The sequence below is a fragment of the Tripterygium wilfordii genome, chromosome 21, assembly GCF_013401445.1.
Source record: "Tripterygium wilfordii isolate XIE 37 chromosome 21, ASM1340144v1, whole genome shotgun sequence".
Taxonomy (NCBI): domain Eukaryota; kingdom Viridiplantae; phylum Streptophyta; class Magnoliopsida; order Celastrales; family Celastraceae; genus Tripterygium; species Tripterygium wilfordii.
In genome coordinates, this window is record NC_052252.1 from 17,423,347 (window position 1) to 17,533,905 (window position 110,559).

Below are 110,559 nucleotides of genomic sequence, written 5' to 3' on the forward strand. Positions count from 1 at the left end.
AAAAAAAAATTTTAAAAAAAGGGAAGACATCGTTTATATATTATAAGTATTAAATTTTGTATTTTCAATTGAATAAGGATTCTAACTCTTTTCATAAATTGAATTTGTTATATTTAATCAATTATTTTTTGATTATTTGAATTATATAATAATTAAAATGGGCACTTATCAATTTTTACATACTCAAAAAAAATGCACTCATCAAAACAATATAGATTTTTTAAAAAAAAAAAGTATATGCTCTTGGAGAGAAGATAGATACATATATATAGTCATACACTCAACATATTTAGAAAAGGAACACACAAGGCTTCATCTATAATAATTGATAAGTGGATAACACTAATTTGGCATACTAGTGCAAGACATTTGAGTATACTAGCTAGCTCCATCATGAGTACCAAACTAGTCAAAAACTTTGGCTATGTGTTCTTAGCGGTGCAAAGGTAGTAAGTGGGCCCATACTAGTGAATCTTCCTCTCACCAGCATGTGCATTACATGATGATAAAGACAACTACATTCATCAAAAACCAAACCTTCATGCTCTTCATCCTATGTTCCTATGCATTCCATTGACTTGTTGCATTAGTGGTTCAAATTGGACAAATGGTAGTCACCCTTTTCCATGTGAAAACGGACTGTAGTTTTTGAGGATTAAGTTGTGCCTTATCTGGTTTGTGAACTTCAATTTTGGTCTTTTACTGATTCGAGTGGACAGGACCATAAGTCTCTATAGTGTCAAGTTTAGTGGTGTTGGACAAGTTATCGAGTGGCGATGGGGCTAACTAAGTCTTTTGTCCCGCATCGCCTAGGGGGAAATGTGAAGTATATAATATAATAGGTCACACTTCTAACTAGTAGTAAACGTTTTTCCTGGGTTCAAATTAATATGGATTGGTTATGATCCTAGGAAGACAAAGTCGTACGGGCCAATATAGGTTGGCTCAAAGTGAACAAAGTGTTACTAATGCAGAGGGACGAGATCTTACATTTACTAATTGGTTGGAACTTGGAATGTTTTGTCAAGATAGTGAAGTTTGATGCACTTTTAATGGCAGACACACCATCAATGGTTGGTATGCTTCATTTGAAAGGAAAAATCTCAGTGAAGATCAATGCAGATAGTGTACAATTAGAGAAATCGTAATAGTGTACAAACTCAAGACTGATACATGAGAAAAGATAGGACATGCTACTGAGTTATGTCAAGGGTTTGTCATTGGAGAGATCACAATCTTTTGGTACTTGTTGTTAAGGGAAGAGTACTCAGGATCCTCTAAAGCCCTCTTCTTGCTTAAAAAGGTAGCATTTGAAGTGCCGTTGAAAGAGTCTTGGTGTATTAGGCCAGACGTCGGAGAAGAAATGGTGACCGGTGGGATTTCTGTAGCGTTCAGCGGGGGAGGTGGGTGCTGCCATTGAGGGAGCGGTCCAGCCAGAAGGAGTGTTTGCAGTAGCGGACCGGCTTCCATCACTGCCCGCAAGAGTTTCCCTTTATCTGGCAGCGACTTCCCTTCTAACAACCCCAATGCCTCTTTTGGAATTGGCAATTGGTGACTTGGATCCGCGGCCAGTGATGTTGTCATAGCATCTCTGGAGGACTCATCTTCGCTGCTATACGTCGCGGAGAGCGGAGGACCGTCCACTTGGTTTGGCTGCACCTCTTGCTTCTGCTTCTGCTGCTGCTTCTCTTGTAGTTGCTGGTGGAGTACAAGTTTCTCAAGCATTAGCTTTTGACATTGTTCTTCTGCTTCATCCCTCTCTTTCATGGTCTTGTTCAACAGAAATTCGAGCCGGACTAATTCGTATTCTCGTCTTGTGATTTCCTCTCTTGCTGATAAAACTGTGTTCTCTAGCTCCAAATTTGTGTACACAAGAGAATGCCTTAACTCTTCCATGCCCTGTAAGTACCCCAATTAGTCCAAAACCATACATACATACATACATATATATATATATATATTATATATATATATATATGACAACAATAATGTACAAGAATGAGAATTAGACCCTGACCTCTTCTTGCCAGTTACAAGGACGGCATTCAAACTCCATTGCTTGCAGAAGAGAAGGAGAGGAGACGAGAGGAAGGCAAGTAAGGGTAAGGGTAAGGTTGTGTTGGGTTTTTCGGAGTTCAAACTTTTTATAGAAGTGAAAGTGGTGGTATAGCTTTCCTTTTATTCTTCCCTCTTTTGCTTTATTTTCTATCATGGGACGTGAAGTTGGACAAAAACACTAGAGGCCAAAAAATAAAAGCTTAGAAGCAAATCTTGGTGCCATTGGATTTTATGTGCACAAACCTCCAAAGGCTCCCAAAAGAAAGAAGAGTGTGAAATGTAGTTAAAAGTGGCTCCTAACCAAAAAAACTCTTCAATTGAAATCTCTTAGTACAAAAACACTAAAAGAGTTGTCATGTTGTGTGTACGGGCATAGTTTTAGGAAAATGTTAAGGATGCCGATATTTTTTTGTCTCAATTATTCTAAATATTGAGATAAACAAACATGATACATGTAAAACAGTGGCCCCAACCAAACATAATCAATATGAAATGGTGTGCCTTCATCCCAACATTTCAATTTCAAAACATGTTCCCATAAGGACATGTAGTTTTACTCTCCTCAAACCTTCGAGGCTCTCGTTCGAACGCTTCTTCAATCCGACCACTCTTCAACCCTCAACTCTAAATTTTAAAATTTGAATTAGAATACTTAAAAAAAAAAAAAAAATCTCAACTTTCAGGTGAAAAAAAGAATAAATTATAGGCAAAGATTCCAAACTACATAGGTTAAATATAGTGCTTTTTTAACTTCCAAGTTTTGACGGCGAACTTTGGTATTAAAATTGAAGAGTTTTTAATTGGCTAGGCTAAAAGAAATATCAATGATTAAAGCCATTTTCATCTATACCAACTTTTCTCCTTTGAGAGGGTACACATTAGTCTCTCTTTTTGACTCTTGACGTGGAAAATGTAATGGATCATGAACAAACCGTGTACAATGTATATACTAAACTGCTAGCTGTATCATATGCTTGTCATTTTTCACATTAAAATCCGCACAAAAATGGCTTCCTCCACATCCCACCTGTTTACCAAAATTTGTTTTTTATCTAAAAGACCAACTTAGGGTTCATACTGAAACCATGTTAATCCACTTGTAAAGGTATTGTCCGTTTTAGATTTTAAAATCCGCACGAATTTGTCCTTAAAAAAATTCTTTATGATTGAGAAGAGTTGAGCTCAAACTTATAAACCATACGATTGACTCTCACCTAACCGATCTAACATATTTTATATTTCTAACATGAGTAATAATAATACATTTGTTCTAAATCTTTGAACTCCAAATTAGTTGTGATTTTTATATCAAATCCCAAAATGAAAATCTTGTTTCATTTTGAGTGTGAACTCCAACATGCCTAAATCCAAAATGAAACAAGATTTTCATGGCATTTTTTCCTATTATTTTCTCATGCAGTGGAAAATCATTTAGCTATGTAGGAGTCAGAGAAAGAAGCAGAATCAAAAAGATTTTCCAAACCCAAAGAATGGGGCAGAAGAGATGATGCTTGTGTCCTTTAGGGCACAAAAGCCATTGCTTTTGAAGAGAAAAAGTATAAAATCGGCTTCTAATTTGACCATGTCAGAAACACATTGGTATCCCCAAAACCATGCCTTAGCGTGTGGGTCCTCTCCATCCTAGCATGCACACAAATGGTATAGAGCTTTCATATTGATTCCCTAAATCATTTCTTCTGGCGTTTCTCATGAGTGCTATAATCACAATGCACCATAAGACATTATACAATTATCATTCCACTTAAAAAATTGAAAATATCATCAAAGACACAATGCATAAAGTTAACGTTTTGAAATCCTCAGTCCAAACACATCAATAATATTATCCTCTTTGAGTTTACCAATTCACTATGGATAATCAGGCCAACAATTTTCATACTCCATCACCTATAGTACTTAGGACTAGAAAACACGTTAATAATGTGAGAGGGTATGAACTTTACTTATAAGACACTCGGTTAGGTTACGTCAGATCGATGTGGAATTATAATATTGACACCCCCACACTTGAAAATTGGGTTATGTCATACCCAACAAATAAAGTAAAGAGCATGTCATTATAAGGATTAGTTACACCAAAAATTATAGCAGTGAAGTGATCATGAAAAGCTAAAGACATAAGAACCATGATGTCAACAATCAACCATAATTAATATTTTTAAATTATATAATTAGTCTTACCACTTCGTGCCCTGACGCGGTTTGGAGCTGTAGAAATATGGATAAATGATGGGAAAATCACACCTTTTTTTCTGTCATCCTCCCCTTTTCATCTTTGCATGTGAGAGGGTGATACCTGCTGGCCCCACTGCTTATCACCTCTCCCAAATGGGACGAGGCGACTTGATGTTTGTGGTGGGGAATAAGATCCAAAATTGCAAAAGAGAGATTCATGTTCAGTACAGACAAAAGCAAACTCAATTGTACCAAAGAAAAGTTTCAAAGCCATGAGGGGAATGCACGATATGTGACTGAATGTATGATATGTATAAGACAATAACTTGTCCAGTTTTCAGATTTCCAAACCAGATTCAAAAATAAGGTAATCCAGGTTTTCTACTACTCTCTGTTCAAAGAAAACAGTACAGGACTGCATGATCTGCCAGCTCACAAACACCACCACATGTTTTTTCAGTAGAGTCATACATGTAGACTTACTTGTATATACGCATGAATCTAGTAACCAAAACTTGAACTATTTTTACAAGTTAGATATGAGAGAAGGTTCACATGTGGAAGAAGAACATGATATATGAACATTACAAACAAAAAAAAATTGTAATAAGCTCAATACCATCTCCATTGCAGTTTGATCTTTTTCAGGGGCTAAAGAAAAGAAAAGGATAACTAACATTTAAACTTGAGAATAAAATGTCTGGTTTACAGGGATGAAACTACATGCGCAATAAAAAGAATCCAGGCTTTGTTGCATATCATGATCGTCATCCCCAGATGGCTACAAAAATATTCTTGCTATTGATGAACTTTGAAAAAGAGTTGATGATTCAAATGAACCTAGTACAAGAATTATGGGAATTCCTAGGCATTCTAGAGTGGTGCCAAGTTTTGAAATTTACAGTGTTTTGGACCTGATGGTGAATAAAAGGGAACAGCATGATGCAGCGACGATCTCATCTTGACCAGTCTCTTTTTGTAGGCTACTCAACAAAATGAGAGCCAGTTTGTAACAGAATCCACTTAGTCAGTTCTGCGCATCTTTACCTTAAGAGAAATTTCCTTATATGAATGAACCTTCTTAGCCGCTTGACGTGAGAGTCTTCCGATTGATCGCCTTCCAAACTCTTGAGCTTCACCTTCAGGGGAAGAATGGTCTGCAGTAGGCTCATCTTTGGCTGCTACGGTCACTGATGATGGACTGCTTTCAATCACCAAATCATCACCTAAAGTAGAAACAGGAAATTTGGTGTCATCAATCTCAAACTCGTCTTCAGGGGGTTCACCTTGTGATTTAAACCTAGCCAATTGCCTTCTTGAGGAGCGCCTGTTATGAAGAACATAAAATAATCCATCAGTCTACTAGATTTACATTTTTCCCCTAAAACTGCATATGCAAACACAGCATGCAGAAACTAACCTCTTATGATCAACCTTATCTTTAGCTTCAACCTTAAGAGAAGTTTCCCTGGATGAATGAACCTTCTTAGCTGCTGCTTGACATGAGGGCCTTTCAATTGATGACCTTCCAGAATCTTGAGCTTCACTTTCAGGGGAAAGACTCTTTGCATCAGGTTCATGTTTGTCTGACAGACTCACTGATGCTGGACTGGTTTCAACCACCGAATCATTACCTAGAGTAGAAACGGGAAATTTGGTATCGCCGACTTCAAACAAGTCTTCTGATGGTTTCCCTTGAGATTTAAACCTAGCAGATTGCCTTCTTGAAGAGGACCTGTTATAAATACAAACAATAAACCATCAGTACACTTCGTAAACATTTATTCCCCCAAAATACTTACGCAGAAACAGCATTCAGAAACTAACCTCTTATTATCAACCTTATCTTTATCTTCAACTGGCTTAACAGTAGGATTGCCCAAAGCTTCATAATAATTGAAACAGAATGAAAAGCGTAAGACGAACAACAATTATAAATCCAAGAAGAAAAATAGAAAATTCAAAGTAGGTTAGTTACATTGAACTTTCGATTGTCGCCTTTTCTTTGCACCACAAGGCTTATCATCATCCCCCTTGTCTGCTTGAGAGGAGTCCCAAGCCTCTTTGTGCTTGATTGTTTCTACCTTATAGAAGCGAAAGGACTTGTAGAAATAATTTAGGGAACCCAAAAAAAAAACCATGCAAAAAATGTTAAATAGGCATAATTGCGAATTATTGACATGACTTGGTTTAATACCTTACTCCCAGAGGTTTGACGAGTTACTGTTTTTGCTTTCTGCATGAGAAGGTAAAGAAGGTTTATTATCTGCCACATATTCACATACAAGTTACAACCCAAAAAAATTTGGCTAAGCTGACCTCCATTTCTAGTTTCTTTGCATTAAGCAAACCATTTTTGCATCCAAGCTGATGCTGAAGTGCCTTTAGCTGCAAATGAACAGGATTTAACTGTAAACAAACCGAAATTATCACATGAAAAATGAACAGTAGCGCACTTGTCTCATACAGAAACTTACCCTATCTTTACCTGAATTAAGTTCCTGCAATATTAGAAGTAATCATCAATTGCACCAGCGCTTAATATTTTTATAAGAATATATCAATATAATGTAAATATTATGTTATTTTGCTTACCGCCAACATTTGGGTGTTGGCCTTAGCCAGCTGCAAATTCTGTTGCTGTACTTTCTGCAAATTGATTCTTAGTTTCTGTAACTCGATTCCACTCAACTCAATGACTTTACTGCCCACTCAGAATTAAGGAAAGCATTCAGAAACCAATGAACCAGTGCACAGAAATAAGCGATAATATCACAGAAATCAGAACTGGTCACGGAGGATACTTTCTGTCAGCTAATGCTTGAATCAATGCCATATTTTCCTACACAAGATAAAAGCAACGTCCTTAAGACATCAAATTCAAATTGAGGTAGAAAATACAACCATGAACATCAATATATACCTTTTGCAACTTGTCTATATACTGTTTGGTGTCAAACGAAGTGGAATGTTTCTTTGCATCAAGCTTTGCTGGTTTAGGCTGCTGCAGCATGTTGGTTATGTCAGCAAGCCTCTTCCTAGGTGCTGCCATTTTATCTACCTTTTTGTTGTTGCCTGATGAGATACCATTACCAATTTCTCAGTCAATCACCAACCTAACCAAAACCCTAACCCTAATCCTAACTCAAAACTAAGCCCTAACTGGTTGTTGTAGAAACTAGAGAGAAAATCCTATTGGTGGGTAAGTCAGCTCAATAAATTCAAGGCTTAGTAGAAGCAGTCCTGTATTCCACACCGATTTATAGAATTTTTAACGAATCCAGACTCTCCATGAAAAACTAAAGCCTTCTTTGCTCAAAGAGAAAACCAGTTAAGAAGGAAAGAAGAATTCAAAGAGTGAAATTCACGCAACATGCCGTTCTACAATGCAAGAAAAAAAAGAAACAAATTTGAGAAATTCTACAGATAAGCATGCCTTCAAATCCGAAAACGACCACAACTACGTAGGACGAGCCCACATCGTACAACATACGGACAAACATGTATGAAGAATAAAGCTTCGAAATTTTAGGGTTTACCAACATCAGAACAGATCGGTACCTGCAACACCACCAGAGTTTTCCACTCCGATGACTGCGTCGCCGTCCATGTTTGAGATTTTGACAAAACCCGAATCTGCCGAACGCTCTCCAGCAGTGTTGGGGAAATCGCGCTCCAGAGAGGGAAAATACAAAAAAGAAGGGTAGATATGGAAATTGGGTGGGGTTTCGGCCTTTCGGGATCAACGGATTTCCGAACCTATTTCGAAAGATGTAGGATAACAGCTGGTGATGTTACTTTTTACACCGCCAAATAAGATTTCTAAAACTATGCATTTCTAAAATAGAGCAGTAGTGGCCCAATGAGAGCGTGGGCCTTCGCGCTGACAAGACAGAAGTATTTGTGGGGAGGGAGGACATCTTTGTTGGGCCTAAATTTTGGCCCGATGAGAGCTTGGGCCTTCGCGCAGACAAGACAATTTTTGTTTTCTTTTTTCTGCAAGCCTCTTGTGGACGTCTTTGTTGGGCCTAAAAAGGCCTTCGTCTAGCCCATTTACACTCAACAATGACTTGGATTTAACTGTGGGCCTGAAATTGGACAGAGAGCCTTTTTTTTTGGTAGAGTGCATTTTTGGTTTAGCATAGAGTTAATCAAGAAAGAAAGAGAGAAAAAAAAATAAGAGAGAAAAGCCCCCTATATATATATATTTTTTGTATAGAGGATAAAAGCCAATTACAACTAGGCATATCTTAAAAAAAAAAAAGAAAAAGCATATCTTTTCATGAAAGTCATGTATAGATAACTAGATGTTCCAATATACCAATACAAGAAAAGCACTTATACCTTGGAACTTAATGTATATTTCAAAAAACAAACAAACAAAGCCCATATTTTAATTTTAAGTTGTCTTATCAATGAGAGGTGGCTCGGTTAATAATCAAATGGGTTAGACATACTTGTGTCTAAAATTCGATTCCGATGAAAAACATATTTCTCATAGATATTTCAAAAAAATATATAGATTAGGTTATCTTGGCGGTCGTAAATTAATTTCCTTCCCCAAAGACAAACACAAGATTCTTCTCTTCAAGTTGCGCTCAATAATAAAAATAATTTAAAGCACCTACTTTCTTTTTTTTTTGTTGATAAACTACAATAAAAGTATTCCCATCAATAATTCAATATTGCATGCAGCCGATACTTTTGAACAAACTACAAAGTATTAACAAATTTCTAGTCATCATTTTTTTTTCCTAGTCATCATTTTTTGTTTTGTTGTGTAACTTGCTAATTTTCTTGATTAATTTAAAATTCAATGAGAACAAAGTTTTTATCTACATTCGGAATTTATTTCTTTTCTCTATCTATTCCATTCATTCATTCCTTTTCATATTTTTGGGAGCTCATAAAGTCTTGCACGCTGAGTCACAAAGGTTATATATATTGCACGTCTCTCATACGAACGTCCGTTAAAAAATTTGTTTACGAGCTTCTTTCATATCCACACGATCGATATCAACACATTTAGGATGGGCCCACACTTGAACAATCCATTTATTACCACCGCAGGATTGCGGACATCCGTATATGGACACCCGCATATGAGAGATGCAGACTTAAAGTAAGAACCTAAAATACGGATATTTTTTTGCTTATTTGTTTCTCCAACAATGCCCATGTTTTTTAGCTGATTTGTTTCATCGATCAACTGTATATGTAGATTTCAAACTTTTTGATGCAGCCTGAGAGTCCCACATCAAATAGTGATGAGTTACCAGTCAGGTTTATAAGGTTAGACAATCATAATATTGATAGACGATTTAATAGTGATTAGTTAGGCCCAATTTATGTTCTTGGGCTTGGGCCCTCATGTGTGCGTGTGGACTGCAGGTGTGTCATTTCCCTGCATAGGCCTCGCTGCATCACTTTTGTTTCTTTTTTTTTTAAAATACCGTTGATTAATATAGTGAATTATTAACCGAACTACCTCTCGTTAGATATAGTATCAAAAGTATTGGTGTCTCGAGGTGTCTCTTGTGTTTGCTGCCAAGTGTCTACACAATTGCTAGGTGTCATCAAGCAATGCTACTCATTGCTAGGTGTTAAAAAATGAAGACAAAGAAGAAGAAAATGAAATTTACTTAATTTGGGAAATTCAAACAATTATCTATATTTAGAGCCATTATTTATAGTGGAGGTCTTAATCCCAATTAATTTGAAATTGGTATATAAGTTGCAAAAAAAGTCAATAAATCACAACTTATTATTGATTTAAGACAGCTTGAGGGGAAAGAAGGCCTTGCCTACCTCTCACACACTCACTACACTGGTTTCTGGTATGACACCGACCTCCTTCTGCTGCTGCTGGTTCATTCTTAACTGGCAATATATATTGTTGGTTTGTTTAATTAAGTCGGTACAATTTATTATTATTTGTCAATTACAGTCCAGCCCATGCATACATGCTATCTCCAGCCGCCCGAATCCATGCCTAGCCACCCAAGCCATAACATATTCTTGTGATCTTGTTAAGCAATGGTCATGTTTTGCAACAGTGTACTGATCTTATTGTTTTGTTTTTTTTCAAACTATCCCGAATGTTGAGATAGACGTACGCGATTATTTCTTATTCTAACAAAACCACTCGTTAACCGTTAATCATTAAGATGTATTCTCAAAATACCTATATCTATGCTTATTGGCTTGACAATAAGCGCAGGATTTAGTAATATTTGGATCAATCTAGTAACGATGGAATTGAGTATTCTGTATACTAAACCACATGAAATTTTATCTTAGTATGGAGTATGAACATAGATAGGTATAGAGTAAATTAGAATTTGAAATAGATACAAATAGAAAGAAAATGAAAATTTTGACTTAAGTCAAACTTAGCAGGATATCCATGACGTGTACCGTGCATGTGCTGCATTTCATATGAATCATTTAAGACATGTAGAGTTTATGATTTCACATAGATCATCTGTGTTAATCTCAGCATTGGAGATAACTATAAAAAAACATTGAAATGTTTAGCATTTTCATTTTGAATGACTTGGGGCAATTAGCAATTTAATTCAATTTTAATTTTTGCCTAATGTATATTTTTCTATATGTATGTATCCCAATTAAAAAAAAAAAACTCTCAAGAAAGTTACAAAAAGAACAATTACTGAAAGTAAACTGTAAAGCTGCAGGCTTGATTAACACTACTGATGGAATCTAATGAATCTTCCATCTTAACTGCTCCGAAAAACTTTCTATCCATATCTGAGGAGGGTCTTATTGGCCACTGTCTACCCTGCAAAGAATCTTTAATCCGCAGCGCAGACAGAGCAAGATTAACAACTAGTTTTGAGGGAGAAAAGATAGAAAAGTGGGCGAGAGAGAACTTCAAGCATTCTGGATAAGCTCATCTCTAGAATGATTAGCAAGCAAGATAGGAATGTAGAGTGATTGAGGGGAGACCCTGTTAACAATCCTTCTCTCCCATCACTTCCATGGTTGTTTGTCTCAATCACAGCCCCCTTTTTCTTCTTCCTCCTTTCTTCTGGTCGAAATAAACTTAAAAAAACACACATAAACCCTAACCAGTAAAGTAATTGGTTTCTTCATTTTAAATTATGGGTTCTCTCATTTATTCTTATTATAATATTGTTTTATTATAAAAACACTTCTCATTATCCCAGATTTTGCAGAACAGTTGTCTGAATAATTGGTTGGGTTGTGTGCTCAAACGAGACATCCTGCACAAGTAAGTCCTTTTAGAGAGGGAAAGAAAGGGAACAAATACAACAAATAATCAACTGTATTGTTGATATTGCTCATACAAGGATGTTCCTCAATACCTGCATTTTCTTAATATGCCTCTGCTTCATCTCTTTCTTTCCTCTGGTGAGAGGCAAAGACAACCTCAATTTCACACTCCTACATCAACATCCATACCCTGAAGCTGTTGTTCAAGATGTCCAGAGGTAAAGCCCCTCCTTATGTCCAATGCTCCAAATCTCATAATTTTCCCATCTGGGTTTTGATCATTCCATGGTTTTGCATTCTGAGGTTCTCTCATTTTCCAAGATTTTGGACATGGAAGAAAATGCATTTCTGGGTTTTGTTTATTAGCAATGGTTTTGATCGGGAACTGAAAAGGCAGAGCATTACTCTGTTTCCCCTGCTTTCTCAATCTGTTTTCATTCAAGAACTTCAGACATTTTCTCACCTTCCAAACAGGCACTAACTCTCCATTTTGATGCTTTTTCTTTTTTGTAGGAAAGTCAATGCATCACTATCAAGAAGACACCTCCTTTCTCTCCAAGCAAAGGACCAACAATGCCTCACAGGTAACCCAATCGACGATTGTTGGCGGTGTGACCCTAACTGGGCAAGCAACCGCCAACGCCTCGCCGACTGCCCAATAGGGTTCGCGCAGGGAACTCTAGGAGGCAAAGGCGGACAGATCTATGTGGTTACTGACTCCTCCGATGGGAACCCGGCAAACCCAACTCCGGGAACTCTCCGCCACGCCGTAATCCAGAATGAACCCCTCTGGATAGTCTTTGCTTCAAACATGCTCATCAAGCTAAAGCACGAGCTCATCTTCAACAGTTACAAGACCGTTGATGGCAGAGGCGTCAATGTCCAAATAACCGGCAATGGTTGTTTGACCCTACAATACGTGTCCCACATTATCATCCACAACATCCAAATCCATCACTGCAAACCTTCGGGCAACACAATCATAGCCTCCTCCCCTACCCACATTGGCTACAGAGGCAAATCGGACGGCGACGGCATCACCATCTTCGGGGCCCAGAAAATCTGGATCGATCACTGCACACTCTCTTACTGTACGGACGGACTAATCGACGTCACAATGGGGTCGACGGGGATCACGATTTCGAACAGCTTTTTCTCTCATCACAATGAGGTTATGTTACTGGGTCACAACGACAAATACATCGTGGACACCGGAATGCAAGTCACGATTGCGTTCAACCGATTCGGCGAGGAGCTGGTGCAGCGCATGCCGCGGTGTAGACTTGGATACATACACGTGGTAAACAACGATTACACGTCTTGGGAAATGTATGCTATCGGCGGTAGCGCAAACCCTACCATCAACAGTCAGGGTAACCGATACATGGCTCCGGCGGACCCTGACGCTAAAGAGGTACGTGAGGTCATTTTTGGTATTTCGCAAACTGAATTAATTTTCACTCGCTGATCTTGCGCGGGTCCCTTGAAGTTTCTTTCACTTTTGTTTGGATTTTGGGTGTCTTACTGTTGGCATAGCCCACCTGCCGTGGTGGCACGTGGGAATCACTTGCCTCCACGGCTGGACGTCGTTTTGGCGCGTGGGCCTGGCTATATGACGGCTTTGTTTGGGAAATGTGAATGCAGGTTACGAAGCGCGTGGACACAGACGAGAAGCAATGGACGGGATGGAATTGGAGGACCGAAGGGGACTTATTGGTAAATGGGGCGTACTTTGTGCCGTCGGGTGGTGGGCTCACGGCCCAGTACGCCAAGGCCTCCAGTGTTGATCCCAAATCTGCAGGTCTTATTGAACAACTCACTGTTAACGCCGGTGCCTTTGGTGGGCCCAGGTACATGATCCATGACCATCTTCCCTCTTCAAAGGGCATTATCGTCATTTGCCCAAATATCTGTTTGGGCTTCATCGGTGCACGTGATCCCCTGCATGGGGAATCTAACTGTCTTAACAGCCTTTGACAGTTCACTTTGTCATTGTCTAGGGCTTTTCCAGTCCTCTGTAATTGTAATTATGTATGTATATACAATTACAGGGAGCTTTGGGAGCATATCCCTCTTTTTTTCACTGTTGATCATGTTCCTTTTGGACCACACAAACCAATATCCTAGAATCCCACAAAGGTTCACTATAAAAAAAAGCCACTCACTTGAATTGGGGTAGATAGAAGATACCCAAAAAAATTCAGAATTACCCATCTTGAAAAGGAGATAAATTTAAGGTCAAAATTGTTTCTTTGTAGATTGTAGGCCATTGCATAAAACATGTGTGCATGCGTGTAAACAGGGGAAAAGTGAGAGAAAAGTACACAGGTAGGGTTTGTCTTTGATTTCAGAGAGTTTTTGAGTTTTCTTAGGTAGAGTAGACCCACCAAAGGCAGTCTTATGTTCTATGGGTGATTACATGAGTGAGTGATGACTGGTTAACATTCTCATTGATCTGCTTTACAGCCAATGTCAATGTGTGTGTGGAGCCTTTGGTCCATGTGGCTCCACTTGTTATTGGAAATTAACTAGAAATAGACTACTTCTTGAAATCAGCTTCGGAAAAGGAGGCTCGTTTGCACTCCCAATTGGATGCCTTGCTTTCTGACATTTGCCTACGACCCACCTAATGCCCCTTTTGGGGCTTTTACACTCTATTTCATTGAATTTGAACTCTTACTTTCATGATCAAACTCTGTACTTATGCTAAGTTATGCATTCTGGCTAGCTGGCCTGGCCTTTCATGGTGATTATATATATATATATATATATATATAGTAGTCTGTCACATGAATTCTTTGCATTTATTAATGACCATACCAACTATTTCTTGCCTGACAATAACTTTCAGGACTTTTTGTTTCCACTCTCTGTCTGACTGTCTCCCGTCCTTGTCTGAATACGTTAACTCCATTTATACTCATCTGGAAGAAAATGGTCTATATACATACACTATAGCCTGTTACTTAAGGATTCATGAGTGTCTTGTCGATGATCTGCGTTGACATGGTATAACATAGCATATTATTTTATTGGTGTCATTAGACTGTCTTCTGTTATATATATAGGTATGATTTGGGTGTTTGAATTATTAATTTTTGATTCAGGTACAACAGTGAGAACAATTATAGTCCTGGAACCACCACTGGTGGGACCAACAGCAACAGTAGGTCCGACGGCGGCAGTGGTGATGGTGACTTCTTCGGAATGATATTTGGGAGTGCGGCGCCACCCTCGTCCCCACCACCATCAACATCATTAGTGTTTTTGTCTCTTGTAGTTATTTTAATTTTGTGCACAAACACCATTAATGGTGCTCCTCAATTGTCATTATAGAAGAAGATTGAAAGACAAGCAAAATCATTGAGATTGAGAAGGTACACAAGAATAGGCAATTAGTCTTATATTGCAATACCCCACTTGAGGTTTTTCTTTGTGAATTGCACATCTTTTAGACTTGTTACATGCAAGTGCACACAATTTTTGTTGAAATGTAGAGCATCTAGTGTCACCATTCACCTTTTATTACTAGATTCTTTTGCTTTGCAAATGTGAAAGGAAAAGGAACAAGTTTTGGGGGATAAGATGTGGGTGGCTCAAGAGGCAATTTAAAATCTCAATTTTTATATTTTATTTGTTTGTAGATGGTTCTTGTATCATTTGTGTTTCTTAAGGGGGGTGTGATAATGTAGTTAACATGGCATTGTCTTTGTGTCGCAGGTGTTGCCAAACCGCCAAAATGGACTTTATAGTTTATACTGCACAAGGAATCTATCTATATACTAAATGTGCAATGCTTGAATGAGTTTTGCTCATTGCCTAGTTTTGCACATTAGAGACGTCCACTTGCCCCCTTTTGTGCTCTGAAATTCAGTCGATTGATTGTATCTACATGAAATCAGATGAGCATGTGACCCACATAGATTCAGATGAATGAGCATGTGACCCAACGATGAAGTTGCATGGATGTAACTTAGAGTTCGCAATTTCTAAAATGAGTATCTCCACATATTATGTAAGAATAAAAGATCACGTCATTTTACATCCAGCTGGTCCCAAAGCCACTCATTGCAGTGTCTTGTGCATAAAGATGGCAAACGGACCCGAAGCCCGTTAGCCCCGACTGTTTGGGGGCAAGCCAGCAGCACCTCTTAACGGGCTTGGCTGGGGTTCCCAGCCCACCAGTTCTAGTTCTAACTAAGCAGATCCACCTTCTCATCCTGTATTCCTGTGTAACATCATTTGAAGAGATAAAAACACATCATAGCAGATTCCAGGGACCAGATCATGTCATAATTCAGTGGCACAAATCCATTTAAAACAGTCCTGGATTTTCCCGGGGCATCATTCCCTCCTGATAAAGATTAAGATTAAGATAGGTAGTCCATAGTCCCGAGTCATACCTGCAACCATTAACCTCCTGTTCATAGCAGCTGCACTGTCTACATACAACTTTCCAAAATAAAATGCAATGAAGTTAATAATTTTTTAGTCCCGCACAATAACTAACCAAAAACCAAGATACTACGTGCTAATGAATTCCAGATGCTTATCCACCATCCAGGGCTTAGTAGCGCTCAAAGGAAGTTGGGCGACCACCCCTGCTAGGGCGGTCATATGGAGCTGGAGCTGGACGATTCCTGAAATTCCTTCCTTCACTCCGAGCAGGTCCCCCAGCTCCATACCTATCACCCCCTCCTCGTGGGCCACCATCCCTATCATAGGCTCTGTCCTTGGCATAACCATTTAGAGGGTAACGATCTGACCCACCATACCTATCACCTGCAAAGCGATCAGCAAAACGATCTCCAGCAGGTGGGAACCTGCATGGTTTAAAAAAGATGAATGGCATAGAATTAAATGGCCACTAGACTTGCTGTTAAAACTTATAAGTGGAAGATCTCAATGCTGATAACTTTTCCACAGTAATAGTTCAGAATAGAGAGAATTGATGTATTTTGATAATCTCACTCAAGTACCTGTCACCGGCATAGCGATCACGGCCCCCATATTTATCCCTGCCATTAAGGCGGTCCCTATCTCCATAGCGTCCTCCATCATAACGGTCATCAATGTAACGATCACGATCTCCAAAGCGATCTCCACGGCTACCTGCCCCTTCAAACCTAGAATGTGAAGAGAATGAGCCTCCACCTCCAGCTCGGCTGCCACCACCAGCTGAAGGGCAATCTCTGGCCCAATGCCCTGACCTTCCACACTTGAAACATTCATCTTGTCCCACAGGTCTGTCGCGTGCACCATTGCTTCCCCTGCCACCTGATGGATAGCTTCCTCCCCTATAGCCATAATCTGCATCATCTCCACCCATTTTTGGCTGGGCCTTGTTGACTGAGATGGTACGATCACCAAACTCACGTCCATGCATCTCCGCTATTGCATCTTCCATCCCCCGACGATCTGCAAAGGTAATAAACCCAAATCCACGAGGACGGCCTGTGTCCCTTTCCAGCATGATCTACAAGAACCACTAAAAAGGTGATGCCAAGCAATAGCCTGAATGCAAATAATGCGAAGGAACATGAAAAAAATGAAGCACTAATATACTAGCTAAAGTTTAAACGAAAGATGATTTAGTTTCATCGAAGATGAGCATGAAACGCAAACATACATGATTTATGCTCAATATTGGGATGCTCAATGTTCTTGTCAAATATGACATAACTACATGTATGCAGCATGGCAACTCAAAAAAGTAAAATAGGGGGAAGTGACAAAATAATATTCATACCAAACAAGGACAAATATCAGCCATGAACTATTGAATTTTCAGATTCAGATATAGAAAGATCAAGGAAATAAGGAATAGAGTCAGAACTATAGATACAGTTATTGAAACCTGCGAAAGTGTCAATCAATATGTTCTAGACAAATATGACATAAGTCCATATCTACAGCATGGCAACAGACAATCAAAAGAGGTGGAAGTGACAAAATAATAAGCATACCAAACAAGGGCAAAGATCAGCCATGAACTATTGCATTTTCAAATATAAAAAGATAAATGAATGGAATTATAGGATACAGACACATATCAAAACCTGCAAAGGCATCGATCAATGTGAAACAGGGGAAAAGATAAGCAATAAACTCTTGCGTTTTCAAAGACATAAAAGATAAATGAATGGAAAACAGATACCTATATAGAGAACTGCAAAAGTTCCATGTGGATTACCTTTCTAAAGCAAAATAAAAAGAAAGAAAGAAGAAAAAGGAAAAAAACAAAGGTCAACCAATATCAGAATCCATCCTCCATAATTACAGTATCACACAGAGAGCTTGTATACCTATCCTGCGCACTCATGCACATAAAAAGATCAACTGAGACCAAACAATTGAATCAGGGGAACCTTTTAAATTGTGGTTTGTTGGAGAGAAACCAAATGTGATACACTTTCAGGGGTAATTACTTACTAGGTAAAATTATCATCAGCACACCATGCTGTCAATATACAAATATTCCAGTAAATCATGAATCATTAGCCACTGAAATTTAATCCTCGAATGCCTAGCATAAATCGGTTACATGATAAAGCTGAACAAACCATTACGAAACAAAATCAGACTAAAACTACAAAACCACATAGTGCAGTCTTGAAAGAAACTTGCTACATAGAAGCCTAATAATCGAGGACATCAGGGAACAACTATAAATCCACCAAAATCGGGTAAAGGATATTTGTGTTCAGGTAGAGTTGAGGAAAAAACAAGAGAGGTAATTTTTCCAAGATCTTGCCTTTCAGAATGTATAAATAAAGAGCTGATCTTAAGACTAAGAACTTGCAACCTTGGTGGCCATCCCAAGGCTTTCACCATTGCACCAGAAAATTTCCCATCATTTAAGTTCTAACTGTAAAGAAAAAAAGTAAACTCCTGTAGCTCAAAGAAAATACCAAACTAACAAAAATAAGTGGTAATTTCTCCACTTTATAAAGACATCTCAAGCTAAACAAAGAATAGCAGCCAATACACAGAAACAAACCTAAGTTCCTTAAACCACTATGACATACCAGCCTAAAACCCAACCAAGCAATTGTGCGACAACAAAAATATAACAAGTAACTCAACCAGGAACGCGAATCAGTACTGGCGGAGCTAGTGGAGAATATGTGATTGGATAATACGCTTATCATAACTACTTGTTATTTAATGCATAGATAGTAATTGCATTTGGCAAATCAGTGTAAATAATTATCCTAAACTTCAAAATATAAAAAAAAAACACACATAATAAATCAAGATGCAGAATCCATCTTGAAACAGCCATCAGGAATGATCAAATAGTTCAGTTTTAGGTTCATCAACTTCAATTAAATAGAAATAATTAACAAAGATTTATTGCACAAAAAGCAAAAAGAAGATGACTTACATTTCCTTTGTTACATGAGATAAAGTCATTCAATGTGCTTGATAGTTCAAGGAGTTCTTATATAAAACAGAAGAATCCGCAAAACTCTATCAAACAAGTGACCACAGACCTCAATTCATAACTGATATTCCAACAAACTGTTATATTCCTGCCCTGCTCTTGCAACAATTTTTTCCAGCAAAACATATCCTACTTAGGCTTGTCATTTTATCCACGCTTATAGCCATCCTTGACAAGATATCATCTCCGAAGACAAAAACCAAATAACAATTGATCAGCCCCCTGTCCACGCTAAAGTCAAATGACAGGGCCAAACAAATTTTCAAAAACAAACAACATAATTTACTATGTCAATCCTTCTGTGAATTGTAATCCAACGTTTAACAATCTAAAATACAAAACTAGGCATCACCAAATACTTCTTTGTTGGAAACTTTTACAGCTATCATTCTGGTTCCTTCTTCAGGTTTGATCGATCCAGTCAGCAGACTGACTGAGAAGCAATCAGAAATGAAAGTCGGAAAGCACTGTGTTTATGCATCCACCATGACATGTAGATGCAAGTCAAGAGCACCTGCTAACCACTATATGGGATGCAGAACACCAGAATTCCCATTTACTCTAGTGTTTATTTATTGCCTTATCACAAAATTGTAGATTATTATCACAGAGTTGAGGGAATATATGACAGGTTAAGAGAAGAAAGGACAGCAGATACCAGGTGCAAACATCGGGAATCCTGATAAAGAAGATTCAGTTTTCTGAACACCAAAAAGAAATCATCTCCTTAACTAATCATATTAAACGTTAAGTCAATGATGTAAGTGCTAGCAAATTAGAAGTAACAAATTCAGTATCATTGTTTACTCCGCCAAATCCATCCTCAGCAATACAGAACAGAGTTTCGGAATTTTCAGCGAATCAAAGAGGTAAATTCAGTGTAGTTGTCACTGAGGCTTCTAAAGAACACAAGTTTTGAGGAACTGTGAAGAACCAACAACTGCGTAGACTAAACTTCCAAAGTACAAAGATGCAAAATGAAGTCGCCAGTCTGGAAGTAATCTGAAAGGCTGAAACTACTATGACAAGTTTAGAATGCTAAAGCAGGAAAAACTGCCCAACAGTCGCAGGCAAAACCATAACTGAAAGCTACAATATAATTTCTATCTCCAGATCCCTTCAGCAGCTACATTCAACATTACTACCTTGTCACTAAAAGCCAATCAACAAGAAGCGCAAATCGGCTCACATACAAGATCTTTAAGAATATAGTATCTCAAAGATCATCAGTCAGAGCTTCTTGTTTCACTCCAAGTTACTGCTGCTCCACATGAATGACATATCTGGGGCTTGCTTTGGACTATCCCAAACACACTGACCATAATCTAAACTCACGGAACACAACATACTTATCAAAATTCGTACACGCACTCTAGGACAAACAATTCAGTGCATAACATTCCTGATGGTAGAATGAAACAACATGACGTATCATCTTCCATAAAACTCCACTGTGTAAACACACAGATATTAGCAGCACCAGATAATCCTCTAGATTCTACGGCGTCGGGAGCATGTTGTCAAAAGGCGCTAATGGCCACATAAGCATAAACGCCAATCGCATGAATGGATGAGCTGAAGACTGTTTCTGACATACCCCATGTAAAAACATGTAGTCCGAGAGTAGTGCAGAAGTTGGGAAAGCCACTTGGACAACGGAAGTTTATTTGGAAAGCTGAAACAAATCTTCAAGCATATGCACAGGCATTTCAGACATTAAACACAAATCTACTAAGACTGCTCAGTTACTCAGTCATGAATCCAGATGGATGCAAGCTGGTGGACACAGTGAACTTGGTGAGAAAGAAAGCGCTCTAGAATTTTACTACACAGCATAACTTGTTAGATGAATCAACCACAGCATTATAATCCTTCCATAACCGTAAATTTGTTCGTTTTCTGGAACCAACTGCAGTGCTCCATGAATAAAACTCTTCTGACCAGACAGCCAAAACTTAAATTCCTTTCACATACCAAAATCAGCAATTCTGAACCAATCTGTATTTCTTCTCTTTGATAATCCAAAACTAACTGTTTATTATGATCTAAGCACACAAAAGGCATAGAGCTTCAGCAATTCTCAGCAATAACATCTCTAATCTAGGGTATTATCAAAAGATCACAGCCAACAATCCTCAAACACCATAAACAAACAGGAGGTTAATTTGATTGAAAAAAGAGGTAGAAAAATTTAACAGCTGCTGCCAAAAACAATAGAAGGAGTGAAAAATTTAAACTAAGACTATATTTCGCATGGAACTGCCCATCTCTTTACATTCAATACAATGGTTCAGATTTCTAATATATTGTACAATTCTAGGAGCCATATACTTTCCAGTATGTTAGGCGAAAAGTTGTAGTGTTATTTCCTGGGTTTTCTCTAACCCTATTACCCTAATGGTGTCATTGACTTTGTCTCTTAATCAATCTTCCCACACAATCCCTAGCCTACTTCTTACAAACCACGCAGGAACAAAAGTTTTTTGCTCTTGCATGGCTTTTCCTCGATAAAGTTATCAATTTCATAGCTTTCTCCTTGGATCTCCAATTGTCATAATTCTGAAAAATAGGCTTTATAAACATGTTCTAATTGTATTCAATGAATGAAAACCAAGGACCAATTCTGTGAAATCTTCACCAGATTCAAGCTCTTCTAATAGGTAAGGAGGAGAGAGAAAAAAAATACAAGAAAAAAAAACCATGCATGCAACTCCCAGTGTGGTTGTGAGGTCCGGGAAGAGAAAATGTTAAGCCTTCATTTCCGCGTAGCATAGAGGCAAAAAAACTGCTTTTTCTTTTTTTATTTTGTTGAATGGAAAAAAATGCATTAGTAAAAGAAACTGATTCTGTAATTTGGACCTGCAGCCTTCAGGTTACAATGAAAAAACTCCCTTAAACCAAAGTTCCATTACTAAACTTGCTATTAATGGGTCTCAGACCCAGTATCTTCAGCTTAACATCCAATTCTTTTTTGAACCTGCAAGATTTCCTTGACATCATTCTTCATTAGTCTCCCAACCTTAACAATCATGATTCATGACCTATCCAAAACTAGGCTCCATAAAATCTTAACCCTCCAAAATTTATAGTCATAAGACACTTACTTCAAATAGATGCATGATATCAGCAAAATCCCACCTTATATATTCTAATTGGCAAGCCTAAGAAGTTACCCAAGTTACTTGTCACTCGTCACATCATCAAGAAGATCTCATATCCAAAATTAAACCAATTCCAGGAACAAGTCCAAGATTTCCTTGACATCACTCATCAGTCTTCATTAGTCTCCCAACCTCAACAATCATGAGACATGACCTATCCAACACTATGCCCCATAGGATCTTAAACCTCCTAAATTTATAGTCATAAGACACTTACTTCAAATAGATGCATGATATCAGCAAAATCTCACCTTGTATATTATAATTTGCAAGCCTAAGAAGTTACCCAAGTTACTTGCCACATCATCAGAAGATCTCATATCCAAAATTAAACCAATTCCATTCTTCGCCATTGAATAACCGATTATCACTCTTCAAAACTAAATTATTGTCTATTGTTTATGGAAAGAGTCCATTACTTTCTATCCCACTGCCATCAAGTTCATCTTACTGCCACTCTGTCCTCAGTGTTGAATCATACAACAAAGCACAAAATATTCAAAACCCTAGTTCTGTCAGATGCCACATCCCTACCTCTTTTAGAAATATATATTTGTATTTTTCTTCTCATTCTTCAGTGGGAGAAAAACAAAATTCTAAGTTAGCCACCAGACAATACAACATCAATCAAAAGCCGCAAGACTATAGAATCAAGAATTTATCGACATCAAACTGACTCATTAACAAGGCGACAACCAAAGACGGAAGGATACCTGACTCTCGATAATTTTGCCGAAACGATCGAAAGCATTCTCGAGCTGTCGCTCGGTGACGTCCCATGACAATCCTCCAACGAATATCCGGTTATCTTCCTTGGCAGCCATATCTCACACACGGAGTTCCTTCGCAAAAAAACAGGCGAATAAGGGAATAACCTTAGAGAAACCCTAGAATCCAAAGTTCGCTGGAAAACCAGAGCCAAAAAGAGAGATTCACCTTTCGCTCCGCACGCCGACAGTATGCGAGAAACCCTAGACAAATTATGGTGGAGCTCTCAATCAGGTGATGATGTTCCACGATGGTTTGTACCTTATTGGTGCCACGACTACACGTTAATTTCTCTAATCATTTATTTGTGTTTTTAATAATTAATTATTTATAATTTTGCTATGTAATAAATAAATAAATTAAAAATAATTATTTTTATCAATTAATTATTATGCATCAATCATCATTAAAAAAATCTAAGGAAAATGCTTGGCCACCCTAATTGATTTCTTTTTTTTTGAAAGGCCCACATGTCACACATACTCTAAGTCATGCCGGAGAGACCAATCAAACTATCTCCCATTCTCAGCCACCCTAATTTCTTACTCCCATTTAAAACCCCATCTAATATATTTATATTCCTAATCAATGGGTATACACAAGAAATAAGTCAATTCACCCTCTCTTTTTTTTCAATTTTTCGTGAAGTCAAATTCTCCTTAAGACAAGTCAAGCGAATAGCCCCATCTCGTGCTAAAGAGCATGGAGGTTCGACTTTCGAATCCTCTTCAAGGCATAATATTGAGAATGCCCGTTGAATGAACAATTCAACAAGAGATCTCGGATCGAGTCGGTGTATTAATCCTGACCTCTAATTTCCATATAAAGAACATGACAAGCACATTGATAATCAATTGGTATCTCAAGTGTCACATGGATTGAGGTTAAAAAGAGAATAATATCATATTAAAATTTTGCATATAGATGCTAGTGACCATAATTCTTCCCCGTTTGAGCTGCATGAGTGGTAAGTGTCCATATAAACCTTGATATGAAGATGTCCTAAGTAGCATTAAGAATTAGAAATCATAAGCCAAGCCTTATAAAACCAATTTACTGATGTTAATTGCACATCAGATAACCATCACCATACACGATCCCTCATTGTTGTGTAGCTCGGACAATGATAATTTACATTTGATGGGATTAAAGAATTACAACGTAGATGATACATAATTTACATTGATATACATAAAATGATAAAGATTTCAACTGCACACATGATCATGTTATTCAGGTAAGAGGGGCAGTCTAGTTACAGTTGTGCCAATACTGCCACTGGTTACTGATGATTTTGAGCCATTTTCCTTTTCCGATGGTAAACTAGATGCCGCGGATTTAGAAGAAGGTTGTTTCTTGTTGATTCTCAAGGGAAGAATCTGCAACCTCGGGCTAAGCTCAGTACCTGAGTTTTCGGCAGCCAACTGATAAGTCTTCACAAGCTCAAGCTGCCGCGCAATGATGTCAGAGCGTCTAGGAAGAAGCTCCACGGGCTCTCCACCGGGAATTACAATGTACTCAATTGCAAGTCGAACCTCCTGTCAGGTAGTAAGGAGAGAAATCAATGAAAAGTAAAATGTGTTTTTCAAAGGAGACTATTAATACCATTTCATTTTACAATCTCATGTGGTGATCCCCATCTCATTTGAGTAGTTGTTAGAGCAAGCAAGGTCTTTACATGCAAATACTGATAGGCAATACATACAATGTTATAGACATAATAAAGAACACAACAGAATACGGGGATGGATTAGGACCCAAAGAAGATCAATGTGAGCTCAGGTTTTCAAACTTTCAAGAAGTTTCTATGGGTTGTTATAATTGGTAATAATTGATCACCAGCTGCTTCAATCGGTTAATGTATCGTCTGACCTCCGAATGAGATTCTAATATTAAATACATTTAGTAGCGGATGAGAACCAATGGTTGATAGCTAATCAAATTTGGGCAGAACTATCTCATATTTCTAGTAATATTATACTTTCCCTGTCCATAAAGCAAAGATTAGATTAAGCACAAAAAAGGATCAATAATCTAAGGAAGAAACTAAAATTTTAAGTGCCGCGTTTCCCACATAATCTATTCTTCAAAGAATTAGATAAACGTTGAATTAAATCTAACATGAGAAAGATAGCTACCTGGATTGTAGAGAGAGATGATGGGGAACTTCTTCCATAAAATGTAAAAAAAAACAGCAAAGCTTCAACAAAAATTTCATTAGTTATTGTTTTACTTTCTTCTAAGTGTAAGCCACATCCAAAAACATCTACTGTGATCAAATTAGCACCCTTATAATTTCAATCACGAAAATGAAAATAAATGTAAATTTTGCAATATAGACAAGTGCAAAGTTGTCGCACCTCTAAGGCATCAAGCTCTTCAAGAGTAGGTTTTCTTTTAGGTGCATCTTCCTCGACCTCAATGTCATGGGAAATTTCTGGCTGCTTCGACGTAGAGCTAAAGGATTCCATTCCAAGAATCATCCGAACTGCCTTGACCATTTGTGCCATGGTATTTGACTGAAATTTTTAAAAAATTAAATAAGGACCAAGTAAAACATATAAGCAATGAAGTAAGAATAATCATAGGGATATGCTAAGCTATGCTCAAAAGAATCTTGTAAGGCCACAGCAAACAATCCTTTAAGGGGACCCACATCACAGATGCGTGTTTCTTTTCAATAATCCCATGTAAAGTTGGGACCAGAATGTTGTACCTTGTAAAAATGATTGCAAAATCACTCAACAGCAAGAACAGAAGAATACCTTGATAGCAAATATGGGCAACTGGTAGAACTTTGCTACTCCACGAAGCCATTGATTTTGTTTCAACTCAGAGCTGGATGCTAGAATTGCATCGGCTGTTTCAAGGTCATTGGTTGCACCTATTTTGTCCTCAAGTCCCATTACTGCCACCACTTGTAACAGATCGACTTCAAGAATCTAACGCATCCATTGAAAGGACATTCATTCAATACAATCTTTAATCATGGAGATCGTAGCATGTAAAGCATTAGTCATCTATGGCAGTTAATTGTCCTTAGCAAGCTCTTGTCAAACCATAATATCATATTCATGCATCGTTCAATGATATGTGAACATAAATAACGGTCCAGCAAAAATTAGACAGGAAGTTGCAAAAAAATTACAGAAAAAGTATCCATGTTACTGTGACTAAATAGTTTCTTAATAGTTCAAAATTAATATAGGAATTGGATCTTAAGTAGATTACCTCGCAAGTATACACACTCAGTGGAGAGCTCCTTTTGCTTACAGATATACCACTGACATGCTTCATGAGACGATAGAGACGATGGAGGTCTTCATCTTTCTCATCATACTCTATTTCAGCAATTTTGTCTCTTCTAATTGTCAACCCAGATTTTTCTGGATAGTTATTTTGAAGTACTTGGGTAGAATCTGAAGAGCAATCTTCTTCAGCATCCATTTGACGAATTTCGAACAAAGGAGGTTTTCCTTTGACACAGAAAAGCTTCTAAGTAAGACTTTTTTTTTTTTTTTTTTTAACTTTCTATGCAGACACTACATCTCATAGGATTAAGCAAGACCTATATCTCATAGGATTGAGCAAGAAATGGAAGAAATTACGAATACCTGCTAGTATGGCGTCGACCGTAGCATCTAATCTGTGGTGAACACGAACCTCAGTCCTAGATATCATCTCAAGAGCACATGTAAACGTAGGAGGTCCCTTCCTTTCAAGAATTGTCTTCTGCACTTTCCTTTTCTTTGCTTCCTCGTCACCGAGAGTTACGCTCTGTTTACAGATGGAAACACTACTTTATATTGATTGAAAAAACAACAGTTCTTAAGCTGGAGGGATAATAAACCTTAATGAATATTACAGTAGGATCTATTTTGATAATTGGTATAATGCCAAAAATCACAATATTACAAAATGATACATCCAACATATAGAATAACCTTGCATATAGTTTATTCACATCTATAGCAAGTGACGTTAAAGCGGACGATAGAGAAGCACCTCTATGCCACCAACAAGGATCTGTAGAGAAGGATTCTTTATTACATTCTCTATCGTTACTCCATGTGCCGTTCCTACAAGCTGGACTCCTCGCTGAGCAATAGTGCTGGCAGCTAATGCTTCAAGCTCTGTTCCAATTTCATCAATTATGATGGTCTCAGGCATATGATTTTCCACAGCCTCAATCATAACCTGTACGTAAATTAAGGAGAACAAAATTACTCAAAAAAAATTTTCAGGCTTAATCTATCCAGGACAATAGCAGCAATGAAAAGCCACAAAATGAAGCCAAACACTGACACTATGCTGCATATTAACATTGGGAACTTGCATCCTCCTAGCACGACCTATTCCTGCATGAGGGACATCTCCATCACCTCCTATCTCGTTTGATGTATCTACAATGACAACACGTTTCATGTGCTCGTCTGCCAACATTCTCGCAATTTCTCTGCAGAAATAAAACTCTTTAAACACTGTATAAAGCGTACATGGGAATTCATAGAACAAGCTTTCTAAGCAAATACAATAACCAATCATCCCCTTTACAAAATTAGGCTCAGCCACTAAACCCTAGTATGCACTTTTTTTTCAGTGGCAAAGCTTCACGCATAAATGAGTACCTGATTAAGGTTGTTTTGCCCACTCCAGGAGGACCTATGACCAAAATAGAACCTCCATCCTCAACTAAGTCACGAATGATTGCAGCGCTGCCACTTACAGTTCGACCTACCCGACAAGTGAGCCCAATAATTTGCATCTTACGGTTCCGAATGGCACTTATGCGATGTAAAGAATTATTAATACCCGAACGATTGTCATCTGAAAAATCACCAACCTAAAACAAAAGAAGTTAAACATAAAATTTCAGTTAGACTTATACCACAATATGTTTGCCTCCTATGCATGAGTACATTACATATCACAAAAGATATGAGAGGATTAACCCAGATAGAATACAATACCATCCATTCCTTCTCCATTTGGAATCACTAAACAATTCAAATTAAAAGATTCCAATATGATCCCGTAACTCAAAGCTGAGCTCAACATGCTAAAACCGCTAATATTTTCGTTAATTTCGTGTAAGAGCTACGTGTATATATGAAACAACCCCTACGGAAAGATTGCTTATTTCTTCTATTATATGAAACAAGAAGCTTCTATAAGAAAACAAATCCATTTCTCTATCTTCCTAAATATAATCCATAATGTGAAAGTTTGCTGTGTTTATACATGAAAGAGTAGTGCTAAATTCAATTAGATTGACTACCTTCGATACTGCGTGCTTTAGATCCTGGTCCCTCACGGGCTGTTCCAATATTATCCAATCGCCTGAAGGAAACCTCGCTAATGGCTTCCTGCCCAGGTCCATCACCACCTCAATCAAATTCCCAATCTCCCGGTGTACCAACAGCTCCTTCCTCATCCTCCATGGCAGCAGCTCTAGGAACGCCTCCAGCTCCGTGACCCGCGACGTCGAAGCCGAATTGGACAATTCCGTCTGCTCCCGCCATTCAAACGGCCTCCGAATTTCCGGAGCCGGAATCGACGGTGCCAAGACCCTGGACGGCGCGACTCGCTTCTGCACACGACCTGCTCGACGTAATGACGATGAGATTAGATTGGATGAGATGGGTATTTGCTTGTGACTTGAGAAACACGAGCTGTGTAGATCAATGAGCAGAACACACGAATTCAAAGCTCGCATTTTTATTTCTTGGCTTTTGATTTCAGTGTATACGACGATCGTTGTTCTGTGTTGTGGGTAATTTTAAGAGCGAAAGTGGAGATTTTGATGATGAATAATTGAATATGAAGAGAAGATTCCAAGGCATCTCCGATGGGATTGGAGGCCGAAGTGGGGCAGACGAAGAACAAGACGCGCGTGATTAAACGACCGTTGAAGGACGAACTGTCGTAACGACACGTGGTGGCTGAGGAACCATACATGTTTCTACACCGATTTTCCTAACCCTTTCTTGCAAGAATTGAGAAAGAAGAAAAGTTATTTTGAAACTCTTCTAATTAAACCCACCAAATCCATTGTTCCAATGTTTGAAAATTCTATGAAACCGCCCAGTATGATGATCTGGTTACTTAGTTACTTAAATCTGTTAGTAATATTGGTTTAAGTATCCCATGATCTAGATGACCATAATGGACGTGTCCTCGTGGCTCGTATGATGCGGATATATTCTGTTGGTGTAGTCGAGCAACGATAACGGATATGGCATTTAGGTTTTGAATCAGGTTAGCACAAGACTTTGGATTCATCTTGGAAGGTGATACAGAGATCCTCTAGAGATAGTCAAAGTAATTAACAACAATAGAATCTCCCTATCCCCATAAGGATTTATATATATTAGACGAGATTCGTTCCCAGCTCTCGAGTTTGGAGTGCCAAGTGCAATACACGCCAAGAAATGACAATAAATTAGCTGATCCATTAGCCTCTCTTGGTGTAAATTATGAGTCAGTATCTATCCTTTTGAAGGAGATTTTATCCTCCATCCACTCTCTTTAGTATATTGGGGGTACAATTTCAATCACTGAAGCAATCCCATAATTTGGAAAACTGATGGTTGTTGTTAGTTTAAGACATGGGAACAGAAAGTGTTAAGTTCAACTCTTAATTCCTCCCATCCACCTCCATTTCAAACAATTTCCTCCATATTTAGAAACATTTCTTTCAAATCCTCTATGCTATATTTTAACGAACAAGTTTTTTTTTTTTTGGTCGTGGAATGATATGAGAAGTAATAAAATATCCCTCACATGCATTTGAAGAGAAGGGAAGCAACATTGCAGGCACTGGTTTTCTCGCGTCTAGTGCAAGTATGGACTAGATTATGCTTGTTGGAAAGACAATCGCTGCAAAGTGGACAAACTACTGCTAGTGTGTTGGGTAGGCTTGTTTCGTTTGATATCGGAGCAACCATCTAGAGTGAGAGCTGTCACAGATGTCAGCTTTGGAAATGTGGTGGCATGGCACGATCACACATCGTTTATATGTGGCAAATGTAGTGTAGAATATAATTGAACCCAAATTTCCTAACAACCGATTTTTTCGAGCCTCATGCTAGTATGGGTTGAAGTGGACCTGTGAGGACAAAATCGTGAAAATTTTCGTCCAAAATGAACAAATTGTTGCTAGTGCATGTGTAGTGTAGGGTTAGCTTCTTCCAAATAACAATGACTAAAAAGTTATCAACGTAAAAGTCAAATATTTAAATGTTAATATTTTTGGTCAACTACCTTAATATTTATATTTATCGACCCTATAAATTAATGGCTTTTGCTCTATCCAATGAGTATAAATTTTTTGACATTACACACACAAGATCATCACATATGGATTTTTCTCAATAAATATTTGGTATTTTCTTTGGTGTCATTTATCGCCAATTAGAAAAGGTATATAAATATTTTCTTACTATTCATTTTTCCGAAAGGGAATTTTTTAATAATTACCATTCCTTTTTATAAAAAATGAGTTTACATATGGGCACAAATGGCAATATAGTAAATGGATTCTTATCTATAGAAGAATTCTCACATGCGCACCAATTATACCTACCAATTTTACGCACTTGTTCTTCAATCATAGATGCACTGGATCCCACAGCAAATGTGTGGTCCCACTTTTATTGTTCTTTATTATAGATGGATTTCAAGTGCGTAAAAAAATTGATGCGTATAGTTGGTGAGCATGTGAGAATTCTACAATATATGTGTGGTCTATGATGATACTAAGCACATAAGAAAGATCATCGCATCAAATATGGATTCTTTCACTAAATATATGATATTGCTTTTCGTCTCAATTTTATTTTGCATTGGTGCTTGCGATGCGAAGTGGCCATTTAGATCGCATGTTCACATCTACAACTATATTGATCCCCAAAAGAACCTAACAGTTCATTGTCTTTCAGGAGACGATGATCTTGGAGAGCACATCGTTCCTTGTTACACAGACTATCACTTTCGTTTTGTTCCCAATCTTTGGCGCACCACACTCTACCATTGTAGCTTTTCATGGCCTGGAGGATTTCATAAGTTTGATATCTACAAAGACAAGAGAGATGGATCGTGTACAGAATGTATTTGGATCATTAAGGAAGCCGGCCCTTGTTATTTTCGCGAAGTAAATCCTATTTGTTATCCATGGAATACATGATTAATTTGTGCTTTAGATATTAGTACAAATTAAACTTGTTTTCAGAAGGAAGTTATCAATAAACTAATGAATAAAACATAGATTGATAATAGATATCATCCTCCCATTCATGTGTTTGTAATTAGATCCTTGTTGTTTGTTTGTTTTTTTTTTCCTTTATATGAAAATGAATTAAAGTAGTTCTTAATTGCTTATGAATTTTATCTTAGATTATTATTATTTTTTGATTCTATTATTGATTTTTGTTTCATGGCCAGGACAATTCCTCTGGTTTCATATCTTCATAGGTTCAAGAGATTATGACTGTCGTAATTGTGTGTGGGATATTTAGTTGTGAAAGATTAACTGTGTGTGGTCTATTTATCAAAATTAATATGAATTGTGTACTTTTACAAATTTAATCGTATTTTTTTTGAATTTCATTTGAGAAATAAAAAGCATGAAATCAAGATTTTTACCTTGAAATGCTGATTGTTAAGCATTAATTAGTGTTTTTTCAAAGTTTTATCCATTTTAGATTAATAAGCATGGAGAACCATAAATAGATATTCCAAGTATCAAATAAATCGTAAGATCTTGATGTGTGTAAAGACCCACGGTACAAGGCCCGAAACTAGATCAGTTGACCCATGGTTCAACTTAAAAGTTAAAAGACCTAATATGTGCACATCAAATGAATCACACTATTACCGCCCAAGGCTCATTGCAGCGTAATAGGCACACACAGCCGAGGCAAATTATCACCGGCCCATGGCCTAAAACAGTAACAAACCCACGACCTAGAAAAATCTACGAAGCCTAGTAAACCCACGACCTAGGCTTTCGCCGCAAACTAAAACAAGTTTACGACCTATAAATATGATATCCACAAAGCTCGAAACAGGCCCACGATCTGGACAAGTACTTGCTGAAGCAGGCCCACAGCCAGAACAACTATCAACCACTACGGCCCAAAGCCTATATGCAAGCCCAACAGATTTTGATAAATGAAAACCCAAATAGGCTGACAAGCCTCAGGCCCCAAAAGCACGACCCAGCACCAAAAGCCCACCACCTCCTCAATCAAATCAGCATGTCAGTTTACGTAGGGCCTGCGACACGCATAGGAATGGAGACATGCATACTACAATGATATAATTTTGCTTGCTTGGAATTGCAAGAATATTTGAACCAATACTTAACTCTCTTGAAGTGTGGACCCTATTTTACATAAACCAAGTCAACATGGGGGCGAGTCAAAGTCCAAACTCTCATGCTTGGCCCAACAAAACAAACCCCTTAAATTGTTATTGTTGTGGTAACTTTTACATCCATGGCCCAACAAACTTTGAAAAAACACCACCCATGACTCAACAAACTAAGACCATTGCAAGTGCTCATGGTCAATAAGTGGAATGGGGGACTCGAACTTGGGCTACCACGTATATATCTCAACCACGTCAGCTAAATTGTAGGTGGTAAGTCTCAAGACTTCTTTTTTGGTAGGCGGTAAGTCCCAAGACCCTGACCCCTAAACTCTAAATTAACTTTAATCTTAGGCACAATAACTTAAAAGAAAATTACAAATTTTAATTAATCAGGAAGTTATTTATCGCTAGCAAGAAAAGGTATATAAATATTTCTTACTATTCCTTTTCCCCAACGGGAATTTTTTTAACAAATACTATTCCTTTTTATAAAAAATGAATTTACATGTTGCGCATACGGCAATATAGTAAATAGATTCTTATCTATATCCCACACATTTTAACAGTTCATTGCCTTTCAGGAGATGATAATCTTGGAGAGCATATCATCCCTCTTATTACAAAGACTATCACTTCTATTTGATTCCCAATATCTGGGTCACCAGACTATTTCATTGTAGCTTTTCATAGCCTGGAGGGTTTCATAAGTTCGATATATATCTACAGACATGACAGAGATTTTTGGCATAGTGAATGTATTTGGTTGATTTATGCAACTGGCTCTTGTGATAATCGCCGGAAAAATCATATTTGTCATCCATGGAAGTCATGATTAATTTGCGCTTAGATATAAGTACAAATTAAACTTGTTTTCAGAAGAAAGTTATCGATAAACTAATGAATAAAACATAGATTGATAATAGGTATGATCCTCCCAAAAGTTTGTTTGCAATTAGATCCCTCGTTGTTTGTTTGTATTTTCCCTTTATATGAAAATGAATAAAGTAGTACTTAATTGCTTATGAAATTTAGTTTCTTCTCGTAGCGGACAATATTTTTGTTTATGTTTTTTTTTTTCAAAAAATATGGGATCCACTTATGATAATCTTAAGATTTAGCAATTTTTTATAAAAAACATAGGACGTGGATCCCACTTCTGATAACTTTAAGATATAACAATTTTATTAATAAATCATTTTATACAAAATAAGTTATTTAATTAATATATCATTAATATTTTATTAATTAATCATTTTATATAAAACGTGGGTCTTCCTTTTATTAATTAGTATTTTTAGTAATATAAACATTATAATATAAAACTCATAATAATATAATAAAAATATTTATAGTAAAATAAATAATTAAAAAATTTTAAAATAGATTATTATTAAATTTTAATATAAAAATCATAAAATCAAATATTATAATACTTTTAATTCGACAACCTTTTCTGCTAGCGTCAGCTTTTAGTTCGTCAAACATCTCATAATTTGAAGCTCAGTTTTTTTTCCCACAACTTTTTTGTTAGCATTGAAAATCAATCAAACCGCTCTACCAGACACACCCTTCATTTTTAGTAGCGGCCAACAAAAATCACTACTAGAAAAACGCTGATATAAGCCCATTTTGGTGTAGTGAATAAGTGAACCCTAAATCCTAAATTTTTTTTGATAAATAAGTGGAATGTGGGCTACCAACAAGTGAAGTATATCTGTATATGCCTTAACCACCTCAGCTAAGTGGTTGGTGGTAGATCCCAAGACCATAACACCTAAACTCTAAATCAGCTTTAATCTCTATCATTTGATAAGATTCAATAACTTTTTTTTGATAAGCCATATTAATTTTATTAATGATAATAAGGATTAGAACACTACTAAATAGCTTCAGTAGTGTTGATAGGATACCGAAATAGTACCCTATAGCAGCACCCGAAACTTAAGGAAATCGAATATGCTAATAAAATATTTATATATATATATATAATATATATTTAAATGGTGAACCTCTTACATTATACATCACAAGCATAAATAAAAGTTTGAAGTTTGTCCATTAAATAAAAATACCATTTTTAGTTAAATGGGATGTTATTTATCTATCGCTAGTTAGAAAAGGTATATGAATATTTTCTTACTATTCATTTTCCCGAAAGGGAATTTTTTAAAATAACAATAACTGCTATTCCTTTTTATAAAAAATGAGTTTACATATGGGCGCATATGGCAATATAGTAAACAGATTACTATCTATATCCCACACATTTAACTATATATATGCGTGGTCCATGATGATACTAAGCACATAAGACAAATCATCACATCAAATATGGATTCTTTCACTAAATATATGATATTGCTTTTCGTCTCAATTTCATTTTGCATTAATGCTTGCGATGCAGTGTGGCCATTTAGATCACATGTTCACATCTACAACGATATCGAAACCCAACAGAACCTAACAGTTCACTGCCTTTCAGGAGATGATGATCTTGGAGAGCACATCATCCCTTATCACAACGACTATCACTTTGATTTTATTCCCAATATATGGGGCACCACACTCTTCCATTGTAGCTTTGCATGGCCTGGAGAGTTTCATAAGTTCGATATCTACAAAGCGGACAGAGATCGATGGTGTTCTGAATGTAGTTGGTTGATTTATGCAGCTGGTCCTTGTTATAATCTAAAAAAACCTATTTGTTATCAGTGGAATCGTTATTAATTTGTGCTTAGATATTAGTACAAATTAAACTTGTTTTCCCAAGGAAGTTATCAATAAGCTAATGAATAAAACATAGATTGATATTAGATATTCGTTTGTTTGCAATTAGATCCCTAGCTTGTTTTTCCCATTATATGAAAATGAATAAAGTAGTTCTCAATTGCTTATGAAATTTATCTTATGTTATTATTTTTATGATTCTATTATTAATTTTTGTTTCATGGTTAGGACAATTCCACTGGTTTGATATCTTCATAGGTTTAAGAGATGATGAGTTATGAAATGGGTCCATGTAGGGTGTTGGAATTTGACCATCCTCGATGTTACCCATGGAATCGGAATAATTGGGAATTATTAATCCTGTTTTGTGGTTGGTGTATCAAATTAATAAAACATTCGTCCAATAATTCTATGGATTTGCTTATTAAAAGCTTCTTTATTTTCTATTGTCATTATTATTTTTAGCTGTGAAGGATTAATAGTGTGTGGTCTATTTATCAAAATTAATATGAATTGTGTACTTTTACAAATTTAATCGTATTTTTTTTAATTTCATTTGAGAAATAAAAGCATGAAATCAATATTATTTTCCTTGAAATGTTGATTGTTAAGCATTAATTAGTGTTTATTTCAAATTTATCAATTTTAGATTAATAAGCATGGAGAACCATAAATAAATATTCCAAGTATAAAATAAATCGCAAGATCTTAATATGTGTAAAGATTCAAAAAGGTACAAGGCCCGAAAATTAAAAGACCTCATCTAAGTTATTGGCGGTAGATCCTAATATCCTAACCCCTAAACTCTAAATCAACTTTAATCTCAGTCATTTGAGAAGATTCAATAACTTTTTTTTTTGATAAATCAGATTAATTTTATAAATGATAATAAAGATTAGAACAAAGGAATTAAAGATTGTAACTTAACGAAAGCGAAGATACTAATAGAAATAAGGACAACTAAAAACGTCTCGGAACAACTTTTGAATACACCATTTCACCAAGCTTTTAAGATTCAATAACTTAAAAGTAAAGATCCATAATTTTATAAAATCAGAACATTTTTACTACATATATATATATATATACATATATTTATATGGTGAACCTCTTACATTATACTTCACAAGCATAAAATAAAAGTTAAAAGTTTGAAGTTTGTCCATCAAATAAAACAAAAATGTTAGGGATCCCAGTAAAAAAATCCCAATTATCCCTATCACTTGTGCAAATAAAAATACCATTTTTAGTTAAATAGGATGTTATTTATCGGGGGTGGCAGGGGTCTGCTGTAGTTTTTGTAGGTGATTTGGATCACAAATTTTTTTTATTTTATTTTGAAAAAATCATAGATGTGTAGTTTATGATCTAACGAATCCAACAATATTTTTTTGTTCGAAACAAAAATCAAATTCATCGCGATCCAGACACCGAATGTGTTGAGTTTATATCAGACGGTCTAAAATTGTTAAACATTTTTCATGTAGCATATGATTTTTGTTTTGAACAAAAAATATATCGTTGGATTCGTTAGACCATAAAATACACATCTATAATTTTTTCAAAATAAAATAAAAAAAATTTCACCCTCAAATAGGTATTACAGCGGGCCCTGCTGTAATTTTATTACAGCAGAGCCTCGACACTCTATTTATCGCTAGTTAGAAAAGGTATATTAATATTTTCTTACTATTCATTTTCCTGAAAGGGAATTTTTTTTAATAATAACTACTATACCTTTTTATAAAAAAAATGAGTTTACATATGGGCGCATATGACAATATAGTAAATAGATTCTTATCTATATCCCACACATTTAACTATATATATGTGTGGTCTATGATGATACTAAGCACATAAGAAAGATCATCACATCAAATATGGATTCTTTCACTAAATATATGGTATTGCTTTTCGTCTCAATTTCATTTTGCATTAGTGCTTGCGATGCAGGGTGGCCATATAGATCACATGTTCACATCTACAATAATATTGATCCCCAAAAGAACATAACAGTCCACTGTCTTTCAGCAGATGATGATCTTGGAGAGCATATCATCCCTTATTACAAAGATTATCACTTTGATTTTATTCCCAATATCTGGGAGACCACACTCTTCCATTGTAGCTTTGCATGGCCTGGAGAGTTTCATAAGTTCGATATTTACAGAACGGATAGAGAGCCATATTGTACTGAATGTATTTGGATTATTAACGCAACTGGCCCTTGTTATAATCGTCGGAAAAATCCTACTTGTTATCCATGGAATACATGATTAATTTGTGCTTAGATATTAGTACAAATTAAACTTGTTTTCAGAAGGGAGTTATCAATAAACTAATGAATAAAACATAGATTGATAATAGACATGATCCTCCGATTCGTTTGTTTGCAATTCGATCTCTTGTTATTTGTTTGTTTTTCCCTTTATATGAAAATGAATAAAGTAGTTATTAATTGCTTATGATATTTATCTTATATTTTTATTTCACATACCACATAGATTTGGGGATAAAATAAGAGTCGTTGATGTCTTTAACAAATATTCATATCTCACAAATTCATTTACCTAATCATAAGGAAAATATTCTACTAATGTCTCTTTTCCTGAACATAAAACGAAGATCTAAGTAATTCTATCCACTTATTTGTAAAATTTATTTTATTTTATTTTATTTGCATGGGTTGAGACTTGATATTGATAAATGATCGCTATTAATTATATATATATATATATATACATAATTAAATAAATATTTAATTATATACCATTCCTTTTCAAGAAACTAAAATATTTCTCATTATAAATATTAAATATGGCAATAAATATAGCAAATAGATTTTTCTAGATATTTTACTAGTATATCCCACAAAATTGATTTGGTATGAATGTATGATTCTCTCCATTAATCCAATATATCTATATATAGAACAATAATTATATCTTTGCCCCTATAAAATGAACAAATTTTGTTGACATTACCCACAAAAACAAAAAACTAAAATAAAATAAAATGAATTCTCTCAACAAATACTTGGTACTCTTAGTGGTGTCAATTGCAATTAGTATCAACTCTTGTCATGCAGATTGGCCAATCAAAGCAACAGTGGAGCTCATCAACAACATGGATCTGATTACAACCATCACCCTTCACTGCAGATCTGCAGATACTGATCTTGGAGTTCATGCTCTTGCTTACAATCAAAGTTTCAAGTTTACCTTTGTTCCCAACATTCGTGGAACCACACTGTTTTACTGTGATGTTTCATGGCCAGGGAGTTATGTGCATCACTTTGATGTGTACAAGAGAGATTACAAGTGTAATAATTGTGTTTGGTATATTAAGGTACCAGGACCATGTCTAGGTAGCACTTGTTATCATTGGTGATTCAAAGTGGGATGAATTAATTTGTACTTGTATTAGTACAAATAATTATGAGAAATAATAAAAGAGAGGTTGAATTAAGTGATATGTGAATTTTATATGTTTTTGATGATTTTATTGGTGGTCACTTGGGTGATAATCTCGTGGTGAATCTCTCTGGGGTCAAATTGTATGGACTTGAAAGGTCATAAGTGTAGAACCTAAATTCATAGTTTTTCGTATATATCGTTGTGGTCACACGCTCAATTTTGATCCAACTTATCTTGTGATCAGAATCAGACCCAATGATATATACGAAAAACTACTAGGACTTGTATTAAAAATAAGTGGACTTATTTTAAGGTTTGGGTAACGAAATTTCTAAGACTTCAAGTATACATACAAAAAAATTAATTTAAAAAATTTCTAAGGCTTGCAAATCAAACTTTTTGAGCAATGTAATTTGGCAAATTAATCGTTTTATTAAAAATTATTTTCTTACCAAGAACATTATCCTTCTCAATTAATGCTAAAATTTTAATTTACGAATAAAACTAGTACTAATTACTTGATATATACTTATAGTTATATATACAGAAATTCTTCTACGCTAATTAAAAGGTATTGGACAATTTTTTGAGAGTGTTGAAAAGAGAAATGACGAATGAAGCCAATTGATTTAGGTTCCATGTGTTTATATAAACAATAGAGATACAATGATCCGTACGTATTTTAAATCCGCACTTTAAATATGCATAGGAGAATTTCTACATATTTATATAATATACACTATTCAAATGGTGAACCTCTTACATTATACTTCACAAGCATGGTCGAAATACTATTTTGAAGTTGATCCATCAAAGAAAAATACCATATTTAATTAACTAGGATGTTATCAATTGCTAGCTAGAAAAGGGTATATATTTTCTTACTATTCTGTTTTCCGAAAAGGAAAATATTTTGTTAATGTTATATCTTTTTATAAAAATTATGTTTACAACTTCACATATGCCAAAAATGATGTTTACTGTTATTCCTTTTTATAAGAATGCCCCCTACGTTATCTCCCGTATTGGGCCTCGGCCCAATCTCAACTGGTCCACATTGATTGCGGGGTCTTTTATCATGTGGCTCGGGGTTTTCCAACTAACTGTCCAGTGAATAGATAGGTGAATTCCACACACTCTTCTATTGTAGTTTTCATGGCAGGACAGTTTCATTGGTTTGATGTCTACAGGAGTATATATTACTATAACAATTGTGCGTGGGATATTATTTATCCAACAGGTCCATGTAGACATTTCAAAGCTGGAACTGAATGTGAGGAATGGAATAAGGGATAATTGTGAGCTATTATTAATCTTGTTTTAGGTTTGGTTATTGATGTATAAAATACCGTTGAGAAATATGTTTTTCATTGGAATTAAACATTGGGGAGACATATGCCTCACCCAGCCGATTACTAACCGAACCACCTCTCGTTGAGAAATAATGTTGAGTACTTTTCTTGAAGTGATTAGTTTTAGCTTAATTAGCAAGGAGAACTCTATTCATAGATGATCTTTCAAGTATCAAAAAAAAAATCTCAAGAACTTAATGTGACAAATTGATTTTGGGCTCTCTATTTGGAATATTAATATTAATTCCACTTTTCAAATCAAACCTTTTCTGCAATGTATTTTGGCAAATTAATCGTTTAATTAAAAATTATTTTCTTGCCAAGAACATCATCGTTCTCGATTTATGCTTAAAATTTATCTATTATGTAGTTTCTTACCATCCAAAAAACTAGTACTAAATACTTGATAGATATATACATACATATATATATATATATACACACACACACACATTATTCAAATGGTGAACCTCTTACATTGTACTTCACAAACATGAAATACAATCTTGAAGTTGTTCCATCAAAGACAAATACCATTTTCAATAACGGATCATTGGCAAGGATAGTGAACTTGATCGCGGTAACTCTTACGCAGGAGATCGTGAATTCAAGTCTCATGAGTGTTTCCATTATTGCAATTTGCGAGATTAGTCATTGCTCAGCTCAGCACGTGCGAATGTCACCCCATATTATCTCCCGCATTGGGTCTCGACTCAGGTCTCAACTGGCCCATAATGTTGTGGGGTCTTCCATATGACTTGATATTTACTAGCCAGTTGTCGGGTGGACAGGTAGGTGAGTTCCACTTTACATATTCTTTTTATTTAATTAGGATGTTATCTATTCCTAGCTAAAAAAGGTGTATAAATATTTTCTTACTCTTCAGTTTTCCGAGAAGAAATTTTTTCCCTATTACTACACTAGGATGTTATCTATTCCTAGCTAGAAAAGGCACATAAATATTTTCTTACTCTTCGGTTCACGGAAAGGATCGAAATTTTTTCTATCACTACCATTCCTTTTTATAAAAGATAAGTTTGCATATGGCATATATGGCAACATAATAAATAGATTCTTATCTTTATACCACACATTTATCTATATATGTTTATCAAACTACATATATATATATATGTGTGTGTGTAGTGTATGACGATATTAAGCACATAAGAACATCAAATATGAATTCTTTCACTAAATATATGGCATTGCTTTTCGTCTCAACTTCATTTTGCATTAGTGTTTGCGATGCAGGGTGGCCACATAGATCACACGTTCGCATCCACAATAAATTGGAAGATCCGAACGCAAACTTGATTATTCATTGTAAATCAGGGAACGATGATCTTGGAGAACATGTATTATCTCATGGCCAAGAATATGAATTTGGTTTTGTGCCTAATATTTGGGGAACCACACTCTTCTTTTGTGGGTTTTCATGGCCAGGACATTTCCATTGGTTTGATATCTTCATAGGTGTAAGAGATGATGACTGTCGTAATTGTGTGTGGGATATTAATGATATCTGGGGTCCATGTAGAGTGTTGGAATTTGACCCTCCTAAATGTTACCCATGGAATAGAAAATAATTGGGAATGAGTAATCTTGTTTTGTGCTTGGTGTATCGAATTAATAATAACAATGATCCAACAATTCTATGTGTTCTGCTTATTAAAAGCTTGTTTATTTTCGGCTAAAATATTATATATATCTTTGGACTTTCACATTTTTCTCGATTATGTCCTTAAACTATTTTTTTTCTTCATTCTATCCTCAAACTATTGTTTTTCACATCGTTTATATCCTGAGTCAGCTTTCCGGGGTTGACTCCGGCGAAAACGCTGACGTGGCATCCACGTGTTTTTTTTTAAAAAAAATTCAATTAACACGTGTATAATTGAGGTGGAAATTCTCTAAAAAATTATAAAAAATTCAATCTCCAATTCGCCTCTTCAAATCGTAAAGCACACATCTTATAAAACCCAAATTTACTAAGATTTCTATTCCAAAATGGTTGACTGCAAGATTGATATCATCAGTTCGACGAAATCGATCAAAGAAGTTTCAAGAAATCCAAAAGTTGGACATAAGCCATTACAATAGTCATCCTAAATGATACCAAAAGTTTAACAAAAAATGGTCCACAACTAATTGAATTTTTTTTTTAAATACACGTGGATGCCACGTCAGCTTTTTTGCCGGAGTCAACCCCGGAAAGCTGACTCAGGATATAAACGATGTGAAAAACAACAGTTTGAGGATAGAATGAGGAAAAAAAATAGTTTAAGGACACAATCGAGAAAAATGTGAAAGTCCAAGGATATATATAATATTTTAGCCGTTTATTTTCTATTGTTATGATTAATTCCCACGACCTACAAACATCCACAAAGCGCAAAACAAGCCCATGGCCCGAACAACTATCAACCATTGTGACCCAAAATACTAGGCCCATGGTGAAGAGTTCATGGTCAAAATGCCCAAAATACCAAGTCCATCGACAAGATAATCCTAAACCCTATTTTTTTTGGGTAATTAAGTGGGATGGAGGACTCGAACTTGGGTTACTACCAAATCGAGTATGTTTCTTAACCATCTCAACTAAATTGTTGACGGTAAGTCCTTAGTTCTTGACCCCTAAACTCTAAATCAAATTTAACCTTCTATTGGTGAGATTCAATGACTTAAAAACAAAGTTACGTAAGTTCTATAAAAATAAAGACGTCATGTATATTGGTGAATTACCATGTATATATATACCATTCAAACGGTGAACCTGTTACATCATACTTCACAAGCATGAAATAATATTTTGAAGTTGATCCATCAAAGAAAAATACCATTTTTAATTAATTAGGATTCATCGTTAGCTAGAAAAGCTATATATATAAAAAAATTTAACTATTCCTTATCCCGAAAGGAATTTTTTAAAATTATCACTATTCCTTTTTATAAAAAAATCTATATACATATGACACATAAGGCAACATAGTAAATAAATTCATATATATATATATAAATATTTGGTATTGCTTATGGTCTCAATTTCATTTTGCATTAATGCTTGTGATGCATGGTGGTTTTGGCCACGAAGATCACATGTTCGCATCAACAACAAGTTTGATGATCCGAACACAAACTTCATTGTTCACTGCAAATCAGGGGATCATGATCTTAAAGAACATGTAATCTATCATGGCCAAGAATATGAATTTGATTTTAAAGCTAATCTATGGCATACCACACTCTTCTACTGTAGTTTTTCATGGTCCGGACAGTTCCATCATTTTGATATCTACAAGGAAAAAAGAGATGATGCGTGCCGTCAATGTGTGTGGAATATTTATCCAAATGGTCCATGTAGAGATTTTGCAGATAAAACTGAATGTTGGCCATGGAATGATTAGTGAATTATTACTACTTAATTAATTGTGTTCTGTGTTTGGTGTGTCAAAATAATAAAACATTGATGCAAGAGTTCTATGGATTTGCTTATTGAAAGCTTGTTTTATTTTCTATTGTTATGATTAATGTTAATTGTGTATGGTCTATTTATCTAAATCAATATGAATTGTTCAATACACAACAATTAATCCTATTTTAATTTCATTTGAGAAACAAAGCATGGAATCGACATTATTTGGTGGTGCCAATTCGCATTTTTGTAAATTGTACTGTTGATCAGGATGATATACACTATCCTTATCACTCTAACTAACAACTCGGGTGTTTCGTTTGAGTTACTAATTCATAATGTAGTTAAATAAAAGAGAAATTTACGAAAACAAAACAGTTTTTATAAAAAATAAGTTTACATATGGGATAATATGACAATATACTAAATAGATTTATATCTATATCCCACAAATTTATTTATATATAAGTGTGTGGTCTATGATGGTATTAAGCACAAAATTAAGAAGATCGTCAAATATCCATTTATGCTAAAATTTCAGTTTATGCAAGATTAGCATGTGTAAAGGCCCAAAATGGTACGAGGCCTAAAACTAGTTCAAACGGTCCATGACTCAAGTTAAAAGATTCAATATATCACATGGTGCGCATCAAATGAAAATACACTATTACCGGCCGAGGCTCATTGCAGCCTAATAGACCCACGACCTAGAAATTATTATCGACCCATGGCCTAAAACCGATAACAAGCCAATGACCTAGACTCTAAATCAGTTAATCTAAGTCATTTAATAAGATTCAATAACTTAAAAGCAAGGTCCACAATTTTATAAAATAAAAATGTTTTTATTGGAGAATTCCTCAGTATATATATATATATACACACACACAGAGTACTATTCAAATGGTAAACCTCTTACATTATACTCATACTCCACAAGCATGAAATAATATTTTGAAGTTGATCAATCAAAGTTAAATACCTCTTACATTATACTTCACAAGCATGAAATAATATTTTGAAGTTGAGCAATCAAAGAGAAATACTTTTTTGAGGATGTTATTTATATTTAGATAGAAAAGTATATATATATTTCTTACTATTCCTTTTTCTGAAAGGAATTTTTTTTTAAATAATGACTATTCCTTTTTATAAAATATGTGTTCACATATGGGGCATATGGCAATATAGTAACTAGATTCTTATCTTTATATATATAAATTTGTCTTACTATTCATTTTCCCGAAAGGAAATTTTTTTTTTAATAATAATAACTACTATTCCTTTTTATAAAAAATGAGTTTACATATGGGCGCATATGGCAATATAGTAAGTAGATTCTTATCTATATCCCACACATTTAACTATAAATATGTGCTTCTATGATGATACTAAGCACATAAGAAGATCATCACATCAAATATGGATTCTTTCACTAAATATATGGTATTGCTTTTCGTCTCAATTTCATTTTGCATTAGTGTTTGCGATGCAAAGTGGCCAAATAGATCACATGTTCATATCCACAACAAGTTTAATGATCCGAACATGAACTTCTATATTCATTGCAAATCAGGAGATGATGATCTTGGAGAACACGTAGTCTCTCATGACCAAGAATATGAAATTAGTTTTATCCCTAATTTTTGGGAAACCACGCTCTTCTTTTGCAGTTTTTCATGGCCAGGTGAGTTTCATTGGTTTGATATCTTCAAGGCTAAAAGAGATCAAGATTGTCGTCAATGTGTGTGGAATATTTATCCAACTGGTCCATGCAGAGATTTTGGATATAAAACTGAATGTTGGGCATGGAATAAGGTTGCGTGAATTAATTATTACTACTTAATTAATCGTGTTTCTGTGCTTGGTGTACGGATACCAAATTAATAAAGCAATGAAGCAATGCTAATATTTGAATTTCTTATTAAAAGCTTGTTTATATTTTTTTTTCTACTTTATTTGGTTTCGGTTTGTAATTTTCTATGCTACTATCGCAGCATCAGGTGTAATTTTGTTGTTGTGGAATAAATTATCGCAGCATCAGGTGTAATTTTGTTGTTGTGGAATAAATTGTTGGGACTTATAAAAAAAACCCTTGTTTATTTTCTATTGTTAGTTATGAAGAGTTAATTTGTGTGTGGTGTATTTATCTAAATCAATATGAATTGTTTAGTTTACAACAATTTAATCTTATTGTAATTTCATTTGAGAAATTAAGCATGGAATCAATATTATCTAGTGGTGTCAATTCCCACTTTGTTGTTCAGTATGGTTAAACTAAGGGAAAATTTATGAAAATTAAACGACTTCAAGATCATTGTGTGTTTTTAAGACGTTAGATAAGAATGAAATTTTTTTTATTGGAATCGTAAAAAAATATGTATTTTAAGTTTAAAAAATTAAGTGAGATAATGTTCATCATACATGACATACTGTCATATGCTGTAATGAAATCTTAACAAGTGTCCTTAGGGCACATGTTATTAATATCCTTATCAAATAATAAAAATTGCATGTCATAAAAGGTTATAAACCTTCAAATAGAAAAACAAAATTTAGTAAAACCCTAAAATACACATAATAAGAAAAATACATTAAAAAGGTAACATTATTAAAAAAAGAAATTCTAAAAAGGGATTAAACGCTAAAAAGTGACCAAAATCTCATTGAAAATGTCTATTTTTAGGCCCAAAAATGCGCTTTAATGATGTTTTTAATCCTCTTTATTTTTTCGATTATTATGATTTTATTGGTCTCTTAATTCTTACAATGAACTAGAAAAACGAAACAAAAAGGTTTTTTAAAGGGAAAAAAAGAAGACAAAAGGACGTCAAAACAAGTTTGAAAATGATTAAGATACCAGGAGTTTGGTATTCCAAATTCTCAGTTATCTCAAATGTTGTGTCGGATACACATGATTCAAATAAATTTAAATTTGTAGGCTCCACTTGTCTTACATAATACACATAAAATCATATACATATAACTCAACAACTGAGATAATTAACATACCGTTGTTGAAATCTCTATCATAATTGAAACAAGTTGCAGCAACAACAAAAGGCACAGAGTGAAGCATCCACGTAGACAAAATGAACTCCACATATCTTCCACGTGTCCTCCACTGCATGCAGCCGCCTCATTTTTCTCTCCAAAATGCCCTTCGAAATTCTACCCTAAAGTTTCAGTTTCCAAATATCCAGTCGAGGACACTCTAGTCATTTGACCTAATTAGATCTGCGAACTCTCATACTACTAAAAACAGAGATGAAGAGCTGAAGTCTGTACAACCAGAGAAGAAGATGACACAACAAGAAGTCGCAGCTCTAACGTGCACGGTGGTGTTGACACTCATAACTTGCGCACTATCAGCATATGCAATAGACGAAACCATAGTCCAAGTCACAGACAGTCGAAGATATGCTGATCTTCTGGGCACTGAAGAGAAGTTCAAGATTTTCATTGAGGACTACAGCAAAGAGTACGCTACAAGAGAGGAGTACCTGCACCGCCTCGGGATCTTCGCCAAGAACATGATCAGGGCCGTTGAGCACCAAGCGATTGATCCAACGGCTGTCCACGGCGTCACGCCCTTCTCGGATTTATCGGAGGAGGAGTTTCAGAGACTGTACACTGGGGTTAGAGTTCGGCCACAGTTGAATCGGAAGGTGCAAGAAGAAGATGCAACGGTGGAGGGTTCTGATGATGATTTGCCTGAGAGTTTTGATTGGAGAGAAAAAGGTGCTGTCACTGACGTCAAGATGCAGGTACTGTAATTTCAATTATCCCAGCTACTGCGTACAATTGTAATCTTAGTTATCCTAGCGCTTGTATTGTAAGCGCATGTGGTTTCATGTGGGACATGTGGAACTACGAATTCACTTAAATCTTGTGCGTCCGATAAGTGAGATACTAATTATTGTGATCTTTATCATTTTCGTTTCCGTTTCTTGTGACTTGTTTTAATTTTTTTTGTTTTTGGGTGGATTATAAGCTGTTATTATTGAAATGAATGATTTAGTTGATGAAGTGCAGGGTGCATGTGGATCATGCTGGGCTTTTAGTACCACTGGAGCTGTTGAAGGTGCAAACTTTGTTTCAACAGGGAAGCTTCTCAATCTGAGTGAACAACAGCTTGTGGATTGTGATCACACGGTATAATCAATTTAGGTTTTAATTATGTGGGTTTGGGGTCGGCTACATATGTTATGAGTATATGTGAAAATCAACGGGAATCCATTACGTGTTTTCGTTTAATTCCATCATTCATTTCTATTTTTTATCATACTTTCGTATACATTGTGCATGTAATACTCATTATGATGTTTGGTATACCGGTTGGATCTTAAATCTTTCTAAATTCTCTATATGACATATTGACTACTACTTTGAATTTTGCTGAAGTGTGACAGGAAGGACAAGAGGGCTTGCGATAATGGATGCAGGGGAGGGCTAATGTCGAATGCGTATCGGTATTTGATAGAGGCGGGAGGTTTAGAAGACGAGGCTTCATATCCTTATACCGGGAAACGCGGTGAATGCAAGTTTGATCCGCAGAAAGTAGCCGTTCAGGTTGTGAATTTTACTGATATCCCGGTGAACGAGAAGCAAATTGCAGCCAATTTAGTTCAACACGGTCCCCTAGCTGGTATATTAGACTGTAGTCTCTGTTAATTGGAGTTGTCTCTTGTATAAAAGTTATGACCTTAATCTTTGTGATTTGCAGTTGCGCTGAATGCAGTTTTTATGCAAACGTACATCGGTGGAGTGTCATGTCCACTCATCTGCGGCAAGAGATGGATCAACCATGGCGTTCTACTTGTTGGGTATGGTGCGAAGGGGTTCTCCATTCTCCGGTTGGGCAACCAGCCATACTGGATCATCAAGAATTCGTGGGGCAAGCGATGGGGAGAACACGGATATTATCGCCTTTGTAGAGGTCATGGCATGTGTGGAATAAACACCATGGTCTCTGCGGTGGTAACCCAAGTCTCCTAATTATATTTTGCGTCTGTCTATGCCTTGCTACTTATAAAATAATCTCAGTCATTTTGTTGTTATAGTTTATGCAACTCAAAGATTAAAGTACTTGTACGGGGCTTAATAGGTTTTAATGGCATGGATTTTGGAGTAGTGATTTGGATGAGCTAAGGAAGCCTACTTCAATTAGTCAAATACGGAAAAATTCAAGAAACCTCACACAAAATGAGAAGGAAAAATTCATTTAGAAATATTAGTGCTTCCCAGCATGTCACCAATTTCTTGATCGAAATTGGACTGGAGTGATCTGGTTGTCTTGACGAACAAAAGATAACATCATCGTCAAGCTTTTCGACAAAGGCATTCCTTTTGTAGAAGCCAGAGTGAACTATACTCTTTCTGAGTGTCTAAAACATCATGAAATTGAGTCATACAACCAATTCCTTGCACGCGAACCTTTTGGCAAGGAAGAAGAGATTGATTTACCATTTCTAGCTTTTCAATTCAGTGTCTTTACTTGTGGAGGAGTTGCATTTGGTTGTTCTGCTTCACACAGGTTACCTGATGCACACACACTTATGGCTTTCGCAACGCGAACGCACACCAACTCGTTTTGAAGCATTATCAGGCTTCATTTGGAAATGTTCCATGGCTGCTTCTAGAGCACCATCAGCAGGCTCTCCTCCAAAACCATCCGTCGTACTCCAGACCGTGAATCTTCGGCCACAAACGAAGCCACCCATATCGGACACTTGCATTGGGAATCTGTTCTGGGGGGCAATTTCTATTGCTAACCTAGCAGCTGATGAGGCTGAACTGGAGTTGTCTAAATTGGTGAACATATTGAGTGAAGGAATTTTGCCATACGACAAGAGTACGACGCTACTCTGCAAGGGGAAGAAGGGTTTCGAGCTATTTCTGAACAACTGAATCTGCTAGAAGGGATGTTTGAATTAGAAAAACCAGATATATTTGGATTTACAAATTTGTCTGGTTTCGGTCTCAGTGAGATTGATTTTGGTTGGGGGAAGCCTATATGGATTGGTCTGGTGGGGAAAGTTGGGACTAAATTCAGGAACCTTACCATATTCACTGATTCAAAATGGGGAACTGGAACTGAAGCCTGTATTACCCTAAATGAAGAAAAAAGTGACTGTTTTGGAGCGTGATCCCGAGTTCTTGGCATTCGCTTCCCCAAACCCCAAGTTCTCAAGCCTATGAGATTTCTTTAAAGCTATGTTTGGCAAAATCGCTCGCGAGCATTGGAGAGCAGAGCGTAACGAATTCCAATAACCTATACATGAAAAGGGTTTATATTGCTCCTTCATTCTCAAAAAACCTGCTGCGTAGTAATTATTTCAATAAAAGTACACTCTAATATCGATACATTATGGTAATTTTGAACGCGATAGAATACAGAATTGTGTGATAACAAACAAACTAGGCTTGAATGGGTTATCGGAGTACGGCAGAGGGGGCACTCGGGCTGCTCATTGCACCATTCTATAATGCAGTTCCTTGTAAACGGAAGGGCAAAAGATCATGTAACTAGAATAAGAAAATTGGTAATATAATGACCAAATACAGACAATCATAAAAACAATTGAACGGACAAAGGGAGAAACATGTTAAGATAAGATATCGTAGGGGTAGAAAGAATATTCACCAGCAGAATACATGACCACACGCCGTAGCTGTCGGATACTGGCGATGTCTCAGGCAGAGCGTGCACTTACTGGCCCCAGTTATTGCTTGAGACTGAGCACATGAACAATGGCAAAAGTTACATAACAATGTTCGATTATGCAATATGCACAACTGATAAAGAAGACAGGATATGATATTTCAGGCCAGGGGAGGGGGGCTCATTGGCCATCAAAGTCTGGCCCTAAGACATTTTATCTTTTCTGTGCCAATCTGTATAGTTATTGTAAGTTTAAACAAATGTGATAACTCCTATATGCATGTAAGTTGTAACTGAGACAACCTGAAATATTGAAATTTTGCCTCTGAAGTTGACGCGGAATCTGATATCATCATACCACCCTTTTCAGGGTCCATAGGTATAACATTGCCTTCTTCATTTAAGACTGGCAAATCTCGACCTAGAATACCCATGAGAGGAGAAGTTCAGATTAATTTTTTGTGACCATTGGAACTCAATTTACCATTACTGGCTGGAATGAGAATAGCTATATATCTGGTCGAAGTTCAGTTAATTATGGCAGTAACCATTACTGTCTATTATAATAATAAAAAAATAAACAATATAATTCAAAGGATCTAGCTGAAATATAGTTTTGACAGCAAACCAAACAAGATATCCCAGTGGCGCTGCAATAAAATGCACATAAATCCCCACCTGACCTTATTGATAGCATAAACTGGAAAAACATCATCTTTCCACTACGTTGACACTCCTGCTACACTGGATTTGCCTCACTGTATTAGAACTCGCAGAAGCTCACACTGCTAAAATTCATCCGATACAAGTAAAAGACGAAGGGGCTAACCTCACTCTGACAGGCTACAGCAACTCTGGTACCTGAACCAAAAGAGCAATGTCTCTAACGGCTAGTTCAGTATCTTCTACTTGAGAAATTTTATCCACACACCGAAAATTGTTAAACTGTACCCCACTTTTATAAACTTTTTTATTTACATCTATATCCCCGAACGTTTCAATGAACGTTGCAACCTCTGTAAATATAAACCCTGTCTGTATTGATCTCAGTTTTGTAATGAAAATCTTGAATACAAAATCTTTCAGCAACAAGATGAGCGAGACAGGGAGTGATCAGAACTAATTTTAACAATCACAACGCAAAAAAGAGCAAGTCGAATTGCAGAGGGAGTGAAGAAGGTACCGAAGAGGTGGCGAAGGGCGTCGTACACAAACGAAGCATACTGATCGTCTTTCTTGGCTGCTCTCATTATCTCCGGTTGTGCTGCTGGTGGGAAACGTCAGACTTCTCCGCTCGGTCCCGGGTTTCCCGACCCAAATGGCCCGGTCCTGCCCAATCCCATCTTCCTGTTCTATTCTTCTCTTGGGATCTAGGAGAAGACAAAATAGGATTAGACAGAAAAAGCTGCAATGAAACGACGCCATTTTGGGAGTGACTCGGAGATGGGAGCGAGATGAAGTTCATTTTCTTTTGACGGGATATATAATGGGCCTATTGGCCCATCAAGCCCAAATAATCAAAGTTATGATTTTGCTGGGCTTGCACCCAATAGAAAGTATGTGGCCCGTGGTCAGATGGCCCAACTCAATAATCAACATATAAAGTATAGACCTAAATTTGATACATCTTCATTCAATCATTCTTCAATCTTTTATATCAAAATGTGAATGTAACAGGAGATTTAAGTTCAATATTAAAATTAAAAACAACACTAAGTTAAATACGCATGTTAACATTCACATGCTTGAAATGGTTGGATTTGGAGAAGCAACTTGTTAAGACTTATAATCTCGTATCGTTTGGAGAACACCAAACGATTGGATTGTAAGAAACTTAAGTTTTTCTCTATCAACAAATGTCTTTTAAGGGTTGAAGTACCATTAAGTGAGACCATTCAGAAAAACAAAGTCGAGCGGCCCGATTTATTTACATAAAACAATCACATTGATTTGAGTGGGGTGGGATTACTAATATGATATCAAAACAAAGTCTCGATCCTTTTGGACAAGCCTCCATCTGTCCATTTATTGGGTATGGCAAAACTTTGTCCACAAATGTAGGGGAGTGTTAGACTTATAATTCTACATCGCTTGGAGAACACCAAGCGATGTGATTTATAAGAAAACCCAAGCTTCTCTCAATCAACAAAGGCCTTTCTGAGCCCAAGTACCATTAAGTGAGACGACATAGATAAATAAAGTAGTCAAAACCCGATGTATCCTTAATGAATCGATAAACCCGACAATCCCCTAAAATCAATCCCTTTACCCCTACATAGGAAACAGTGAGGGATGGTGGACATTGGTCTCCCGCTCCCTAAAGCAGACAATATTTGTTGATTTGAGTGGGGTTATATTTCTGATATAAATGGTACAAATATATTGATATTGTTCAAACCGCCGTTCTTGTTGCATCTAAGGTAATCCATGCCTTAATACGTTTACCCCATTTAGTCTCAAAAAAGTTAAAAAAAAACACAAGAAGCTTTCTAAATTCAGGTCCAGTTTTTCCCATAAAAGTAATCCAAAGTGGGTAGCCGAACCCAAAATTCACTCCATGCACACCTTGATACACACCAGCTAGTGAATGCCAATACATCTGGTTTAGGGTGATCTTGTCATAAAAAGAAAATTTAAGGACCTGACAATTGGAGTTTTCTAATTATAAATTCGGCTATGACGCCAAGGCCGTATTGGTTTGTGCACCTGCCAATCTCTGAAGATTTGATCCGGAATTCAATGCTTGGAGCCTTATCCCATCCTCCTTCAATTTCAACCACCATATATTCACTGTTTGCATTATTATTAAATTAAGACAAAAAATATAAGAAGCCTACTATATTATGACACCACACCCGTACCCGACATTCGATCTGGACGGTAACTTGAGTATTTACTTTCTCACATCCAAGAAGTCATGGTTCTAGTGAAGAAGACAAGAACCATATCTACTAGACTACTAGCAATCCTCTCCTTAAATGCTCTTTCTTAAAATTGTAGTGGGATTTTCTGACCATCACGTGCCTGCAATTGCCAGCACAACCAAAAGAAATTAAAGCAAAGAAGTCTATAAATATATAGTATATATATACTCCTCATATCGATCCCTGTCTGTAAGAACCAAAAGCAAAGAAATATATATACCAATATAATTTGACTACACATTTTCCACCAAAAGAATGGCCAATTTGTGTGTTGAAATCATTTCAAGAGAAACCATCAAACCATCTTCACCAAATGTTCACAAACTTGATCCTTTCAAAATCTCATATCTTGATCAACTCACTCCCACTACTTTTGTTCCACTCATCTTCTTTTACACAAGAGATGGTGTTAACCCCGTCAACACATCCGAAACCCTAACCCGGCTCAAGAAATCCCTCTCCGAGACCCTTGATATCTATTATCCATTCTCTGGAAGAAATAGAGATAACATTGTTGTCAATTCATTTCAAGAAGGTGTACCGTTCTTTGTAGCCAAAACAAATTATCGCATGGTCGAATTTTTAAGAACTCGAGAAACCGAGTCACTTAACAAATTCGTTCCGTGTCAACCCTTCGACAAAGAAAAAGACATGGGAGTACCTATTGTGAGTTTTCAAGTGAACATTTTCGCTTGTGGTGGCATGGCGATTGGGATGTGTTTTTCACACAAGCATGGCGACGGAACAACGTTCGCTAGTTTCTTTAAAACTTGGGCGGCACTTTCGCGCGGGTCTAGTTTAGATAAAGCAATGTATGCAAATCTTGGCAATGCATCAACTGTTTTTTCCCCACGGAATCCATTGCCACAAGCTTACACAACCCTAATGGAGACCTTGTGGTTCTCCGAGAGAAAACTCGTTACAAGGAGATTCGTTTTTGACGCAAAATCAATAACAACACTAAGAGACAAGGCAAAAGGTACTACTGAACAAGATCAGTCATTGCCATCGCGTATCGAAGCAATAACCAGTTTCATCTGGAAATGTTACATGGCGGCTTCAAGAACCACTTTAGGCACCACAAAAGCATCATTGTTGGTGCAAGCAGTGAACGTGAGGCCGCGATCGATGTCAAACTTATTAGATGGTGCAATTGGGAACTTGTTTTGGTGGGGAGCAGCACTGGCAAATCCTGCTGATTCAGAACTAAATCATTTGGTGGGGAAGATGAGGGAAGGTGTTAGTCTTTTTGATGATGATTATTTGAAGAGTTTACAAGGTGAAGAAGGGTTTGAAGCCATGTCCAACCTACTAGACCAACTAGAGGAGATCATCTCTATTGAAAAACCAGATGTGCTGGCTTTTACTAGCTGGTGCTATCAGGGTGTGTATGAATTGAATTTTGGATTTGCCGAGCCGGTTTGGGTTGCTGTGATGGGGAAAGCTGGAGTAGAATTTAGAAACCTGGTTGTGTTTTTTGAGACCAAATGGGGTAAAGGTATTGAAGCTTGGATTACCTTAGATGAAATGAGAATGGCTGCTCTGGAACAAGACCCTGAGTTCCTAGCATTCGCTTCTCCAAATCCGGTGATTTCAAGCTTGTGAAGCAAGTAGCCCGGCCTATTCATCATCAAACCTTAACAAACAGGCAAGCAGCTCTTTGTCCTTTAAAAGGTTCTCTCAAACGTTTACATGTGGTGTTTTTTTTTTTTTTTTGATCGAACATGTATCATTAAACTAGTCAACGTAATTTTTGAAATTTTAGATGAAGTTGATTGAAGTTTTCAAGTGAGGTGCCAAACATTTTTTTACAGTACATCTAAGTCACCTCATCTCATTAAAATTTTGCATCTCATCTCAATTTTGCATCTCATCTCGTCTCGTCTCATCTCATCTCAGTAGGTCAAAATACAAAATACTTCCAAACGGACCTATTATCTTCTGTTGTACGGGAATGAAACGATGTCATTTTGATAGTGACTCGCAGGAAACAGAGAGCGATGAGGTTCTTTTATTTTGACGGGATATAATGGACCTTTTGACCCGTCAAGCCCAACTAATTAGACTATGTTTTTGCTGGACTTGCACTCAAGATAAACAGTCCGTGGCCAAATGGCCCAGCTCAATATATAAAGTATAGGACTAAATTTTATACATCTTCATTCTTCAATTTTTTGTAACAAAATGTAAATGTAACAGGATGTTTTTTTTTGAGCCGTCTTCGTTGGTTTTTAGGCTAAAAAATTACGTTAGTTGTGTGAAAGTGACGAAACTTTATTTATACACCAATTGATTGAGTAATTGCCAATCCAGTGTGAAATAAAGTCTTAGCGATCTTTTCCCGTCACAACAATCCAAACATGCTGGGGAGCCGAAATTCACTCCATACACACCTTAATAGCACCAGCTAGTGAATTGTCAATACATCTGGCTTTTCAATAGACATAATATCCTCTAGCTGGTGTAGTGTGCTGGACAAGACCTCAAACCCTTCTTGATCACCTTGTAAAACCTAGTGTGTGCCTCGGTTAGTTTCGATGACGGAAAAATCCGACATAACATTCTATATGAATCAATAGTTCTAACTAGAATACCTATTACCTTATGCAATGGGTTTACTTTCAATAAAATTGGCTTAACATACTTATCTTGCTTTAAATAAGAGTTCTAACTCTCTTTTTTTTGTCCTAAACAAAAATCAAATTCATCGAAAAAGAAATTATAATGTTTTGAGTTTTTATATTCAACTATCCATAATTTTCATGTCTTTTTCACATTTAATGTAATTTTTGTTTTGGACAAAAGAAACCCGATTAAACTCATAAATCCAATCAAAAAACATCCATGATTTTTTTTTTATAAAAAAACTAGAAAAATTATATTGGTTTTAAAATAAATTACAGCTAGTTTTTTTACAGCAGATTCCGCTCATCCTTATCCCATCCTTCTCCTACTTCAAGCCTTCAACAGCCATTCATTTTCTTTTTGTGCATCTCAAGAACCATTCGTTGTGTGCATTATTATGAAAGAAACAAGCCCAACTATCTTATGATATGCACTGACCTCACATGGTTAGTATTCATTCATTGTCTGCATTATTCTGAAAGACAATAAATATAACAAGCCAACAATATTATGACCACTCTATCTATATGATAACTTGGGTATTTATTTCGTCACATCTAGATAGTCATGGGTTCTAATTAGGGAAGCGTGAGAGACTTTCTTTGCATACGACTTGTAATTTGATTACTTGTAATAGGAATTTTATTACCTTCACAATACAACGAACCAATCAGGGACAAAGCGCATATATAGTACGTGATCAGTGAGGCATACATATGCTCGGTTAGACTCGTATAATCCTCCACATTCAACATGTAGTTAATTAGGTGTATAGTTTCGCAAAAATGATACACATCCCAACATCGATATTCTAGTTATCCTATCTGTTAAGTTGTACGCACATAATTCAAGTGAATTTGTGGATTTCATATGATGCAAATGAATTCATGTGCGTACAACTCAACAACTGGGATATAAGCTATTGAGATCCATAGCATTTTTCATAACTTCGTGTTCGAATTCCACACAAGGATCAGACTCGTAGGTCGTAACTGACCAGTTTGGGCTGGAAGGGTTTTCTTTATTCTAAAATTTCGTTAATTATATTGTTTTGGCAATTTCAGTACTTAAATTTCTTCACTTGTGTAACATAAGTGAACATTATTTTCCAACCTTTTTGTTTCTAACACTAGCTACTGTCTATGCAATAAAAAGATATTCTTATCTTCTGAATTTTATGGTTGTCTAGATTAATTAGCTACAACTGCCCCTCTCTCCCTACATGCTCTTTCTTAAAATTGTAGTAGTGTGATTTTCTGACCATCACATGCCTGCAATTGCCAGCGCAACCAAAACAAATTAAAACCCAACAAGTCTATAAATATATCCTCCTCATATTGATCCTGAAAGAACAAAAAGCAAAGAAATATATACCAATTTGACTACACAGTTCCCACCAAAAGAATGGCCAATTTGAGTGTTGAAATCATTTCAAGAGAAACCATCAAACCATCTTCACCAAATATTCACAAACTTGATCCTTCCAAAATCTCATATCTTGATCAACTCACTCCCACTACTTATGTTCCACTCACCTTGTTTTACACAAGAGATGGTGTTAACCACGTCAACACGTCGGAAACCCTAATTCGCCTCAAAAAATCGCTCTCCGAGACTCTTGACATTTATTATCCTTTCTCCGGAAGAAATAGAGATAACATTGTCGTCAATTCATTTCAAGGTGTACCATTTTTTATAACCCGAGTGAATTGTCGTGTGGTTGAGTTTTTAAGAATTCGAGAAATCGAGTCACTTAACAAATTCCTTCTGTGTACGCCTTTCACAAAGAAAAAGACACGGGAGTACCTATTGTGAGTTTTCAGGTGAACCTTTTCGCTTGCGGTGGCATATCCATTGGCATGTGTTTCATTTGGAAGCGTTACATGGCAGCATCAAGAACCACTCTAGGCACCACAAAAGCATCATTATTGGTGCAAGCAGTGAACGTGAGGCCACGATCGATGTCAAACTTATTAGATGGTGCAATTGGGAACCTGTTTTGGTGGGGAGCAGCACTGGCAAATCCTACTGATTCAGAACTAAATCATTTGGTGGGCAAGATGAGGGGAGGTGTTAGTCTTTTTGATGATGTTTATTTAAAGAGTTTACAAGGTGAAGAAGGGTTTGAGGCTATGTCCAACCTACTAGACCAGCTAGAAAACCGGATGTGTTGGCTTTTACTTGCTGGTGTTATCAAGGTGTCTATCAATTGAATTTCGGATTTGGCGAGCCGGTTTGGGCTGCTGTGATGAGGAAAGTTGGAGTAGAATTTAGAAACCTTGTTGTGTATTTTGAGACCAAATGGGGTAAAGGTATTGAAGCTTGGATTACCTTAGTTGAAACAAGAATGGCTGCTCTGGAACAAGACCCTGAATTCCTAACATTTGCTTCTCCAAATCCGGTGATTTCAAGTTGAATAATGCTTGAGACCCTCAAAAAGTGACCCCCAAAAAACCCTCATTTAATGTGGAGGGTTGGATGTGAAGTGAGCCCTACATGTATATTTTTAATCAATGGTTATTTTAGTGTCACATAGATTTGAGGGACTTTTGAAGGTGATATTTTGGGGGTTTCTAACATTGTCCTTTCAAGTTTGTGAAGTAGCCCATTCATACCAGTCCATTGGGTTGAAGCAGCTCTACAACTGCTTATACTAAAACATTGCATATCTCTAGATTTTGTTCAAATAGGCTCAAGCCCGGCCCAGGCCCGACTCGAGCCCATAGGTTTGAATCATCTGGGTCCAAGCCGGGCATGGGCCGTCATGTTTGTCTCGAACTCGGCCCAGCCCTGAGTAGGACTAAACAAATCGGACTTGGGCTCAAGTCGAGCCTGGTTCCTAAATTTCTGGGTCGACCAGATGTCGACGCCTAAATTAGTGTCGTCTAATAAATTCGGATATGAAGCTAACTAGCAAAGGTCACATTGGTTTGTGTGCTTGGCGAATGGTTACTATCCATTGGTTGTCATATTAATGAAAGACAATAAATATAACAAGCCAACCATATTATGACACTTGCCCCACATGGTTTATTATGTTATCACAACTCAGTTGATATATATGGCAACTTATTTCTTACATCTAGAAAGTCATAGGCGGTAATGAGGGAGGCGTGAGACTTTCTCTACATATGCCCCATAATTTGATTACTTGTAATGGGAATGTTATTACCATTACAATACAACGATCGAACCAATCATGACCAAAGCACATAGTACCAGATGACATGCATACGCCCGGTTAGAACCGTATACTCCCCCACACTCGACATGTAGTTAATTAGGTGTATAGTTTTGTGTTCGAATTCCAGACTCGTAACTGACCAATCTGATCTGAAACATGTTATACCGTTGTTACTACATAAGAAGGTTCCAAGAATGGGCTGGAAAGGTTTTCTTTTCCTAAGAATTTCGTTAGTTCTATAGTTTTTGGCGGTTTCAGTACTTAAACTTCTTCACTTATGTAACATAAGAGCTTTATTTTCTAACCCCTTTGTTTCTAAAATTAGCTAAGTTTGTTTGTCTATGCAATAAATTAATAATGTATATTCTTATCTTCTCGAGAATAATGTTTGAGACCCCAAAAATGTTACCTCATTTAATCTCAATTAATGTAAAGTGTTGGATGTTAAGTGAGTTCTACATGCGTGTTTATAATCAATGGATATTTCACATGTCACATATACTTAAGGATAAAATGAGGGTCTTATTGTGGGTAGATGTAGCATTACTCAGAAGGACAGAGACAAGAATTGATTTTCGGGGGACTACTAAAAGTTGACAAGGTTCAGAGGTTGCGCCTATATAAATTTTTTTTAAGATTATTTACAACATTACACCTATTTAGAATGAAATTAACGATGTCTTGATTATTATTTTTTGGTAACGAAGGAATCCATTGAAAGCCCAATCCATCGGACTTTATCTTGATATTTGTTGGCATAAAATAATCCAAAACGTCAACATAAATACATATTGAAATGGTTCGTCATCGGACACTGTTACACACTTACACAATTACACCAAAAAGGAGAGTAGGAGATGAAGCTATTTGTCATCAGGCAAGCAAAGGTTGCGGTAGCTAATACAAGAAGAGAGTGAAGACTTAGAAGTCAACTTAGCCAATTAAGGCCTTAGGTATTTAGGTATGGGTCTGCATATGAAGTGTGTTTTTATTTTGGTTCCTAAGTGTATATTGAGGTATGAGCCTGTATATAACTATATATATAAATGCATTATTTATTTATTTATTTATATATAATTGTATAAGTATATATATATTTTTATCAAAAGTTTGGTGGACCATGATTACTCATCTTCTGAATTTTTTGTTGTCTGAATTAATTAGCTACAACTGCCCTCTTCCAACATGATCTTTTTAAAATTAATTTTGTGTGATTTTCTGTCCATCACATGCAAGCAATTGCCAGCACAACCAAAACAAATTAAAACCAGCAAGTCTATAAATATATACTCCTCGACGAGGAACCAAAACCAAAGAAATATATACCAATTTGACTACACATTTCCCACCCAAAGAATGGCCAATTTGACTGTTGAAATCATTTCAAGAGAAACCATCAAACCATCTTCACCAAATGTTCACACTCTTCATCCTTTCAAATCTCATATCTTGATCAACTCACTCCCACTACTTATGTTCCACTCATCTTCTTTTACACAAGAGATGGTGTTAACCTCATCAACACGTCCGAAACCCTAACTCGCCTCAAGAAATCCCTCTCCAAGACCCTTGACATCTATTATCCATTATCCGGAAGAAATAGAGATAACATTGTCATCAATTCATTTAAAGAAGGTGTACCGTTTTTGGTAGCCCGAGTGAATTGTCGCGTGGTCGAGTTTTTAAGAACTCGAGAAATCGAGTCACTTAACAAATTCCTTTTGTGTACACCCTTTCACAAAGAAAAAGACATGGGAGTACCTGCTATGAGTTTTCAGGTGAACGTTTTCGCTTGCGGTGGCATAGCCATTGGCATGTGTTTTTCACACAAACTTGGCGACATGACAACGTTGGCTAGTTTCTTTAAAACTTGGGCCGCACTTTCACGCGGGTCTAATGTAGATATAGCAATGTATGCTAATCTTGGCAATGCATCAACTGTTTTCCCCCCACAGAATCCATTGCCACAAAACTACACAACCCTAATGGACACCTTGTGGTTCTCCGAGAGAAAGCTGGTCACAAGGAGGTTCGTTTTCGACGCAAAGTCAATAACAACCCTAAGAAACAAGGCAAGGAATGAACAAGATGAGGCATTGCCATCGCGTATCGAAGCAATAACCAGTTTCATTTGGAAGCATTACATGGCAGCATCAAGAACCACTCTAGGCACCACAAAAGCATCATTGCTGGTGCAAGCAGTGAACATGAGGCCACGATCGATGTCAAAGATATTAGATGGTGCAATTGGGAACCTGTTTTGGTGGGGAGCAGCACTGGCAAATCCTGCTGATTCAGAACTAAATCATTTGGTGGAGATGATTAGGGGAGGTGTTAGTCTTTTTGATGATGATTATTTGAAGAGTTTACAAGGTGAAGAAGGGTTTGAGGCCATGTCCAACCTACTAGACCAGCTAGAGGAGATCATCTCTATTGAAAAACCAGATGTGTTGGCTTTTACTAGCTGGTGCTATCAGGGTGTGTATGAATTGGATTTTGGATTTGGCGAGCCGGTTTGGGCTGCTGTGATGGGGAAAGCTGGAGTAGAATTTAGAAACCTTGTTGTGTATTTTGAGACCAAATGGGGTAAAGGTATTGAAGCTTGGATTACCTTAGATGAAACAAGAATGGCTGCTCTAGAACAAGACCCTGAATTCCTAGCATTTGCTTCTCCAAATCCGGTGATTTCAAGCTTGTGAAGTGGTCTATTGATCATCAAACCTTAACAAACAAGCACCTCTTTGTCATTTCATTTTAATTAAAATATATTATATCTAGATTTTGTCAGACATCTAAGCCCACTCATATCAACGATGTTGTCCGATTTAGGTTTATCAATTCTCGTCGCACGGCTTTGTTCTTAATGATGTTTTGGAACTATTTTCACTGCTTTGAGTATTCATGATCAAAATCAGTTAACTACTATTTAATCATCAGTATTAATAGTACAAACCCCCTAAATATAACTATTATTTTACCTCCAAATCTATATGGCATGTGAAATTGTCATGAATTTTTTTTTTAAAAAAAAAAACACATGTAGGTTTCACTAACATTCAACACTTCACGTTGATGGGGTAAAATATGGGTCATATTTTGAGAGTCTTAGACATTATTCTTTAATCATAGATAAATTTCGCTTGGATTAATTGTGGGACAAAAATACACAGACTTAATTATTTTTTCTGAATTTAATTTGCTTCTATTACAAATTTTTTTTTTACATGTTTTCTTAGCTAGATATATATATATATATATAATTAATTCGGTCAAAAAAAGGAGAAAAAAAAATCAAATAGATGTGCATCAATAAATAGGCATTAGCAAAGCACATTTGATGTCTAGTCGATCGGAACTAACGTGCGTCGTGCAGCCATAACAAAGATCCCACATGCTTTGCACTGATAGTTACTCAATCTCCGAATTGTACCTCAGAGCTAGATTGCATAAGAGAGATGCATCACACAAGTACATTTTGTACAACAGTAAAACTGTAAAACATAATCATCTGATGCGAATCTCTTCCTGCAATCATTACAGGAATACTCTCCCGACAAAAACTTGTCCAATGCCATTAATTCGGCGTGGGTAAGGTTGAGGTGGTGGTCATGGAAGCCCAGAACCTGTTGTAATAAAATTGCAATAGGTCCCACTGTAATGTCTTTCTTGGGCGTTAAAAATTTTTATTTTTATTTTTATTTTTAAAAATCATAAATATGTAGTGTTCATCACAACGAACACAACGATATATTTTTTGTTAGAAACAAAAATCAAATTCAACATGAAAAAGACACGACAATTCTAGACCATCGGATATAAACTCAAAATATTCGACGTTTTGATCACGATGAATTTGATTTTTGTTTCAAACAGAAAATATACCGTTGAATTCGTTATGAAAAATACTATATATTTATGATTTTTAAAAATAAAAATAAAATTTTTTACGACCCATAAAGGGCATTACAGCGGGACCTGTTGTAATTTTATTACAGTAGATCCCGGGCACCCGGTGGTCATGACCTTGTATTACAACAGTTGGTGGTGCTGCATCATCAACACCACAGATAACATGGTAATGTTGGGGTGTATTTCATAAATGTGTGAGTTTTTGGATTTGAATCAGAAACCTTATGATGTCAGTCAAAACTGTGGTCCTGCACTCTATCAACTAAGCTAAGTTTGGTTACTTATGGAAGTTTCAAGATATTAATATTCAGTATAACGTTAGTTGGTTATATTTCTAGGCTTACGGCGAGGTTTTTCTGGTTTCATGGCCTGCCATTTTTGGAGAGACTTAGCTGTTTGAAGGACATTCTGAGTGAGCTGGGTGTCTTATTTGGACGATGAAAGATGATGAGTGAGCATTGAAAATGGTTCCAAAACATCATTAAGAACAAAGCCGTGCGACGAGAACCGATAAACCTAAAGCGGACAACATGGTTGATACGAGTGGGCTTAGATTTCTAACAAAATCTAGATATAATATATTTTAATTAAAATGAAATGAAATGACAAAGAGGTGCTTGTTTGTTAAGGTTTAATGATCAATAGACCACTTCACAAGCTTGAAATCACCGGATTTGGAGAAGCAAATGCTAGAAACTCAGTGTCTTTTTCCAATGCAGCCATTCTTGTTTCATCTAAGGTAATCCAAGCTTCGATACCTTTACCCCATTTGGTCTCAAAATACACAACGAGGTTTCTAAATTCTGGTCCAGCTTTCCCCATCACAGCAGCCCAAACCCGCTCGCCAAATCCGAAATTCAATTCATACACACCTTGATAACACCAGCTAGTAAAAGCCAACACATCTGGTTTTTCAATAGAGATTATCTCCTCTAGCTGATCTAGTAGGTTGGACATGACCTCAAACCCTTCCTCACCTTGTAAACTCTTCAAATAATCATCATCAAAAAGACTAACACCTCCCCTCATCTTCACCACCAACTGATTTAGTTCTGAATCAGCAGGATTTGCTAGTGCTGCTCCCCACCAAAATAGGTTCCCAATTGCACCATCTAATACGTTCGACATCGATCGCGGCCTTACGTTCACTGCTTGCACCAACAATGATGCTTTTGTGGTGCTCAGAGTGGTTCTTGATGCTGCCATGTAGCATTTCCAGATGAAAGCAGTTGTTGCTTCGATACGCGATGGCAATGCCTGATCTTTTTCATGATTCCTTGCCTTGCTTCTTAGTGTTGCTATTGATTTTGCGTCGAAAACGAATCTCCTTGTGACCAGCTTTCTCTCGGAGAACCACAAGGTGTCCATTAAAATTGTGTAGTTTTGTGGCAATGGATTTCTTGGGGAAAAAACAGTTGATGCATTGCCAAGATTAGCATAAATTGTTTTATCTAAACTAGACCCACGTGAAAGTGCCGCCCAAGTTTTAAAGAAACTAGCGAACGTTGTTCCGTCGCCATGCTTGTGTGAAAAACACATCCCAATTGCTATGCCACTGCAAGTGAAAATGTTAACCTGAAAACTCACAATAGGTATGCCCATGTCTTTTTCCTTGTCGAAGGGTTGACACGGGACAAATTTGTTAAGTGAGTCGGTGTCTCGAGTTCTTAAAAATTCGACCGCACGACAACTCACTCGGGCTACGGAAAACGGTACACCTTCTTGAAATGAATTGATGACAATGTTATCTCTATTTCTTCCGGAGAATGGATAATAGATGTCAAGGGTCTCGGAGAGGGATTTCTTGAGCCGAGTTAGGGTGTTAGACGTGTCGATGAGGTTAACACCATCTCTTGTGTAAAAGAAGATGAGTGGAACGTAAGTAGTGGGAGTGAGTTGATCAAAATATGAGATTTTGAAAGGATGAAGAGAGTGAACATTTGGTGAAGATGGTTTGATGGTTTCTCTTGAAATGATTTCAACACTCAAATTGGCCATTCTTTGGGTGGGAAATGTGTAATCAAATTGGTATATATTTCTTTGGTTTTGGTTCTTTCAGGGATCAATATGAGGAGTATATATATCTATATTTATAGACTTTTTAATTTGTTTTGGTTGTGCTGGGAATTGCATGCATGTGATGGTCAGAAAATCACGACATTAATTTTTGTTTTTTTTTATAAGACACATGACATTAATTTTAAGAAAGAACATGTAGGGAGAGGGGCAGGTGTAGCTAATTAATTCAGACAACCATATATACAATTCAAAATAATGTTCTCTTATGTTTCATAAATGAAGAAATTTAAGTACTGAAATCGTGAGTTACAAGTCTAATCCTCCTCTGGATTTCGAACACGAAACTATACACCTAATTAACTACATGTCGAATGTGGAGGAGTATCATCAGGTACTATGTCTTTTGGCCCTGATTGGTTCGTTGTATTATGATGGTAATAAAATTTTCATTACAAGTAATCAAATTACCGAACGTATGTACGTAGACAAAATCACGCCTCCTCAAGTACCCATGGTACGAGCATTCACAATGGAGCTTGTTTCAAGTGCTCCAAAACTTATTTTCTTCATATATCTAGTGCTACATATTCATAATGATAAATTTTGCACAATCCAAAAAATAAAACAAAATTTAGAATGACTCCACATTTAAAATATTTGAAATAGTTGTTAGTTGATAAATAGTGACATATTTTGGGATCCACTCGTAGTCACATCAATACCTTCTCTATTTCCCTTCCTTTCTCTCTCCCTCTCCCCCTCCCCCTCTTTCTCTTGCAATAGCAACCAAGATTGAATTTCAAGTGCTTGATAATTTTTGTGTCATCGAGTTTTATCTAGTACTTGATATTAACAATAATGCACAAACTCCCGTGTATATGGACTCTCTCTTTAGCATGGATGATTGTGGATGCTCATACATTGAGCGGTCATGACATAGTAACCATGTGGGGTCAGTGTCATAATATGGTTGGCTTGTCTATATTTACTGTCTTTCCTAATAATGCAGTCAACAACGAAACCATTTTGCGTCAGTGCTTGTCATGATATAGTTGTTTTTTTATATTTACTGTAACGTAGACAATGAATGGACGGTAACCATTTGGGGTCTGTGCATGTCATAAGATAGTTGGCTTGTTATATTTACGGTCCAGTCTGTCTTTAATAACGCAGACTAGCTACGAATGGATAGTAACCATTTATGGTCGGTGCATGTCATGATAAAGTTGGTTTGTTGTACTTACTGTCTTTCATTAATAATGCAAAGAACGAATGGATGGCAACTTGTGGTCTACACTAGTTAAATTTTGTCCGTTCTGAGTTAGACTCTACAGGACTTTATCTTCTCGAACTCAACACCAATCTATATTAGTTTGAGTTTAAAAAAAAATGTTTATTACTAACTTAAAAGTTTGATCTATTATATATTGTACTTCACATAAGAATGTGAGACAAGAGATTTAATCTCTTTGCTATTTGATAGGTCGCCTAGCATGCACTATCAAACTTGCATTACAAAGACTTGTGATCCCACCCATTTGAGTTGGATGTTACAAACTTCCCCTTTAAGCACGTCCCTGTGTGGTCCACATGCCCACAGATGTTTGTGGGTGTCCACACCTTAAACCCAAGGTCTCGGCTCCAATACAATTTGTAGTAGCCCGTCACTCCATACTAATAACACTCTGTCCGCCTGGACCATACAATTTTGTCTTTTCAGGTCCAACACCAGTGGATACTAATTTGAGCCTAATAAAAACATTTGTGTAGGTTGACCGTTAAATAAAGTGCTGAAAATAAACGGGCCAATCCAAGTTTCCAGGAAGCCTCTAGTCATCTCTAGAATACTTTAGAGTTGTTGACTTCATCGAATCATAGTGATTGCAGTTCAGTAGAGCATATGGGTTCCCTTGTTCATGTATGTGAAGTTTTTGTAGCACCACTTAAATATGAGTTGATTTTTGTGATTGGCGCAGGATATGGTAGATTTTTTAGTTGATATTTGGCATGATGATTGAAGGCCTCTATGATTCGGTTCTCAATGATGATATTCGGGCCAATTATAATAATAGAAAACTCAATCCACTGGTATGATATTATAGACCCTTGATCATTATATAATTCAAGAATTAATTTAAAATGCGTCATGCTAGTTAAGGAAAGACTTATCCATATAAAGAACTTCACAAGCCGTCCGCACCCAAGCGATATGGGATGAAGGGTCTGTCACATGAATTCATGTCAATTCTCTCACTCTTCACAAGCATATCATCGTGTGTGGCTCCACTACCACCATGTGGTTTTGTGCCTGCCCTACTACTAAATGATGGAAAGTTCAACCCACCAATATGATATTGTACACCTGAACCATCACAACCGAATAACCGTTTTAAAACGCGTTACCATTTTGGGTAAGTGCTTGTCATGATATAGTTGTCTTTTTATATTTACTGTAACGTAGACAATGAATGGACAGTAACCATTTGGGGTCTGTGCATGGCATAATATAGTTGGCTTGTTATATTTATGGATCCAGTCTGTCTTTAAGAACGCAGACTACGAATGGATAGTAGCCATTTATGGTAAGTGCATGTCATGATAGAGTTGGTTTGTTGTATTTACTGTCTTTCATGAATAATGCAAATTGCAAAGAACGAATGGATAGTAACAATCACTCCACACTAATAACATTTTGTCCGTTTTGAATCAATTCATATCAATCCACACAACTTTGTCTTTCCAGAATTAACATCAATCTATACTAGTTTGAGACTTTGAGTCTAAAAAAAGCGTTTGTTACTAATTAAAAAATTTCGTGTATTATATATTGTACTTCACATCTTCTTTTGAACAATATGAGATAAAAGACTTAATCTCTTTGCTACTTGATAGCTCACCTAGCATGCACCACCAAGTTTGTACTGTAGAGGCCTTGTGACTCCACCCACTCGAGTCGGGTGTTACAAACTCTCCCTTTAAGCACGTCCCTATGTGGCCCACATGCCCACAGATGTCCGTGGGTGTCCACACCTTAAACCCTGAGGTCTCAGTTCCGATACTATTTATAGCAGTCCGCCCCTCCATACTAGTAACACATTGTTCACTTTGAGTCAACCTGTACAATTTTGTCTTTTTAGGCCTAACACGAGCCGATACTAGTTTGAGCCTAGGAAAAACGTTTGTTACTTGTTAAGAAATTTGACCAATTATATACTTCACTTCTCATTTTCTCTGGGCGATGTGAGACAAGAGACTTAATTCATTTGTCATTCAATAGTTGCCCAACACCACCAAACTTGTACTACAGAGGCTTGTGGCCTTATCCACTTAAGTCGGGTGTTACAGTAACCATGTGAAAATGAATGGTTGTTGAAGTTGGACAATGATGAGATAAAGATGAGCGAGGTCTACTGTTAAAAGAACTATGTGGTAATTTATTTTGAAAGTAATATAATGGATGTGTTTTGATTGGATTTATGAATCGAGTTTTTTTTTTTGTTCAAAATAAAAATCAAATTGAATGTGAAAAAGACATAAAAATTATGAATCGTTGAATATAAATTTATTGAATTTAGTCACCTGAATAGAATTTATCAATTTCGATTAATCAACCCGTTGATATGGTAAGTTGACCGTTATATCAAGTGCTGAAAATAAACGGGCCAATCCAAGCTTCAAGGAAGCCTCTGGTCATCTCTAGAATATACTGACGAGCTGTTGACTTCACCAAATCATAGTGATTGCAGTCCAGTAGAGCATATGGGTTCCCTTGTTTATGTATGTGAATTTTTTTGTAGCACCACTTAGCAGTAATATGAGTTGATTTTTTTTTTTTTGGCGCAGGGGATGGTAGATTTTCAATATTTCGCATGATGAAGGCCTCTATTATTAGGTTCTCAATGATGATATATTGATATTCAAGTCCTGAGATGGGCTTAAAAGGTTTCACTCACGTATCTAGGCGTGGTTGGCTGTGCCCGGCCCACTGACCAATTTTGAAGATCGGGCCAATTATAATGATGGAAAGCCTAACACATCAACATGATATTTTAGGCCCTTAATCATCATAATCCAATAACTATTTTAAAACGCGTTATGCTAATTAAGAAAAGTATTATCCATGTATAGCACTTCACAAGCCCACTCGCACCTAAACGATGTGGGATGAAGAGCCTATGAATTCATTTCAATTCTCTCCCTCTTCGCAAGAATACATCACGTGTGATCCCACTATCATCATGTGAGCTTATGCTTGCCTTGATATCAAAAAAAGATATATTAAAGCTGAGAATTAAACCTAACAAAAGACAAATAAATCTTACAATTCTCTACCCATTCAGTTACATCACGATGAAGATTTTATGAACAAAGGGATTGTGAGAAGTACCTAAGATTGGTTGCCCATGAGGTGTTTCTCGTATCAGTTTTTTCGTCAGTGAGAGTGAATGAGTTTCGAACAGGAGGGAAAGGGAATAGGAAGCGCGAACGTTTGTAGAGTTTGAGAGATTTTACCCTAATTTTTGTTTGACAGCGAATTAAAATTCAAGTTATCTACAGGTCACTTTTTTCTCCGTTAGATCAAATGGAGGGTTGTGATTAAAAAGATTCTTGAGTCATTTCAAGGGGAGAGATTGCAGGCCCCTCAATCCCCAACCTCACTTACGTGTTATAACCCATTTAGCAAAAACATCATATGCTACCTCACTAAAGTCTTATCTTCTTTTTTCTTGGTTAACTTTCTGTGTTCTTTAAAAGGTCCAAGGATGAGAAACTAACGAACGAAAATGGAATCTGAGATGGTTGAACAATGAACAGCTAATTTGTGATTTCATCGGGGATAGCGTAGCCGAATAATTTTTTCGGATTTTGGACATAAAGAATCTAGTCTTAGATTGGAAATTCGATTCTAAATAGATGCAGTTATTTTCAAGTGATTTGTGCTTAATTCTCAATCGAACTAACATGTGAAATGGATTTGAGCATGCCTAATCCGCCGGAATTTAGATTTGGTGGGTTGTGGAAATCGCAAAAGAAAATTTTGATTCCACTAACGATTAAGTAGAAGAGCAAGCCAACTTCTCAGGGTTTTTTTTTTTTAATTTTTTTTATCCTTTTTGTTAAGAGGCTTGGCAGATACACCATGACCTGGTCCTGGGGAACCTCTTTGATACAGCTTTTAACGGCTGGGATCTCCTTCGGATAAAGACCGGATCGAACGGATTACATTACGTCATTTACATGTAGGCCCCGCATCTCTAAAGGAGAAACAATCGGTAATCGCCACATGTCACAGTGGGACCCAACAAATAGGTCATTGGTCCAGGATTTGCTTGCACTCTTCGTACTGTAGGCTGCTATTTCACGCGATCCATACCACAAGGAATTCGCTTTCCGTTTCTTTCGATACCAGAATCCAGACTGTTAGTTGCAGCAACTCCGGCTCGTCCTTCTTTTTAACCTCCATTTCTCTTCCTTTCTCGCTAAGCAATGAAAATGGAGATGCCGACTTTACTCTCTCTGGTTCTTCTGCCTCTTCTCCTCTGTTCGACTCTGTCGAGCGCGAACATGATCGAGGATCTTCAACTCGCGAGGCCGAATTTCCCGTCTGTTCATGCGGAGAAGATGATTAGGGAACTGAATTTGTCCCCAAAAGAGGATGTGAACGTGATTGAAGGTCGCGATTCCGTTGCTGGACCGAGGATCGTAGAGAGGCGATTCAGGTTCCCTAATTTGGCTGAGACTGCGGTGTCTGAGGAGGATTTGGGACACCACGCTGGTTATTACAAGATTGCGAACTCGCATGATGCTAGGTATGCGATAAACACTAGAATTGTCTATCTATTTGCGTTTTTCTTCCTTGTACTTTTAGTGGACTGGAGACTTGCGTGATTGAGTTTGAGTTTGAGGTTAATGGTTTCTTTTAAGTATTTAGTTGAGCTCGAGCTGGAAGAAAATTGATTTCAGTCCTTGTGCCTACCTGCTTCTGAAATTTTAAGTCATTTGCTAAATTCTTGTATTTGTTTCTTGCAGGATGTTTTACTTCTTCTTTGAATCACGCAAGAGCAAGAATGATCCCATTGTAATCTGGTTAACTGGAGGGCCAGGATGCAGTAGTGAATTGGCTATGTTTTATGAAAATGGCCCCTTCACTATTGCAGATAATATGTCTCTTCTATGGAATGAGTATGGCTGGGACCAGGTCTCTCACTTAAACTAAGCCTTTCAGTCTTTTTTAGATTTAATTTTTTTGACACTGATGCTAGTGCATGTTCTTTCACCCAGTCAAGTCATAGCTTAATAGCAACGGGCTGTTTGTTCGTCATACTCATTCCAACTTTCTCATCTCTATTATTCTGATTTAAGGAAATTAGAACCAATGTTAGTTGCATATTAGGAAGTTAATTTGTTTCAATATTTATGTTGACGAATAATATTTTCATTTATTTCAAATTTGACTCTGTGTTTCTATGTATATCATTTTGATTGCCTGGAACCTTCTGGAGGTTTCTTTTCAAAACAAATTGCTTAAAAATGTTTGTTATATAGGAAATGATATGAAATTTGATGATGCTGAGATTTTCTGTTTTATAAGAATAGCTTATCTGCTTATTGCTTAGGCATATGATTGTGGATTTGAATCGTAAGTATTTAGCCTACTGGACAGAAATTGAACTTGAAGCATGTTCTAAAAGAGACTCCAAATTTTGCTTATGTTGATGTATGTATTCTTAGAAGGATCATTGTTCTGATGGTTGAATGATTTGTGGACTGGACTTTCACAACATTAGTCATGGAACATGTTATGATCCACTCTGCTGGGAGATATGAATTGCTTTCTTGAGATGGTTATAGAGTTTCTAATAATGCCTTGTGGCATCATCTTTTCTGCACTGTAAGTATTATTGACTAGATATAAGAGTCACAAGCTGTGGGTCTTTATTTTCCAGTCAAGGTTAGTTCAAAAAAGTTGGATTGCAAGTGTAGGTATTAACTGTCAACCTCCTCCAAACTTAACGTGCGTTGGTTGCAGTAATACCATAATTACGCTTCTGTGCATGTGTTATTTATACCTTACGCTTTTAGAGTCTTGCTTACATATTGAAACACAATGTTTACGTACCTTTTCATTTTGATTTTTCTCTATCTCGTGCTTCACTTACTCTGGAGTTCAGAACTCTGGGCTTATCATACTTTCCCATTTCCACTCTCTGTTTAAAAGCACTATTGCATAAATTTTTTCATTCTTTCATATGAGAGAAGTAACAGAATGCTAATGTTATTGTGCAGGCATCAAACCTTCTATATGTTGACCAGCCTACTGGAACTGGCTTTAGTTATAGTTCTGATAGGCGTGACATTCGTCACAATGAAGATGGAGTTAGCAATGACTTATATGACTTCCTACAGGTAGGCTATCCACCTTCCTCGCCCCCACTACTACTCCTGTTTCAAATTAATAGGATAATTCGATGCAATTTTAATGAATCATATCTGACAAGAAATAAAAACATTGGTTGAATTATCTCTCTCAATTTTCAAGTGCAAGACTAATTTGGCTTGTATGATATTCAGGCCTTCTTTGAGGAGCATCCTCAACTTCAAGGCAATGATTTCTACATTACTGGAGAATCATATGCTGGGCACTATATTCCTGCTTTTGCTGCTCGAGTCCACAGAGGAAACAAAGCTAAAGAAGGAATCCATATAAACTTGAAAGTATGCCAGTGACTAATGTCACTAATTCACCGTGTGACTTTATTTATTTGGTTTAACTTCGGTTTATCTCAACCAAACTGGTTCCACAGGGATTTGCCATTGGTAATGGGCTTACTGATCCTGCAATTCAGTATAAAGCTTACACGGATTACGCATTGGATATGGGCCTACTTAAGAAGTCCGATTACAACCGCATCAACAAAGTCATTCCAGTTTGTGAAATGGCAATAAAACTTTGTGGTAACGCCATCTCAGATTGCTCTTTGTTTTACCGCATCCCCCGGCCCCACCCCACCCCAAAAAAAGAAAAAAAAAAAGAAAAAAAAAAGAAAACCACCCCTTGTTCTCAAGAATTTCTCTTATTTTTGTAACCTTAAAAAAGGATATCAACACAAAGGAGAAGGAGAAAAAAAAAACTTCTTCTATAGGACGATATCTCTTGTTTTTTACAGTTAAAAACGGTATCATTATTTATGAGGCATTAAAACTTTTTTATTGATATTTCTGCTTAAGCTTTTTGATTTGTATTTCAGGCACTGATGGTACAGTCTCCTGTATGGCTTCATATTTTGTTTGCAATGCCATATTCAATGGCATCATGGCACTTAATGGTGGTACAAATGTATGAACTGCTATGATACTCCCCCCCCCCCTCTCTCCCTCTCTCTCTCTCTCTCATATTGTTGACGCATTATGTGGAGACAACTTAGAGGTAGATTGTAGCAGTGCAACCTAGAGGTCATAGGTTCGAAGTATGCCTTTTGCCCCTTCTATACATTTGTCTTTTTCTATTCAGATGTAGTCTTGAAAAAAAATTTAATGGTCTATACATAATTTTATTCGAATCTTGAGTCTGGAAAAACAATATTCATATTGATGTCATCAATGCATAAGATAACATGACTGCTTTTATAATGACCAGCTACTGCCTACTTTGTTCTCTCTGCATTTAATTGACATGAAAAAGTTTTAAGTGGATTCTATGATATGACCATATCTTGGGTCTAGAAACATCTTGCTTACCAACATCGTGAGTGCATAAAGTAAAAAAATGAGAGGTTTATGTGACCAGCTATGTCTGCTTTCTGTAGTACTATGACATTCGAAAGAAATGTGAGGGGAGCCTTTGCTATGACTTCTCAAACTTGGAGAAATTTCTGAACCAGAAATCTGTTAGGGATGCACTTGGTGTTGCCGCAGATTTAGACTTTGTCTCCTGTAGTTCAACGGTGTATCAGGCCATGCTTATTGACTGGATGAGGAATCTTGAGGTGGGCATTCCTGCTCTTCTTGAGGATGGAATCAAGCTGCTTGTTTATGCTGGAGAATATGATCTCATCTGCAACTGGCTTGGTATGTTATTATGCCTGTCTGACAATTTTGTCGCATGAGTTTGCAGAGATGTGAATCCCCTATTCTAGACCAGATAACACAATATTAATATAACATGTGGAAGAGCGTATCTTATGTGAGCAGGTAATTCAAGATGGGTTCATGCCATGGAGTGGTCTGGTCAGAAAGATTTTGTGGCATCTCTGGAAATGCCTTTCACAGTTGATGGTTCGGAAGCTGGGGCACTCAAGAGCTATGGGTCTCTTGCTTTCCTTAAGGTCTGTCTCTCTCTCTCTCTGTCTCCTTCTCTCATGGTGACCTATGTTTAAGTGCTAGTGCTGATGAAATTGTATGACATTCCTGCCGACAGGTCCACGATGCAGGTCACATGGTTCCCATGGACCAGCCAAAGGCTGCATTAGAGATGTTGAAGAGGTGGACTCAGGGCACACTGTCTGGACCTATTGCTGATCTGGAAACATTGGCTGCCGACATGTGATTCTCTGTAGTTCTTTCTACAGGTTACCCTTCCATGCATTTGCGCATAAAGTAGGAGTGATCGTTAATTATACTGGTTTCTTGGTCACTCAGTATGTTTGTAAATATTTTGTGGCGCTCCAATAGAATGTGGACAATTTGGTAAAACTTGATCAAGTTTGGTGGTTTATCAGTTCTTAAAGAATAAAGGACATTATGATTTTGTGCATGTTCATGTTTTCAAGTTGCTCTTTGTTTGTGTGGCAATGATGCTATATGTACCCAGATGCAATTCTTAACCAGTTTTATTTCTCAGAATTTAGGAGTCTATTGATGGAGTGTCTCGACTCTTGAGGGTATTTCTGATTTTAAGTTTTTTAAAACATAAAAAATGACTAAAACGTGATTATTTTGCATTGATTCATGTTTTTTTTCTGACTATCTCAAATGTTATTTCAAATGTTGAGAACGTTCAAGATTGGATGCAACAATCTTGACATTTGGTATAGTTGGACAAAAAAAAGAGATCCTTAGGGATAACCGGGGATGTTTAGCTCAACCACTGATGCGATTTTCATTTGTTTCAGAAATTAAATAGGCAAGATCGGGAAAAAAAAAATACTGAGATACTTAACATTTTCGTTTAACCATCATACCACTTTGATTTGTTTCCGAAATTAATTAGGCAAGATCCGTCGAGAAAGAAGAGCCAGAAATAAGATTAGAAAACCTTCTCTGACGTGGAGGATTATGACTGGCTGTCAAAAGATACCGAGGTGCAGCCATTCAAGAAGAGGAGATCGAAACCCATCCTAAAGAAACTGAAAACTGAAAAGAAAGAATAGGCAGACCCATAGAAAAACCTAAAGTGAATTCTAGTTCCTGGAGGATAAGGAAGAGAAGTAATTACTAATGGCTTCTGCTACGTCCTTCCTAAGTTATTTTGCAAAACATTATCCTCTTTTAACTTCCTCAACCTCGCCAAATCCTTTCCTTGCTGCACAGGGTTCCATAGCATCTTCTTCGTATTCTTTATCTGCCGAAAGTAGTAAGCATCATGTGCAGCTCAAATACTTCCCTCCAAGAGCATCTGCAGAAGGTGGTGTTCCCTTTTTTGCTAACTTCCTTGTAAATGTAATTTGGGTTTCTTTTTCCTGTTTCAAGGGAAGCTAATTGACCCACTTGGGTTTCTTTTTTCCTTCTGTTTTTAATTGAATATGTCAAAAAAACCATGATAGATACGAATTCTCTCCTTCACCTGTTAATATGTTTGTGTTCAAAATTTGGAGCGACGAAACATTTTTTTTTTATTTTTTTTTTGTGTAAAAGACAGTTGTTTGCTCAATTTTGTTGTTTTGTTTCTTCACATCTTATGTATTTCAAAAGAAGGAACTACTCATCTGTGTACGTGTTTCAGGAGCTCCTTCTGAATTAATTGAAGATTCAAAGTTCGTTCCTTTAAATGATGATGACCCTGTATATGGCCCTCCTGTAAGTTCTGGTTAGTTCTATTCTGTTTTCTGTTTTTTTTTTTTATTAACTGAAGGACAAGTGCATTCAGCTCTTATTAGTTCCTCAGGGAGAGAAATTATTAAACTCAATTTTCCCCAGATTTTGACTTCTTGCTCTATTTCTGTTGTTCTTTTCATGTATTGGAATTCTAGACGTTTGAAGCAATGTGTTTATGTATGTTGCCTTTCTTGTTTCAGTCAAGACCAAACATAAATGAGGCTAATGATTGAAACTTTCTTGAGTTTTAGGCTTTGCTGCTGTTGGGCTTTGAAGTAGAGGAGGCAGCAAAGGTTAGATCTTTTAAATCTTGTATTCATTATCCATTTCATTGTGTTTGTGCTTGTAAGTTTTTGGGTTTCTTTTTCTTGGAAGTTGGAGTTGGGGGTTGGAGTAACCGAGTATGCATGTGGAGTATGATTGGATAGATCATTAAACATAAAACAATTACTGGCGCCTTACTTAATGGAATGACGACAGCTTACTGTCTGTTATATGATATTCATGCATGGCCTATATAAAATTTGTTACTATATAGTATTACAGTCTAATCAAAGGTGGGTCTATCCAAAGTGATCCTGAAATTGCTGGTTTCTTTTATCTTTCCCATCATAGGACTGGGGTCAAATGTCGAGGTGAAGTTAAAGAACCAGGCTTGTAATTGATTATCTTGGATCAGTGAGATGATTTCGTGAAATATTGTTCCCAAGTCTTTGCTAGTCTGTTGATGCCAAAAAAGTTGGTTCTAACATTCCCTTCAACGGTATAAATATTTCTGGTGCAGATACAGATGCTTTTGAAAGAATTAGATGGTGAATTCCTTGAGGTAATACTTTATGCCATCATCTATGTTTGATTGAGCAATTAATAGACAATTCATTGAAACTTTCCCAGCAATGGTATCCCAGAAATGTAGTTATCAATACTGATGGCTGAAAATATTCAAGATACGAGAACACACAATACCTCAAATTGTTAAGAAGGTTTTTAATATTTTGGAAATTTCCATATCTACGTAGTCCCATATCTTTTTATTTAGTTTTACACCTCAGTTGGAGGAACGTAATTAAAAGATGGTTTAAGCGACTAGCAGGATATTATTTTATGGTGTGACAGTTGGTGTTATTATACGTAAACCTACTCACACACAGAGACGAACATACGACCCAGTGGTAGAGTTGCATGGATGTAACCTAGAGATCATAGGTTCAATTCCTAGAAACAGCATCTCCACATATTATGTGGAGGTAAGACTGCATATATCCTGCTTATCCCCGACCCTACCCAATACAAGAGCCTGCCTTTACACCTTGGACCTACACGCACACAGACATATATACACTTGTAATTAGTGATTTAGTGTACCATCACCGTTACTCTTTACCGCTGTATTGTTCATTATTCATTGTCATATTGGTCATTCCAGGTCATTTTCTGTACCGAGGAGATGATTAATCGTTCGCTATGGGAAGCAATGCAGACAAAGCAAACCAATTTAGAGGCAGTGAAGGTTGAATTGAAACTTGATCATGCTTGTGCTCACTTTTTGTACATTATCAGTTTTTGCATCAAGGAACAGACTATTCCTTGGGCTTCGTAAACCTTATCTAGTTGAAGGATTATGATAGAAGGCCCCTTTCAGATTATAGATGTGCAGCCCAAACATAACAGTCATTCCGCCTGTTTGGATTTATAGCTCAAAGCTGCGGTTGGGTAGCTTAATCTGCCCAAACTGTATTATTAAGATTATTTCTTAGGCCCTTTTAAGTTTTTACAAGTAGAACATTGATTTGTCCTGTTGAACTCCCTGGTTTAGTCATGTTTGTCTAGGCCACAAATAAAATGCCTTTCTGTCAATGGAAAATATATGATGGACTGTTCATTTTTTCTTCAGCTTAGACCCCATTTCGTTTCTATGGTAATTGAACAATTCCATCATATGATTTTGCTTGGTGTGTTACTTAAAGTGGGGATGGAATGTGGAATTTAAGGATTTTGGATTCAAAAAAATGAGGAAGCACCTTTCTAGAATAGTACCATTCATTTTAAAAGCTCACAGACTGAAAGGAGAATTGTTATATATAAGATTTCATGTCATACTTGTCTTCATATGCCTGAATGTCATGTGCACATCCTTTCTGCAGATTGCGAAGTCACTACCTCGTATCTGCTTCTTATCTGGCCTTAGTGGGGAGGAGACGATGATGTTCATGGATGCCTTTCCAGAAACTGGTATTCAGCATCTTTTTCAAATCGAAAATTAGTTAAACTCAAAATCCAAGATGATAATGTTAAATATTGAATATGTAAGTTTCACAAAATTGTTCAGCACTGTAAGTTTCACAGTAAGTAAGTTTCCTTGTTTGTAGTTTGTTATTCATTTGGTAGTTATGGCTGAAATATTTTGTGATGATACATCAAATTCATTTTTTTGATTGGAATACATCACATTCTTCCTCGCAACAATTATCACCATTCCCCTGATATACTGGCTTTGTATATATGTAGGACTGGAACCGGCTGTATTTGCAGCTCTTGTGCCCAACAGCGCCAATAAACCAGTGCAGGAGTTGATCGAAGAGATTATGGGAGACCATGAAATGCTGGTAAACTGATGTTCATTGCTTATCAACCTGCATTCCCTTCTTTGACCGACCCATAAATTGTCTTTTCCCTATTCTATGATTTACTCATTTTATTCTCCCTGCAGACAGGGAAGCAACCCGGATTCAAATAGGCGAATGACATCCACATATACCTGAGACCTGGGTTCCTCGGCTCTCCTGAGATTCGTTCTCCCATTGCTGATAAAAAGCTACACTTTCTGTTCAACTTGGAATTTTTATGCTGTGGAAAAAAGAAGGCATAGACTGTGGGAGTAGACATCTGGTACAAAAGAAGATAGAATTTTGTTGTTGCTACTGACCTCCATTAATAGTCCTATCAACATGCACTACCATTATCTTTAACTAATAGGTGCAGGAAGGTACTGAATGGCCTTTATGGATGGTGAAACTTGAAACAGCATTGCACCTGTAGGAATGAGGTTGGCCAGTTTGATCACTTCAATTTCCTGTGTTTCAATTATTTTTTTCTTCAGTCGAACTGTCAAATTTAATGCTGAAAATGGTCTTATTGTGGAGATTTCGTTTGGCCATCTGGTAAATGAACACTTCTTATAAATGGGAATTGCCAACCCCAGTCTTAGGTCTCTCTCTACATCAGACTACTTGACCTTAGCAGAAATTAAATCACAAGTACCGTTAACTCCAAAGTCCAAACATGATAGATCATTTTTTCCTTTGACGCCTTGAAAGATGGGACTAAAAAATATTATGACAAATCACATGGAACTAATCTTTTGATTTCATGGTCTAAATCAGGCATTGGGATAATGCAACTTGTTATCATTGAAATAGTTGTCGATTAATTGTCAAGATTAATTTCATGGTCTAAATTAGGCATTGGGATAATGCAACTTGCTTTCATTGAAATAGTTGTAGATTAGTTGTCAATTTCTAACTCAGTCACATGTTTTAATTTGGAAATGAAAATTGCTCCAATATACACATCAATGCATATTTCCCACTATTCAAGCAAATATCAACAATTTGACCATTCGAATAGTTGAAATATGTCCGAATATGTATATCGAAATAATTTTCGACTTTGAGTTGTCAAGTTGAAATGTCGTTAGAGCTATCAACCATGTAAGTGACGCTAATCAATCATGTAAGTGACGAAAAGTTATATTATCCATTCATTAAAAGATGGGAAGGGAAATACATTTTATTTTCCATTTTTTCTCCCTTTTTTTTTAAAAAAAATGTTTTCTTGGGAATTATAATTACCCGATCTATTTTTTTTTCTAGGAAATCAAATTAACTCAGAAGATTTGCATAAAAGCGTAAAGCAATATTGTTCGAAAATCCAACCTTGTCTTTATATACCGTTAGTTGATTTCACAAGTCGATTATGATTCAGAAGCACAAGAAAACTAGACAAAAGATGGTTGGACAGAAGAAGCGTGAGATAGAGAGAGTTCTTCAATGTGCTGTGTGAAAAAGGAAGCTCCTTTCCTGCTCACTGAAGTAATCTCTCTGTTTGAATTTCAGCTCCTTCATCGGATGATTAAAATCCCCAAGGTTCTTGTGCGAATCCGTCCTGTGAGTCATTTATCCTCATCTCCAACATCTTAAATTTCATTCTTTTTCTTCGGTCGATCTGCCTTTGCGATGTTGAAATGATTTCGGGAGCTGGGTTTTGTTGCTGTTGTGATTCTTTCATCTGGGTACCGATGATTTGATACAAATTCCTGATATTTGATGCATATTTGTTTACAGTTCAGTTTAACAGAAACTGTTGGCGAGCAAACTTAGTTTTTTGGGAGAGGATTATTGCTCTGTCAATAAGGTAGATTTCTGGTTGGGAGGAAGATGTATGTTAAAACAGAACTAATAATTCACATGAAATGACTGTCACAAAATTTCGAAGGTAATATCATGAGGAGACTGAAAGATTTGGGAAAATCCAATCCAGTATTCCAGTCCATTTTTTTATTGTATTTAGATATCTATCTTGGGGAAATAATGTTCTTGAATAATAAATGGGCTGAAAATTTGCTTCTACACTAGTTTGGGTGTCAATTGAAGCACAGGTAAACTTGTAAACTAACGTTTACAACTGAAATTTTTTTGGCTAGTATTATGATCAGTATTGTATTGACTTTGTGCTTTTTGAATGGGTTCGAAGAGATTCTGAACATTTTGAATAATATTTTTTTTGAAGTGATGTTACATTTCAATGATGTAGTAAATGATGTCATGTGTATTTGCTTTTTTGGATAAGCACAAGATATATAATGATGTGTGTTTGTGGTTGTAGAAATGGTAGGTTGTGATGTACTGGCCTTATCGTATGCGGTTGAATGCCTATTATTTTCTATTTATGCATGATGTCTTCTTGAAAGTACTAAGTATGTGTTGCAGCTCTAGGTGTTTGATATTGTGTTATGGAAACTATGAGGACATTGATGAGACAACTCAGAGAGTTAAAATTATTGCTAAGAATTGGTGTGTCAGTCTACTGTCTTTTGTTTCTAATTTGGTGTAGCAGTAGGCCTTAAATTGAGATGAATTTTGTTGTTCCAGTCCAGAGTAGACAGCTTTTAACAAGCATTAGGTTCTACTGGAAAAATTCTTAAGCTCTCTCCCTTTCTTTTCGCATGCACCGCACATAGCTCTCTTGGGGTTACTTAATGTTGGAGATACCTATATCAAGATTCCCACTGATTTTTTAGTCCACTGCAAGCCAACTAAACCAATGACATTTTAGAACTCGTGGGCTGAGAAGATTGGGGCTTGGGGAGCTTAATAAGGGAGGTAGTGTTTGTATGTCAGGATTTCAGGAGGGATTCCCATCTATCCTGTGTTTTGTTAAGTTATGGAAATGTGATGATACCCTTTCAAATTGATGCTTTTACAGTTCTCTCACTTTTTTTAGTTGTTTGAATGGTCAAATTTTTATTGAAGCACCAAGGCGGCTCTGAGATTATGCATCTCTTCACAATGATTAACTTCAAAAACTCAATATACTAGTGGGGGACTAATTCAATATCTTTAAGATGAATATTATGGAAAATTTTTCCTTTTTCATAGTGTGCGACTGTAATTAGTTGTTTACACTGTAATATGTGTCGCTCTAATTTCTCTTTGGCGTAAAGCACAGGTGATGCATAAAATCATATTGAGAGTAGAGTAAAATATATTTGGTTACATGTTTTTTTCCTTCTTATTCATTCTTTCACTTAATCTTCTCTGCCTCCAGTGATGAGTTATCAATCACTTCTACAAGATGCATGGATTCTCCATTGTTGATGGCTTTGCGGAGTTAAATGAGTGCTTGGCAGAGATGATTAAATACATCGCGAATGAACCCTCACTGGGGCTGTACTATGTACAGCAGCATTCACAAAACACAGTGCCTAATGTCATTAATCTCAACAATCATGTGGTGGAAAAATCTCAAGAAACAACATTGCATACTGAAGATTTGGAAGATTCTATTGCCATGGTGGGCTCTGTGAAGGAGTGTGGTTTCCTCATTGCTGAAGAGATGATTAAAGACATTGGAAAATCTTTAGCAATCATGTCACAGAAGCAACCAAGAAGAGGATTAATCCATAATCCGACTTCAAGTTTTCATGTGGGAAGAAGCAGTTCCTGGGGTCCTGCAATGTGGGGGCGTACTGCAGTTTCTTCCCGGCAGAATTACCAAAGAAAAGACGGTTATTTTTCGACTGTGTTCAAGTCAGCAAAGCAAAAGGCCAACAATTGCAAATGGCCGCAACTTGATCCCAAAGAACTTGTACAGAGTACAGACCCAAGGCAATAAGGTACTGCTACCAAAGCATAATACATCAGTATCGGTCACAACTGCCAGCAGTAATTTATCTCAGGCAGACGTCGAAGGTGATAAGCTTCCTGTGTCAAGTCGCGATGCAAACGAGCTAGAAGAAGAAGAAGAAGAAGAAGAAGAAGAAAAAGGAGAGGAGAAAGAAGGGAGGGAGAATATTAGCTTGCCGCTTCATACTATTTTGTGGTCGCTACCACAAAATTTTGATGAGTTCAAGGCTAACAAAGAAGCAGAACTAGAGGAGTGGTTAGAAGGGACTGTTGGCAGCTTAAATTGTGACCTTAGATCAGGTGAGGCTCAGAGGCATCCTTGAAGTCACTTTTGCTTGTATATTCTGTTGTTTGTTATACAAGTATATTTTGATACTGATCATAAACAAATGTAGCATGGCTCTCCAATTATTTTTTTCATTGAGGTTGAGAGTAGTCGCTAAATTTATCTACTCAATGTTTTGGTGGTTTTCAAACACCCCAAGCTTCTCAAAATTCAGGTTTGGCAAGCAGATACTTTTCTTTGTTTTTTGAATTTCATAGTTCATTTCCACCCTTTTGTCCAGTATTATGAAGGGGGCTATGCATCATGCGTAATGGTAAAATGCAATTGAAGGCGGCATGTAATGTTGTCGTTTCCAATGCTTTTAGCGCAGGCAAAAGGCGCATGCTCTACCACTGAGTAGAGCTAACAGCCCGTCGTGCAGGCCTCCTGTTGGGGCCTGCGATGCCAAAAGCAAGAGAAATCACATCCCCTTTCCTTTTTTTACTTCCCCATGTCGTCACACAGACTTCCCTACATCCTATTACCATGTATCATGAGTTGCGGCAATTGCCTTGGCCTACTACCAGCAATTGCCTTGTCTGTAATCAGCCAAATGAATGGGAAGCAAAAATGTCTAACAGCCTCCATGTAAATGACGGACTAAATCATAGCCCCAGGTTACAGGGTGTCAATGAAACATTTCCTGGGAGTGGATATGGTCAAAAACCTTTGAAAAACACTAAACCAGTGTACTTGGCTGCAAGGTTACTTTCTCTGCATACCTCTTGACTCCCACATACGGATAATATAAAAAACAGGAAAATTCAACCAAGTTGAAAGGAGCACCAATCAGAGATAAAACGAACCTGTAAGACAGAATTTCAGAACAGTCCTTATACATGAAGTCACCAGAAACCTCTCTCTCTACAAAGCCAGAAACTAATTGCCTATACAAAGCCTTACAAATGAAAATTAAAATCAGAAAGCAGATAGAGAGTGGTAATTATCAATAAAATCAATGGCTAAGTTATCTTCAATGTACGGAGCAGGAACTTGTTTTGAACAGCAAAGATGAATTTATTAATGATGGCACGAGGGGATGCTTCCCAGGAAAAAACAAAGAATAATTTCATGTACTAAACAGAATTTTCATCTAAATAATAGATGCATTAAAATAAGTATAAATGCTAAAAAAATTGTTTATTCTTCACAATATCATTGTTCTTTCCAAAGGCTCTCTTGTTTCTTCCCTTCCACGCAATCTAGAAAACGGCTAAAGGAATTGATTTTAGAAGCCTATTTCTCCGTGCTGCCAGGCAATAACACTTTGAGCTCTCTTCCTCCATTGCTTTTGCTACAGCAGATTCATTCCCATTAAATTTGAGGGTAGTCTATCTCAAGATGGTCTTCATGGAGCATTAAGCATGGCAAAGTTTCTTCACATGAATTGTACAAAAAGCACCCGTTAGGAAAAGTGGTTCCTCTCGTTTGATGGTGTTCTAGAGTCGGATTCTTTCCCAAGATGTTTTTTCAAGCCGAGAAAGCAACTTTTTTTGGGACCTTGATTGCCAAACTTGGCAATCCAAGGGAAGTCTTTGAGCCTCCACCAGAACCTTGTAAAAGAATGTCATAGAAGGTCTTGATTTGGAATGCCAAGCCTTTCCAAATCATGCGCTCTTCACTATTGGAATGAGGCTTGAGATCCGATTCCTAATCCATTGCATCTCTCTTGCCAACTTTGCCACTTTAGAAAAGAGTCCATTAACGACGAGGTGCCAGGCCAAGTCATGTAAGAAGTGAACTAAAGACAAACCGGCATCATCAATCAGTCAAATAGGGAACACCAAATTCTCGAAGATTCACTTTAGGGTTAACAACAGTTTTCAACATCACCTCTTAAAAGGAAAATGGTCTCCGTTCATTGCGTCATCCCATCATGTTGATATTGTCCTATAATTTTACAAAACAATATTAGATATCTAATACAGATTGTGGAAGCGACATAGCAAATAAATCTTGATTATGATGATGATTGTGTGCATTCCAATATCACAAATGATTTGATATCATTTTCTGTGTTTTCTAGGCATAATACTCATATGACATTCCTATGTTAACTGAAGTTTACACAATTGGAAGGACACAAAAAAGGGACTGAACATGCTGGATTTGAAGATTTTGAAAGCTACTAATTTCCGTCAAACATCCATATGCATCAAAAATACCAAACTTACTGAAGTAAGAGGAAAGGTGTTGTACATACCTGAACCAGATATGCTCTGAGGTGTCTGATTTGTGGTCATGAATTCCTCGGAAGCAATACCATTAACAATCTCAGAAATAGGAGGGGCTACTATCTTATTGCTGTTTACAGTGTTCATATTGAGCTCAGAAGCCAAAGTATTTCCGATTATCATGTTTGAAGAGGGAGGAGGTACCAACTTATTATTGTTGCTTACTACTTTTGCCCTCCTGAAAATTCAGCAAAAAATATACAAAGGATTATTTTCTATGAATCAGAGTTTGAGGTGATACAAGAAAAAGTAACAATAAAGACATCCAATAGATACCTTACCAACTTTTGCTTCAAATTTCCTGTTTTCAATTTAGAGGCACCTTTTCAAAAGCCATGTAGAAAAGTTATTTCAAGTTGCATAAGAAACTAGATTATAACTGGAACATTAAAATGAAAATATAACGTTATAACTCACCCCGCCCACCTGATTTCAGAGCCACTGAAGTTGAAGCAGGTTTTCGGTGGCCTCTCTCAGCTCTTATGGAAGCAATTAGAGAATCAGCAGTAGGCCCCAAACCTTTTCTTCCCACCAGCTTCACTCCTAGATTTTCGCAAAGGTAATTCAACCTCATCTCATCACCGCCTCTTACCTCCCTAAGCTCAAGGGCTTGCTGTTCTGATAATAAAGTGTAAACATGAAGCTGTTGTTGCTGATTGAAATGTGACTGGAGCTGTTGAAAAAGCACTTTATGGGAATGCTTCTGATTTGGCTTTGACCCTTCCAGGTTCTTCTTTCGAGGCTCATTAAATGTCACCCTTAATATCGCCGTCGACTTTGGATCCACATTCTTGCGACCAAGGATAACAGAAAAACTCCCAAATTCTAAATCCGGCTCCCTGAATAAATCTGCAAGAAGGGAAGCACAAGAATACGCATTCTTAGACGGGTTCCTATTAACCTTCATCCTCATTGCTCGAGTTCTAGCATAGCGAGACATATTTGCTGCTTCCCGAAGCCCACTAAGAAATGCTCCATGCATAGTTGCTGGGTATCGCCTATTAGTGGCCTCCCCTGCAAAGAAAAGTCTTCCATCTCCCACACTTTCTGCCATTATATCATAATCATCCCCGGATGCACCAACAGCAACATTAGAGTAAGAGCCAAGGCAAAATGGATCACTACCCCATCTAGTACAGACAGTCTGGATGGGCTCAGGGACATTGATTCCCCGTGGTTCATAAATACCTGCGAGCATTTATGCAAAAAAACCTCATAATAAAATAACAAGTAATCAGCGAAATTAAGGGGGATAAATAGAATCAAATAGTTTATCCTATTAACGTTCAAATGCCATTATTATCAGAAATAAATCATAATCAAGGTTGCCAAAACTCCAGCAAAAAGTAAAGTAGCTGCAAATGCAACTATACATATTGAAAATACAGAAGAAATTATCAGCCAACTTTTAGCTGTTGGCATATTTATATTTCTTCCAAGCAAGAAGCTACTAAATCTCTTCAAAACAGAAGAAAACCATCTCATAATTATTTCACTAGCTTCACTGCCAGCAATGTAGAAAAAGCAAAAGGATGTATTTGTAACAAACAAGACCTGCCTACACGCTTCAATGCAAAAGAATTTGATTAATTACCCTTGAGAATTTGAAGAACTTTGGTCACTGCATCAGTTGGGGGCATGCTCTCAAACTTGTGTGCAGCCTCTCCTGCTACTAAAGCAATCACGAGAGGTCCACCAGCAACCGGCGAATAGCTATAAAACAAAAAGAACTCCCCTCGAGTGCTTGCATCATCAGTCAGATGCCCAAAGGTATCAAGATCCATCTCCCAGAATACGTAAGGAAAAAGCATAGCAACTTTGTTCAACAAACCATATCCCAACCTCTTCATCCCATCAAGCTTTCTCTGAGGCAACTCAGGAATAAATTTAACAGACCCACTCTTCAAAACCCCAAGTGGAATGGTGCACAAAGCCATATCACCCTCAAAAACTTGATTCCCTGCAATGACCTGCACTCCGTCACTGCCATACCTGATAGTATGCACTGTTTTATCATACAAAATTTGCACATTCTCTGCCAGAGCTTGAACAAGCCTCCCATTCCCTCCAGGCAGGAAGCAGTGATCCCCTCCCATATCATATGGATCATCTTGATCCCAAAAGGCGAGTGAAAGTTTTGACAATAACCCAGCATTAGCATACTCCAAATTTGCACAATGCCAATTGAACAAGTTCATCTCCTCCCCATTCACAGCGTCATCATAAACCTGCCTAAATGTCTCTAATGCTGCCCCTAGTGATACATCAACTGAAACGTCTCCCATCAACTGCCTAAGCCTACTAGCCTTGTCCAACAAACGGTTGAATGCAGTCTCCACCTTCCTATCCAAATCTAAATCAACTGGCTTCCCATCCATTTGGTAAAGTGGACACTTATCTCTCACTTTATGAAGGGAATGCCCCAACTGCCGTGCCAAAATCCCAAGTGGGTTACCCAATGTACCTGTCAATACACTACCACCTAAATCCGCAGCAGCACTTACTTTGTTCCCGCCCCCACCCTCCATTCTCTTTGTGTAAACCCGGCCACCAGCGCGCTTCCTACCCTCCAAAACTGTCACCTTGAAGCCAAATCTCATTAACTGGCGTGCTGCAGCCAAACCAGAAAGCCCAGCACCTATGATCACAATGCTTGGCTTGCTAGGCTCGGCCGGAATTTTCTCCTTAATTGCTGGGGCAACCCCAAAATTAATATATCCATGGGAAACCAAATAATTATAAGCTGAATTCAGGAGAGAATTACAGTGCTTTGGTATGCTGTTGATGAACATCTCCTTATTCACCCAATTTGAGATATTCTCGCGCCATTTAGCAATAATGTGATTGCGTATGATGGTGTAATTGACCTGCTCGATGCCACCTACGACAGAAACAACACCTGCCTCAATTTCCTCGTCAGTGAGGGAATCAGCAGGGAACCCCGCAGAGAGCGCAATTAATGCCTCGGCCGTCGACTCCTTGTTGATCACTATGATCTCATCACTAAAATCAGGCAGAGAGTAATTATTAGGGTTTAACATTGAAGAAGAAGAAGAAGATGGATGGGAAAAATTGTTGTTGCTGACATTGGTTGCGGTGATGGTGGTGGTGTCGGAGGAGAGATAATGGGGAGGAAGTGGTGGTGGAAGGATATGAAACGAAGTCCTTGCACTCCCGCGTTGTGGAGGGCCTCTCCTTGGCTTCTTGGGAACGGAGAAGGGGAAGAATTGAACAGGACTAGGGTTAGGGTTAGATGTTAGTGATGGAGCTGAAGTTGATTCCGGGATGGGGATGGGGATGGGGATGGGGATGGGGATGGGGATCGGTTCCGGAGTGTGAGCGATGATTTCGATAGACGAGAGAGAAAATAATTGATCAGGAACTTCGCTTGAAGAATCCATGGATTCCTCACACCCGTGGGGATTCACGCGCGAAGAGACGATCAAAATACAGTGAGAGGTTGAGAGAAGGCGAAGGTCCGAAGGAGGAAAGAGAAAACCAGCCCAACCTTGGAACGCAAAGACCGAATGTCGTTTCGGAATTAGAGGCCCACAATGGCCCATTTTATCCTGAGCTGGCCCAGTAACTTCACCATATAAAGAAAAGCCCACAATAGATCCAACGGATGAGAGATAACGTATTAATCTGACGGTTACAGAATACTTGATAAAATAATAAATAATAACATCAAAATCCAAAACGACGAACATTGCTGCCTTGCAAGAACTAAGAACCCTACAGCAGTTCCCTTGCGTCAAGGTTCAATCTTCTTTGTTTATAAGGTAACCCATCGATGTTATCGTCCCTCTTTCAATGGTTTCTTCGATTTCTGCCGTTGTTTGCTTGAAATTTTAACAGTCATGATGATTTCTGCTGTGAGTATTGGATTGGATAGTAATGGAGGCTATAGGTGATGTGCTTTACTAGCTGTTTAACAAGTTGAGAGTATTTTTAGTTACTTGATTAGAGAGATGTGGCATGCAATTACCCCAGAAAACTCCATAGTTGAGGCAAAATGTTTCCATAGTCGGCAATTATGTTTCAGAGAAGGCAGCCTCCATAAAGGCATTGTCAATTGCTCAGTTACTAAAGTATCTACTTTTTTCTGTAATCATTCCCTCGAGTTCAATTGCAGAACTCGGTTTTGTTTGCAATGGAGGGGAGATGGTTTGGGGAGAAATTTGCTTCCTGTGCAGTGTAGAGGGATGCTGAAAAATGTTGCTATTGATAGTGGGGATGAAGTTGACGAAGGTGTGGACAGTTTTTTACCAAGTACGGAGAGGAAACCGATTGACCAGAGGAGTTCTAAGAAACTTACAAATTCTTCAACGCTGTGTTTAGATGTACCCTTTGTAGATAATGATGAAAAGACCAATAATGGTATCCTTCTGGGTTTCTGCCAACGTGGGAAGTTAAATCATGCAATAAGGTTGGTTGATGTTATGGTACGCCGTAATCAGATTCCCGACTTTCCTTCTTGCATAAACATAATCAGGGGTCTTATCAACATTGAGCTTGTAGATAAAGCTACGAGAATCCTAAAAAGCATGGTTATGTCTGGTGGAATTCCAGATATTATAACTTACAACATGATGATTGGTGGTCTGTGTAAGAGGGGAAAGTTAAGATCTGCCATGAATCTCTTGGAGGATATGAGTTTGAGCGGTTGCTCTCCAGATGTGATTACCTATAACACAATACTCCGGTGCATGTTTGACAATGGGAACTTTAATCAGGCTGTTGGATTTTGGAAGGACCAACTAAGAAAGGGATGCCCTCCATTTGTAATTACCTACACTGTTCTTATCAAGCTAGTTTGCGATCACTGTGGAACCTCACGGGCATTGGAGGTAGTGGAAGATTTCGCAACTGAAGGCTGTTATCCAGATCTTGTCACCTATAATTCACTGCTTAATTTTGCCTGTAAACATGGGAACTATGAGGATGCAGCTATGGTCATACGTAATATTCTTTCTCATGGAATAGAACCTAATATTGTAACTTACAACACCCTTCTCCATTCACTTTGCAGCCTTGGATGTTGGGATGAGGTGGATGAGATCCTTGCGATTATGAATGAAACTTCCCACTCTCCTACAGTGGTTACTTACAATATTTTGATCAATGGGTTTTGCAAAAATGGGCTTTTGGATCGTGCCATCTCTTTCTTTGATCAAATGGTTTCGAGGGATTGTTCACCTGACGTTGTAACTTATAATACTCTCTTGCGTGCTCTTTGCAGAGAAGGAATGGTGGATGAGGCCCTCAGGTTATTTGGATTTCTGAGTAGTAGCAGCTTTTCTCTTGGGTTAATCACTTTCAACATAGTGATCGATGGATTGGCTAAAAATGGCAAAATGGATAAAGCGATCGAGTTATATGGTCTGATGAATGGAAATGGGATCACTCCTGATGATATCACCCATCGTTGTTTAATTTGGGGATTTTGCCATTTAGATCGAGTTGAGGAGGCTGCGGAGATAATGAAGGAGACAAATAAGAGAAACCACAGGATCGATATTAGTGCTTACAAGTTGGTAATACTGGGATTATGTAGAACTAAGAAGTTGGATATTGCCATACAAGTTCTGGAGATGATGATCTCAAGTCGATGCAAACCAGATCAGGAAATCTATTCTACTTTAGTTGAAGGGGTGGCAGATGCTGGAATGACAGAAGAGGCTAATGCTTTGAGCAAGAAGTTGATAGAATCTAATATTCTTATAGAAAGCCACGCTGGACTAAGCAGAGACTATGCAGGTTTTTGAATTTATACTGGTGCTCCTTTCACCATCCAGGCATCCAATATTTTGCTGGAAGTTGTTGACGACAAATAATACTATAAGGTGTGCCCCTTCTGTTTGTTTATCCGTCTACACTTCAGTAATTATTCGATTTTTCTGTTGCTACTTTGATGACCTCCTTTTTGCTTGTGGTTCTTGTAATACACGTGATTCTGCAAACACACATATATTTTGCTTTAAGAAATGAAGGGAGATTGTCCATTCTACACATACTTTAAGCGTTTTCTTTGTTTTATTGGTGGCTAACTTTCATAATATTAGGGATATGCATTGGATGAGCATGCACCTATTGTAGGAAATGTTTTGACGCTCCAAATGCTCGGGCGGTACTAGGCCAGTCTTCAGAGAGAGTGGTTTTGTGCGTAAACATACTTTTCGAGTGTAGGCAGGATCCTCCTTTGATCTTCCTTATGTTTCTTCTTCGTGTGTACCTGAGAGAGAGAGGGGTTGGGCCTGGCAGAACAACAAAATCCTTCATTTTTCTTTTGTTTTAAGAGAGAGAGTTTCATGGGACAGCTTTGTTCGTATGGGCCTTCAGATCTAAGTGAGACCAAACTCACCTTTTATGTTTATGGTCAGTATTGACAAAAGTTAGAGCATCTTAATCCTTATGTGCTTAAAATTTTAATGCTAGAACTAAAGTAGATAAATTTCTTAATTTTTTGTGTATTGTGTTTCAGTTTCAAATACTTGATACTTATGGATCCAAGTTTTTCTCCCATATGTCATTCTTATTGTCCCGCTTATTTTAACTTGAGCAGCCCGTCACACTAGAGCAAAAGGTACCAGAATAGAGAAGAAAAAGAAGAGATACATAGTCTCACACCCTCTTTCTGCATATTATTTACTAATACTACTCTTTAGATTAAAGTCACTTTACCTAGAATTTTACAATACTCGCGGATATAACGTATTGTACTGAGTGGTTTCTCTTGATCTACTTGCTTTGCAGCATTTTGGCCAAGTTCATGAGCTTCTCTTGATCGTCCTTTGTCACAAGAAGCTGTTGGAAGAGTGCTCTCATGCAATGTTCTTTCATGGTAGAGGTCTGCCATGCAGATTTTGATTCTGTGTAATGAAGCATCAAGGACTTTTTTTTCTCGAGTCTCGGGAATGTTGAATACTCTTCAAATGCTTAAAACTCTTACTAGTCTTTTACCTAAAATGGGTTTTGGTAGGAATGCTGTTGATTCGACAATTTGTTCTCGTACGTGCTATTTTCAAATTTTGCTGCAATGGTTTTTCTGGATCTGGACGGGGGTCTTGGAATGCGAGTGACCAAGTAAACATATCGTTGCACAATCTGACCAATGTTTTGCCTTGTTGGCCTGTTAAGCTGATTAGAAATGGTGCTGCGTCTGTATGATCTCATATCTCTGTTCACTGAAAACCAATCAACTGGAAAAAAGAAGATTTCTTTTCACCTCTTCATTGGAGAAATTACAGGCTAAAACCAGCTACTAATAATTGTAACACATGAATTGGAGAGACACAATAATGGCATACACTATGGGATTTATTGACAGAAAGGAAAGAACGAACTTATTTTGGCATCAACTAAGAAAATGATGACCATTCAATGTTGTGCAAGACTTAACCAGATTGGTATGCGGCATCTGTAGGGATTCCACCGAGTTGCAGAATGAAACAATCAAAACTTCCTTCATGTGGCAAAAACTAAAGGTTATTGTCAAAATGGTCCATGAAAAGATGGAGATCCTTCAAAAGGCCTACTTCATTTGATTTCAAGTGCCTGAAAAGGCAACAAGTAGCCGTGTTAGTTGAACAAATTTTCTGAAAATCAATGATCCAAGTATAATATCAGTATTCAGTAGCACTTGCCTGGTGTTTCCCATCATGGAACTGGGCATTTTTTGACGATTTGAAAGTTTCCAAAAAGTCTTTGGCCTTTTGTAGCTCTTGCTTCTGCTTTGACTTGTCCCAGCTGTGTTCAAGAGCCAGTATCTCAATTACGCGAGGCAATGCTCGTCTTGCAGCATCCGTGTCAAGGAAAGCAAGCCGAGATCTCCTAGCAATGAAATCAACAGCAGATTCACAGTACTCTTGCCGAGCACAGTAGGCTACCTCAGCCTCCAGATAAGGATATCCATGAGCAAGCCTCTTTCCTAGGCCTTCATCCTGAAAATTGCAAAGTGGATGGCAGTTTTAAATCATGAAACTACAAAAATAACCCCATAATACACAAATGCATCAAGAGACAATGTATCCAAGGAATGAACGTGTCATTGACATTGACTGTGTGGCAACAAAACAAAGAATAGAATTTATAACCAGATTTTAAACTTAGTGCAGAGGTAGTGCAATGGTAGATCAAAATGTGGGAATGCCATTAAAGATGGTATGGGCATCCAAGATGTAGAGATGGCGATAGTGAGACTAAGTCATTAACTAGTTCAACAAAGGAACAACCCGCAGTCATATAAATCATGGAAAAGAAGAAGTTTAAATCTTGAGTAACTCATATGATACGGAGCTTAAAACATTCTTATTAAGATATATTTTAAAACGACACATCAATATTCCGGTATAAAGAAATTCAGTTTAATTCCTTGTAGTATCAAGAAAAAAAGAACAAGGATTGAGGGGAATACTAAAACTGGAATGTTGAGGATAATTAATTAATCATTTGTGAGGGAGGGAGAGAAACAATTTGATGCTGATTATATCGTTTTATTTCAAATGTGATTTTGTACAGATAATGCATCAAATTATTATTTTGTCATTAATAAGGCTGCCATGAAATAGATTCAATTTTCATTTCATTGAAAAGAATATGAAACAAGAAAGCATAAATCTTCCCTTTGACTGTCATTACCACTCAGAGAAAGACCATGACACCCACCTGAGCTATGGCAGCCACTCTATATGCCAAAGTACCATATGCATGGGACAAATGCTTTGCTGCAGCACTATCCATTATGCCAGGAACAACTTTGCCACCATATGTCTTCTTCATGCGCACATATTGTTGAGCAAGAATAGTAAAAGATGATGGCTCCCACCCCTCTCCACCAATAAGCCTCAGGTTGTGAGTTAAGCAACCAGTAACTGGAGTCAACTTTCCAGACTTTATTGCAGTAGTAACTGCATCCTCTGCCATGCTGAAACTAGTTCCAGTGAGTGCAATGCTCATGTGCCAGAAAAAATAAAAGGCAGGAGACCAGGGGAGGGAGGATTGGGGGGGGGGGGAGGTAAAATGGGCAGGGAGGAATCGAAAGAAGAGGAGAAATAAGAAATTTGTACGATTATCAAAACAATTTAAGTTATTAAAAGGCCAAAATAAAATATCATTTTGATTGGTTAAAGACTCTCAATTAGATGGCACATAGAACTTCCATGTACAGAAAGCATACATTACCTTCTGTAAGTGGTCCACTTTCCCCCAGTAATGGTGACCAAACCAGGATAATCTTCGCCCACAACATGATCTCTGGATATGCTCTCAGTGTTCTTTGCTGATGGATCCATCGCCAATGGGCGAATGCCACTCCAAGCAGAAAGAACATCTGTCCGTCGTACCTATAATTTCCAACAAAAACAGGACACGAAGTTACAAATGTTGCACATGTTGGAAACAGACACTAGCAGCAGTAGATGCCACAAAGTGCAAGAAAAATACAGGTCTATGGTGGAATAAGGTAATCCCACAACAAGAAAAGTAAACAACAGCCACTACTCAGTTAATTTATCAACATTTCTCCTATTTCAAACTAAACAACTGCCTATCATGTTACTGCATGAGTGCGTGTTGATGACAAAAAAACATATAACCCATACTCAAAAATTGATTCCAGTTGGTCAGACTAAATTGCGTACATATGCTGGAACTCTTACAAAATTCTTGAACTTTCTCACTAGCAAAGATTAGTGGAAGAGAACAGATTTTTAAAATAAACAGAATAAAAAATTGTTGCCCCTTATAATGCCTTGTTAGGAAAGGTTTAAAAAAATTTAACACATTTACTGAAAGAATGGAGGGGATCTTGGTGGCAAAGATAACAAACCTTAACAGAAAGATAATCAGAAATGGCATCCAAAATAAATTGAATTTCATCCTCATGTGGTTCGGGAAGTGGAGTGATAATAGTATCAGAATCTGTGGTGCCAGCAACCGTTCTTCCCAACCAAGGCAGCATAAATACAACACGCCCATCTTTAGTTTTAGGAACAATCAAGCCCATTCCTTCTGGAGAATAATAATCAGGGAGAACAATGTGCACGCCACTGCTAGGACAGATAATAGGCTTCACATCTTTGTTAGCCATTTTCCTTACTGAATCACAAAATGGCCCAGCCGCGTTCACAACAACTTTTGCATAGGTATCAAACTCTTTACCTGGTAAAACATGACATACTGTTAGGACCATGATCTGATCAACTTACTTGCCAATCCCCTACTTTCAATTCCCATAGAAAAACTCCAGAAACGCTGGGAAGATGCACTTGCTTTATCAAGTTTGAAAAGGTGGAGATAACAATGATTCTGCACAATTGTAACAACCACATGATCCCTTACCAGCTTAACCAGTCCCCTGTCGGCACTAGTACGAAGTACCCTACTTTGATTTGATGCATCTCTACGTTGTCAATAAATTCCTAAAGCAACTAAAAATTTTCAGGGGTGCATTTCAGGTAATGATTCATTGTCATAAACTTCGGTAACGTTTTATACTGGCTACCAACCTATTCCAACTATCCTCCTTTATTGTGTAAGTATATAAACTTCATATGAAGAAACAAAGAAAATTTGGTTTATTTATCAGATAAACAAAATTGCCTTTCCTTCTTAAAACGGCTGTAATGTTATTGAAACAGCAGTAACTTTCACAGACGCCCATATAAACTTGTCATCCATCCCTTTATCATTTGGCAATGAATAAGTTGACAAAATTTCATGCTGCCTCAGAACTGTTTCAAGATTATTTCAAACAAAGCACTAGGAAAAAAAAGAAGTGCAAACAAAGTGTAATTTTTGAGGGATAAAAGTCTTTAGAAGACTGTGATGGTCATACCTGAAATATTGTCGCGAATCCGAGCCCCAATTATCCGTCCATTAGCCTCATCTTTGAGAAGCGATACAACTTCTGCATGGTTCAGCACTGCTGCGCCAGCCAATGCAGCAGTGCAAGCTAATGAAACATTAAGCCGTGAGTCATTCATCTGTCCATCGTAATACACCACAGTGCCACTCAAGTTTCCACCTTTTCCCTTCTTGGCAAGTGTTGGGAAAAGCTCGACAGACTCTTGTGCAGAATAATATCTGGATAAATGTAGCAGGCGTGGTCCTGCGACCAAATCGTACATTTTCAATCCCATCCAGTAGTATACTACCTCAAACCGACTAAAACAGGGTGTCATGCATGGCAAAGCATGACACAGGTGTGGGGCATTGTCAATAGCCTGTTTACGCTCCTCGAGTGCATGGAATACCAGTTTTAGTTGTCCGTAGTCAAGATTAAAAACAGCTTTCTCCAAGTAACGCACACCTGAAAAAATTAAATTACATGAGTGGCAGAAAGAAATGAAGAACACATAGCTAAAAGAGAACCATCAGCTCTGTAAAATATTTGGAACATCCTTTTCTTGTCTCTCCTACTTTCGAATCCCATGGATTATAAATGTAACACCATAATTCTACACAAATCTTGAAAGTGGACAAAAAAGTATCTTCATTTTTTAACCTCACTTTGTGATTTAGAAAGCTGGATTTTAGAGTTTTCCTTTGTTTAAAAGGGCAAAGCACAGTCATTGAAAGGCATTCTCAATTACTATACTTTTCCGATTCTCGATTACTATAAAATATAGCAAATTGGAAGACACCTAATGGGTGCATCAGCAGCATTGGAATCATTCTAGGGTTCACTTCAATGAAAAACATATTTATATCCATCTCACATTCTGAAAAATTATTTTAAAAAAAAAACATAAATCCGTTGATCCCTAATTTAACATCAAAATCCAACAAACAGCGGAATTAGAGAACAAGGGTCTATTGCAAGTGAAATTTCAAATACTTTGAAACTGGCATTTGTAGGAATTCACATTCAATTGTACGTTTCGTCCCCCGCTAAGTTGCCTTAAATACTTCAATGAAGATTAAATGATCACCATCATCTAAACAACACATACAGAACGTATGATGTAGGAATTTGGCACCAATAAAAATTAATATGCGTACCTCCATGAACTAGCTTTGTAGACCGTGAAGATGTGCCCGAAGAAAAGTCCTCTCTTTCAACGAGCCCAACGCGAAGCCCTCTGGTGGCAGCATCCAGCGCCACGCCACAGCCAGTGCCTCCGCCACCAACTACGAGAATGTCAAGAGGATTGGCCGAACTCGCGCCCATCAAAGTGGACTCCTGGACCGCCCGCGACGGGACGTCGGCTTTGGGGTCGTTGATCTTCTGTCTCACCGCATCAAGCAAAGGCCCACCGGCGCGGTCGCTGGAGGAGAAGGCGGGTTGGAGGAGGAAGATGCCGCCGGTTGCCACGGCGGCGGACATGACGGCGACGCCGATATGGCGGAGACGAGTAGTGGACATGGTGATGCTCAGCTGCTACTGTCAGAAGCCAGAAGGAACGAAGAATGGGCCAAGTAGAATGGAAGATCGGTTCGTTGCCTTGGGAATTGGACTTACCAACAAGATTTTACAGAAAATGCCACTTTGTTGGCAATATAAAATAAAATATGTTGGTAGTATGGGCCCGGACTCCTCCTTAATTGAATGAGCTAAATGACCGTTTCGTCCTCGTAGTATATTCTTTCTGTGCGGAAATATGTGGTGAATCCGTCATTTACTATTTTTTTCTTAAATAAAATTTTTTCTGAAATCTTTTGAGAAATATATTTCACAATTTATTGAAATCGGATATTAGACACACATATTTTGAAGAAAAGTCCTAAATTAATGTCAATTAATTGTTGTAAATTATCTTTGATTAGTTGACTTTATCATTTCCTCGTAGATAATAAGGCTATTGTGATGCCTAGATTTAGGACTTTGATTAGGCGTAAACTTCGTGACAAGAGACGTGATTTGTTGTATTCTCTCTCCTATATAAGCATATACTCTGCAGTTGCATAGACAATAATACAAAACTATTTCTTTCGTCACTTTTCTTCACTACATATATCTAATCTAGTTTATTATCAATCAAGCAATATGTCGTTGATTTCTTAAAGAAAGTTGTAAGGTGAAAATATGCAAATTAACATCAAAGTATCCGTTCTCAATCCCATTTGTCTCCCATACTATCTCTACAAATAAAACAACGAGAACTACTCAACGAAAGCAAAAGGAGCAATTAGATCAACGATCACCGAAGAAAAACGAAGATGGTGAAATTCACCAAGAGATCCAAAACAAAATACATTAAAAAGAGAGCTGCGATATCCATAACTTCCAATTGAATGGTAGAACCGAGTGGGTCTTTCCAGAGAAGGTTTCTATCTGTGCTCTCTCCCCAGTTTGACATCAATATTTTAAAGAATTTCATCCTAAATTTCAAAAAAAAAAAAGTGTCTTCAAATATCTTCTTTATTAATTTAACCAAAATTGGAGCACAGGTAGTGCAAAAACAAAAGCGGGCATTATTGGTGTGAAAATGGAGATGAAGGGGGAAAAAAAGAAGGAAAAGAGAACAGAGAGGTTTTGGTCTTTATTGGTTTAACTAAGCAGCAGTAGTAGCAGCAGCAGCAGGAGGGAATCGTAGGAGCCTAGAAGATAATCCTGGACAATGTTTGAACGGCTTTTTGCACGATATCAAAGTAAGGTTCCTATCATGGCATATATGAACTTCAAATAATTGCAAACGTAGTCTTTTGTCTTCATTACAAACGATTGTAGGTTCCACTTTCAGACTCTCTTCTATGGTACTTTGAATCGCAGATCCGTTATATCCTTTGGCATCAGTGGGAACGATCTTTGGCTTTGCTGTTTCATATAACAATTAACAACTTTCACAATTATAAATGTTGCTCCATATAACTAGTATACAAAAAATTGTTTTCACACAAAACACTGTAGTGATTACATCCATATTCACCTTGAGAAAGTGTGTGAAGGAGGTTCAAGCTTTTCAAAAGAACTATAGCGGTCTGGAAATAGAACTGAGGTTGATCGGAATCGTTAAAACACATTCCATGTTTATCCCATTGATATTCCCAATTTTCAAAATTCGAATTATCATTTGTAGGGTGCACAGCATCTGACCAATATTTCCTCATCTCTTTTAGTACTTTTGCCATTTTTAAGAGTTTTTTCTGATTACGAATATATATCAACACAAAAGCACGAAAAAAACAATTGTCAAATAGATTTACTCATGAAAATTAAAAAAGAAAAAAGAAAAAAGAAAAACGTAAACATATGAGAACTGACCTTGAGATTATCTTTAGATACTGGAGCGACATCAGTGCATCCTTTGTTCTCACTATATGGTGGAACTGCATCCGTGTCCTTGCCATCGGAAATGAAATATTCGGGCCAAAGACCATGAATTGAAAAATCATCGTGAATCGGTTCGTCACATTTTGCATTTAGATAACGATTCGTGCAATATGATTTAGGCCATCGCACGGCAAGTACTAACAAATCATATTGACCAGTTCTTACTGCCATGCCAAATCCTAGAAATACCAGTGCAATTGTGATAATAATACCTGCATTCCCAATCAACAGTACCTTCTTACCCATCTCGATCTCAACAGATGAAAATTTTACCCAAGTCCTGCATGTTGTAAAATACATCCTGCAATCCTTTTTATAACACAAAATCCTAAAATCCAATACCTCGATTACTTCACCTTATCTGTTACTCATTATAAGACAATCACTTATGTTACAAATCTTATGTGCGGCTAATAATTTTCATTTCACATGTTTTCAGAAAAACCCGTTCTCTCCGCTTGGACATTTCCCAAGGGAATGAGGGATGGACTGAGGAGGCTAGGTTAGCCGTTTCGCTATTCTTTATTTTTATTAAAATGATGCTGTGTTTCAATGGTGATTGAAATATAAACTACATATTTATTTTTCTAACAGTTGTAAGAAAACATGCATCACCACATAATATTCTCCGTATTCTATTAACTTGTTCATTTAAACGTGTTAACATTAGTTGTATATCATCCTTGCTCTAATGAGTTGTCATAATAGTTGATCAATAGAATATGGAGATTGGATCTATCACACTAACTCGGATTAATGTCTCTTAACCGATTCTCTATATCACCTCCTCAAACACCATTTTTTGACAATTTACAACTTATCTATTTAACAATCACTACATCGGTATCTCTGTTATAATCTCTACTTCATTATAATATTATTTTTTTCTTTCTTTATTGATTTTATATTATTTAAAAGAGGAGAGAAAAGATACAAAAATAATATTATTTTAATAGTTCATAATGCAATAGTGATTATTTACAAGTAGATAATCATTAAGTTATATATTATACATAATTCTAACAGATTCTGATGCAATTGGTTTTTTTACCTAAATCTAAATTTTTTATTATCTAAAATACCTACTCGCATCAGTTTAGAGATGCAAATGCTCTTCCAATGACTCAATCTGATAAATATACATGCTGATACATCTCACCCCAGTCCACATCTTCATTCTTGAATATTACATCAGTCCTTTCAAGCCATATAGACTAGTTATGTTTTTATAACATTAATTAATTACTACATGATATTCTCCCTGCTGGCCACCTAAAATTCAATGAGTATTGAGTAGCTAGGAATGTTCATTTTAAATGTGCAATAAAAATTGATTTTTTTTTGGTTTATAATCAATTAATTATATTATTCTTTGTCTAATAGCTCCTTGTTTGAGTACATTATTACTTCTTCGACAAATTTTTATTTATTTTGTTTTATTAATGCGGCTTCTTGCCTTTGGATTTAACTTATATATATATATATATATATATTCTTAATTTTCATTTCCCATATTTTTAGAAAAACCTGTTCTCTCTGCTTGGACATTTCCCAAGGGATGAACTGAGGAGGTTAGGTTAGCCGTTTCACTATTCTTTATATTTCTGTACATATATATGTTCTTAATTTGTTTTTGAATAAATAGAATATGTGATAGACAAAGGAAAGAAATACAAAAGGGAATCATAGTGGACGGACCAAGAAGAGTAAATTAACCACCCAACATATATGAATTGATATACAAGCAATACTATGCGACGATATATCCATAAATTAACCATCAAATAAACCAGTAGAATTAATCATGATTCTTGCTAACACACCGCTTGACAAGTCAGATGTTTGACTGACCGAAAAGTTATGAAACTGTCAATGTGAATAAGTTGGAAAAATTTTAATTTTTGATTATTAAATCGAAACATTTACAAATTAAGTGATCAAGTTGAATTGAATGATATTTTTCAGTCACCAAAAAGGCAAAAATTGCATTACCACTTCTGCAACCATATTTTTTGGGCCCTCATTGTCTGTTGTTGGGCCTTGCCCAAAATAATTGCTACTATTCTAAGGAGGAGATCCAACTCAGTGACTCACCTTCAGTTAGAGCCCGGCCCAATATTCCTCATCCTGCCAAGAAAGTTGATCTGCTGGCGCCGATCGTCGGACCTCTTTAGGAAGACGAAGGGTGTCTGCTGATCTACCATCTACACTGGCTTTGTATGAAGCGTAGGGGAGAAGAGAAAGACGATCGATGGCTCAGATTCCAAATTTAGATAATTCTCCTCTGAATCTCAAAGCTCTCAGGCACGCACACTATCTTCTCTTCCCTAGCTGATTAAATCGTAACTTTAACTGCATTTCATGATTTTGTTTTGCGACTTTTTGTTGTTGATGATTGTTTACAGGGACCAGTCTCAGAAGGAGCTCGTTAACATCCTCAGGAGTGTAAGTTGAATCAGTTCATCTTCCTCTCTTGTACTAAGTCTCGTATGAGTTTTACGTGAAAATTCTGTCAGTCAGAGCTGAAAGAGTCTTACTTTGCCTAGTGGGTTGATTGGGATCATTTTAAGGGAAGAGTTTCTGATTCGAATATTGAAAGTTTTGATCACAGTTTTGTAGATTGGTTTTATTTATGGGCTGTGTTTAGCTTTTCCTTGATGCTTTGAGGCTTTCAGATTCGGGGAAAGAAGTGCTTGGTCATTGATAAGAAGCTCAGTGGTTCTATCTCTTTGGTCATCCAGACTTCAATTCTTGTGGTAATTTCTTGTTCTTCAAATGTTTTTAGTGGTTATATTTTGTGTTGGTTTAATTGCGAATTGAATCACAGAAGTAAACTTTTTGTTTACATACACAAAGAACGATAATTGCCACAAACCACAACTGTAAGGAATAACTCATGTGCAGAGAGTACAGTAGCCAATAGATGGAACTTTGATGATACTGAGTTATGTTTTGTAACTTCTAAGTTGGGGATTGCTGTGATAACTTCTAAGTTGGGGATTGCTGTGATTGCGAAACAGGAACATGGGGTCGAATTGCGGCTTCTATCTCCAGAGCCTCTTCAAACTGAGTGCACAAAAGTGGTTTATCTTGTCCATTCTAATCTTAATTTGATGAGTTTCATATGCTCTCACATTCATTCCGATGTAACAAAAGGACTCCAGAGAGAGTACCATATTTATTTTGTTCCTCACCGTGGGGTTGATTGTGAGAAGGTACATTCCATTTACTTAAACCATACCTATATTTCGTTGTCACTTAAGGAGTTAAAGAAGTTGTTCTTTTTGGTATGCAGATTCTTGAGGAGGAGAAAGTTCATCATTTAATTAGCATTGGGGAATACCCATTGTACATGATTCCAATGGATGAAGATGTATTATCATTTGAACTTGATTATTCTAACAAAGTATGTAGAGAGCTCCTTTGTCTTGCCTTTTTGATGTCTCAGCTTCTTGGATATTTATTTATTTTTCAATGATAGGAATGCCAAGTTGATGGTAACACAAGTTCACTTTGGCATATTGCAAAGGCGTTACACAAACTTGAGGTTCGTCTGACTTCCTGCACTCTTGGTTTGAACCATCTTTATTATAAGACAATAGGAATTATGCTCCCTTTTTATCAACATACAGTCAAGATTGTACCTTTTGTATGGTTCTATGATCATGAGTGTAACATTTATGGTAATATTATGAATTGCAGTTTTCTTTTGGAGTTATACCAAATGTGAGGGCCAAAGGTAAAGCATCAGTACGTGTTGCTGACATTCTCAATCGCATGCAAGCAGAAGAGCCTGTGAACCTGTCTGATGTAATAATTCTAGACTTCCAGTAAATTATTTTGCCTATTTGTTTTGTTAATTAATTTTTATTAATACTTTTGTGTTGCCTGCCACTGATTACTTTTTTACTATTGCAGAGAAGTACATTGGAGATAAATACTCTCATACTTATAGATAGGGAGGTAAGTAATTTTCTTTGTTTTGCACATCTCTTTTAATAGTTTCACATCAGCTTTCAAGGAAATGATTATACACAAGCCGATATCAACTAACTTTTTTGCGTAACTTACTGCAATCATTCGATTATTGTAACATGTACGGCAGACAACTTTTGGATAAGGTCAAAGGAATTTATGGGATTGAATAATCCTACATTTGGGAAAGTGAAAATATTAAAGCACAAACCCGTGATAATTAACATTTTGACATTTTCTATAAATTAGATGTGCCAAAGATAATTATTAATATAAAAGGATATTCACTGTGTAATCTATGTTATACGCTTTCACAACATGATATGCTGCTGTTTTCTTATATTATTATGTCTTCCAGTAAAGAAAAAATGTAAACTCAAAAATCTGTGTGTGCTTGAGGCTATTTTTAAGGCTTGATACTAGTGCCTTTTAAGTGTAATAGATGGGAGATGGGCTTATGGTGATTAGATGGCACAGGTGTCTTGGCTTGTTGAGAAAGTGGAGTAACTTAACTGGAATGCCACGCTAGAGATGGAAACTGATAGTTTTTTCTTCTTTTCCAAATATTGATTCCTTTATTGAAAAGGTTAAATCAGGTTGGCAAAGTTATGTCTTTTGATTTCTATTAGATATCCTAGATATGCCAAATGGGCTGGACCTCAGATTCAGAACACTTGCTAACATTATCTACAAGTCATGCTGTAGCTACTTGCAGTTTCATTTGCGTAAGGCTGGGAAGCTGGGATCGCATTTGAGATGCCCATGCATTTTATCTTGTCTGAGACCAATGCCAAATTTTTTTGGTCCAGACCTTATTTTTGAATGGACTTCCTGCTTCCAAAGCTAGGCTTTAAGCTATTATGTTACAGCACATACTGTGACAGGAGAGGAAAATGATAAGTGAATAAAAGTTGATAAATGACTAATAAATGGATAAAAACAACAAGAACTTATATCATTCTGAGAGTGGAGGAGAATCCTAGAATTCCCTTTGTTGATCGTCATGGCTTGTCTGTACTTCACATTCACATTGACCAGTTGAGGTTTTTAACTTAATCCACATTTCTTGGCTGTAGGTGGACATGGTCACTCCTATGTGTTCTCAATTAACATATGAAGGACTGCTGGACGAGGTAGGCTGTTGGATTAAAGTGACAGTAGTCATGCAATGCATGAAGCTACTAAATGATTAATGACATGTTAGGAGGAGTTTAGTCATTTGGTACAGGAAATTGCTGAGAGTATTTAGTTGCGCAAGTGACTTTGTATCCTTGAATATTTTTATCAGTAGGCTATTTGCTTGGTTATCTTGTGAAGGAAAAGATGCTAAATTAACAACATGATCTGTTTGTGGTCTATTTATGCATTTTTGAGACTGCCCTTTTCCCCCTCTTGTGTCTACTTTGGCTAATGTGAATCACCCTAAACTGTTAGGAGGATGCATGGGATAACTTTGGTTTTGTTTGTATCACAGCTGACTTATATAGGCAAATCCCTTTTTTTTAAGTGATAAAAGTTATGATGCTTATATATGGTTAATATATATGATACTTGTCCATGTTTAAATAGATTTGTTATGAGCTGTCTCTAATAGGTTATCTGCAGTTGCTGCACATCAACAATGGTTCTGTGGAGGTAGAGTCAGCTATTATGGGCGTTCAGCAAGAGGGAAAAAAGATCAAAGTTCCACTTAATTCAAGGTAATGATTTCCTTTATATTAAGGGCAAAACTGACCTTGTTTTCATTCCATTCAGCTGAGCCCCAATGGTATGATGTGGGTTCTTAGCTGCTAGATCCTAGATACACCAGGATGACTATACCGGACATGCATACTGAAACCTGTGGACATAGAAATTGGGTATTCTTTTATGAAAAACAATTCGTGCAATGGCTGCTGTTGCCATAACATGAGCTTACGTTCATAGTTCTTAGCTACTTATAGGTTTATGGGAACTTATATATGCATGGGCCCCAAAGCCTCACTACTAGGCTTTCATTGACAAAACAATTTTTACTTAAATGATGAGTACTTGATCTTTCTATCTATCCTTTCTCCATTCCCCTTTTGTTTTTTGTCTGTATATTAATGCGTTGTGGTATTTAAATTGTAGTGACAAGCTCTTTAAGGAGATTCGCGATCTCAATTTTGAAGTTGTTGTCCAGGTTGATCTTTCTTTCCTCCTTGCAGTATTTAATGTTTTAAATTATTATTCTTTTTGGATACTCCAATGGCAATATAGACAAATCAGAGTTTTTCCTGAATTCAAGATCACTTCCTTGGAGTTCCATCTCCTTAGTTGCCATCTGCAGTATGATTGCAGGTCCTACGTCAAAAAGCAACTGCCATGAAGCAGGACTATACAGAGATGACTACTAGTGTAAGTGTATATAAATATGGATAGATGTAGTAAATAAAAACATGGTAACAACTGTTAGCTCTCTCTTTCTTGTCCCCTCCTTTAAACTCTTACTCCTGCAACGCTTTTGGATAGTGGAGTGGTTTTGTACATTTTCTGACATGGTACCATGTCGTGCATACAGGACCAGTCTGTTTCTGAACTAAAGGATTTTGTGAGGAAGCTCAACTCCTTGCCAGAAATGACTGTAAGTTTCTCTCAATCTCTGTTCATAACCTCCTTCCCAACAACCTCACTATGGAGTTGTTCAGGTGGTTCAGCTAATTTAAATTGCGTTTATTTGACCATCTTATTGCAGAGGCACATAAATCTTGCTCAGCATCTCTCAACTTTTACATCAAAGCAATCTTTTCTTGGACGACTTGACATGGAGCACACAATTGTTGAGGCTCAGAGCTATGACATGTAAGTAGAATTTGTATATGTTTGGATAACTCTATTTCCTGGTGATTTTATGCTCCCCATATACTTCTAAGCAGCCCTGCATGCATATACATAAAATTTTTCGTGTTCTTTTTCTTCTGAGATTGTGCTTGATGGTATAAATTTTTCTTCCTTGTAATCCTCAGGGTTGCACAAACTTGGTGCCTTAATAAATCATTTTTCCAATAAAAAAAAAGGTGAGACCAGGTGGCCCCAAAACAAAAAAATGAAGTTGAAGGAAAAATATGATAAAAGATATACGAATTATAGATATATCGTGATGTAGGTGTGACTGAGCCCTTATTGTCATTGCTAGTTTGAAGAAAGGCTTCCTTTATGTTTATTTAGGTTAGCATTTCTATTTTTCTTTTGGTATTCTAAAATTACGATTACCAAGCTTTCAATTTTCATCTGACCATCGAATGGATGTGATTAATTGTCCTCTCTTCTCCGTGGCCACTTTTCTCAAGACTGCTACATAATTAGGTAAAATAGTTCCACAACTTCAGAGAAGGGTGCCTCTGCCTAGAGGTTTCCAATGAATTGGAACACCCGGTACCAATTGTTTCCCTCAATTTTTTTCTTTTTTTTGATGCTTGTTGCTAGCATGTTTCTGTTACTTTTATGGTGTAGTATATCACAAAATGTCTTGTGGTTTACATAGAGGTAATTGTTATCATTTGATCAATGAGAAGGTATATCATTTCCATCCTAAATTTTCATCTGCCCTGGTATCCAAATGGTATTTGTGCATGTTTGTGTGATATAGTGGAGTTATTTTCTCAATTTTCATGCATTCCACCTGTTGTAGAACTTTTGTTTCCTCATTTCTGATCGAAACTAATATAGCTCATGGTAGCAGATGCTTCGAGTACATTGAAGAAAGTATCCATAAGCAGGAGCCTCTTGTTAGTGTCCTCAGGCTTCTCATTTTGCTTTCAGTTACGAATTATGGGTTGCCCAAAAAGCATTTTGATTATTTGAGGCAAGAATAGCTCTTTCAATTTCATTTTAAATCACTCCTTTCTTCTTGACTTCTGTAGTTTTGATGTTCTCCTTTCCTTTACTAGCTGCTTGTGCCAAAGTGGGTATTTAGAACTTTTGTACTCATTATGTAGGAGGGAGCTACTCCACAGCTATGGATTTGAGCATATTGCACTGTTGAATAATTTAGAAAAAGCGGGATTGCTTAAGAAGCAGGTTTACTATCAGTCAACCTTCATATTGTCTTTGAATTACTGCAGAATTTTGTAGTTGAGTTGAACAAAATAAAAAAAATGGTAATCTGAACTTAGTTTGGTTCTCTCAGGAGACAAAAAGCAACTGGCCGACCATCAAACGTGCTCTGCAACTTGTAGTTGAAGATACCGACACTGCCAAGTATGTTTGTTCTTGATCATGTGATCTGTTTCGGATACTGCAGCTGCTGTGCGTATAATGTTCCTTAGGTGCTATTAGATTCTTAGAATATGACCTGCATGCTTCATGGTGGGGCTCAATCAACATCGAGTTGACTTATGTTGATAAATTTTATATATTGCCCAGAAATCTGTAGGTGGGTGGAATAGTCCATAAGCATGTAGCTGCTTATTAAGTCCAGATCATATACGTCGATAGCAGTGGTGTAAAATGCACATGTTAGTTTTTAGAGATACACATTATGGCCTCTCGCTATGCGATATTCTGGCATGCGTTCTCATGTTGCTTGTATGTTAAGCAAGTTTATTAGAAACTTATGGAATTGTTTTATAATCCTTTTCTTGTTACTAACTTTTGAAGTTGTGACAGCCCCAATGATATTGCATACGTCTTTTCTGGATATGCTCCTCTCAGTATTCGCCTTGTGCAGCATGCCGTTCGATCTGGATGGTGAGTTTAATTTCTTGCACAGAATTCATACTAATATGCAGTCGGCAAGCTTATGTCTCACCCCTTATATCTTTTTGACTTGGAAGAGAAATTTTGTTCTTGGAGGCTGCATTTGGTTATATTTGTTTCATTGTTCTTCATTGAAACAAAGCCATAAAATGCTATACCATGTGAAAAAATAAGCCATATAATACTATAATTCACTTAAGAATTCTTAAATAGACAGGAAAAGGTTGTAAGACCTTTGCAAATCATAAGGTGATAGGCCCCCCTGGAGGGGGGGGGGGGTTAATGCAAATTTTGATATCACCTTGCAGTACTACATTTTGTCACACACGGTTAATTTTGAGTTTTTGAATTTTTTTTCTTGAGAGAAACAAGTATATCTACAAACTTTCCAAACAGTAGCGGTTCTTTTTCCATCAGTTTGTTTTTTCTCTTCCAAGATTACATAATATCCGTCCTCATTTATTAGCTTTCTTTTTTCTGGATTAGCAATAGCTTAATTGTTTCTTTTTGTTGTCTTTCTAAAAGAATATGCTTCTACCCTACAGGCGTCCTATTGAAGAAATTTTGAAATTGCTCCCTGGACCACACTCAGAAACAAAGAGAGTCAGTACACGTGTCTTTTATTTTTAGCTTTTTTAGATGTCAGGCTTTGTTTTATTGATATATTCTTTTCCTGTTAATATTGCGATGATTTAAAGCAATTACCGACTTCCACATCTTTCCATCTCCATCTAAGTATCAACTTTTTTCTTCTGGTTTTGTTTAAGTAACCAATAGTTTCTAATATTTGGCAGGGTGGATTCTCAAGTAGTCCATCGTATGACACATTGCAGGGTGCTTCAGCAGCCGTCAATAAGTGTGTCCTAACCTGTCCTGCTTTAGTGATGCTGCTTATATTATTTTGTTTTGTTCGTCTTAATTTATGTTTTTATGTTCTTGTAGTGGGTCAATGTGTTTTTGTAGAGAGACGCAAAGCCCATCTAAAAAGTGAGAAAAATTGTGTTTTTTGACTGATAAAAAAGCTAATAATTATGAAGTTATGCTTGCCAAGTAAATTTCCCTACTTCCGTATTCTGCATAACTTCGAGCCAAAAATATTTTCCACCAACCATTGTATTTTTAGTTTTATTGTACATTTATTCAACCTTAATAGTTTGACTTTTTGATCCATATTTAGTTTTCATTTATTGCAACCCTTCTAAAATTGTTACAGGGTTGCTGATGGACGGCGTTCCTTAGTGCTCATCGTCTTCATTGGAGGGGTAACCTTTGCAGAAATTGCTGCTCTTCGGTTTCTCAGTGCTCAGGTATATCACTGTTTTTCATATATGATATCTTTAGTTAACAGAAACTCAAACAATTCTAGGTTCATGCAAATCATTAATATTGTCTCGAATTTAAGAAAATGAGAATCCGATATATCAAAATTCTTGGATTAACTGGAAAAATTTAGAAACCTTGAAGATGGCCATCTTGTTATCTTTCACTCAGGAATTAAAAAGCATAACCTTAATAAATTTACTGCTATTGTCAGTTTAAGGTTTGTAAAATAACTAGATGGGAAGAGCATATTGTGGGTCAGCACAATCGGATGTTCTTTCTGTTTTTCAAACAACGAAGGTGCGACTGAAAGGCATTTACTGTCATCTCCCATATTGAGATGCACGATACTTCCAGATGTTGTATGTTTACGCTCCAACGGAATGTATGTTCCATGTTGGCATTGTTTCCATTAGCCATGCATTTACCTTTATTCCCCGTCTTGTTCTTTTGTATTACTATTCTTATTGATATCAACATTATTATTATCTTGGTGTTTGATGGTAACCTCTTATTCCAGGAGAGTATGGCATATGATTTGATTGTCGCGACAACAAAAATTATCAGTGGCAATACTTTGATTGAGACATATATGGAGAACATGGGGTGAGTTTGAGAATTTTGTGTGAAGTTCATGGCCTGTAGCAGAGATAAGACTTCCGGTTGCATGCCGGTACTTGTACCTTGGTTTAATGTGAATCCAGTGTAGAGACATTCTGTAGAGAAACATCCAATGTTCGAGTTGAGATAGGAGGAAACTTGACAAATGGTTATGATCCAGTCATTAGACTTGTGGGATATGTCATTTCAAGCTATCAAATACCAAATGACTGAAAGATCAATTGGCATTACAAATGATTATGTTTTGATCTTATCAAGTTTCTTGCAATTGCGAGTTTACGGTTTAGTATTTAGGGTATATATTTTTCAATTATGAATTTTCTTTGAAAATTTACCATAATATAACACTATAAAACATCAAAATACTCAAAAACAAAAACATATTAATCAATTTATATATATAAAATGGATGCCTCAAGGATGTTTCTCTTTAAATTGTGGAGAATAGCAAAGAGGGGTAAAAAGTTTCCCCTTAATTATGAGAAAATCATCAATGTTAATAATAAAGACCCATCAAAAATTAAATAAACATAATATTAAAGATGTTAAAAAATTAAATAAACGTAATATTAAAGATGTTAATTACGGAAAAATAATGATAACTAATTAAATGTGCATAAATACTATTAGGAACAACAAAAAGTGATAAAAGATGTAAAATAATGAAAATTAAAGGCTAAGCAATTGAACAATCATAATCATATAATTAAGATAAGTGTATTACAAAATACTAAAGTGCTTTAGAAGCTGTCACATCTGCTCTGTATGGCTCAAACTCTTGCCACATGTAATAAAATAAAATAAAATAAAATAAAATTGAAGTTGTATTAAGAAACGTTTTCAATCATCACGCCTTTTCCGCTTCATGTGATCAACCATATGTTACAATTCAATAATATCATGTTATATATAGCAGTGTTATTATCTTGCTACTGAATGTACTCACATTATAATTAAAATCTTTGTGAAGTGTATTACACTTCAAACTTAGTCACTTTTAAAAACCTTTTAGTTTTACCTTTTAGTCGCGTGAATAAATGGGGATACCTATTTTCGCTTTGTTGACGCTACTGAGCACTCAGGTTTAGAATGAGATTCATGATTTGTCCATATACTATTATGCATAGAATGTTGTCCATACACATGTTGTTGGTGACC

At 36.9% G+C, this 110,559-nt stretch overlaps 17 protein-coding genes and 2 pseudogenes across 36 annotated transcripts; 10 read left to right on the plus strand and 9 right to left on the minus strand.

The window, feature by feature from the left end:
- Window positions 1-1,062: 1,062 nt before the first annotated feature.
- On the minus strand, window positions 1,063-2,149 carry LOC119989090. Its single transcript, XM_038834396.1, has 2 exons — window positions 2,018-2,149; window positions 1,063-1,899 (listed from the first exon to the last, which is right to left on the minus strand). Exons 1-2 carry the CDS (start codon window positions 2,054-2,056, stop codon window positions 1,207-1,209), a joined length of 732 nt encoding a protein of 243 aa, XP_038690324.1. The 5' UTR covers window positions 2,057-2,149; the 3' UTR covers window positions 1,063-1,206.
- A 1,889-nt stretch (window positions 2,150-4,038) lies between these two features.
- LOC119989089 (SHUGOSHIN 2-like) lies at window positions 4,039-7,973 on the minus strand. Of its 3 annotated transcripts, none has more exons than XM_038834392.1 (12): window positions 7,816-7,973; window positions 7,178-7,329; window positions 7,059-7,096; window positions 6,850-6,958; window positions 6,732-6,755; window positions 6,574-6,642; window positions 6,452-6,490; window positions 6,233-6,356; window positions 6,082-6,139; window positions 5,675-5,989; window positions 5,302-5,581; window positions 4,039-4,421 (listed from the first exon to the last, which is right to left on the minus strand). In XM_038834392.1, the coding sequence occupies exons 1-12, from the start codon at window positions 7,862-7,864 to the stop codon at window positions 4,395-4,397; spliced, it is 1,284 nt and encodes a 427-aa protein (XP_038690320.1). In that variant the 5' UTR covers window positions 7,865-7,973; the 3' UTR covers window positions 4,039-4,394. The 3 variants fall into 3 exon arrangements, with proteins under 3 accessions (XP_038690320.1, XP_038690322.1, XP_038690321.1); XM_038834394.1 differs by having other exon boundaries at window positions 4,042-4,421; window positions 6,233-6,338; XM_038834393.1 differs by lacking the exon at window positions 4,039-4,421 and having other exon boundaries at window positions 4,907-5,581.
- Window positions 7,974-11,070: 3,097 nt separating this feature from the next.
- Window positions 11,071-15,036, plus strand: LOC119989088 (probable pectate lyase 13). Its single transcript, XM_038834391.1, has 4 exons — window positions 11,071-11,729; window positions 12,025-12,925; window positions 13,156-13,361; window positions 14,619-15,036. The coding sequence occupies exons 1-4, from the start codon at window positions 11,590-11,592 to the stop codon at window positions 14,845-14,847; spliced, it is 1,476 nt and encodes a 491-aa protein (XP_038690319.1). The 5' UTR covers window positions 11,071-11,589; the 3' UTR covers window positions 14,848-15,036.
- Window positions 15,037-15,825: 789 nt separating this feature from the next.
- Window positions 15,826-23,166, minus strand: LOC119989091 (glycine-rich RNA-binding protein RZ1C-like). Of its 3 annotated transcripts, XM_038834397.1 has the most exons (4): window positions 23,056-23,166; window positions 22,833-22,961; window positions 16,491-16,987; window positions 15,826-16,334 (listed from the first exon to the last, which is right to left on the minus strand). In XM_038834397.1, exons 2-4 carry the CDS (start codon window positions 22,941-22,943, stop codon window positions 16,079-16,081), a joined length of 864 nt encoding a protein of 287 aa, XP_038690325.1. In that variant the 5' UTR covers window positions 22,944-22,961; window positions 23,056-23,166; the 3' UTR covers window positions 15,826-16,078. The 3 variants fall into 3 exon arrangements, with proteins under 3 accessions (XP_038690325.1, XP_038690326.1, XP_038690327.1); XM_038834398.1 differs by lacking the exon at window positions 23,056-23,166 and having other exon boundaries at window positions 22,833-23,042; XM_038834399.1 differs by lacking the exons at window positions 22,833-22,961; window positions 23,056-23,166 and adding an exon at window positions 18,899-19,168.
- Window positions 23,167-23,927: 761 nt separating this feature from the next.
- On the minus strand, window positions 23,928-28,603 carry LOC119988385 (protein SEEDLING PLASTID DEVELOPMENT 1). Its single transcript, XM_038833403.1, has 9 exons — window positions 28,166-28,603; window positions 27,516-27,730; window positions 27,193-27,343; window positions 26,893-27,084; window positions 26,502-26,664; window positions 26,119-26,363; window positions 25,653-25,829; window positions 25,248-25,406; window positions 23,928-24,425 (listed from the first exon to the last, which is right to left on the minus strand). Exons 1-9 carry the CDS (start codon window positions 28,601-28,603, stop codon window positions 24,117-24,119), a joined length of 2,049 nt encoding a protein of 682 aa, XP_038689331.1. The 3' UTR covers window positions 23,928-24,116.
- Window positions 28,604-46,437: 17,834 nt separating this feature from the next.
- Window positions 46,438-48,320, plus strand: LOC119989660 (probable cysteine protease RD19D). The gene is made up of 4 exons (XM_038835322.1): window positions 46,438-46,936; window positions 47,205-47,324; window positions 47,574-47,817; window positions 47,896-48,320. The coding sequence occupies exons 1-4, from the start codon at window positions 46,472-46,474 to the stop codon at window positions 48,165-48,167; spliced, it is 1,101 nt and encodes a 366-aa protein (XP_038691250.1). The 5' UTR covers window positions 46,438-46,471; the 3' UTR covers window positions 48,168-48,320.
- LOC119988039 lies at window positions 48,288-49,370 on the plus strand (annotated as a pseudogene).
- Window positions 49,371-49,469: 99 nt separating this feature from the next.
- On the minus strand, window positions 49,470-51,270 carry LOC119989957 (peroxisome biogenesis factor 10-like). 10 transcript variants are annotated; one of them, XM_038835739.1, is made up of 6 exons: window positions 51,017-51,154; window positions 50,663-50,694; window positions 50,512-50,577; window positions 50,157-50,254; window positions 49,816-49,907; window positions 49,470-49,666 (listed from the first exon to the last, which is right to left on the minus strand). In XM_038835739.1, the coding sequence occupies exons 3-6, from the start codon at window positions 50,546-50,548 to the stop codon at window positions 49,480-49,482; spliced, it is 414 nt and encodes a 137-aa protein (XP_038691667.1). In that variant the 5' UTR covers window positions 50,549-50,577; window positions 50,663-50,694; window positions 51,017-51,154; the 3' UTR covers window positions 49,470-49,479. The 10 variants fall into 10 exon arrangements, 2 of the variants coding, with proteins under 2 accessions (XP_038691667.1, XP_038691666.1); XR_005465922.1 differs by having other exon boundaries at window positions 50,137-50,254; window positions 50,517-50,694; XR_005465925.1 differs by lacking the exon at window positions 49,470-49,666 and having other exon boundaries at window positions 49,699-49,907; window positions 50,137-50,254; window positions 50,517-50,577.
- Window positions 51,271-53,012: 1,742 nt separating this feature from the next.
- LOC119988040 (stemmadenine O-acetyltransferase-like) lies at window positions 53,013-54,362 on the plus strand. The gene has a single exon (XM_038832946.1). It carries the CDS (start codon window positions 53,013-53,015, stop codon window positions 54,360-54,362), a length of 1,350 nt encoding a protein of 449 aa, XP_038688874.1.
- A 5,539-nt stretch (window positions 54,363-59,901) lies between these two features.
- On the plus strand, window positions 59,902-61,424 carry LOC119990140 (annotated as a pseudogene).
- A 1,702-nt stretch (window positions 61,425-63,126) lies between these two features.
- LOC119988041 (stemmadenine O-acetyltransferase-like) lies at window positions 63,127-64,473 on the minus strand. The gene has a single exon (XM_038832947.1). It carries the CDS (start codon window positions 64,471-64,473, stop codon window positions 63,127-63,129), a length of 1,347 nt encoding a protein of 448 aa, XP_038688875.1.
- Window positions 64,474-69,857: 5,384 nt separating this feature from the next.
- On the plus strand, window positions 69,858-74,249 carry LOC119989318 (serine carboxypeptidase-like). Its single transcript, XM_038834759.1, has 9 exons — window positions 69,858-70,304; window positions 70,525-70,693; window positions 71,782-71,901; window positions 72,067-72,210; window positions 72,300-72,450; window positions 72,744-72,832; window positions 73,302-73,563; window positions 73,687-73,820; window positions 73,913-74,249. Exons 1-9 carry the CDS (start codon window positions 69,982-69,984, stop codon window positions 74,039-74,041), a joined length of 1,521 nt encoding a protein of 506 aa, XP_038690687.1. The 5' UTR covers window positions 69,858-69,981; the 3' UTR covers window positions 74,042-74,249.
- Window positions 74,250-74,569: 320 nt separating this feature from the next.
- On the plus strand, window positions 74,570-78,672 carry LOC119989319. 3 transcript variants are annotated; one of them, XM_038834760.1, is made up of 8 exons: window positions 74,604-75,118; window positions 75,437-75,510; window positions 75,780-75,821; window positions 76,313-76,354; window positions 76,955-77,038; window positions 77,673-77,760; window positions 78,037-78,134; window positions 78,239-78,672. In XM_038834760.1, the coding sequence occupies exons 1-8, from the start codon at window positions 74,932-74,934 to the stop codon at window positions 78,263-78,265; spliced, it is 642 nt and encodes a 213-aa protein (XP_038690688.1). In that variant the 5' UTR covers window positions 74,604-74,931; the 3' UTR covers window positions 78,266-78,672. The 3 variants fall into 3 exon arrangements, with proteins under 3 accessions (XP_038690690.1, XP_038690689.1, XP_038690688.1); XM_038834762.1 differs by lacking the exon at window positions 76,955-77,038 and having other exon boundaries at window positions 74,570-75,118; window positions 78,239-78,555; XM_038834761.1 differs by lacking the exon at window positions 75,780-75,821 and having other exon boundaries at window positions 74,587-75,118; window positions 78,239-78,555.
- Window positions 78,673-79,379: 707 nt separating this feature from the next.
- Window positions 79,380-82,427, plus strand: LOC119988484. Its single transcript, XM_038833542.1, has 2 exons — window positions 79,380-79,694; window positions 81,355-82,427. Exon 2 carries the CDS (start codon window positions 81,382-81,384, stop codon window positions 81,919-81,921), a length of 540 nt encoding a protein of 179 aa, XP_038689470.1. The 5' UTR covers window positions 79,380-79,694; window positions 81,355-81,381; the 3' UTR covers window positions 81,922-82,427.
- An 823-nt stretch (window positions 82,428-83,250) lies between these two features.
- On the minus strand, window positions 83,251-87,989 carry LOC119989196 (protein FLOWERING LOCUS D-like). Of its 5 annotated transcripts, XM_038834561.1 has the most exons (6): window positions 86,086-87,989; window positions 84,909-85,679; window positions 84,768-84,813; window positions 84,461-84,669; window positions 84,091-84,147; window positions 83,251-83,998 (listed from the first exon to the last, which is right to left on the minus strand). In XM_038834561.1, exons 1-5 carry the CDS (start codon window positions 87,890-87,892, stop codon window positions 84,116-84,118), a joined length of 2,865 nt encoding a protein of 954 aa, XP_038690489.1. In that variant the 5' UTR covers window positions 87,893-87,989; the 3' UTR covers window positions 83,251-83,998; window positions 84,091-84,115. The 5 variants fall into 5 exon arrangements, with proteins under 5 accessions (XP_038690489.1, XP_038690488.1, XP_038690487.1 ...); XM_038834560.1 differs by lacking the exon at window positions 84,091-84,147 and having other exon boundaries at window positions 84,918-85,679; XM_038834559.1 differs by lacking the exon at window positions 84,091-84,147.
- Window positions 87,990-88,196: 207 nt separating this feature from the next.
- LOC119988851 (pentatricopeptide repeat-containing protein At1g08610) lies at window positions 88,197-91,546 on the plus strand. The gene is made up of 2 exons (XM_038834056.1): window positions 88,197-90,337; window positions 91,248-91,546. Exon 1 carries the CDS (start codon window positions 88,463-88,465, stop codon window positions 90,257-90,259), a length of 1,797 nt encoding a protein of 598 aa, XP_038689984.1. The 5' UTR covers window positions 88,197-88,462; the 3' UTR covers window positions 90,260-90,337; window positions 91,248-91,546.
- A 148-nt stretch (window positions 91,547-91,694) lies between these two features.
- LOC119988850 (glycerol-3-phosphate dehydrogenase SDP6, mitochondrial-like) lies at window positions 91,695-96,949 on the minus strand. Its single transcript, XM_038834055.1, has 7 exons — window positions 96,495-96,949; window positions 95,329-95,802; window positions 94,321-94,652; window positions 93,675-93,835; window positions 93,159-93,417; window positions 92,138-92,434; window positions 91,695-92,048 (listed from the first exon to the last, which is right to left on the minus strand). The coding sequence occupies exons 1-7, from the start codon at window positions 96,856-96,858 to the stop codon at window positions 92,031-92,033; spliced, it is 1,905 nt and encodes a 634-aa protein (XP_038689983.1). The 5' UTR covers window positions 96,859-96,949; the 3' UTR covers window positions 91,695-92,030.
- A 1,038-nt stretch (window positions 96,950-97,987) lies between these two features.
- Window positions 97,988-99,012, minus strand: LOC119988042 (ribonuclease 1-like). The gene is made up of 3 exons (XM_038832948.1): window positions 98,698-99,012; window positions 98,363-98,579; window positions 97,988-98,250 (listed from the first exon to the last, which is right to left on the minus strand). The coding sequence occupies exons 1-3, from the start codon at window positions 99,010-99,012 to the stop codon at window positions 97,988-97,990; spliced, it is 795 nt and encodes a 264-aa protein (XP_038688876.1).
- Window positions 99,013-100,872: 1,860 nt separating this feature from the next.
- On the plus strand, window positions 100,873-109,699 carry LOC119990162 (vacuolar protein-sorting-associated protein 33 homolog). The gene is made up of 22 exons (XM_038836012.1): window positions 100,873-101,070; window positions 101,172-101,211; window positions 101,442-101,522; window positions 101,787-101,981; window positions 102,062-102,172; window positions 102,248-102,313; window positions 102,469-102,576; window positions 102,685-102,729; window positions 103,818-103,874; window positions 104,347-104,441; window positions 104,854-104,905; window positions 105,064-105,120; window positions 105,284-105,346; window positions 105,458-105,564; window positions 106,445-106,567; window positions 106,701-106,782; window positions 106,892-106,962; window positions 107,371-107,451; window positions 108,006-108,063; window positions 108,255-108,316; window positions 108,674-108,767; window positions 109,301-109,699. The coding sequence occupies exons 1-22, from the start codon at window positions 101,018-101,020 to the stop codon at window positions 109,388-109,390; spliced, it is 1,791 nt and encodes a 596-aa protein (XP_038691940.1). The 5' UTR covers window positions 100,873-101,017; the 3' UTR covers window positions 109,391-109,699.
- The last annotated feature ends 860 nt before the right edge of the window (window positions 109,700-110,559 follow it).

Excerpts from the sequence above, each read along its gene's own strand:
- LOC119989090 (XM_038834396.1), bottom strand. The coding sequence starts at position 2,056 with ATGGAGTTTGAATGCCGTCCTTGTAACTGGCAAGAAGAG. Across the intron at positions 1,900-2,017 it reads CTTGTAACTGGCAAGAAGAG|GGCATGGAAGAGTTAAGGCA; the intron begins GTCAGGGTCTAA and ends GGGTACTTACAG.
- LOC119989089 (XM_038834392.1), bottom strand. The coding sequence starts at position 7,864 with ATGGACGGCGACGCAGTCATCGGAGTGGAAAACTCTGGTGGTGTTGCA. Across the intron at positions 6,959-7,058 it reads CAAGCATTAGCTGACAGAAA|TAAAGTCATTGAGTTGAGTG; the intron begins GTATCCTCCGTG and ends CTGAGTGGGCAG. Across the intron at positions 5,990-6,081 it reads GATAAGGTTGATAATAAGAG|GTCCTCTTCAAGAAGGCAAT; the intron begins GTTAGTTTCTGA and ends TATTTATAACAG.
- LOC119989088 (XM_038834391.1), top strand. The coding sequence starts at position 11,590 with ATGTTCCTCAATACCTGCATTTTCTTAATATGCCTCTGCTTCATCTCT. Across the intron at positions 11,730-12,024 it reads GTTGTTCAAGATGTCCAGAG|GAAAGTCAATGCATCACTAT; the intron begins GTAAAGCCCCTC and ends TCTTTTTTGTAG. Across the intron at positions 12,926-13,155 it reads CGGACCCTGACGCTAAAGAG|GTTACGAAGCGCGTGGACAC; the intron begins GTACGTGAGGTC and ends ATGTGAATGCAG.
- LOC119989091 (XM_038834397.1), bottom strand. The coding sequence starts at position 22,943 with ATGGCTGCCAAGGAAGATAACCGGATATTCGTTGGAGGATTGTCATGG. Across the intron at positions 16,988-22,832 it reads GCAAAATTATCGAGAGTCAG|ATCATGCTGGAAAGGGACAC; the intron begins GTATCCTTCCGT and ends TGGTTCTTGTAG. Across the intron at positions 16,335-16,490 it reads GATCGCTATGCCGGTGACAG|GTTCCCACCTGCTGGAGATC; the intron begins GTACTTGAGTGA and ends TAAACCATGCAG.
- LOC119988385 (XM_038833403.1), bottom strand. The coding sequence starts at position 28,603 with ATGCGAGCTTTGAATTCGTGTGTTCTGCTCATTGATCTACACAGCTCG. Across the intron at positions 25,830-26,118 it reads TGAGTGTGTATACTTGCGAG|ATTCTTGAAGTCGATCTGTT; the intron begins GTAATCTACTTA and ends TGGATGCGTTAG. Across the intron at positions 24,426-25,247 it reads AAGAGCTTGATGCCTTAGAG|GAGGTTCGACTTGCAATTGA; the intron begins GTGCGACAACTT and ends ACTACCTGACAG.
- LOC119989660 (XM_038835322.1), top strand. The coding sequence starts at position 46,472 with ATGACACAACAAGAAGTCGCAGCTCTAACGTGCACGGTGGTGTTGACA. Across the intron at positions 47,325-47,573 it reads TTGTGGATTGTGATCACACG|TGTGACAGGAAGGACAAGAG; the intron begins GTATAATCAATT and ends ATTTTGCTGAAG. Across the intron at positions 47,818-47,895 it reads TCAACACGGTCCCCTAGCTG|TTGCGCTGAATGCAGTTTTT; the intron begins GTATATTAGACT and ends TGTGATTTGCAG.
- LOC119989957 (XM_038835738.1), bottom strand. The coding sequence starts at position 51,083 with ATGAGAGCAGCCAAGAAAGACGATCAGTATGCTTCGTTTGTGTACGAC. Across the intron at positions 49,908-50,156 it reads ATTCCGCGTCAACTTCAGAG|TCTCAAGCAATAACTGGGGC; the intron begins GCAAAATTTCAA and ends TCATGTGCTCAG. Across the intron at positions 49,667-49,815 it reads TGTGGTCATGTATTCTGCTG|GAACTGCATTATAGAATGGT; the intron begins GTGAATATTCTT and ends TCCGTTTACAAG.
- LOC119988040 (XM_038832946.1), top strand. The coding sequence starts at position 53,013 with ATGGCCAATTTGTGTGTTGAAATCATTTCAAGAGAAACCATCAAACCA.
- LOC119988041 (XM_038832947.1), bottom strand. The coding sequence starts at position 64,473 with ATGGCCAATTTGAGTGTTGAAATCATTTCAAGAGAAACCATCAAACCA.
- LOC119989318 (XM_038834759.1), top strand. The coding sequence starts at position 69,982 with ATGAAAATGGAGATGCCGACTTTACTCTCTCTGGTTCTTCTGCCTCTT. Across the intron at positions 71,902-72,066 it reads ACTTATATGACTTCCTACAG|GCCTTCTTTGAGGAGCATCC; the intron begins GTAGGCTATCCA and ends TATGATATTCAG. Across the intron at positions 72,211-72,299 it reads GAATCCATATAAACTTGAAA|GGATTTGCCATTGGTAATGG; the intron begins GTATGCCAGTGA and ends CTGGTTCCACAG.
- LOC119989319 (XM_038834760.1), top strand. The coding sequence starts at position 74,932 with ATGGCTTCTGCTACGTCCTTCCTAAGTTATTTTGCAAAACATTATCCT. Across the intron at positions 75,119-75,436 it reads TCCAAGAGCATCTGCAGAAG|GAGCTCCTTCTGAATTAATT; the intron begins GTGGTGTTCCCT and ends TACGTGTTTCAG. Across the intron at positions 78,135-78,238 it reads TGGGAGACCATGAAATGCTG|ACAGGGAAGCAACCCGGATT; the intron begins GTAAACTGATGT and ends TTCTCCCTGCAG.
- LOC119988484 (XM_038833542.1), top strand. The coding sequence starts at position 81,382 with ATGCATGGATTCTCCATTGTTGATGGCTTTGCGGAGTTAAATGAGTGC.
- LOC119989196 (XM_038834559.1), bottom strand. The coding sequence starts at position 87,892 with ATGGATTCTTCAAGCGAAGTTCCTGATCAATTATTTTCTCTCTCGTCT. Across the intron at positions 84,670-84,767 it reads TTGAAGCAAAAGTTGGTAAG|GAGGGCAAAAGTAGTAAGCA; the intron begins GTATCTATTGGA and ends CTGAATTTTCAG. Across the intron at positions 83,999-84,460 it reads TCAGAGCATATCTGGTTCAG|TTCACTTCTTACATGACTTG; the intron begins GTATGTACAACA and ends GTTTGTCTTTAG.
- LOC119988851 (XM_038834056.1), top strand. The coding sequence starts at position 88,463 with ATGTGGCATGCAATTACCCCAGAAAACTCCATAGTTGAGGCAAAATGT.
- LOC119988850 (XM_038834055.1), bottom strand. The coding sequence starts at position 96,858 with ATGTCCACTACTCGTCTCCGCCATATCGGCGTCGCCGTCATGTCCGCC. Across the intron at positions 95,803-96,494 it reads TACAAAGCTAGTTCATGGAG|GTGTGCGTTACTTGGAGAAA; the intron begins GTACGCATATTA and ends TAATTTTTTCAG. Across the intron at positions 93,418-93,674 it reads AAGTGGACCACTTACAGAAG|CATGGCAGAGGATGCAGTTA; the intron begins GTAATGTATGCT and ends AACTAGTTTCAG.
- LOC119988042 (XM_038832948.1), bottom strand. The coding sequence starts at position 99,012 with ATGGGTAAGAAGGTACTGTTGATTGGGAATGCAGGTATTATTATCACA. Across the intron at positions 98,580-98,697 it reads TATCTAAAGATAATCTCAAG|AAAAAACTCTTAAAAATGGC; the intron begins GTCAGTTCTCAT and ends ATTCGTAATCAG. Across the intron at positions 98,251-98,362 it reads CCTTCACACACTTTCTCAAG|CAAAGCCAAAGATCGTTCCC; the intron begins GTGAATATGGAT and ends TATATGAAACAG.
- LOC119990162 (XM_038836012.1), top strand. The coding sequence starts at position 101,018 with ATGGCTCAGATTCCAAATTTAGATAATTCTCCTCTGAATCTCAAAGCT. Across the intron at positions 102,173-102,247 it reads AACTTGATTATTCTAACAAA|GAATGCCAAGTTGATGGTAA; the intron begins GTATGTAGAGAG and ends TTTCAATGATAG. Across the intron at positions 106,963-107,370 it reads GAAGATACCGACACTGCCAA|CCCCAATGATATTGCATACG; the intron begins GTATGTTTGTTC and ends AAGTTGTGACAG.